Genomic DNA, 144,179 nt, shown 5'->3' with positions numbered 1-144,179 from the left:
CCAGGAAGCACCACCAACTACAAACATGACTGAAGAGGACTACCCTTCCCACACACACACACGTTCACCTTCTTTCATACTCACTCACTCCATGCTATATTAGAGACTGTTCAAACACTTAGTCTTTGTGAAGTATATGCTCAGTTACTTAGTCTCTGTCATTATTCCAAGCCTTATATTGTGTTTGCTTTTCTGGTTTTGGACTTTGTTTACTCTGTTGACCTCGATTCTCTGCCTTGCCTAGTTTATACCTGTTTGCCTGATCGTTTGACCCCTGCTTGCCAATGTACCTTGATTTCTGTCTGATTCTTTGGACTTGTTATTTTATTAAACTGCCATACCTGCAATTGCTTCCATCTCAGCCTAAATTATGTGACAGAATACTTCATATATATATATGGAAGCAGCAGGTACGCCGGCGTGGTGACAAGCCGTCAACGCCCACGGACGGCTCCTGGGTGATCACCACCAACAGCTCTGACCGAGCAAGTCACTCGACTTTCCCAAAGTCGGTCGTCATGCCGACTCATACCCCATTTCCTTCGATACCAGCAGCGGAGAAGTGTGAAGGGGATCCTGAACGATGCAATGGTTTTCTCCTGCAATGCTCCTTGTTCTTCGCCAGCTATCCCGGCATGCCGGAGATGCAGAAGGTCACCTACTTTATGGAGCTCTTAACCAGTAACGCTCTCACCTGGGCAACGGCCGTGTGGGGGACAAGGTGGCGAGCCCTCCTCCTCTTATGAACAGTTTACGGGACTATTCCGTCGTGTCTTCAAACACACTCCCGACAGCAGGGATATGGGAGTGGAGCTCCTGACTATTTCTCAAGGCTCACAACGTGTTGCAGAATATGCCCTCGAGTTCCGGACCACTGATGCAAAGACCAAAACAAAGAGTGCAAAGAATGAGTGGAACGAATCCGCTCTAAAGACAGTGTTTCATAATGGACTTAACCAGGAAGTAGTGATGGAGCTGGCCTGCCACAATGATCAACTCACCCTCGACTCACTCATTGACCTGGCCATCCGACTTGATCATTTTCTTCAGAGCCACCGTCCAGCGCGTAGCAAGGGCAGTTTCACAGTGCCAGATGCCATCGCAGAGCATATTCAGCTGCGGCACGCAGGGCTCAGCGAGGAGAAGAGAGAGAGGTGCTGTCGAGTGTTTCGCTGCTTTTACTGCGGAAAAAACAACCATCTCATCCGACAGTGACCTCTGAAGTCTTGTCGGCACCCTAGGGACAGTGGGGACTCCAGACCCCATCCCAGAGTCCATCCCAGTTACTCTCTCACCAAGATTTCATTCTACCAGCTATGGTTGAACACTCAGGGGTGTCTTCTGTTCTCGCTGCACTGATCGACTCTGGAGCAGCAGGGAACTTTATTGACCAGGACACAGTGGACCAGTTCAACATCCCCGTTCATCCCTTACTGCAGCCACATAAGGTTCAACCCATTGATGGATCTCCAATTGGAGGAGGGATCATCTCGCACTGCACAGAACCCCTATTCCTCTAGATCGGCACACTCCATAAGGAAACCATCATTCTCTATGTCACTGTTTCTGCCAGACATCCTAACATCCTAGGTCTCCCATGGTTGGAGCTACACAATATTTACAGAACATATTTCCTGGACCGACAAACAAATCACTCACTGGTCTCCTTACTGCCATGCACACTGTCTTCAAGCTCCAGTTATCCTGCTTGCAGCCACAACAGTGGAAAGTCCCAACCAACCTGCTCCAGTTCAAGTTCCACCCGAGTATCCTGACCTCGTAGAGGTATTTAGCAAGGAGAAAGCAAGCAGACTACCACCACACCACCCATATGACTGTGTGATTGAGCTGCTGCCTGGAGCCAGCCCACCTCAGGGGCGGGTCTATCCACTCTCAAAGACAGAACAGCGAGCCATGGAGTAATATGTTCAGGAGGCACTCCAACAATGGTACATCAGACCCTCTACATCCCCCGCTTCAGCTGATTTCTTTTTTGTGGAGATGAAGGAAGGTGGCCTCAGGTCATGCATAGATTACCGGGGCCTCAACCAATGCTCTGTCAAGTACCATTATCCTTTGCCACTTGTGCCTGCAGCCCTCGAACAACTAAGGCCAGCAACCATCTTCACAAAGCTGGACCTTCGCAGTCTGTATCCGGGAGGGAGATGAAGGGAAAACGGCCTTCAGTACCACCTCAGGCCACTGTGAGTACCTGGTCATGCCATATGGACTCTCTAGCGCCCCCTCAGTGTTCCAATGTCTCATTAACAACGTTCTAAGAGACCTGCTGGGGAGAAGTGTCATCACCCAGGTAATTAACGCACCTACCACCTGTTGCGAGAGAAGTACTGGTGGCCCAACATGTTAAGGGAGGTGCATCACATAGTGTCCTCTTGCTCAACATGTGCTCAGTCTAAGGTGCCTGGAACACTGCCCGTGGGCAAGCTTCAGCCCCTACCCATACCGGAACGACCATGGTCCCACCTCTCCATCGATTTCATCACTGACCTACCAGAGTCTCAAGGTAACACTACCATCTTAGTGACTGCTGATCGATTTTCAAAGTCCCTGCATCTCATTCCACTGCCCACCATCCCGTCGGCCTTCACAACTGCCGAACTGCTGTTCCAGCACGTATTCAGGTACTTTGGAATACTGGAGAAACTTGACAGTGATTAGGGTCCGCAATTCACGTCCAGAATCTGGTCCAGTTTCATGGAAAAGATGGGTATCACTGTCAATCTAACCTCAGGGTACCACCCACAGGCTAATGGTCAAGTAGAACGAGCCAATCAGGAGATAGGAAGGTTTCTTCAGACTTTTTGTTCATCAAACCCAGAGGGCTGGTCCAGATTTCTCCCCTGGGCTGAGTATGCTCAGAAGTCCCTACGCCATTCAGCAACACGTCTCACCCCGTTCCAGTGCATCTTAGGCTACCAGCTGCCTCTATTTCCATGGAACGCCACCCCCACTGACTCCCCGTCAGTTGACCAGTGGTTCCGAAGGAGTGAACAAGTTTGGGAGAGCACACACTAACGCCTAGTGCAAACTACACGCACCTACAAACAAAAGGCTGATCGTCATCGTAGTGAACACCCCCAGTACCAACCAGGTGACAATGTGTGGCTCTCCACCAAGGATCTTAAACAACCATATCTGTGCAAAAAACTTATCCGAAGATACATAGGAGCATTCAATATCATCAAACAGATCAATGAGTTCACGTAGAAGCTGGACTTACCCAGACACAGCCGGATAGCCCCATCATTCCATGTCTCGCGTCTCTGTCATATCACAACAAACCAGCAACTCCATTTTCCAGGATGCACCACCAACTACAAACATTGCTGAAGAGGACTACCCTTCCCACACACATACCTACACATGTTCACCTTCTCCAGAATTCTAATCACACACATCTGTTGCCAATTTCATACTCACTCACGCCATGCTATATTAGAGACTGTTCAAACACTTAGTCTTTGTGAAGTATATGCTCAGTTGCTTAGTCTCTGTCATTATTCCAACCTTATATCGTGTTTGCTTTTCTGGTTTTGGACTTTGTTTACTGTGTTGACATCGATTCTTTGCCTTGCCTAGTTTATGCCTTAGTCTTTGTGAAGTAAATGCTCAGTTGCTTAGTCTCTGTCGTTATTCCAAGCCTTATATTGTGTTTGCTTTTCTGGTTTTGGACTTTGTTTACTCTGTTGACCTCGATTCTCTGCCTTGCCTAGTTTATACCTGTTTGCCTGATCGTTTGACCCCTGCTTACCAATGTACCTTGATTTCTGCCTGATTCTTTGGACTTGTTATTTTATTAAACTGCCATACCTGCAATTGCTTCCATCTCAGCCTACTTTATGTGACACTAATGAGAACATTTAAAGCTTTAGAAATGGTTTTATACCTTCACCCAGATCTATGTCTAAACACAATTTGATTGCAGTCTACATAGAATTCCTTGGACATCATGGCTTGGTTTTTGGTCTAACATGCACTATGACATGTGGGACCTTATACATTCAAGTGTGCCCTTCAAAATTAGGTTCACAGGTGGACTTCAGTCATGTTCTAGAGACAGCTCAAGATAATCAAAGCAAATGGGATGCACCAGCTTGGAGTGCCTTTGCCAAGGGTATACTGCATATTTAGCTAAATTAAATATTTAAGTTTTTTTATTTTTATTTTAATAAGTTAGCAAACATTTCTAAAAGTAGGTTTTCACTTTGTCATTATGTATTTTTGTTTATAGATTAATGGCCAAAAATGTTCATTTAATCAATATTAAATTAAATATACAGTACTGTGCAGAGGGTTTAGGCACATGTAAAGAAATGTTGTAGAGCAATGATGCCTTCAAAAATAATTAAATTCAATGTTTCTACATTTAAAACAAAATACAATAAAGAGCAGTAAACAGTAATAAATGAAACAAAGTCAATATTTGAAGTGACAAAAAATGTTAAATATAAATAAAAATAGTAGTCTCTAGTACAATTTGTGCAGTTTTATAAGGAAATGAGCTGTAAGTTTTATTGAGCATCTTGCAGAACCAGCCACAGTTCTTCTGGAGACTTTGTTGCACTTGCTTCTTATTTTTGCAGCAAAACCCAGCAGCCTTCATTGTGTCTGAAAAGTCATCTCATATACTGCTTTCTTTAATGACACTGTCATGTATCAGAGAAGGAACTCTGGACTTCAGTTCCCAGCAGCCACTGCACCTCTGCATCACTGTCACATGACCACCTGCACCTGAATCACATTCCTGTTAACAAGCACTTATGTGTGTGTGTGTGTGTATATATAGTCACAGTTTGCACTGCACTTCTTGTCTTATGTTTGTCTTTCTTTGCCGTTGTCTTTGTTGCTGTGTTTAGGTCTTTGGTTTATGTGTATTCTTTGACTTAGTGTTTTGCCACAAGGGTTAGGGTTATGGTTTAGTGTTAGGTTTTTTTGTGTTTTGTTTTGGTCTTTATTATCTGCACTTATTATCTGCACTTTCATCTGTCTTCACCTCCATTACGTGACAGAATGTAAGAACTCTACATGGATGCAGAAGAATTTTTCAGGGTCCAAGAGGTCCTGTATGAAAAGGAAAAGCTGAGGTGGGAGAAAGAGGGAAAATTCTCCATCATTAAAAACAATAGGGCTCGACATGAGGTATTCTGTCATGGGGTATACCAAAGGGGAGCCTTCCAACCAGGCTGGAACCATCCCCCACCCTCCCTCCCCCACTGTGGATCTAGTCCAGCCTGCCATGTCGACAGAGAATGTCGTTCAGACTCCTTGCTCGTCTGAGGATGCCACTCAGCATCCCTGTTCGACTGAGGACGTCGCTCCGCCTTCCTGTTCGGCTGAGGACATTGCTCTGCCTTCCCGCTCAGCTGAGGACGTCGCTCTGCCTTCCCTTCCCTTTCTGCTCCACGGAGGACATCGCTCCCCCCTCATGCTTGACGGAGCACATTGCTCCTCCTCCTCCTCCTGGCCTCATGGAGAACCTCGCTCCCCCCTCTGGCCTCGCGGAAAACCTCGCTCCCCCCTCTGGCCTCGCGGAAAACCTCGCTCCCCCCTCTGGCCTCGCGGACATCCTCGCTCCCCCCTCTGGCCTCGCGGACATCCTCGCTCCCCCCTCTGGCCTCGCGGACATCCTTGCTCCCCCCTCTGGCCTCACAGAGAACTTTGCTCCTCTCTCTGGCCTCTCGGAGAACTTCACTCTCCCCTCTAGCGTCATGGGGAATGTTGCTTCCTCCTCAGGCTCCGCCTTGAGCTTCGTTCCTCCCGCTGGCTGTGCAGTAGCCATCGCTCCGCTTTCAAGCCAGGCCAGGGATATCAGCTTGTCTCTCTGCGGTGCGGAGGACATTTTACCCAGAGGGCCAGGACCGCCGGGGGAGGGAGTGTTTTCTGGAGCTCCGGGAGTAGTGCCTTTTGGGGGGGGGGGTTCTGTCATGTATCAGAGAACGAACTCTGGACTTCAGAACTCTGGACTTCAGGCTTCCAGCAGCCTCTGCATCACTGTCACATGACCACCTGCACCTGAATCACATTCCTGTTAACAAGAACTTGTGTGTGTGTGTGTGTGTGTGTGTGTGTGTGTGTATAGTTACAGTTTGCAGTGCACTCCTCGTCTTGCGTTTGTCTTTCTTTGCCATTGTCTTTGTTGCTGTGTTTAGGTCTTTGGTTTATGTGCATTCTTTGCCTTAGTGTTTTGCCACAAGGTCATATTGGGGTTTTTTTTGTTTTGTTTTGGTCTTTATTAAAACCTTATTATCTGCACTTGCATCCGGCTTCTCCTCCATTACATGACACACATACAAACATTTTTCTGTAACATTTAATTTTGTGCTGGAAAACTAATGATTGGGAATCTAAAGTGTTTGTGAGTTGACTCGATAATGTAGAAGTCATAAAATAATAAATCTATAACAAAGTTTGTACTGAAAAAATAGGGTGCCTAAAACCTTTGCCAAAGTGAAGGGGTCTGAATATTTTCTGAAGCGACTGTAATTCATCAATCTTAGCATATTTCTTAAAGACGTACTGTATCTTAAAATCTTTTTTTTTTTTGGACAACTTTTTTTTTTGCATATCTTCCAATGTGTCATTAGTTGATTCTATAAATACACATTCTTGTTTGTAGGACACAAAGTTCTATGAGTGGCTTCAGTTCAGAAAATATGTCTGACTCATTTTAGCATCATCATTCACTTGGTGTGCACACCTCCTCTATTTTTCTTTCTCTCTGTCTCTCTGTCTCTCTCCATCACAGTCATTCTTTCTCTGTTTTCCCACAGTGAGGGCTTGTGTAAAATCAGGCCATGATGAGTTCTGAAGCACCACACTCTTATACCTGAGCTATAGTTTTGGAGGCCATTATCTCTTCCAGAGCTTTTTCATTGGTTCAATTAGCTCATTATGAAACCTGAGTGGCTCTAACGGTATGCGCTTGCAGTGTATTCTGGGTCATCTTACAGGGTGCTGTGCAGCCCACACGTCAGTGATGTGAACTTTTTAATATCTATCCATTTTAAATATTCAAAATAATACTAGGCAGAACATTGAATATAAAGTAGGTGGTTAGGAAAGACTTTGCTGTTCTATTTTGCATTTTGTTTTGAGTTCATTCTTTCTTTCTTTTTTTTGACTTCCCAATGATTAAGTGGTCTTCTATCAACGATGTGAATATGCTTGCTAGCTTAGCATAATGGCAGCTACATTTCTGTAACATTTTCATGATAAAGCCAGAAAAAACACATTCATCCATTTTTAGTACAGCTTATCCTGCACAGGGTCGCAGGGAGCCTTGAGCCTATTCCAGAGGACTGGGGGCACAAGATGGGGGACACCCTGGATGGGGTGCCAGCCCATCGCAGAGCAAAATCACACACACACACATTCACACACTTCAGACAATTTAGATATGCCAATCAGCATACAGTGCATGTCTTTGGACTGGGGGAGGAAACTGGAGTACCCAAAGGAAATCCCTGAAGCAGGGTGAGAACATGCAAACTCTGCGCATGCAAGGTGGAGGTGGGAATAAGCATCTCCATGTAGGATGCTTATAAAAATGACCATTTTAAATACTATGAGTGATATGTGTTAATTTTATGACACCCTGGTAAAATAAATAAATAAATAAATAAAAATAGACATAATGACAAAAGGCATTTTCACTGTCTATTGTCATTGCTGAAACAATATAAATAAGGCCATCTATATAGTTGTCATAAATTTACTGAGAAAACAGTCCCTAAAACAAGTTTAAGACTTAAAACAAAGAGGCTGTGTTACACTGCTGGAAAGTTTAGATTACTTGCAGTGAATGCAGATTAATTCAGTGTTATAGCACCAAATTAAATAAGGGCACTTGAAGTAATATGCCATTTATGAAGATACATGCAAACCTTGCTCAGTAATTAATGGCCAATTTAAATAGACAACAGATCTTGTACAGAGGATATATTATGTACAACGTCAAAACATATAACACCCCAACAGTTAACTCCAGCCTTGTTTTATTACTGAGGTCTCTGAGACCTCTAGACCGAACTTATGTATGATTTGAAGTAGAGAACTTCTGAAACATGCCAAATTAATATTATGTTGTTATGTAATTATGTTTATAAGCAATTCACATTAATTAAGGATACTTCTTAAGTATAAAAGTAATAAAACAGATTTAAATAGCCCTATGTGATTTTTACACAGGGTTTATGGTCTCTGATTTCAAGCAATATACACTCACCGTCCATTTTACACCAGTACACATGCACATTCATGCAGTTCTCTAATCAGCCAATCATGTGGCAGCAGCACAATACCAAAAAATCATGCAGATAAAGGTCACTTTTCCCCCATTCTGATGTTTGATGTGAACATTAAGTGAAGCTCTTGACCTGTATCTGCCTGATTGTTTGCATTATGCTGCTGCCACATGAATGGCTAATTGCATGAATGTGCAGGTGTTCCAAACAAAGTGGACAGCGAGTGTACATATGAGGGTTAATGTTATTTAAAAAAAATCATTATTCCTTGCTGCAGCACATTCCTGATACTGTATATTATTTTAAAACAGGAAATCTAATTATTATAGGGTGGCATGATGGTGTACGATGGACTTGAGACTGAGATCAGGTTACTGAATTTCACAAGTTCTCCCTATGTCTGTGTGGGTTTCCTCTGGGTTCTCTGGTTTCCTCCCATGCACATCCCAAAAACATGGGGGTTGAGTACATGAAATTACTATGCTAAATTAAATAAGTGTTTGAGTGTATCCTGATAGACTGGCGCTCCATCTATAGGGTGAATTCATGTAGTCAGTGTTTCTGGGATAGGCTCCGGATCTAAAAATGGTTATTGAAAATGAATGAATGAATGAATGAATGAATGATTTAATGAATCCACTTGTTATAGAGCAAACATTGCAGAAAGTATGTATATTCTGCACACAATTTTGAGTAAAATGAAATCCAAAAAATGCAAGGCTTGAAGCATCTCTTTTAACTATCTTTAGTAACAACGTTATCTTTACCTGGGATGGGATACAAATAATTAATCATGGCATAGAGTGTTTGGGTGATCTGGGATGTTTGGATGCTGTCTCTCAGGTTTGTTGATGGTGGAGTGGCTGGCTGATTTATGTCTCAGGGCGCCCTCATGTCTGTGTTACCTTCTAGCTCTCCCTTTTAGTTATGCTGTCATAGCTAGCCTTGCCAGAAGCCCTGCTTACACTCTGTGCACAATGTATATTGTCCATGTATATGAGTTTTTTTCTTGCCACCATTGCCTCTGGCTTGCTCCATCCATCCCATCCATTTTCCATACAGAATGTGCTGCAGCAGGGAATAATGATCCCTACCCCCACCATAACATTAAACCTCATATCCAGAATTGATATATTTCCATACAGCTTATCCTACACGGGGTCGCGGGGATCCTGTTCCCAGGGAACTCCAGGCACAAGGCAGGGGACACCCTGGACAGGGTGCCAACCAATCGCAGGGGACAACCCAATGTACACACACTCACACACTACAGACAATTTAGAGATGTTAATCAGCCTACAGCACATGTCTTTGGACTGGGGGAGGAAACCAGAGTACCTGGAGGAAACCCCCAAAGCATGGGGAGAATGCAAACTTCATGCACACGGGGCGTAGGCGGCATTTGAAATCCCAACCCTGGAGGTGTGAGGCAAACAACATCCTTTGTTAAAGCGTATTGAAGTGAATTGCAACACATACAGTGAGATACAGAACAACATATATAACATAATAACTATGTTATAACCTATAGTGTAGTTATATATAAATATAATAAATTATAACTATATATATATATATATATATATATATATATATATATATATGTATATATATATATATATATATATGTGTATATATATATATATATATATATATATATATATATATATATATGTATATATATATATATATATATATATATATATATATGTATGTATAGTTATATTGTGAGGTACTTCAGGTTGTGATGGCTCTGGCTATGATACCAGCAGCTTGTGGTGCGCGCGTGAGCGTAACTGCTCCTGTGCGCGGGAAGCGCGTGACAGCACTGCGCCTATTGGAGCTGAGAGAGGAGGCTGAGCTCGGCTGTGTGTACAATAAGCCCAGTCTGCCGGTGAGGACAGTCACGGCTTCTGCACGACTAGTAACGGTTATTCGCGTATAGCCTATCGGTTTTCGGTTACATAACACTTTTTGGACATTGTTATCTGAAAACGTTAATTAACCGTTACGAGAACTGGTCTGGAAGAGCATCTCTCTCGCTCTCTCTCGCTCTCTCTAACCCTGCTAAGCGCTTTCACACACTGAGGTAAGAAAGTACTTTTCTCCCTACACCTTCCCGTACACAATAATAGATTCACTATGCTAATGCTCTCTCAGACTACACTCGTCCTTTCACTGTCTCTGTGGTGCCGTTATCTTTCCTCTGTCTTTCACCTGTAAATGTAGATATAGTGAGTGTACCTTCAAAATAAGCTGCATAATTGGACCATTTAAAGCTGTAAAAGGTACACTAGGCTTTATTCACATGTCTAGGTAAAAGATACAAGTAACTGTACAGTCTTTTTTTTGTCTGAGAGTGTAGTCCTGTGGTCATTTGTAAAGGGCAAAATGTAAGGAGAACTCCTCTGGTAATTTCTCCTTTATAGCCTGAACAATCAGGACATCAGGAAACTTATCTGGAGACTGATAACAGGTTTGTCTGGACCCGCTTTCATTTCATGGATTGTATATTTATTTTCAGCCTAGCTGTCTTGTGCTGTGGTTTTTGCACAGGAGCGTTGAACTGATTCGTGGGTCTGATGTTCAGTCCTGAACAAAACAACTAACTACACAATCCCATCACTCAGTAATATTATCCTTTAAGCAGCCGTTAACCATGTGTGTGCTCTGCTCTGGATTTATTCAAAACAGTCTGATGTGAACTGGAGTTGAACAGAGACATACATGCATGTGCTTCGGGTTTTATTAACCTTTTTTTTTCTCTTCATATTATTTTTTTGCAATATGGTACCAGTCTTATCAGGGCCGGACTTATCACTAGGCAACTGCCTTGGGCCCCCAGAAGCCAAGTGCCACCGAAAAATGCAAATGATATATATTTGTAATAATTAATGCTAAATAACATATGCTGAAATGTTAAATATCGATGTTAAAACACTGAAATGAGGGCCACATTACTATATTTTGCTTAGGGCCCCCAAATCACTAAATCCTCCCCTGCAGCCTTAGTGTTATATTTATGGCTCGTCTGAGGAAAACTCTACCGTGAAACACATTAAATATGTTTATATCAATATGCTCATGATGTGTTTAGTGATTCTGGTGCCAGTTTGTTGGTTGGTGCAGTATTTTCATTATTCAGTCCCTCCAGGATTTTGCGATCAAAAAAACGCAATATTCGGAGCAGCTTGTACGGCAGATTTTCTGCAGATCCGGGCCAAGACGCATCATGTGACATCATCACGACGCGCATTCAGCTCTTCGCTTCATGTGCGTCGAACATAAGTACAGCTAAAAGGTCTCATTTACCAACAAACATCACTGCGAAAGGCCGTGCGAAACAATTTCAGGGAATTGCAATTTCGCCAATTCGAGTAGTTTTCTGTAAAAAATAAAAAGCACAAAAAAACCGTTGCAAGTTGCATCGCAATCACAAAAAAAACCTCCTGTACAGACTGATTGTTCCTGTGAGAAGTTGGGTCACATAGGGAACATTATTGGTGCAGATACAAGGACTTTTAATAGGAGAAAAAAGCAATGAGTAATATCAAACACAAATCATAAACCTCACATTTTACTGTTAGAGCCTAAAAAATGAGCGAGCGCTTCTTTTCTCATTCACCGTTTTCCAGCTACATTCAGCGTCATAGTAACGAGATAATGGGATAATGAGATAATGAGATGACAAGCATAATGGTGTTGATAGTAGAAGCTCACCTGTGGGAGTAGATGACTAGGTGAGAGAGCTGGACAGACTAAAGGACTAAAGCGCCAGTGCATAAGTCTTGCAGCGATGACGCAAGAGCCTCATTGACGTCATTTTTATTATTTTTTTTTACCTCTGTGCATTCGAGCTACAAAGTGGGGGGGGGGGGGGGGGAGGTAATGGACATGTCCATTATTTGTCTTTTGTCAGCAACATGCTAGCCAGCTACTTGTGATGAGTGATGCATATTTTTCTCCTCAAGACAACAAACTGTGTAGTCACTGTTATAGATTTAACAAGCTATTATGTCTGATTTATCTAAAGTAAGTACTAGAGGGATGTGGGAAATTATGAGTTATGACCTCTGTGCAAATGCAGCATAAATCCTACTGGCACTACTATCACAAACGGCATTGTGGGAAATGCAGGATAACTACTTTTGTTGGACGATATATTACCCCAGAAATAATTGCGATAAACAATATTATTGTCTTTGTAAGACCATTATATGCCTCTGATATAACGATAATATAATAGCATGAAAATGCAAGTACACGCTTTCAAAGAGCAATGAACTTTTAATTCTTAAGCATATTCAGATGTCGGAATTTGAATGTCAATAAATAGTTTGTGCCTTCTGACAAAAATATCCTTTAAATTTAGACAGTAATTCGGTATGTCATATTTATTAATTTTAGTCAATTTTATTCTGACTAAATTGGCATGGAATATTAGTAACTTGGAAAAAATAGCAAAAAATTAAACCAAATATTCACACATTTTACATATTAACTTAAACATGGATCAACAAAAACATGTGCAAACTGGCCTTGTTGTGAAAACCTGCTCTCTCCTGAAATAGTAACATTATTGCGTACACTCCTGTAATACAACATAGTGAATTCTTTATGCTTTAGTTATTCGATGTCCATGTTTTAGTGCGTTGTTACTTAAATTCAAGTTCACTTGTGCACTGCATTCGTGTCGTTGTACAGAAGCAAGTTGTAATATTAGGTTTATGTTGTGTAAATGTCTGATTAATCTCATGTGTGTACATGATGTGTTTGGGTGAGTTAATTAACCCGCTAATAAAGCACTTCAGTTTACCGATGTTCATTCACTGTTCAGCTTCAGCTCACGCAGCATAAGCGGCTTAAACCCGACATTATTGACTATGACTGGATTATTTGAAACACTAGAACTCATCTTATATTTTAATTATTTTGAGCCTTTTCACAAGATGCAATATAAATCTCGGGTGTCCCCAGAATGTGTCTGTGCAGTTTCAGCTCAAAATACCCCATGGATCATTTATTTATTATACCATCCTGTAAATGCCCCTTTTTTTTTGGGTGGAAGCAAAAAACATGCTTTTTTCTTGTGTGTCTCTTTAAATGCAAATGAGCTGCTGCACCCCACCTCCTTTACAAAAGAGGGCTGTGCCTTTACAGCTCATGCTTCGGATACTACGGCAATGACAGATCAGGAGAACCAGTATGACTGACACCGTAAATACTGGTGTTCAGCCCTTAATGTATGAATTATACAGACAGGAAGCGTTTTTGGGTTAACAATAAAACTGATGACATAGCTCTGGTCTCCGTGAATACAATCAGAGATAATGGTGACTTTAGCCACATTAGCCATGGAATTCGGAAATTATACAGATTAGCAGATCAGCAGCACGTCAACTTCAGTATGCGTAACGTATGCGTGTGCTTTATCCTTATAATTAGCGTGTGATGATGCGTGTGTAGTGCAAAAGAATATGGACAGATTTCTTAAAAGAAAAGCTTCTGGACCATTGACTTCATCCTCATGTAGCTAACACTGTCTAGCATTAGAGTTTGTGTTGGGTGCCACAATTTTTTTTACATTTTCAAAGGGTGCCATGACTGAAAAACGGTTGGGAAACGCTGGTCTAACTAACGTCTGAGCTTTAGAGTGCTGGTGCATCATGAGGACTGCAATCAGAACAAAATGGTCCCACCTGCTATCATACAAGTTGAATATATTTTCTCCTGCCATATCCTCCACAAACGTACACAAACACAGCTGTTGTTTACCTCCTTTCTCCCTTTCTCAGTACCTGCACTGCATCTGCTGAGGAATTGCCAGCTGAAGCCTTCACATTCTCCGTGCACATCCTGACAGCAACTGCACTAACAGGGCTCGCATGTCCGCTTAATTGATCGTGCAATGTGTCTGTAGCCAAAGGTGCCTGAATTTTTTCCTGCACATGGAGAGAGCAGCCCAGATTGTGTTTACACAGGACTGCTTCATTAAAGAAGGAAGCCAGGAAGGGTGATCAATTAGGCCAGATAAGCAAATAACTTGCTACATTTCCTGCTAGTGAATTTTCTCATTTCTTCTGTCTCTCGGTGTCTCCTACACCATGTCTCACACTCGCAGATCTTTGTCTATTTCTGACTCAGTTTCTTATTTCATGCGCTGCTCAGGCCTGGCTTTACTCTATGAGACGGTCTATGAAAAGAGATGGGTCGATGTTGAGGTGACACTAAGGGTTAGCGCTATTAGAGGTAGTGCTGATTGTTTGCTCTCTCTGTGACCTTGCCAGTGTAATTGTCAGTTGAGCGTCCACCCCCCCGCCCCCCCACGCTGCAGAGGAAAACACTGTCGCTCAGTTTAGCTACTAGTTAAAGCTGTGCGTTGAGTTTAATTGCTGGGGTGTAAACGGAGAACCACAGAGTAATAGAGCATGGATGGGTTAATGAACTGAAGGATGGACCATTTAGGTTGCAAGGCTAATTTTTTTTGTTTTGTTTGTTGAAGCAAAACAATAATATAACTAAATGTAGAAGCCATTTAAAGGAAAAATTCACCCTGAACAATCTGCATATATAAATCTTTACAATTAACATGGGATCTGCAAGATTCATCCATTTCCCATACTGCTTATCCTACACAGGGTCATGTGGGAGCCTGGAGCCTATCCCTGAGGACTCTGGGGACAAGACAGGGGGACACCCATCACAGGACACAATCGCACACACTCACACTCTATGGACAGTTTAGAGATGCCAATCAGCCTACAGTGCATGCCTTTGGAAACTAGAGTACCCGGAGGAAACATTCGAAGCACAGGGAGAACATGCACACTCCACGCACACAGGGTGGAGGCGGAAATCAAAACCCCAACCCCATGGGTGTGAGGCAAACATGGTAACCACTAAGCCACCATGCCCCCAGATTTATTTTATATTATGTTGAATGTTGCTGGAAAAATGGTGCACAAGAAAAAGAAGCTCTTGTTCCTTTGTATTTACCTCTTAAGCCATGTGCACACTACACAGTTTTATCCCTGACTCATTTAGCTGGTGTATTTTGGCACCCAGTAAATGCAGAAAAAAGGTAATTAAAAATTGCTGTTTACATGGTAGTTTCTTAATCAAAGTATGGTCTTAATCGGGTTAATAGTGGATTATTGTTGTTCATGTAAACGCAGCTAATGACTACGTTAACATGGACAGCAGTATTCTAATTATTGACCTTACTCTGAGTAAGACAATCACTAGCTGCGTTTACATGGACAACAATAATCCACTCTTAACCCGATTAAGACCATACTGTCATTAAGAAGCTACCATGTAAAGAAGTAAACTCGAAGTAAACACTAATCGAATTGAGACAGGTGGAGTACTCCTGTTTTAGTCGCATTATGGACATGTATTACAGACATGTAAACACCTTAATTACATTATGAACGTCGTGTGAGAGTTTTCACCGCATTTTGCGACAGGACACGATCACACACGGCGGTATATTTTTGTGTATTTTTCTTTGCAATATATACTTTTTTGTCATCTCATCTTCATTTAAATCGTTCAATCGTGTACTGGCATTTTAATTCAGCGCAAGCAGCACGGCAAAATTTTTTCAAAAATTAAGACTCGATGCTGAAACTCCCGCTTCACTCCTGCTCACTTCCGGTGTAAAATTTTAGGAGTGCAGAGATTACAGAGCTTACAAACTGCAGTTTTTTCATCATTCCACACAGCACGCAATCGATGTGTTTTCCTGCTCTGTGTGTTTTTAAACTATCGGCCGATGGCCCATAGCGTGAAAAATTGCCTTTATACATCGTGTGCACCTTGTATGCAAGTGATGTCCATACTCTTACAACACTGAACAACTAAATGCAAACATTTCAAGCTGTGTCGTGTGAAATGGCCAGTGATTCTGAGATTTAAAAAGTTCTATTATGTCTGAGGTTGTTGACATTTTTTCTCCTATTAAACACCACTGTCATAGAGGTATCGGCAAATATTGAATCGCCGGCTAAAAGAATACTGAAACTTGCGATTTACACCCCTGCTGTGCAGGATCTTCGCTTTAGCATGATTCTGGACTTCAAATTTCACTTGGGTGTATTTATTTATTGTGTGAGACGAGGTATATCGACTCTCTTGTCGCAGTCGTCTACCTGCAGACGCATACAGATGAGCACATTTTCTTACACGTGTTTGTGCATATGTTCACAAATACATCTAGCTATTCTGTTTGGCCAGTTCTCTCCTTTGTGGTTTTACATATGAGGCTTTATATTTGAGAGCAAAAGGAAGTCGTAGTATTTGGAGACAAGGGCACACTTCAGGGTCTTTGATCGCTTTAGACAATGTTTTTTTTTTTTTCTAGCAAAGGCAATCAAGGCCAAGAAAAAAGTGGCAGACTTTACACTGTCTGTAGGGGGAGGGGGGTAAGAACAAAAGGATCGACTCCAGCTTCAGAGCACAAAAATCTGCTCTTCAAGCAACACATCAAAAAGAAAAAATCTTTGTGTCAACCTGATATCACCCCTGCATGAGCTTTAATAAACCCCGGGGCAAATGAATCTCCCCTTGAGCTTTTATAGTGCCATTGCCTGTTTTTGCATTAGTGCAATTAAATTAAAACAGGCCAATTTAGAGGTCCTCTGTCCTCTGCAGATATGATGTTAAACATGATCACCACATTCTCTCTGACTGACAGACTCATCACGCTTTTGAAAAGGAGAGGAAATGGATTGCTTTGGAATTGATTTTCTGCTGTCTTATTTTTCTTCTTTAATCTTTTTTGTTTTTAAATAATTGATTTTATTTCTCTTTCTTTTATTATTTCAAGGCTATCAGAGAGCATATCATCCCCAACAAACCTTACCACGTTGATGAGGGTCTGGACCCATGCTGGAAAAAAGCCCTGTTAGCCAAAAGGAAGCTCTGAATAAATAAATAAATAAATAAATAAATAAATAAATAAATAATCAATATTTTATAAATGGTAAAAGTAAAACCATTAGCATTCTGTCTCACAGCTGAATAATTTATTTATTTTATTTTTAAAAAATCAGGCATCTAAGATGCACAATCTTTTTGAATCAGTTGAACTTTAAGAGAAAAAAACAAACTAAGAAACTAAAAAAAGCCACAACAAAAATAGCATTGCCAAATCCCTAAGGCGTAACACTCCAGTGGAAGATTTAATAGACCAGAAGGGTCATTTTAAAGGGAAAGCTTGCTCTTTGCCTCATATAAGTATCGTATAGATGTTGTGTTGCAATTACCATCAGGGATTCAAAGCCAAGCCCTTCAGAGTAGAGGAGAAATGTTTTAGCAGGTATAAACATCTGAATAGCATATATCTCTATTTATTTAAACATATATTGATTTATTGAAAATATTGATATAAAAGAGGCAGAACTGGATGTCTGCATGCATTTATTTCATATTGACGTAGATGTAGGTTGCCTGTTTTCTTGAAGATTAGAGTTTAGAGTTTAGCAAGCTAGATATGCACGAATACATTTGTAAATATCTGTAAATAGTGGTGTTTACACAAGAAATCTGGTATTCATGAAACATCTGGAAAGAAACTTTCCTATTCTGCATTTTTATGTCATTTTCTTTTCAGCTCTCTTAATTGATACCTAATTGCCCTTTTTCTGTAATTTGTCTCCAGTTTCTGGCCTTTGAAGTTGCTGTCATACTGCTAAATATTTTAGCAGCATGAAATAATTTCCGCTTCTGCATCGGAGAAACCATTTTCCTCACCATTTTGTCCTGATACTGCGCTTTCATCTTATTATGAGCTTTACCGTATATGGAGTTTTGTGGGTGTGACTAAATGCAAATCAGCTGTGGTGTGCACACGCTTTGCACTTTAAGCGTGATTGGCATTTATCAACATATGCACGTGAATACATTTTAAATAATCCGAAAGTGACTGAAACGTTTGTAAATCTGGCAGGAATTTTTAGTTCAGTGTCACTTACGAAAAACATTTACACACAACTTTAGTAAAAGTTTGATAAATGAGGCCCGATGTGTGCATTAAAATCACCTATTCGACCTTTCTACAAATCTTTTTTTTTTTTTATATGGCTTTCCTTTTTTGTTAAAGCTTAGAATTATTTTATTCTCAAACTGCAGTTGTTGGAATGAGATCATTTAACTGTCCCTTTCAAGATTTAGAGATTTTTGCGAACACAGAAATGAACATAAGATCAAGGAAACGTGGCAATATTTGCAGGAGCTTGCAATTTTTCAAAATGACTGCAGATTTGGGCCAAGATGCGTCATGAGACGTCATCACAACGCGCATTCACCCAAAGCCCCCTTCGATTTACATGCATCGAACATGCATACAGCTAGAAGGAATCGTTACCTACAAACCTCACAGTGAAAGACCACGCAGAACAATTTTGTGCAGTTCGTTCAATCGTTTGTGCAGTTCTGTTCAATCGTTTTCTGCAAAAAAGCAACAAAAAAAAAATCACAGAGTTGCATCGCAAATTTTGAACAAAGCAGCAACAAAATCAAGCATTTTTTAAATGCGAAATCCTGTTTGGACTGATTAAAATGTCTCTGAAAGCTGTCTGCATCTGCATATCTTTTTTTTTTTTTTTTTAATATTTGCATTGTATGGATTTGATGTATTTTCCAATAATTTCACAAAACTGTAGCTGAAGCAATGGAAATTTCAGTATGTGTTTGTAGGTTTCTAAGGTTCTCCAATCTATATGCCTGCTTTTTTCACATGGCTGTAAATTCTACAAAATGCTGGACGAGTTGAGCAGGAATTTTGTACAGTTTTGTAATTTTCATAGCATTACACTTGTTATGAACAGCCCTTTCCGTCTCATCCTCAAGATGCTTGATTGAGTGTGCAGGACTGTGCAGGAGCAATAAAATCAATAAAAAAGATTAATGACACGAGAGCTCTCATTCCATAAGAATATGAAAAGCCCAGGACGTAATTCATAAGACTTCAGTATGAGAGTATTAGTTACTTCAGTCGCTTTTGATTATCTGTGATATTGTAAGCGGCAAGTCTGTTGATATGGTTAGCTGTCCACATAAATTAATAAGTATATGTTGTGGTTTTTCAGCTGGTTTAGACCTCTAATTTAAGGTGGCAGTCTTAACATCAGGTTCAGTCTGAATAAGTTCTCTATACAGCTCTTCTGCTCCAGCTTTGCTGAGAGGCTGAAATTGAATCCAAGTGCACTTTGCAGACTGCATGCTCTCTGGAGCGGTAAGAAACCCAGCACTGATTACTGAACCCTGGCACATGCCCTAGTAAAAACACAAGCCTTAGCTATCATTTATCCCCTATTTTCCTTCATTTGTCATTAATCACTCAAACCACAAAACCTTTGTTTTACTAATGCAATACTTTTGTCAGTAAAGACATTAAACACTATGAAATAACAAATATTGAATAATGTAGAGACAAAGAAGAGTGTTAAACAAATCAAATCTGTTTTGTGTTTTAAATTAACAGTATTCGTGTTACAAAACTTTGCACACTCTTGGCATCTTCTCAACCAGCATGGAGCTTCACGCAGGAGTATTTTCTTAAAGTTCTTCACTGCATCTACTAAATGCAGGGGCAATATGGGTGATGTAGTGCATCATCATTACCGTAGAAACAAATAAGTAAATAAACTTGGCCAGTAATGATGATGAGCTTTCTTCAGATAGTACCAGGGGCTCTAACCTGTACACCAAAAACATTCCCCACGTCAACACACTTCCACCACCAGCCTGTAAAGTTCATATCAAACCAAACGGCTCCGTGTTGTTTGTGCCAAATTCGGATCCTTGCAGCATGACACAGAAGGAAACTAGATTTCGTCTAACCAAACGACTTTTTTTTCCACACCTTAAAGGTCCAGTGCGTCTGTGCTCACTGGAGACCTGTTTCTTCTTGTTCACGTCGGCACCGGACATGATTGTCTGCCGTTGTAGACCCTTTGAGAAAAAAAGGGGCTAAAAGCGTGATCCATAATTAATTTTTTTATCAACATATGCTCTTACCAATGTTTTTTTTTTTTGCTGTTTGCATAATTTCGAGTAAATCTTTTTAAGAACTTTTCATATTACGTATTCCATAGTACAGCGTTTTGGGAGATGCTACTACCAACATAACTAGCACAGTGATCATGCGACGTACAAGACACTCATTTTGATCGTGATAACACTCATTTATCAGTCAGTACTGGATTTTGCTGCGGATTTTTTCAGAATTTGTGATGCAACTTGCAGAGTTTTTTGTGCTTTTTTTTGAGGAAAACCACTTGAATTGGCGAAATTGCAATCACACGAAATTGTCTTTTGCAGTGATGTTTGTTGATAAATGAAACTGTAGCTGTACTCATGTTCGACGCACATGAACTGAAGAGGGCTTTGGCTGAATGCGTGTTGTGATAAGGTCACACGGCACGTCTTGGCCCAAATCTGCGGAAAATTAGAATTAGAATATTGCAGAGTTTCCTTGATTTTGAATTCAATTTTGCCATCGCAAAATCGCAAAATCCTGGAGGGACTGATTTATACCACACACTGCTGTCATGTGACATGAAATTTATGTACAGGTGGCAGTGATGGTGGTGCAGTGTGCGATCTGAAATCTCTTGCTTTGTCTCTGAAGCTGTCATGTGTATCGAGTTTGTATAAAACGGTAGTGTTGGTGTGATGTGTGGGATCGGTGCTCTAACACTGTAATGATTTATCAGTGTAATGGGTTAAACCTTGGCACATAGGGGAGGCCACAGCGATGGCAGCAAGAATTCGAGCAGTCACACCGAGGACAGCCATGACCTTCTCTATCTGCCCATTCATCTCTCTCTCACACACACACTCTCTTTCACAGCTTTATGTCACGTTTCTTTCATTTTTTGTCTGTTTCTTCGACTCCCTCCTTTCCTCCTCAAGCTTGACTGTAGCAGTGACTGATCTTCCACTTGAGATTAAAATGCTCTTTCTTTCCGCTCGTTTCTCTGTCTTATCTGTATCTCGACTTTTCACTGCATTTCACTTCTTTTTCTCTTCAGTGTTTCCATGTCGTTGCACAGGACATTGCCTGAAACCAACTCAATAAAAATGGTTGCTAAGAGAAAATAACCCATCTTCACATTGCTCTGATTTGTACCACTGATTTGATCCCCCACACCTCTGCCACAGCTTGCGTTCGGGTGAAATGCTCTGCTGTTGCCAGATGCATTAGATGAAAACTCAGGTGTTTATCAGGTGTTTACTAACCTTATGTACAATGTGTATTCATGGTGTGGAAGTGATGCATGGTTGAGAGCTTTTGATAATATGATAATCCCATTCACTTGTCGGATAAACATGCCCAAAGGGAATCGTTTTGGCTTCTTTGAAATGCACATATAAATGAAGAGCAGATAGAGGGAAAGATGAGGTTGAACTAAATTATTCCCTGATAAATAAGAGCACTTTTGTTGCATTCTGCCTGGACGCTGTGTCTTTAATGTCGAGGTCAAGTTTGAACCACTCTCAGCCCTGTTTCCCTAATAAAACCTTATTAGGATTGTTTAGGATCCTCCAAATCCAAAACAAATTTATGCAAATTATGCAGGATTAGCTGTCTGTAGCATATAAACAGCATTTTCCCTAGACCTAATTTAATATTTACCCATTAAAGAATGCCTGAGCATGTTACAGAACTGTCAGAGTCAGACAAAATATATCCATTTAGCCTCTTTCAGTTGCAGAGAACTTCTCCAGAATGACCCTACTTTAATAGGTCTGATACATAACACACTTCTTTAATCATACTTTGCAAAAAGTATGTAGACATCTGACCATTGCACCTTATATGAGCTTGTTGGATATCCCATTCCAAAACTATTGGCATTAATATGGAGTCCCCACCCCCCACCCCACCCTTTGTGGCTATAACAGCTTCCACTCTCCTGGGAAGGCTTTCTACAGGATTTTGGAGCATGACTGGGGCAATTTGTGCCCATTGTGTCAAAGGAACATTTGTAAGATCCAGGACTTATGTTATCTAGAGAAGCTCTGGCCAACAATTCATCCCAGAGATGTTCATTTGGTTTGAGGTCAGGGTTCTGTGCAGGCCATTTCAGTTCCTCCACAACAAACTTGTCAAACCTTGTCTTTATGTACCTTGATTTGTGCATTGGGACAAATGCTGGGAAAATAAATGGCCTTCCCCAAACTGTTGCCACAAAGTTGGAAGCGTACACTTCTAAAACAAAAGTCTGAATGTCTTTGCATGTTGTAGTATTAACATTAACCTTCACTGGAACTGTGGTGCCCAAACCCTGAAAAACAGCCCCAGACTATTATCCCACCTACGCCAAACCTTACTGTAGGCAGTATGTATTCCAGTGGGTAGCGTTGTGAGTTTGCATGGTCTACCAACTTGTAGCGGAGCAGTTGTTTCACGTAGACGCTTCCATTTCACAATAATAGCACTTAATGTTGACCAAAGCGGTGTAGCTGAGCTCAGTCATTAGGAGTGGTGCACACATACTTTTGGCCATGTAGTGTATAACTATACAGTTACACTTAAATATGGCTGTGAATGTATAAGTTATAACCTGACAGATAATAAACTAGCAGGTAGTAGTATGTGAACGATCTGTAATGATGAAATGACAGTGTTTAGTGCATTTCATTTACAAAGCACCTCATTTTAGGGGAAATCACCTAAAATCTCCTACAAAATACAATGCAGTAATTGTGGTCTAGGGATGGAGAAATAATACATTTGTTAGACAGCCCAGTGGGACGCTCCAGTCTACTTGTACATCCCATGTTGTTGTTTTTTGCCGAGAAGCCTAATTAAGTAGGATAATAAGTGGCAGCTAATGTAATTTAACACTAAAGTATAATGAACAAATGAAAATTCCCCAGCCCTGAGATTTGAGTACTCACTCATTTTCATTAGTCTCTACCTAGACACTCCTTATTCTAACCTGATGTATTTGATGTAGCATATTGTACAAAATGGCAGCAAGTCGTTGGTGTCATCTTATTACCGCTCACATAAAAGATATGTAAGTCTTTATGGTTTTTTTTTTTTTTACATTTTTATTCACCTAGTAAAATATTACCTACTGACGGCCAGAATGCATTCTTGTAGTTTAAAAGGTTAGAAAGTTACTACAACTACAGCATGTTACATGCAAACAAGTAAAGGTAAGGGGGGACTTTCCTTTTTACTAGTTGCTGGAAGGGAGAAACATACTGGTAGCTGCTACAGTACATCAGCAGCCTACTGAACCTACTTGTCATCCACGCAACTACGGATAAGTAACTGGATAAGTAAGCTCTGACATGTAATCAGTGTGTCTCAGGTGCCCGGGCAGCTGATTAGTGCTACTAATTAGTGAGGCATTGATCCCATTTTTTTTATAACAAATCTCAGTACTAAAGTATTGCTCGATACTAATCTGGTACTGACAACTTAGTAACTGAGCCAGCTCTGTGCAAGAGTTTGTTACTGACTGGAACAAAATGTCACAGGCATGATGGCAGGCCGGGTTTTGAAGACCCTTTCTGTTTGCTGAGTCTGCATCTGAATGAAATTATTTCATTTGGTTTATTTACTATTTTGTTTGATTTGTTTTGACACTGCATATAATAAAATACTAAAAAAAACACCTCCTAAGGGTCATGTGGTCAGGGTAAGGGTTAAAAAAACATTTAATTGGCCAGAAATGGCGAAACGGAAAATGTAAGCAAATCTTCGGGAAGAAATTCTGAAAATCATTTGGGCACAGAGAACGTAGAGCCTTTGTGCTAAATTATATAGTTGTATAAATGATAAGTAATCTATTCATCTGTTTATTAATCTATTAACTGATTGATTGATTGATTGATTGATTGTTCTTGCAACACTCCAGCTTTGACTTAGTTTGAGTCTTGCATGTCGGTTTAGCAGCTTCCATCTCAATTGCCCATATTACACAAGATGGGTTTGAGTATGACTCACTGTCTATAGTTGAGTTGAAATGTTTTTTTGCACTGCAACGGAATGAAATCACCAGAAACATCTGAGACCATTTCTGTCATGTGGTCTCAGACTGGTGTTTTTAGCCTGCACCCAGATGTGATGGCTTTGATTCATACCTGCTCAAACAAACCTCAATAAATATAACCAAAAATAAATATAAAATATAACCATAGAACACATTTGCCTCGCACCTACAGGGTTGGGGGTTCGAGTCCTACCTTCGCCCTTGTGCACGTGGAGTGTGCATGTTCTGCCCGTGCTTTGGGGATTTCCTCCGGGTACTCCGGTTTCCTCTCCCAGTTAATAGACATGCGTTGCAGTCTGATTGGCATCTCTAAATTGTCCATAGTGTGTGAACGTGTGCGGGATTGTGCCCTGCCATGGGTTGGCACCCCGTCTAGGGTTTCCTTGTGCCCAGATCCAGGGGACCAAGTGTTGGATAATCAGTACAGAAAACATATGGATGATTCAGACAGGTGAAATGCCGTGTGTGTGATAGCGCTCTGCTCACATCCTGACTGAACTGTTGTGTCAACATCACACTTGTTCTTAGCGCTCTATGTTGAATCAGTGTAATCAGATCATTATAGCCACCGTAGCAGTATATATTAACAGGCACATCATTTTGTAGCCTAACTTTGAAGTGTATAAAATTAGACCAGTGCATATTTGACATAGATACTGATATAACAGTGCTGTTACACTGACATGAATATTTTTTAAATAGTTGGCCTGCAGTGTTGAAGTATGAGCTCCTACTATTTTCTTCTTTGGTAACGGTTTTAGGTAATAGTTCCACTCAGTGTTTATTTTCAGCTCCAAACCCATCCACATTCAAAGAGCTTCTTTTGTTAGCAGTGCTTTTCTGTCTGTTGAGGAAGGAAGGCTTCGGGCCAAACGCTCTAATTTTGTGTCTCTTGCAGTATGAAGCAGAGATAAATGTGTCTGTTATATAAATCAGACAAAAGTGTTTATTCTTGATGCGCTCTCTCTCTCTCTCTCTCTCTCTCTCTCTCTCTCTCTCTCGCTCTCCATCTTTCTCTGTGTATGCCAAGGTGAATTGTAGGGTCAGAACACATAAACACATACTTGCACACATAATGCCTTAGAGGTCATGATTCATGTTTGTGAAGGAACGTTCGTCTTTGCCGTAACATGTCCATCACTCATTCGAGCATTACTACCATCATGCCTGCTACTGCATTTGTTGCTCCTTATATACACGCTACCACAGAACTACAAAAGTACAGCTTTTCCATGTTATATTTTATATTATGAGTCCCTTTCTTGTTTCAGCTGCACACATTAATGGACCGTGATGTAAAGAGTAATACAGAGAGAGAATGGAGGGGATAGGGAATCCAAACTGGACTTAATTCACTTTTCATTCCCACTCAGGCCTCAATCCTTTTCATGTGAGAAAACTGAGTAAAGTAAATTTGATTGTCTCTTCGCTTCCTACGAAGGAAAGTAGAAGTGTCTTTGGACGTCTGTGTGAAGCAAACTGTTCAGCCTGATTGCACAAAGACTTGCAGGGCTGTTATACTGTACACACAAATGAACGAACTTCTAGCTTACTACATACATACAGACATACATCAGGGGTGGCCAGATCATGAATTCATTGGCTGTGTGTTGAGCTAGTTCACTAGTTAAGTTCATTAATAGAGATGGTAAAGAATGAGTACAATGCTGTGAAAAAGTATTTGCCCCATCCTGATTTCTTCTGTTTTTGTGTATACCTCATACTAAATTGTTTCAGAAATGAAAACAAAATCTAAGATAAAACAAAGGCCAGGGGTGCCTGCAGGATTTTATCTCAGGGTATGCACAGATATAGAACTGCCCCACCCCCGCCAACGCCCCACCACCAACTATAAAGTGCTCACGCACACAAATACTCAAGAAATGCCACTAAATTATTAATAAAAGATAAACCTTGCTGACCTATTTGAAGTTTACTCTCCTCCTCCCGGTCACATCAAATTGTTTAAGCACTTCCTCGCTGTTGATTTTAATTTCAGGATGAACGTTCATAAGGGCAAATCCAGTAAGCCTGCAGTCTGTCATCGTGTTGCGTAAATATGTCTTCAGGTGCCTCAATATGCTGAACGACCACTCTGCAGAGGCTGTGGACACTGGCATAGTTAGAAGGACTTTCAGTGCACAGTGTAAATTTGTGAAAAATTTCGCCGTGTTCTTTTAAACCTCACAAATGTCACTGCTGCTGTGTGCTGTACCATTAAATTGCCTCCACAGCTCCATAGTTCAACATCAGCACCATCTAGATTGGGCATCAGTGCCCCGTACTCATTTTTTATCTCCTGCAACACTGTGTCCGACAATTCTGACAGTTTGCAAATACTCGGTCTTTCACTTCAGACGCGAGGTAATCTATGGAGGGAAGAAACAGATTCCATCACCAATATTCCTCTGGGGTTGTTGCTGGTGTGTTTGATCGATTTGTCTGCATTGTTACTATGCGAGGTACCGAGGGATTGATATGAAGTTTGGCAGCCAACTCACAACTTTGATCCCTTATCACGCAGCGTCACTAAGGCACTGGCATTACTAGCTGTATCTCAACGTTGGATATAAAGTCTCGTTGAAAGACTCATCAGGGATTAACGGAATCAGTGGCTGGTTTAAGCTCAACTGCTTTAAATGTGCCGATATCTGATACGTCATTTATTGTAGCCGGGCATTTTTTAATGAATATTTGTACATAGTAGAATGGATTTCAAACACTTGAGTAGATATTGAGTACTTATTGCTTCATGTCTCTTTTTAGTTTGTCTAATTTAATGTTACTTTTTTAAGCTATTCATTCATTTGAATACTATACTGTATGCATTCCCCACCGTGGTGAGTATTCGGATTTAGCCATCAATACTAATACTACAGAGTACTGTCAGTGTGTGGACAGTCTGAGAAGTCTGTGGACTGATAGAGAGTCATTATCTAAATGACTGTGCAGTGGTTTTTAATCCCAGATATATTTCATATCTCTTCTCCCTATTTCCCTCTCTCTCTCTTTTCCCCTTTCAACTTCTGTTCATTTCTTATTATGATTTAATAATCTCAGTTTTGGTGAGACTACTTATTAGGCTCGAGACAGATTATTACTGTCTCAATTCGACAGTATACTGGCGAGGTGAATTTGCTTCTCATATCTGGCCTGCAGCCTTTTTTCATTTGGCCCATGTGACCTTGGAAAAAAATAAAGAGGAAATCAAATACAAAATACAAAACCAAATCATGATCGCTTTTCTCATCTGTACAGTTAAACTGATTGGTAAGTTTGATGCGCTCGTGTATTTCAGGTGGATGTCAGACAGCAGCAGGAGTGATGATGACACACATCTGTTATTTAATCATTTAAAGCTACCATCAAACAATCTTTCCATATTAATAATGTTGCCATGAAATACATTTATGACACTGAAAAAGATGAAAATATCATTTTAATACTAGGAGAAAATGACCACCTTATATTATAAATCCTGATCTACTTTTCTTACAATACAAAGTATTGATGCTGGAGTGGTTCAATTGGTTGTCTTTACAAAGTAAACATGTTCAAATTTGTGTCAGAATTGTTTTATGCAGCACGTATTGAGATGTGCCTAATATCATGGCTTTAGTGTATCATCTCATGCCTACTATCTATCTGTTTCTGTCTGTCTTCCTTTTTCATCCTCACACAAGGAAACCTTGCATGGTGTACGCACTTTACTCTCCAAATGGCTTGAAAAAGCACACTGTATGATATTATTCTTGACTGACCAGTGCAGCCTCGCATCCATGTAGACTTGTATACTGCCATAACTGTAAATTGTATATGCCACACATGTCTGGTACAGAGGGGATAGATGAATGAGCAGCCTAAGGAATTCATACTTAAGGATCCTGAGAACAGACATTCTGGGGGGAAGGGAGTCAAGAGAACAAAGGGGAAGAGAACACTCCACCCCTTCACACACACACACACACACACACACACACACACACACACTGTACAGTACCATTCCTGCATACAATACACTACACTTACATACTGTATGTATGGCCTACTGCATATATGAAAATATTATGAGAAATACATTATGTGGAACCGAAAACACCGGCGAACTCAACCATTTGTGAGAATTTTTCAAACTGTCAATACAAAAGCTCATAATTTATCACATAGTTCCATGTTGCCACACAACACTTTGAATTATTCATTTGTAACATGGGCTGTTCTCTACAATACTGTATAATCAGTTTAGCTCAGCTGAGCAACACTCTGCCTTTTTGAGAACTTTGAGAAAATCCTTCTGGGTGAAGGTCCATTATGAAGCTGGTGAGAAAATGCCTAGAGTGTGTAAAATGTATTTATCGGGGATACGTTAAGAATTTAAAACATATAAAAATATCGTTTTTGATTTGTTTTCTTTTTTTGGTCACTGCATAATTTGATATGTGGTATATTCCATGTCTGTACTTAGAGAGTACAGAGTACTAAGAGTATTTAGATACATATATCTGAGATTTCGCTTAATTCATAAATGACATTCATGAGGCCTGTTTGTACAGCATACAGCATACAGCATACAGCATACAGCTATATTACCAGGAGATATTATTCCCTCCTTCCTAGACCAGAGAGCTGCTTGGTGCCTCACTCAAGCCCTGGCATGATTTTAATTAATCCCATTGGGTCAGACAAAGACTGGCCTTTACTACCTCATGGGCATGTGTGTGTGTGTGTGTGTGTGTGTGTGTGTGTGTGTGTTGTTTTGACTTTGTGGGGACATTGGTTGGTTAATTTCAACAAGAAAAAACTATTTTTATTTAGAAAAACTAAAAGAGTCAAAAGAGCTGCCACACGGTGATTTATCCCCCCTTTATTGCGCCGTTGTGAGTAAACTGTAGAGACTGTTGTGTGTTCCAGGAGATCAGCAGTTATAGAAATACTCAAACCTGTCCGTCTAGCACCAACAATCATGCCATGGTCAAAATCACTGAGATGACATTTTTTCTCCATTCTGATGGTTGATGAGAACATTACCCGAAGCTGCTGGAGCGTATCTGCATGATTTTATGCGTTGCACTGCTGCCACAAGATTGGCTGATTAGATAATTGAATGAATGAGTAGGTGTACAAGTGTTCCTAAGAAAGTGTCCAGTGAGTGGAACACTTTATTATCATTGGTGTAAAGTGTTCTTTCTTATTCCGTGTCCACACTTAAGGAGCATGTTTTTGAATGTTTTAATTGTAGTATGATTGTTTGTAACTTCAAGCTTGAAGATGAGGAACTAAAATGACTATTGAATCACGCTTACCAATGCCATCAGCGCCATCTCATCACCTTTACAACATGGCCACTCTTACAGAGATATCTGCTTCCTCTCACCGCGATTCATTTTCCTTTTCAGCATGAACAAATAAAGTGATGAGACTATACGAACTGTGATGATAAGCTAAGGCAAAACAGGTTAGTACACAGATGTGTTCTTCTTACTAAGCTTTTATCACAAGTAGGAACATCAGCAGTTTCAGCAGTTTCATAGTCACTCTTCAGCTTTAAAGCTTTAAATGGATGAATTAAACATTTGATGATGGATAACAGCTAAATAATACAAGGTTTGCTATTATACTCAAACTCAAATGTTTGCTGCCATACTTATTTATTCTCATTTCTGTCTATTTTGAGTTTCTCAAATATTTTTAGCATTGTCTCCTTGTCTTCTGTCCCTAACGCTCTGTCTTAGTGTGTGTTTGAGAGCAGAATGTCTTAGAGTTATAGATGTTCAGCTTTCAGGCTGCTGGCTTTTCAGAGAGCCGGTGACGTATGGCATATAAACACATTCCCATGTGTAATGTGATTATATATCGTACTGTAATCGAATATTCCCATCTAAATGACTCTCACAGTAGTGCAGTATGCTGTAATGTTGCTTCTCAACTCTAAAACAATCTACTAATCTACTTCACAATCTACTCTGCAGTATTCTACAATTCATTTTGTGTATGCTAATTTGACTTCAGCGGGCAGAGATGCACAAGGAATTCATATGTGCGACTTAAGTTTTAGCCCTGAGTTAGATAAAAAGTTCAAATGTGATGCTGGAGATTTATTATTTTTCTCTATCATGCAAAAATATTGAGCTGTTTTGTTTAGAAATATATTATATTATGGAAGCAAATTGTGTTGTGCTTTTCATTTAAATTATTTATTCAATAATTAACGTGCTCGTTTTAAGAGTTGTGCCATATGGCCAATATCCTGACATTAGGTCTCGCCATCCATCCATTTTCCATCCTACACAGGGTGGAGGGGAGCCTGATGGGAACTCAGGGAACTCAGAGCACGAGGCAGGGGACTCCATAGACAAGCCATCGCAGGCCACAATCACACACACATTCTCACACTATGGACAATTTGATAATGCCAATCAGGCTACAATGGAGGAAACCCCTGAAGCACGGGGAGAACATACAAACTCCGTGCACACAGGGCAGAATCGGGATTTGAAACCTCCAAAGGTGTGAGGCAAAAGTGCTAACTACAGTGATGTGATTGATTAATAAGGAAGTTAGTGATCTAATAGATGAGCTAGTTAGATCCTGGGAGAGTGTGTTGACTGACTGTAGGAATTCCTTCTGTCTCATGCTTAATAATAAAATAATGTTATATTTGATTTTTTATTAAACAATCATTTTGAATAAAATTGTCTTTCAGGCACCTTTGTATGTAAGCTTATATAGTATTATTGTGTAGATAAATCATCACTTTAGCAGAAATATACAGCAGCTATAGTATCTCTATATATATTTCTTCATTACATAAAACTGCATTTTTCCCTGCACTTTCTCCCATGAGATGTCAGTCTGGGCATTTTGTGGAGCAGTATGGTTGATGTTATTGTGATGCCTGACAGCTTTGTTTAAAATTGACAAATGTTTCAACCTTTATACACACTTGGTTATATATTTTTAAAAAATGGTTATTTTAGGGTTCTTAGCTTCTAGGTTTCTACACGGAACCCTTTCTGAAAGCGAGACACTTTGGTGTAGTGTTTTCCCCTTGAGGGTTCAGCCTCTTTTAAGAGTGAGGAATGTGCCTTCTGTATAATTTTAATATCCAAATATATGTGAGAGTCAATGATATTTGGTTGTCTGCTAGGACAGGGAAAGGGGACGCTGTGATGAGACATATTCTTATAATAAAGTATCATTTTCTACTGCAGTTAACAGTTGCTCCTGATGGTCACAGCGCACATGCTTATGTGTCTGACAGAAATAATATAGAGAAATAATGAACAGCTTTACAGAATGTCAGCTCAATATTTCAGCCTGTAGCCATACTGTAGCAGTGCACGCTCCCTCATGAGTTAAAATTCAAACTTCATGAAAATTCTGACTGCCACAGAAATTAAGAGTCACTACAGATACTAGTATGCTACATCGAAATGAGTGACAACTCAGAAGGTGGAAATAGGATGTGCTTTCATCCTGGCATGTGTACAGCATCGCTTCTTGTGTATAATGAGCTTAATCGGCAAACCTGAAGTGCCTCATTTCTGTCCACTGTAGTTCAGCAGTTTAATCAAGTTGTATTAATGTTATTGTAAATGATTTATCGCTCTTTTATCCCACAAGCTGTATATCTCACCAGCTGCTCCCCCTTCATGAGCGTAAAATATCTGCCTGCTCCCGAGACATTCGTAGTCACGATACACACCACTAACATGCTCACCAAGATAATGCAGATTTCTGCATACATTATCAGACATCAGACAAGGCTTTTCTTTTGCATAATTTCTCATCTGATTTCAGCATTCAAACACTGGCACATGAAGCGGATAACTGGGTATTCAAATGCCCGTGCACATCCCTAGTTTCAAGATTTTTACATTGCCACAATCTGTGTTTTATTTCCTAGTTTGTTTTTGTTTTTTAACCACGTGTTTTTTTTTATTCTTTACACAGTGCAGCGTTAAATGAAAGCTATCATGAATATGATGATTAAGACTGTTACTAGTTTTATAGTTTAGATTATGAATGTGTTGATGCGTTCATTATGAGTTGCAATGCTCAGGTCTATGTCATAACAATGACGTCTCATAAGTACCACAAAAACATTGCTGAGAGTGTCAGCATTTCCCAAAAGCATCATAACGTTAAGCTCGTCACTTATTTTCTCTTCTCTACCTTATGATAATCTTGTGCTACGACACTGTTGCAACACGAGTCCGAGTTGTCATTGCAAATTCAAGGGCTGCCAGTTTTTGGCCCATTAGTATTCTGTATGTGTGCACAGAGACTTCTACCATAGCAATGCCAGTGTCGCATTCGGTTCTACCGTTTTCATTTGCATCCATTTGAATTTGATCAGGCTCAGATGACCGATTTCTGTTAATCAAACAGTTTTGATCTCACCGTTCATGGACACAAAGCAGTTATTCTGTTTGGTTTCATTTATAACTTCAGTGATTATGAGCAGGGTGAAAAACGCTACACAGATGCTAAGCACTGCTGCATGTGGTCCAGCTTTGTTAACTTGAGGCATTATTCATCCATCCTTGACATCCCAGCTCCAGTCTAGGAAATCACTGACTATCGTTCATGGCAATAGAGATCCATCTATCCATCAAATCGGCACATTTTCTGTACCGCTTATCCTACACTGGGTCATGGGGGGGGCCTGGACCCTATCCCAGGGGACTCGGGGCACAAGACGGGGGACACCATGGACGGGGTGCCGACCCATCGTAGGGCACAATCGCACACACACTCACATAACCATTCACATGCTAGGGACAATTTGATGCTAAAAATGCTAATCAGCCTACAACACATGTCTTTGGACAGGGGGAGAATACCGGAGTACGTGAAGAAAACCCCTTAATCACAGGGAGAACATACAAACTCCACGCACATAGGGCGGAAGCACAAACCCTGCATGAATGAGACAAACGTACTAACCATTCAGGTTTTTCAAATAAAACTTGTAAAACACCATTTTTGTGAGGACTGGGTGGTTGTGTGGACATTTGACACTATCCTATTAATAGTTTCCATCCATTTTATGAACATAAAGGAAGTGTGTTAAAATGTTTTCTGCCGTTTTTTTTCTTTCCGTTTTTTTCTTTTTCCTCGATTTTCTCAGTAATTTAGTCATGGCCACTCACCCACCCATCAGGCAGCTCTCCCCTATCACATGACAGCTTCCAACCAGGGAGGGAGGAAGCACATGAAGCCAGCCGACTACATATTTTTGAACTGCTTAGGGGGTGTCAGGGGGCAGCGTAACACACTCCGAGGAAAGTGCTATCCGTCCCCGTCTGTATGCACGAGCTCACAGACGCCCATGATTGGTTAGTGTTGCTGAGATTGATAGAGGAGAGAGTATGCCACCTCTAACTCCCTGAGCGCACTGCCAGTTTTGATGGATGACAGTGTCATCATCAGGAACTCACGATCTCCAGATGATAGGGTGAACGCTTTCCTGTTTCTGATTTGTGATAAAAATGCTTTACGTAATGACATCACTTCCTGCAGCAAGTAGTAACATGGCTTGCTTTGTCAAGAAAAAACGATTTGTTCAACATGTTTTCTTCGAGCCTTTCACAACGTTCCTGTCTTTTTTCTTCCCCCTTCGCCATCAGTCAGTCAGATAAAAATAGAAGGAACAGAATATAGACCACTGATCTACATTAGGCTAAAAATGTTAGTACAATACTGTGCTCTCTTCATTTATGTTTAATCAAGGACACGGTAAGCGGAGGGTGCTGCAGCACTCCTTTCATTTGAAATGCAGGTACAATTGCTAACAAATTAATTACAATTATATACAATATAAAGTAGAACTTAAGGAGAGAGAAAAAAGACACTGGTGAGGAAACGACTGTTTATAGCCATGAATAATCAACATAATCAAGAACAGGAACAAACTACTGACTTTTAGTACACTTGAGACTCCTTCCATTTGAGAACGAGTGCATTACTATAAACCTATTATTTATGTTACAGTAGTAACTACTGTCAGAGCCATGCTGTTACAGGAAATTAATAAACAAATTCTGATGCAACAATCAAACCACGCTGTAGTATAGTTATTGTTATCATCACCCATTTGTGCTATTAAAAGAAAAAGGTCTTGACTGTCGTTCGTGTGATGTCATAGCTCATGGCACAGGCTCGCTGCTTAACATTCCAGCACCCGCAATGTAAAACGCCTTCCCGTGTCCCTGCGTTTAATATTAACAGAGTACATTTTACTAGATAGAAGAGCTGTCCACATGGAAGAAGCTTTAGGCACAACACCATCACCCTGCTTTTCCTGCTGCTCTTTTATTGGTTTGTTTTAGCAGAAGTGGGTGATACACTGTATGATGCCATATAACACCCACCCCCACCCTCACCCATGCACAAAACAAACACACACGCACAAAACACCTTCATTTAAGGACCATCCAGTGACATAATTATTATAAATACACCTAAATCTAACCTTAACCTTAATTCTAGCAACCAAAAGAACATTTAAGATCTTTTAGTTTAAAATTTTTTAAAACTCCCCATGAAATCAAAATTGAAGTGTTGTGGCTTTTAGTATGGATATGTTAGCCTTAAGGTTATCTATAAGCTAGTGTGCTCCAAAGCAATGACAACAGTCGCATTTAGAAGATATATGCGTTCATTTTTAGTCTCTCTCTACCACCAATACGGATAAACAATTTTGATGACATAACTTTGCACTTCAGCTTCTCATCAGATTTTCTGTCCAATCAAATGATCTCTATAATCTGAAATGGCCCGCCTCCAACAGTTGTAAGTTTCCTGGCTGTGAGGTAAGCTAAATGCTACTGGCCATTTAAAAAGGGGGGAGGAGCCACTCAATATGTCCCGCCTTGACTTCCTGTTTCAGTGGAAATTACATCAACACTTCGAATAACGCTATGTGTTTCAAGGCACCTCACAGGGACTTTAATAAAATAGTTTCTGTAAAAAAAAAAGTTTTCCTCACAGGGACAAGCAAAATGTCAAAATTATAAGATATTTCTATTATTGCGCACATACTCACACACACACACACACACACACACACACACACACACACACACACACACACACGCAAGAGTCTGCCAGAGTAGCAGATGTCTTGTTAAGCACCACTGTATGCTCAATCAGCCGTAATTATTTCAAATGCTTGTTTATGCTCCATGTGTCTGTCAGATTAGATGCCATTCACGTTCTCTCCTATCTTTTATTTCCATCTTCTTCAACTTTTATATTGTTTTGTTCATATGACAACCATTTGTCATTTTCACAATGCTCTTGATCAGCTCTTGATTTAACTAGAGTGATGCAACGAATGTTCAACAGAGAAACAAAGTGGAACACTGGAAGGCTTTTGCATTCATACAGTAAATACTAAACAGCACTCCACACTGATAACTGACACAGAGGTGATTTTACAGCTGCTGTTTTTTTCATATATATAAGAACTGTTTTTAATTGTGTTCCTCTTGTAGTTGAGCTTCTCCATGGCTCTAATGGATCTGTCAAACCTGAAGCATCATTGGTATCATCTACATAAACCTCCCACACATATGTTGTGCCAAAACAGTGCTTTATGGGCCACCAATGGACATAACAATTCCAATGCAACTTTTAAAGGTGTTTTCATCTTGTGTGTTTTAAAAAAAGAGATTGTGTACTTTTGCTGCTTGTGTGCAAGAATGCCGTACAGCCAAACAGTGACAGATATCCAGCCATCTGCATCTCATTTCTAAATCCAAACTTGAGCATCTCAAGTTGAGCTGTGGACAAATACGATATTAATCTATTTCATGTGAGGTCACTGCATAACCATGCTGTCATATTAATGACTGAAAGATTGTGGAGTTACTAATCTGTTTCAATAACCGTTTAGTAACTCCACAATCTTTCGTCATTAATATGACAGCGTGGTCATGCAGTGACCTCACATGAAATAGATTAATTGTGTCAAATATAACAAAATAAACAAAACCCTCCATTCTCTGTACTGAGCACTTTATATCAGGTACTTTGTCTGACTGGTTACATTGACCATGATAACAACCCTTTATTGGTCATATACACTCACTGATCACTTTATTAGGAATGCTATACTAATACTGGGTAGGGCCTCCCTTTGCTCTCAAAACGGCCTCAGTTCTTCGTGGCATGGATTCCACAAGATGTTTGAAAAATTCCTTTGAGATTCTGGTCCATGTTGACATGATTGCATCACACAATTCCTGCAGATTTTCCAGGTGCACTTTCAGGCTGTGAATCTCTTCTACTACATCCCAAAGGTGTTCTACTGGATTCAGATCCGGTGACTGGGAAAGCCACTGAAGAACACTGTCATGTTGTCATGTTCATGAAACCAGTTGGAGACGACTTTTGCTTTGTGCCATGTTGCATTATCATGCTGGAAATTAGAACATGGGTAAATTGTGGCCATAAAGAGATGCATGTGATCAGCAATAATACTCAAATATACTGTGGCATTCAAGTGTTGATTGATTGGTATTAACATCCCCAAAGTGTGCCAAGAAAACATTCCCCACACTTATACACCACCTCCACCAGCCTGGACTGTTGACACAAGGCAGGTTGGGTACATGGATTCATGCTGCTGGTGCCAAATTCTGACCATCTGTGTGCCTCAACAGAAATGAGAGTCATCAGACCAGGCTAGCTTTTTCCAGTCCTCAACTGTCCAGGTTTGGTGAGCCTGTGCCCATTGCAACCTCAGCTTTCTGTTGTTGGCTGACAGATGTGGAACTTGATAATGATAACGAGTCTTTATTGGTCACATATACATTACAGAACAGTGAAATTCTTTTCTTCGCATACCCCAGCATGCCATGTGATGACGTGGTCTTCTCCAGTTGTATCCCATCCGCCTCAAGGTTTGATGTATTGTGCATCCTGAGATGCTTTTCTGCTCACCACAATTGTATAGAGTGATTATCTGAGTTATCTGAGTCGCCTTTCTGTCAGCACGAACCAGTCTGGCCATTCTCCATTGACCTCTCTCATCAACAAGGCGTTTCTCTCCGCAGAACTGCCGCTCACTGGATGCGTTTTCTTTATTTACCTTCATTTCTAATAAAGTGCTTGGTGAGTGTATAGTTTTTTTTTTATATTTGAAGGACAAAGAAAATATTATGGTAAAAATAAATAAACTAAATGTTTTAAGGGTTAGGAAATAACAGGTTTAATGGTGACTTTTTCCTCTGTGCTGTTTGAACAGCATGAAAAAACCCCCAAATGAATTACAAGTGTCAAATCATTTGTCTTCAGCATCCAAGTTCTGTCTTCCATATGCACTCTGCTTTGATGGCAGGGCAAAACACCATTACACAGCTTTTTCCTGGCCTCCAGTAGTCACTTTCCTCCTTCAGCTTCCCCAAATTGAAACAGATCATATGAAATAAAAATATATACTCTCTTACTTCCTTACCTTCATGTCTCCCTCTCTCTCTCCCCCTCTCTCGCTCCCTTTCTCTCTCTCTCTCTTTCTCACTCACACACACGCACACACACACACACACACGGCTCTTCTCTGATGTCTAGTAGCTGTGGACTGCCAACCGAGTTCTCTCTCATTTTGAGGTCAAACACAGTAGGAGTAGAGATTGGCCAGGCTGTGTGACACACACATGCGTGGGCACACACTCACACACAGCGGGAGGAGAAATTGGTCAGCTTGAACAGTCGAGCATGAAACAGTGCAACAGGTTTTGAACAGCCACTGTAGAGGAGTAATAGAGCTGAGTGTATGGACAGCAGAGATACTGTATCACAGAGCTCGTACACAAACCTCAGCACCTCTTCAAAGTACTTTTAACACATTTACATTTAATATCAGGAGAAATCCAGTGACTAGTAGCACATTACTTTAGGGCATTGCAAGTACTCCTGGAATTTTCCTGTATGTTGGTCATAGATTCATAGATCTGTTGGGTGTTATATTATAATCGGAGCATTGTACAAAGTATTTTAATTTTTGGTTTGCAAAGATTACATATAAAGGTGTAAGATTTATTATTTGATTCCTTAAGGGACATGAACTTCGACAAATAAGGCCACGGGTAATTATTTTTCTCATTATCGGAATCAGTCGCTCCCGCTCCGTCATAAATAATAAGGATGACTGTGTCGACCTTGAACAATTGATACTTCCGATAGGACAATAATATTAATAATACATGCAATGATACATTATTATTATTATTGTTTTTGTTATAATAATATTATTAGTATTATTATTATTATTATTAATAATAATAATAATAATTATTATTATTATTATTATTATGTTTTCACCCCACTGATTAATTAATTAATCATAAATATTAAACAAGCTAAGCTACGAACTTTTTCTCTTGCTGCTCCCTTAAACGAGACAAGTTGAGAAATACACTCAGACTGTTGTATTCAGAACATAAAATAAATCCCTCGGCATGCACTGATAAACTGAATTGTTTTCGTTTATTTTACTTGTAAGAAAATGTAAACAAGCACCAGTTCTCTGTATCAGAAAATAAAACGGCAGGGTTAATTTATAATGGTATTATTGTTTACCCGCCCCATACATCATGTAACAGACTGTGGTTGGTCGCTTTACATGTCCATCAGATGGTCACGTTCTGTCCATGTGAGCTACAATGAGGTTCTTAATTCCTGTGAAGCAAGCGGGCACCGCAGATATGCAATGAAGCCCACTGTTGTAACTGGACAAATAACCGTAGCAATTGGTCGCGCTACATCGCTACTCGTTTGAAAAAGTAACTCATTACTGGAAAAGCTACACTGTTTTTAAAGTAGCTGAGCTACTGTAATGCTACTGAAAAGTTAGTAGCGTAGCTACTTTTAGTAAGCTACTCCCCAACACTGCCTGGGATAGGCTCCATGCCCTGTGACTCTGTGTAGGATAAGGGGTATGAAAAATGGATGGATGGATGGATGGATGAATCTTACCACTATGCCCCTGGAAACACTGAAAAACACTGGAAAAAAATATCCAGAGGTAGAATTGGCAGCACTGTCAGTATGGTCTGTGACAGTTCCTCAACCTCAGCTACATTGCTCTAGTTTATAATTGGTCTCAACTAGACATGTGTGTGGGGTCATTTGTTTGTTTGTTTGTTTGTTTGTTTGTTTTAAAATCCAGCTCACACCGTTGTTTTTGCGTTTCTACCTGCCCACAGTATTTTGTAACAAATTTAGTTGGAGCTGTTTCCCAAAAACTATCTGCTTGGAGCACATTGTCTGTTCATTCTAAAATGTATTCACATTCACTTACACACCTACTCTTTATTTTCTTATTTGGCTCCAAGTGCTGTGGACAGCAGGAGTAAACTGAGGCTTCATACTCCAGAGGACTCATGGATTTATGAAGCAGTAGGTCAGGGGTGTCAAACTCAAATTCTGCTCAGGCCACGATCAACCCTGAAGGGCCATAATAATAGTTTTTTTTTAAAGGGTATTTAATACATATTTATTACATATATTAATAATTATGTTTAATATATTCTTTTGGATCTGAAATTAGATTAGGATGTTTCTAAAAAAAAAAAAAAGAAAGCTAAAAAAAATTATTAAAGTGTATGCCCTATTAGATTTTTTTTTTTTAAATGAATGCATTCCTTTGTTTAATCACATTTTATTGCATACCAGTTGCTGTGATGAGAAACAGGATTAGCCAGTTGGGACAATGCTTTTTATCTTTTTCTGTTTGGCTGCTAGCCAGATAGTTACACTATAGTTACACTAGCCAGATAGTTACACTGTAGTTACACTAGCCAGATAGTTACACTATAGTTACACTAGCCAGATAGTTACACTATAGTTACACTAGCCAGATAGTTACACTATAGATACACTAGCCAGATAGTTACACTATAGATACACTAGCCAGATAGTTACACTATAGATACACTAACCAGATAGTTACACTATAGATACACTAGCCAGATAGTTACACTATAGTTACACTAGCCAGATAGTTACACTATAGATACACTAGCCAGATAGTTACACTATAGTTACACTAGCCAGATAGTTACACTATAGATACACTAGCCAGATAGTTACACTATAGTTACACTAGCCAGATAGTTACACTATAGATACACTAGCCAGATAGTTACACTGTAGTTACACTAGCCAGATAGTTACACTATAGATACACTAACCAGATAGTTACACTATAGTTACACTAGCCAGATAGTTACACTATAGATACACTAGCCAGATAGTTACACTAGCCAGATAGTTACACTATAGATACACTAACCAGATAGTTACACTATAGTTACACTAGCCAGATAGTTACACTATAGTTACACTATAGTTACACTAGCCAGATAGTTACACTATAGATACACTAGCCAGATAGTTACACTATAGTTACACTAGCCAGATAGTTACACTATAGATACACTAGCCAGATAGTTACACTGTAGTTACACTAGCCAGATAGTTACACTATAGTTACACTAGCCAAATAGTTACACTGTAGTTACACTAGCCAGATAGTTACACTATAGATACACTAGCCAGATAGTTACACTATAGATACACTAGCCAGATAGTTACACTATAGTTACACTAGCCAGATAGTTACACTATAGTTACACTAGCCAGATAGTTACACTGTAGTTACACTAGCCAGATAGTTACACTATAGATACACTAGCCAGATAGTTACACTATAGATACACTAACCAGATAGTTACACTATAGATACATTAGCCAGATAGTTACACTATAGATACACTAACCAGATAGTTACACTATAGTTACACTAGCCAGATAGTTATTGATTTATATATTTACACACACACACACACACACACATATATATATATATATATATATGTATGTATGTATATATATATGTATATATATATAATGTATTATATATTTATTTATTTAATTTTTATATATAATATAAGGTGAAAATGTTTATTCCATTATTATTCACTATTATTAACATTATTTGAATCTTTTTTCAGTGGATCTCTATTAAAGGTATTTAATGCCAACATTTTTAAATATTGAGAGATACTTTTGGAAAGATTACTGCTGTCTGACATCCATTTGAAATGTTTGAGCATGTCACACTTACCAATGTAATTGTACAGATCAGGAAAACAATCATGATTTTATTTTGTATATTTCCTTATCCCAAAAAAATTAGTTTCTGGTTACGCCACACTCTGCACACTCCACCACATGTTTTAGATCCGAGTGTGATTTTACATCAAGAACAGCACATAGGAGTTGATTTTAATCTGTGTTTCAGACCACAGACAAGACAGCCACGATAAAACAGCCACGATAGAGTTCACGTATATACATTGGTTTACGGTAACTGCCTTTCGGATGGCTACACTACGGGATGTTTCAGTATTTTCATTTCCACGTTCATGCAGGTCAAATGAAATGAAGCTGCAGGCTGGATTTGGCCCACGGATCTTGTGTGTGTGTGTGTGTGTGTGTGTGTGTGTGTTAATGGGTGAATGAGACACAGTGTAAAACACTTTGCAGAACCGCTAAGGTTAAAATAGCGCTATATAAGTGCAGACTATTTACCATTTTAGGGAGTGAAAGTTACAGTGCAGTAGAAGGATTTTGCGATTGAGACAGCCCTTAAAATGTCCGACTCCCTGATCAGTGCCCTGACTACTGAACTAGGAAGCTGGTTGAGATGCACCAATCTTCTCTTCTTTCACTGTCCAGGGTGCTGAAGGTCACTGACACACCAGTCACACAGTGCAGTGTGTCTGTATCTCCAGTAGAGAGCAGTGTGCAGTGTCTGACCCTGCACAATGTGGGGTAATGTGTTGAATGTGTCACTGGGTATCTACCCCTGCTCAGTTTAACTGTCTGTCTCTTAATTGATGCTCTCTAATTTAATGTTTTCCTCATTTTCAGTCTCATGTTTGAAAAACACATTGTTTCTCATCTGGTTCCATCTGGTGTAGGAATCGTTCGAATCACGGCTCGGATTTAATTTTGCACACTTGGTACTAGTGAACTTTGTTATACTGTGCAGTCTGTATTAAATTACACTGTGACAGATTGTTATGTGTTTTTACGCCACCACATTTGGATTTGAAAATGTAACAGGCTGAAGTGACAAAATGTCAACAATAATTAGAACATATTTATACTCTAGCAGTAATTGAGCAGTTTATATCAGGTAAAAGGAACAGGAACTAAGTTCTAAGAACTTAATAAGTTATTAATAAGTTAAGTTAATAAGTTACTGAAGACAATTCAACTACAGTTTGCCGCTTGCTTCCACCAAAAAAACACCAAATTAGATGTGATGTATTGTAGTAGGTGTAAGGAATAAGAAAGACGTGAAGTAGACTGGGGTACCTCAGGAGCGGGAGGTTTTTACCGTCCTGTGGGCGGAGCTGGCACTCAGAGAAGGGAAAACAAATTTCCAATAATGTTCAGTAAACCTCCATCAGTGGTGTTTTACTTTAAATGAACAAATTACAAGATATCACGTTTGGGTACGATTTTAAAAACAGTTTATTTCCCAGTTATAGAAACTTGTTGCTATGTATAGTCATCAACGCATACATGATAGAAATCACTTTCGCCAAACCACTTTTGCTTATGAAGGGCGGTTGGGGGGGGGGTTTAAGGGATGGGGTTCAGATACATTAAAAGTAACAGGAGGCAGATAAGGAGAACTTATAGAGTATGCTAGTATGAATTATGACATACCCCAAAAGAGTGGTCTTTTACTTTTTGCTGTTTTGTTGTACATTACCTTAATGTGAAATTCACTGTATGTTCAACTTGCATTAGCTAATGGTGAAGATAATTAGAAAGTGATTAAATACACTGAAAAGAGATGTGTCCTAGAACACTCTTTAGAGCAAATCATAATGGAAAGCACGTAACACAAAACATAAGGCACACAACTGAATAAATAAGAGAAATCTGTTCATATATAATGTCATAAGCTGCCCAACTTCAACATACATGTATGTGAATGGAAACCTAAATAATTCATCATATTAATTGCTAAATAATAATTATAAATAAAAACGCATTCATCAAGTAATATAATTTGAAGCAAGATATTTTATTTGTGTAGTTCCTAGTAGACAAAGACAAATTATGATCATCATTATGGAGACAGTGTAGCTCTGAAGCTGTATGATGAAATGCACCCACTGATGCTGTGGCATTTAAATTACATTCTAGAACTTCACCGTCTAGACAGTGTCTGTCCCCGAGAACTGAAGGTCGAATATCACCTGCAATTTGTTAATTCATGTGTTATGAAACTAACTTTGTGTGTCCTAGAGAGTCAGTCCTCCAGTACTGTGGTTATAATGTAACTTTGCCTGTTCAGCTGAATGGTAAGTAAGTGGGTTTAGGAATGTTATCATGTTCCACAGTCCTGAAAAAATAAAACGTTAGTGTATGTGCATGCTTTGGAGATATATTTTTTTTCTACATTTAGGGTAGATGACATGATATTAGAATTCAGAGCTGAGTTTGATTCTTGACTCTTACCTAATACCAACGCATGTATGCATGCCAATGATCACAACTGTTTATGCAGTAATAAATAATGTAATATTGGTCAGATGTAGCTGAGATCAGACTGTCTGACCTGGTTTTGAATTTCTTAGCCAATCGAACGCCTCATCAAAGCAGAGCTCAAATTAACAGTGGCGACTGCATATGCTACCATGGAGTTTATCCAGGATGAATGACAAGGTGCCAAATAAGACACCATTTAAGCATGTATACAGTATCTCACAAAAGTGAGTACACCCCTCACATTTTTGTAAATATTTGATTATATATTTTCATGTGACAACACTGAAGAAATGACACTTTGCTACAATGTAAAGTACTGAGTGTACAGTTTGTATAACAGTGTAAATTTGTTGTCACCTCAAAATAACTCAACACACAGCCATTAATGTCTAAACCGCTGGCAACAAAAGTGAGTACACCCCTAAGTGAAAATGTCCAATTGGGCCCAAAGTGTCAATATTTTGTGTGGCCACCATTATTTTCCAGCACTGCCTTAACCCTCGGGCATGGAGTTCACCAGAGCTGAATGCAGTAAAAAACAATTGTTATCTTTTGCGAAGCAAAGATTCAGTTCAACAACCACTTTGAAGATTCAACTTTCTCAGGATGATGTTAAAAGTTCATAGACTGCAGGAAATTGGTGAGGGTTTTAGAAAGAAAGCCTGTGTCCAAGCATTGTTTGCGCTCATTATTCTTACCTGGAGTTTGAAAAACTGTGTCCAGATGTGTATTTTTATTAGAGTTTGAGAAATGTACATCTGGACCCGCTGTTTAAGCGGTTAAGCATGGAGTGATACACACTCCGTGAAATGAAATATCCCAGTGTGGTTATACTAAATACAAACACCGCTTGTCCAATTAAATTAATGAACCAGAACTAACTGTTGTATAATAGCAATTAGCATCTCTAATCATCTCTAGAAGAAAATGTTCATCTCTAATACTGATATGATAAATTTGTCATTTATATATTTGCATTTCTAGCATTACGAATGTGTGCCTAGGAGTGCAATTTATAACACGGAACAGTTTGTGTTTTTCTTGTGCTCTGTTTCTTCTGAATAACCTTTAGGCTACGTCTGTTAACTACACTGTAAAATCCCTAGTATTGAATTAACACCCAGAGTGTTTATATGAGTCCAGTGGACTCATATAAACACTGTAGGGTGTGCATTCAACACTGTAGGTGTTAAATCAACACTGGTGATTTTGCTATGTACAGTTCTCTCCAAAAGTATTGGAACAGCAAGACCAATTCTATTGTTTTCGCTATACACTGAAGACGTTTGTGTTTGAGGTCAAGAGATGAACATGAGACAATAGATCAGGCTTTCAGCTTTCATTTCCTCCTATTTACATCTCTACACATCTAGATGTAAATATCAGGAAATGAAAGCTGAAATTCTATTGTCTCATATTCATCTTTTGCCCTCAACCACAAACATCTTCAGTGTATAGCGAAAACAAAATATTTGGCCTTGCTGTTCCAGTACTTTTGGAGGGGACTGAGTAATCTACCTTTATACACTAGTGCTGCAAAGTTGCTTTGTTTAAGGTGGTACGATGATAAGTATATTGTGAGCTATCAGACCGTTACGTGAGGGATGCGGTAGTTTATAGACTTAGAAGAAGAAAAGTACAGAGCAAGCATGCAGTCACCTTCAGGGTTGAGAGGTCACAGTGATCTGATTTATGAAGACCTGAGTGAGCAAGAGTCAGCTCTGATGGAATTAACATCTCTGTCAATAGATAGAGGACATGTTGTTGTTACCAGGGCACAGGACACAACAGCTAGACAGTGAAATCAATAGACTTTCTGCTGAGTTGTTGTTCATGTAAATACTCATCTGGACTCCATTATGGCGATCCATCAATGGTGATATGTGCTTTAGCTGGTAAGTTCACAGTATTGCAGAGTCGAGACTGACTGATATCATTAGTGATTATCATTAGTGAGATATGGACCTGTGTTGAAAGTGGTTCTATAAGGATATTGTGGTCCACCAGTTAAAAACACAATGCCAGTTCTACAAAGATGATGCTTTTTCAATCCTCCAGTGATGTTCTTCCTTTGAAACTTTTTCAGTCTTTGGGTTCAAATGCAGTATTCTGCTCATGTGTGGTGCCACACGTTTCCATTTCCATTTAGTTGAAAGCAATACTCTCTTTGAATTTCCATTAGTTATTAGTTATTCGATAAGCAATGCTCCATTTTCCCCATGGCTGAGAACACTATGAGAGGAGCCGTGACCCAGGAAATCCACCTCTCCCTGTCTGGAAGGCAATGACTTGCCCTTTATGCACCTGCTCGTAACCATGGACACCAGTATGACCGAACACACACCTCTCCCTCACCCCTCTGGAGGAGGAAAGAGCTGAAGGGAGGGCAGTGAAGGACAGACACAGAGACACAGGTGCAGGACATGAGCAAACTGATTCAGACAGTCACACGGAGAGAAAGAAAAAAAAGAGAAGGAGAACATCTGAAGTACGTGTAGCTGTGCTGGTTTGAAGATCCTTGCCTATCACAGAATATGTCTTATAGGAAGAGGAGCTTCACTTTTGGGGCCTATGGAGGGTAAGAGTGAGAACTTGAGTGTGTGTGTGTGTGTGTGTGTTTCTGAGCATTATGTAATAGTTTAATAAGGCTTACAAATGTTGTCTGAAATACTTGTCAGAAGCTGTGAACGTTTTTCAGTTGAACACTTTTTTCCTTGCTTCTAACTAAATTACTGCTGGCACAGTCTGTTACCGAGGTCAAACAAGACAGCGCGTCCTCTTTATGTCTGCAGGCATGTCATTAATGAGTGTCTGCCCTTCTCAACCAAGCACTAATATGTGTTGAACCGGGTCCTATCACTTGGACAGGAGAATGGAAAATTGTGCTTTACCCAGCAAGCAGAACACTGTGTTCAGGGCTGCTGTTCCTTAAAATTCATATAACCACCCCCTGGAAACGTTCTCCCAGTTTACTTAATCTTTTATTATTATTGCAGTCTTTCACAGACTTTTTTTTTTTAACACTGTAATATATTGTACATAAACTTAAACTGCACATCTGCAGTCAGGGTTTTGTCATGTGCTACATCATCAGGTTACAAACACAACCAGTCAGCAGCACTTTGGGTAAATACGGGTCATTAGTGACAACCTCAGCCATGTTTGAGAAACTTACACTGCAGCAGGCACTATTTGTTTACCTTCTCAGACATACTATAGGGGTTTTACGCTCTACATGGAGAATGTATTTAAAGCAATACATAATAGAAATAAGGTTATCATATTTTAATCAAATGTATTAGCAATGTAAACAACATATATGGAAATAGATGGCATGCCTCCAGCAGGTGTGTGTGTGTGTGTTCGTGTGCGTGTGTGTGTGTGAATTGTTTTGTTACATATTCACTCTCAGGTCAGAATAACCAGAATATAACCGCTGCAATATATAGTATATACAGTATATGTATAATGAATGTAATGCAGTGCCAATATCTGTATCTGTTTAGTACTTCAAATATCTGCATTTGGATTTAAATCCAAAGTGGGAGTGGCCTAAATCATAAAAATGTTTTTTTTTTTTTCTTTTTCGAAGAATTAATATGAACCCAACCATTGAGCAACCTTGGAAGACAAACAAGAACCCGAGAGGTAGAAATGCTAACAGTGTCAGGATGGTCTGTGAATTCTGGCTCTGACAGTTGCTCAACCTCAGCTACATCGCTCAAGTTCAAAATCGGTCTACAGATATGTGAAGGCTTTTGTTTTTTTAACTCCTGCTCGCTCAGTTATTATTTTTGTTTGTACCTGTTGGCAATATTTTCAAATGACTTTAAGTGAGTGACTCAGACTTGACTTAGGCATTCCAATACAGACCAATGGAAAATGAAAACTGGCAGAGGCCAATTAGCTTGCGCTTTGTGAAACAGAGGAAATTGCCATTAACAGGTAATGAGCTGTTTATATGAAAGCAATTTTTTTTGTTTATATGACTGCACACTGCATTAGACTCTAATTTAATATCATAAAGCGTTAATAGATGGTTTTTTTTGGCATGTTATTCATTCACACACACTGAGCTAAATTTTTATCATACTGGATAGGTCTGCTCTGAATTGTCCTTCAGTCTTCATTTCTTCTTTTACCTTGGGATGAGCATGCGTAAAAAAAAAATCATGAAATCATGTGATAGTCATGCTAAACACACACTGTATGTGGCTTAGTGCATGCGTGACAGAGAGAGATTGTTTTTGTATCATATTGCCTTTACCCTGAGAACATGGAGTAGATACACATATGACTTACCCATGTGGCATCTCTTCACAGTTCATGTGTCTTCATTTTCCATAAATGCGGGCTTGGCTGTTTTGATGTTACAGCATGATGACATTTGCAGTGACTTAGTACACATGAGGGTTTGAACTTTCCATACGGCCACACTCTCAGGGCTGATGTTTTGAAATTTTCATGCAAGACTTTTAGTGTCATGTCTTTATGTCAATATTATTTGACACTCACAAATGAAGTGACTTCTTTTAGTAGATCCAGTTCATGAGAGCTGAAAAGAGAGTTTTGTTAATCGGGCAGTAGCCCACTGAACATTTCTGCCTGCATCTAGAGGTGGGCTTTTTCATCTGTGCTGTTGACACAACAGTGGTTCTTTTTATCCTATGTCAGCAAGATCCATGTGAACACACAGTGTTCTGAGCAGCTCTGATATCTGGATGAGGGAAGGCAAGGTTACCAGGATGAGACATATTCCGTGGTCAGTGAGCTGGGCTCAGTTATAATGTTTAGGATAAGGACATAGACAAGGCAAATTGCTCAGCGACTTAACAGCGATGTCTGTTCCAAGCATGAGATTCAAATGATCATTCAAGGATCGAACAATAAAAAGTGTTGCAAACTTGCAGAAAATCCCTTAGTGATGGAGAGCTATCTAGTGGGAGTTGAACAGACTTGCAGTATGCCACCTGTTTCACTTGCCCATGGAGGGGCATTTAGTTTGAACCGACTGATAAATTTAAAACAGCAAACCAAACTTGTCCTAGGTAGACTATATGGCCAAAAGTATGTGATCATCACACTCATATGTGCTTGTTGAACATCCCATTGCAGATTTAGTCCCCCTTTGCTGTAATAAGCTTCTGGGAAGGCTTTCCACTAGATTTTGGTGTGTGACTGTGGGGATTTGCTCATTCAGCCACAAGAGCATTAGTGAGGTCAGGCACTGATGTCAGGTGGAGGAGACCTGGGATGAAGTCAACATTCCAGTTCATCCCAAAGGTGTTTAGTGGGGTTGAGGTCCGGGCTCTGTGCAGGACACTCCAGTTCTTCTGCTCCAACCTTGGTCAATCTTGTCTTCATGGACCTCACGTAGGGTATTGTCATGTCCATGTTTGTCCAATGAAGGGAAATCTTAATGCTACAGCATGCAAAGACATTCCAGCTTCCAGCTTGGTGGCAACAGATTGTGGAAGGCCCACATATGTGTGTGATGGTCAGGTGTCCACAAACGTTTGACTTTATAGTGTATATAAATTGTATAGGTTATCCCTCAATACTTGACTTCAAGGACATACAAGGGCTTATGTTTACACTGTTTTGTAGTAAGAACGCACGGTGTGGCCTCGGGTGGTGTTACTGCTTCACAGCTTGAGGTTTCCCAGTCTAATCGTGAACTCTTTGGGTGAACTTCCGCATGTTCTCTCTGTATTTCTGGGAAGTGTTTTCTCCCATCTCCCAGAAACACAGCAGTGGGTAGATTGGCCAACTCTTACTTGCCCCTAGGTGTAATTGATTGTGTAAATATACGTGAGAATGCTGCATGTATTTTCGGTTTTATAAGCAGTGGAATAAAAAGGCTACATTATACTCATTTGTAGATTAATTCCATTTGAAAGCCATTTGAAAAATCTGGGGAAGATGAATATCACAACAGTGTACAGCAGTCTACTTATATATGCTCAGAACAGCTGAAACAATTGGATGAAACTCTTGAACCTTGGATGAACGGCTCAATATTTCATGGATGATTTAAGTAGAGAAATGTACTGTAGTGAGTACACACTAACAGGATTAAATATTAGACTTTTCAAGCATGCCTTTGCAATTGCAATAAACAGAAATGTAATGGTAACGTTTTTCAATTAAATATACACCAAAAGGGTGACCTTCACTGCTTTGTCATCATAACACACCTAGTTAACATTGGATGCTTACCTCCATTATAGGTTTAACTATTAGTTGCCTGGGGGTAATAAGTCTGTTGCTAGATTGGCTAACCTTTAGCAGAAGGGGGCATAGGGTTTAAGGGGAGAAATATGTATTTTTAATTGTTTGTGTTCTGTAAAATAAAAGCCTATTATTTTTTGTTAGTAAAGCAACGTGTTTATTGTCTTTGCAGAGTGGACAAAACTTTCTCCAAGGCTAGATGTCTATGGTAAGACATCTTCTTATGTATCAATGTTTATTTTACGATTATTTAAGATATAATATATATATATATATATATATATATATATATCAATTGGCAATCTGTATGAATTTGATGCTGATTTGAGCATATGAACTTACATGTAAATGCAGTATATTTATATGATGCAGCTCTCTGGGATGCCTGAAGCATTGTCTGGATTAGATTTTCTTATGTTTTATCTATTTGGAGGATAGGATGCAAGCGTAATACAGTTGTGCCCCTCAGAAAGACACAGGCAATTTATTTGAAATGATGTCTTTAACTTGAGAATGCCCATTTTATTTGCATTTGGAAAAGTGAATACTTCCATGATCAGATTTAACAGAAGCAGAAGTTTTTCAGATGATGTAAGGAAAACATTGCTAATGTAGGTGAAATTAATCCTCTGGATTAATTGTAAAACTGTGTTAGATGATTGAAGTGCCTCTGTTAAATGGAATTATGGTAGGATTGATATTTCTGTGTGTATCAGCTCAGATAAGCCTGGCAACATGTGAGTAAATACCTAAGACACGACTCATTTCGCCTCTTCCCGTCTGTTTCTCACAGAGTTACTTTAAAAATGTATTCCAATACAGTTACAAATTACTTCATAAAAAATTTTATCAGTAACGTAATCCAAGTATTCCAATATAAAAGTAATGTAGTCTGATTATTTTTGGATTACTTCAAGGTCACGTATGTAAATAAAGGCAAAAGAAAAGCAACATGATTTAAAATACTTTTATTTAGAGCTTATTTTAAGCTTAAAACATGTTCAATGTTTGGATTTGTTTGAAGAAAATGAATAAATAAATAAAATATAGCTGCAAGCAGCAATGGCGGATTCCTCCTCAAAATTGCGGACCATTTCAAAATCGACATGGTAGAGAAGTGTATCCCACAGACAACATGTCAATGCATTTGGATCAATGGCAGATTATAAATTCATTTTGTAGTTTTCCACAAATGACCACTGTAGAGAAAAATCCATCAGGTGGACATTATTGGTTCTTGAGACCTTTTTGTTCCACATGAGCAACAAAGCATGCATTCCAAATTTAAGACATTTTGGCCTGGCAGAGTCGAAATGCCATCGTTTTCAATGCGTCAACTTTGAGGCGTGGCCATGGCCATAGTGAATATCCCAGACTCATTAAAAGTTTCACTCATTATAATATTTTATTTTGGGATGGGGGACTATGCAGTTTATAAACTATGCTATACTATATACATAGACTCACCGAACACATTATTAGGAACACCTGCTCATTTATGCGATTATCAGCCATTCATGTGGCAGCAGCTCTATGCATAAAGGTAAAGTTCAGTTAAAGTTCACATCAAACATCAGAATGGGGAAAATGTAATCTCAGTAACTTTGACCATGGCTTGTTGGTGCCAGGTGACCTGGCGAAATTTTTTTAACCTTCAGCTGTCCAGCTTCAGTGAGCCAGTTCCCACTGTAGCCTCAAATTCCTGTTCTTGGCTGACAGACATGAAACCCAAGGTGGTCTTCCGCTGTAGTAGTCAAGGTATGACATGCATTCTGAGATGCTTTTCTGCTCACCACGGATGTACGAAATGGTTTGAGTTACTTAGTTAAGTAGACTTCCTGTCAGCTTGAACCAGTCTGGCCATTCTGCTCTGATCTCTCTCATCAACAAGGAGTTTCCAATCTCAGAACTATCGCTCACTGGATGGCTTTTGTTTTTCGCACCATTCTGTGTAGAGGCTGTTCTGCATGAAAATCCCTTTTTATTAAATACTCAAACCAGCCCGTTTGGCTCCAACAATCATACCACAATCAAAGTCACTAAGAACATAAAAACATTTTCCCCCTTTCTGATCTTGTGAACATTAACTGAAGCTCTTGACCTGTATCTGCATGATTCATGATTTTATGCATTGTACTGCTGCCACCTGATTGGTTGATTGGATAATTCCATGAATGAGTAGGGGTATAGGTGTTCCTATTAGAGTGGCCACAAACTGTACCTTTTCATTACTGAGGTTAAGGTTAGGTTTAGGTTTAGTAGCATGTAATTATGTGTGTTACAGTTATGTCAGTGGAAGGTCCTCACAGAGATTGTAAGTCAGTTTGTTTGTGTGTTTTATTGCCTTTGACTTAAAGTCCCCATGAAATCAAAATTGAAGTTTTTTGCTTTTAGTATGAATACGTTAGCTTTAAGGATATCTATAAGCTAGTGCGCTCCAAAACAATGACAAAATCCACATTTAGAAGATATACGCATTCAAAATTGACTCTCTACCACCAATAGGGATCAGTAATTTCGATGACATCATTCTGCACTTCAGCATCTCGATATGTCCTGTCCTGACTTCCTGTTTCAGTGGAAATTATGTCAAAACATTGAATACCGCTGCACGTTCCAAGGCACTTCAGGGGGACTTTTGTTTAATCGGTTAAATAACTTGGCCAGCTAGAGCATTATATTCAAAATACCTCTATGCAAATCAAATTAAGCTGAAGCGCTGAAATGTTGCTGAAATCAAAAGCTTTGTTAAGACAGCAGTTTCCACCCCTAATGTCATCAAATGTTTTCCATCACACTGAAAACAGAGCCTGTGTGATGCAAAACGGGACTGTGACATTATCTTTCTCTCTGAGTGTCACTCCAACACACTGCCAGGAAAAAGTAATGTCGTTTTAACACTTTCCCTGAAGTCCTAGTGTCACGATTAGTATTGTGTAGAAGACACAATGCTCTTATGATTACCCCATTCAGATCAGTCTTACTCATCAGGCTGCCATTCTGTTTAAGGTATAATTTCCCTCCTCTTTCCTCTGAATCACAGACCTCAGCTTGACCGACACTCCCTCAGCCGTGGGCCAGCTGATTAGCTGTCTTGACTGAGTGGGTCTGGGACAAAACCCTGGGGATATTTGTTAACATTAGATCTATTACTCTTCTTTGTCTGTTACATAACTACACATTAACAAGTTATACTTGTCTATCTAAATAAGTAGTGGGAGAAGATTTTTGCAGATACCTATAGTTCCAGCAATCGGTTACGCCCATTAATCCGATCAATCGGTCGACCTCTAATTTGTTGTGTGTTTCGTATTTTTATGAATTCATTTACTATTTTCTGTATTCTTTTCTTTGTTTTGTTTCCTGTATTTATTTTTTGTATTTTTTCATCCATATGGTAATGTAGTGGGAGTGTTTTTCAAATTCAGGCACAGCAACCAAGCCCAGAGAAGAAGAATAGGAGAGGGTCCACTCCGGGAGCGCAGGGGTGAAGAGACAGCATCAGTTCTGCAGAGCTTTTGATTACAAGATTGATTAGGATTTGCTGATGGAGAAGCTGATAGCGCTGATAGGATCTTCCACATGATTTCATGACATTTAGGCCATTGTGTTCACTGTGCAGTCAGAGACAATGTGTGTATGTGTGTGCATAAAATTGAAACAGACATCAGGATGTTAAAAAGAAAAAACTCATTCAAATAAATTTTATGTTTGTTTTTTTTTCCAGAACATATAGCACATATACATTTTAAGCATTTATACACATATACATTTTAAGTTCTGGAGCAGATGTGTACCAACACACTGGTTAAAATTCAAACTTTATGACTGATACTGCCACTGAGCACAGGAGTCAACATCTGACTGGGTTAATGAACTTTATTTGATCATATACCATATAAAAAAAAGCCTCAGTGATGTTGACGCTGCACTGTTTTGGCCTGGTACATGTCAGGGGTTTGGGCTTGAAACACCTCATTCATAAGCCTTAAGATCACACCGTAAAAATGACAGCAGTGTATCTGAAATATGTTGTTTGTCCTGTTAGAAATAGCTGATGGAAGAACAGCAGCGTGATATGAATTTCATAGTGTAGGCTTGCAGACCACTAAAGGATCAACCTCTGTATCAGTGGAAACAGCCGGCATGCACAATCAATCTCCAGATCTGATATCAATCAGCCAGTGGGAATAAGGAGAGAAGATGACAGCCGCCTCATTAGTATAAGGAAAATGAAAATACAGAAATATATATAAAAAAAGGAATAAATAAATACATTCATGAATAAATGAACAGAAAATAAAAAAAATATATATAACAATGGAATATATAATCTGTGAAAAAGAAAATGAATAGGGGAATTAATAATGAGAGTGTGGAAACATTGTGAGGACAAAAGCTTGAATTGAGGCAGTGAATTATGAAGCCAGAGTTTTGTGAAAAGGGCAGTGTTTTATGTTGCATAGATGCTACTATATTTATTATTATTGGATATATTGTTGTACATACTCAGGAATACTGTAGGCACAGGGAGAATTTATCTTCATAGCTCCATATGACTGGACTTGGGATGATCGATGCTAGTAGCAGGAATCAACAATAGGTTCTATCTATCGTGATGGCTATCAAGTCGGACGATTTGTCTGTCGGAAGGCATGATGTCTGCAGCGTTAAGATCGACAAGAATAAATTGTGTTGTATTTCATAATATGCGTTTCCTTTTCATCTGTTCTCACATTCTATGTGAACCTTAATAACGTGCCCTTGACGTGATTAACGTATTAACGTTGACGTTGACGTATTAATTCGGAATTTGGCAATATTCTAATTAGTATTGAATTATGTAAACGCCGCAATCAGATTAAGACAATATTCTGATTCCCCAAATTCTGATTCCCACCCCGGAATGTGCCAATTTTAATCGGAAATTTGTTGCATCTGAACACCTTATTCAGAAAATCCACTGAAAGGAGATATATGTGCATACTCAGTCCTCAAGAAATGTGGGTGATAACAGATGCTTAGCTGTAGGTTAGGTATTTAGGAATGACAACTCAGGCATACTTACATCAACCATGTATACAGGAGTAATACCATGCCATTATTCGTATTCAAAATGTGACTGCAACCCAAATATAGACATTAAACAGAATTTGATGTGCATGTAAACATAGTCACAGCGTGTTGTTTATCAAGGCTGCTTTACTATACAAGCACTGAATAAGTATCTCTGCTGCTTATTTAATTATATAATTTATATTATTTATATAATTTTATTTCAATTTCATAATGAACTTAGTTACAGCTAATAACTCGTTATGTTTGTTTACAGTCCCAACCTCATTTTTACAGCATTCCTGACCTCGTTAACAGCTAATAAAAAAGTAAACAAAATACCTGCCTTAAAGCTAATACTAGCGATTGCAACTACAACCAACTTGTAAAAAAGTTTGTTATTTTTTTCCACTGTAATGACGTAAGATGTACATGACATGCGTTACGATGTCTGATCATGCCCCCTTCTTTTCCCCTTCAAAGACACAGGCGATACTAACATCGAGTGGTGATAGGACGATTACAGTGAGGGGAAAAAAGTATTTGATCCCCTGCTGATTTTGTACGTTTGCCCACTGACAAAGACATGATCAGTCTATAATTTTAATGGTAGATTTATTTGAACAGTGAGAGACAGAATAACAACAAGAAAATCCAGAAAAACACATGTCAAAAATGTTATAAATTGATTTGCATTTTAATGAGGGAAATAAGTATTTGACCCCTCTGCAAAACATGACTTTTTAAGTGAAAATGTCCAAATTGGGCCGAAAGTGTCCCCTTGTGCCCCAAATCCCCTGGGATAGGCTCCAGGCCCCCCATGACCCAGTGTTAAGCGGTACAGAAAATGGATGGATACATAATATTATCTCTTAAATCTGACGAACCACACATTTTTTAGTGTAGGCTATTTTACTAAAAACAATACAAAGCTACCACTACATTTTTGCAACAGGAAGACTTTATCAGTCAGAGCACAATGGAAAATAATCACTAGTGACACTACAGCGCATAGAGCACACATTCTCATATTTGAAGGTGAGAAATGTATTTGCTATAACAGCACAGCCCTGACAGTAGTTCTACAAAGACAACGAGACAATGTTAAGCACAACAAAGTGAATAAATAGACCCAATTGTAAAGTAATGAAGCATTTAGTATAATCTTCCCTTCACTCTTCTCAAGTGGAGTTAATGCATCATTAACTGGTTCGATTGCTGCTGAAGGAGTGGAAAGAGGCAGACACTGGAGCTGTGTTGCGTGTGTGCGTGCGTGTGCGTACGTGCGTGCGTGCGTGTGTGCGTGCGTGTGTCTGTGATGAACAATAAAGATAAGGAAGCCAGTCTTGAATATTGGAGTAATTATAAAAAGCAAACTACCCTTCATTAGTAGGACTTTTGATTGAGTGTAATCATTCAGCATGTCTCCTTTCATGATCTAGCGCCCACACGTTATATATGAAAGCTAAGGTTAATGAGAGCATTTGAGTCTTATTACTGGACTGGCTTCTGTTTCTGTTTCTGCCTTATTAGACCTAATGTTAAAACATGTTTCATAAATCAGCTGGCTATGGGAAATGAGGCCTGGGTTACATACTTTGACTACATTATAGAACGTTAAATGATAAGTCAGTAACTGCTCTTCAACAGAAAAGAAATATCTTCAATCTGGTTTCTCTATCTGTATAAAATAGTACTATTAAGCTGTAGCAATTATCCATGTGGCAGGATATGCTAATTTTGCTAGCGTAGCAAAATGTATAGATGTTGCATTTCACTGAAGAGGGGCAGTGCTAATATTTGTGCTAATGACGTAATGCAATATATTTTGTCCTCATTTTAAGAACTTGTTAACGATATTACCAGTGGTGCCAACATCTAAGATTCAGCCATAGCATTGTTTGAGTTTTGGCCAGCTACAGCAAGACTGTAGACACCAGAAATGACACTTTACTGCTTTCTCAGCTAAATGCAAATAAATTGAAAGACAAGATTTTGCTTATCTTTGTGATTATTTTCACTTTGTGGCGCTTTGACCTGTGAATGCACGAGCCTTGGTCTTGTGAGCCAACAGAAAACTATAAGTTGGGATGGTGAGCTGCTTATTATAAAGAAGCAGTCATAAAGGGCTTCTGCCTCGCTGTTTTTTTTGTTTATTTGTTTGTTTGTTTTGCTGCTTGCACATATGGTAAACAAAAAAGTGTTAGAAAAAAAGGTTAACACTATGGTCTTTCCAAAATCACATGCTATCAGGACTGGCTAATTTTGAATCATCAGCAAGAAAAACAGCAGGTGTATGGCATTGGCTTAGACCAGGGGTGTCCAATCTTATCCGGAAAGGGCCGGTGTGGGTGCAGGTTTTCATTCCAATCAAGCAGGAGCCACACCTGATTCCACCTGTTTAATCAGTTGATCTTGGCTTTCAATAGACTCAGGTGTGGCTTCTGCTCAGTTGGAATAAAAACCTGCGCACACACCGGCCCTTTCCGGATAAGACTGGACACCCCTGGCTTAGACACTCACTTAATCATAGAGTTAAGCCATGCACCTCGATATTATTACATAATATATTTGTTCCTATTTGGACAAACAAAATAATTGACTTGGGCACGTTTCCTGTCAGGTTTGGTCAATCTTTTCCTGTAATAAATAAAGGATAAAGGATGTTTTTTTCTGTATACTGATGGTCAGATTGACAAAAAAACTCAGTTAATGAACAATAACTATATTTACTGTATAATATACTGTATATCTGACACTGACTGCACTGCAGTGAGCTTATACACTCAGCTGGTTGCTTCAAATCCAAGCGTTTCTTCAGCTTGCAGTTAAATATTCGTTTGAACAATGCATGTTTCATCATTTAGGCTATCATGGAGCCATCCCGTAAACAGGTTTTTGTGGTAATTGTTTTTCTCTGCCTGCTAGGATTATCGTGTTAGCATGGTTGGCAGCTCTGTCCTGCTGTATTCTGTCTACTGTCTCTTTTGTCAGTTACTTTAGCCTTCAGGGTAGGGTAGTGTTTGTCCACCTGACACCGGCTCCAGACCCACCTGCCTGAAGCTTAGAAAGAAAGCTTAGAAACAGGTTTGGCTGCTTTGTCACTCTCATCTGACTGAATGAGCCAACACACACACAATAAACCCAGAAATCAGGTCCCAGTCACTGGAGTCTCTCTCACTGAAGTGCAGACAGAGAAATCGAATTTAAAACTAAGTTTCTGTAAAGAAGTGCATCCTGGTTTTCTGTCTCTGACCTGTGTCAAGTCTGGATGATGTTGGGGTCCAGGAGAAAGAACACGATTAACAAGAGGTTCAGCATGCTACGCGTGGTTCTGCTTAAAGTCAATCTGTGGTAAGAAAGAAGAAAGAAGGAATCAAATTAGCACGTCTTCGCAGTGAGGTCTGGCAGTGTGTCAGTGTAGTGTATAAGACTGTTCTTGGTGGCGATGCGGTGGCGTTTTCGCTGTGGACGATTATAGATGTCTTTATGTAGATGTTCAGTTGTGGTTAACGGAATTAAGATTGCATTCATGCATTAAGAAAAACTTATAGTTAGAGTTCAGGACCGGTGTCTGGCAGAAACCAGCAAAAACGATGGACTGGATATCAGAGAAAAAAATCCGATCCTGTGACAAATGGAAGAGTTTGGAACCTGAAATGTTTACATGTAAATGTAAAATGTATATTTTGTTATGATGTTATCGAAGAGGTATTTGACTGAATGCGTGTCGTGATGATGTCACATGACGCGTCTTGGCCCAAACCTGCAGAACGTCTGCGGTAATTTAGAAAAATTGCAAGCTCCTCCGAATATCGCAGAGTTTGCTTGATTTTGCATTCATTTCTGTGATCACAAAATCCTGGAGGCACTGGTAACTGTTTGTAGGATCTGGGATGTTTGTTCTGGGATGCTGGATTTCCTGATGCGTTTTGGAGCCGGGAAAGCTCTACACAATACAGGCCCGTTAAAGTAGATTAGAGGATAGAGGATACATTAGAGGACTGAGAAGTAGTCAGACTGTAGTCAGATTTTTAAAAGGATTGTGGCTTGAATTACACACTCACATACACTCAGTGCTGTTCTTAGTATTGCACACTTAGGCAGGACTAATACTAATACTATGCTTTGGTGGTGAGACAGTTCAGAAAGAGAGAGAGAGAGAAGTAGTAGTTCTATCTCTCGTCTGTCCTTTAGTTGTGTGCTGAACAGATTGCTCAGCACTGATTTGTGCTCTCGGCTATGGAGTAAGTATCCTCTCTCTCTTTCTCACTCTCTTTCTCTCTCTCGCTCGCTCTAATATGGGCAGATGTTAGTATTTAGCAGTGGTGTAAATAGTTAGTCAGTCAGCACTATTGAAGTAGTTAATGAACAAGACATGATAAGTGACTGTATGCTACACTGTTATGTCTTTGAAAAATATCCATCCATACATCCATCTTCTATACGCTTATCCTTCCTTCAGGGTCACGGGGAACCTGGAGCCTATCCCAGGGAGCATCGGGCACAAGGCGGGGTACACCCTGGACAGGGTGCCAATCCATCGCAGGGTCTTTGAAAAATATTTAATTTCTTATATGTTACTCTGTGTGGTTTACAAGAATTTTGTGTGGCTGCATATTAAGCCTCAGTTATTGTCTAGTTGTTATTAATAAGCACTTTATTCAATAACTGGAGTACAGTGAAAGGCATAAGAAAAGGTACAGTATGTAGTTATGAGAGAGAGAGTGTTAGCGTGGGAGTTTAAAGGGTTAATCCACACGTGTGCATATCTGCAGTATGTTGCAATCAGAAGCACAAAAACGTGGGGAAAAATCTATGCTTTTTCCTCTTTATTTCTCTCTCTCTCTCTCTCTGGAAAGTAGTGTAGCAAATGGTGCAGTGATTTTATCATGACACCCACCCACACACTGCTCAGGTACGCACGCTCATGTCTCGCATATCTCATTGCTAAGTCATTCAAAGCGCAATTACAATCATTTCTATGAGCAGTTGCAGCTAACAGAAGTCCTCAGAGTAGCACTGCTTTGCATAGACTGTATTTTGTGAAGGACTCAATATAAGGACTTTATATGTTGACAGTATTGACTGTAAAACAGTATCCAGGCTGAACTAACTGAGAAAAGACATGGACATTTACGTGCTGCTTCCAGTATTTTTAGTAATTTCGCTTCTGAACTGAATTGGGATGCAAAGCACAAAAATACCTGATGGAATTTTGGCTAAAATAAAATGAAAATTCAAACAGCACACTCACACACACACACACACACACACACACACACACACACACTCATATACACTCATACACGCCTCCACTTCTGCACCTTTCATCCTCTTGTTCCACCCGTATTCAGACATACACCAGTACTTTGTGTATCTTCCTCAGCTGTGTACAGCAGTCATATTCAGTGTTTGCAACTTTTAAGTTTAAAAGATCAATATTTATGTGGGGGATTCAGGGTCAGCTTACACGGGTGCTTAAGTTGTTTTTCGGGGCAAATTATTCAGCTTCTTAAAGGCTGTATGTAGTTCTTCAAGTTATTTTTTTAGTAGCCCAGGGGTTCAAATGAAGATTATGAATTTTGATGTTGGACTTTTGGATCATATAGGACTGCTGTGACATTTGAACATTTTATTATGTCAGTGGCATACACATCGGTCAGTTTAATAGGAAATCCTGTTCACCTGCTCATATATGCAGTTATTTATGGCCTTGGGACTGCAGTTACCCCATACAATTTTGTACTCAGGCCTCCTTTGGTGAACAGTAGACTAGTTCAACAAAGACTTCATGTTAAAACCATAATGAACTTTATTTTACTTTCACACTATCCGGTGTGCTCCATGGGATAGGCTCCAGGTTCCCCCGCGACCCTGAAAAGGAGTAAGCGGTTGAAGATGGATGGATGGATGGATGGACTATCCGGTGTTACCCAGATGAGGATGGGTTCCCGTCTGAGTCTGACTCCTCTCAAGGGTTCTTCCTCACGTCATCTTAGGGAGTTTTTCCCGTCGCCACCAGCTTGCTCAATAGGGATAAATTCACACACTTAAAATCTGTATCGTGTGTTTATATGTTACTGTAAAGCTGCTTTGAGACAATGTCCATTGTAAAAATCGCTACACAAATAATATTGAATTGAATCTCATTTGCCAATCACTTGGCCATAGCACAATGCATAAAATCATGCAGATACAGGTCAAGAGCTTCAGTTAATGTTCACATCATATCAGCTAATGGTCACATGATTTCTGTGACTTTAACTGTGGTATGGTTGTTGGTGACAGATGGGCTGGTTTGAGTATTTCAGAAACTGCTGATCTCCTGGGATTTTCACACCACAATAGTCTCTAGAGTTTACACAGAATGGTGCGAAAAACAAAAAAACATCCTTTGAGGATGAAACACCTTGTTGATGAGAGAGATCAGAGGAGAATGACCAGACTGGTCTCAGCTGACAGGAAGTCTATAGTACTCCAATAATCACTCTTTACAACCGTGCTGAGCAGAAAAGCATCACAGAATGCACAACACATCAAATCTTGAAGTGCATGGGCTACAACAGAGAAGACCATCAGGTGTAACATCAGGTTCCACTCCTGTCAGCCATCATGCTATCATGGACACAGACTCACAGAAACTGGACAGTTGAAAACTGGAAAAAGACCAGGTTATGTTGTGTTCATAATCTCCAACTGTCCATTTTCTGTGAGCCTGTGCCCATGATAGCCTCAGATTCTTTTTCTTGTCTGATAGTTATTTTCCTATCAGAAAATAGGAAGAAAAAAAAAAGTCACAATGGGGTGGTGTGAAGTGAAGCAGAGGAATCTATTTGCTGCATGATTATTCTTGCATGTGCAGAAACACCGGTAGTGCGAGCGGCATTGTTGACACTCTCGCTGCATATCCTATGTACATGCAGAAGATTTAAAAGTGCCATTTATTAGATGGCACATCGGAGGCAAAACACCCCTGTCCATCAGGTTTCCGAGTCGAACTGTAAAATATTTAGCAATTTCATGCACAACGATTTTAAACACACTGACATGCCCTGTCTCTCTTAAAACTTTGAGAGTGGCATCATGATTGTTGTCAATCAAAAACTCCTTTCACTCAAAAGTATTTACTAATCAAGAGAACTCAGAAGGCTGGCACACAAAACACACCTTTCAGTAAGTTTAAAGGTGAGAGGGTTTTAAATTTTAAAGGGATTTCAGACAGTAATTGTAATTGGAAAACAGGTTACCCCCCTCCCGTACCCCCCATAATTTTTCATATTGAACCAGATGCTTTTGTTGTAAATGGTGAAAGAGGACAGTCATGCTGCTACCTTCTGTTTCAGTTGCTTTTTGCAGTTTGAGCAAAACCTCTTCTATATTTAAACCATTTACAAACAAGTGTAAAGTTACCACTCTTTTTTGGGACTATTTTGCCCCCTTAATCAGTGGAAGGCTCATTGCTTTCAATGTCCAATGTGATTTAATTAATGAGCATGGCTATGAGATATATGAATTCCAAAGAGCCAAGGATTACACATATTTTTGGTGAACAGTCAGTTCTCGAAGTTGATGAGTTGGAAGCAAGAAAAATGGGCAAATGTAAGGATCTGAGCACTTTGACAAGGGCCAAATTGCGATGGCTAGATGACTGGGTCAGAGCATCTCCAAAACGGCAGGTCTTGTGGGGTGTTCCCGGTATGCAGTGATCAGTACCTACAAAAAGTGGTCCAAGGAAGGAGAACTGGTAACAGGGTCATGGAGTCAAGGCTCATTGATGCACGTGGGGTGTGAAGGCTAGCCCGTCTGGTCTAATCCCATAGAAGAGCTACTGTAGCACAAATTTGCTGAAAAAGTTAATGTTGTCTTTAATAGAAAGGTGTCAGAACACAGTGCACCACAGTGTGCTGCATATGGTCTGATGAATCACATTTTGTGAATTTTGTGAATGAATTTCTTTTACATCATGTGTATGGCCGGGCGCGTGCGCGTCACTTAAACACAGCAATTTATTTGCAGCCTAAATTTGTTTAATGTGACCTGGGTTGTTCAAAAAATCATTCAGTCATCATCAAAATCATTTGTCACATGCAAATTCATGTGACACACCAAATATTTATGCCTCACTGCCTTGTATGTTTATTCTCAGTGATTTGGTTGTGTGTATTGCAAACAGTTTTACAGGCTTGTGAAATTTACTCGTATTTGCCAGCTGTAGTGAATCACATTATGTGGACTTGCAAGTGACGGGACACTTGATCACATGAAGTAATTTCTGTATCACTGCTAACTTCTGTGCTACTGTAGTACATAGTGTGAAACAAATCGCAGTGCTAGTTACTAGTTTATAGTGCTGTGTGAAATAATGCATTTGGTTTGAGCCTCTGGATTCAGGCTTCAGCTAATAATAGACCTTTCTGACAGGGAAAGTGAGAAAAACAAAACAGAGGGCTTATTTTCCCATCCAGCTGCTTATTCTAGCTCTCTATGCAAGCCTGAAGATTGCATTCACATGCGTATTATTTTATATATTATCTTACACGGGTCTGTATCTAATTCTGACCAGTGTTACTATAAATTGCGGCTTTTGTGTTGAAGAGGTGTGTGTTTTCTCTTTCCACAGGAAAAGCGATGGCAGAGTGTCTCAAACATCTAACGCATTAGAGTCTACTCACTTGACCCACTCATTACTCCTGTCCCCTCTTTCTGCACTTCTAAAGGTAAGAGACACTGTCTTATTCTTTCCTTCACTCACTTCTCTTTTTTCCCCCGGTGTTACAATTTCAGGATGTTCACTTGGTTCATTTGTACAGAGATTGTTTCATCACATTGACTACTGACTTTCTCTTTTTGATTTCACTCAGATTTCACTCTTGCCAAGTCTGCTTCATTCTTCCTTAATTCTATTTATCTCTGCTATAAAAAACATTTTATTTCTTCACTCCGTCCCAGTTTTCCTTCTAAAGGGAGAGTGTCACCTTAGAGGCATGTACTGTCCTTGGCAAGCTGTTGTAATTTCTGCAGTGAAGTCACGTTTAGGTTCAACTAGAGTGGGGGCATGTTTTATTAATTAAATGAAAGGTAAAAAAAAAAGAATATTTTTGTGCAGTTGTGTTTGTCATATGAATTTCACAGTAAAAGAAAGATTGAATATGGATCACATATGGAAAGTTTCCAGTTGACATTTAATCTAAAAATGTTAGCAGAAAAAAGGATAAGCGGTATAGAAGATGAATGGATGGATGGATGTTAGCAGAAAAGAAATGCCACTAAATTCTGGTGCAGATGAAATTATAATTAATTCCATAACCACATTAAAACATCCATTGCATGATGCGGACAGCCATAGTCTTGTTAAAAACACCATTTTAAAAAAAAATAAACATTAAAAAAAAAAAATTTTTTAATAAAACTTTTTGTCCTCTGTCACAGCCACAATAACCATTACGTAACCTTGATCCTGTTTTTTTTGAATGCACAGTTAAGGTTAAGTTTAAGTAGTAAGTTTATATAGGACCGTCTTCAGTACATAAAAAAAAGCAGAACTGTTCAAATTTCTGCAGGTTGTTACAGAATTAGCATGTTTGTTTTGGTCATCAGTTAGACTGCCCGTGTGCAATGGTCTTATAGACCAGTTTTATACATCTTTTTTCTTTTTAACCCTTTCGTGTTAGAAATTGAATGTCTGATATTTACCCAGTACTATTGAACCTTTCATTCTTTCCACTCTTTAAAGAGCCCTTTTTGTTTTCTAAGCCTATAAATGTGATGTTAAGTAAGATTGTGAGTTTTCAGCTTCAGACAGGGCCTTTGTTCCCGCCCGTGAGACATTCTCATCTCCATTAACTCTCTAAAACTCCTTTATCCCTCCATCAGTGCCTCCACATCCTGTAGAGCCATTAACGTGGACGTGAAGGGAACATTTTAGGCTGTCACAGAATTATCATGAAGTCTATCTGCTACTTCGAATAAAGAAGCCCGCAGTTCTGAGGTGCTTTTTTTGTGAAGCAGTTTTTTTAAGTGAGGAAAAGCGCAGTATTCTATAGCACTCAGTAGCAAAGTGGTGTTCAAGATGATGATAGAAGTGGAATTGATGCTTAATTAGTAGGGTGGCTGAAGCATGGAATTGCATGGAAAATGTCACATTATATACAGTTTATGCAATTTCTATGCTAATTATTCCTTTTAGACTCACAGTCTACAGTTGACCGTTTGCTTGGTCTGAAATTTTGTCTAAATCAATTTTCAATTCTAAATCAAAGTAACACAGAAGCTGTCACACCAAATTTAGTATGCGATTTTCTTTTGTGGAATGCTTGGTATCTCTGTCTCATTTTTTGTCATGTTTATTGCTGTGCTTTTTTTTTTTTTTCTTGCCCTTTTCTGTATCCTCAGTTTACCCAGAGACTCTGAGAGTGAATATCTGTTAGCAAAAATCTGCCTTTCGGGTCAGTTCATCTTACATCCATACAGGTTGCCTGACCATTTTTACAACCCCAATTCCAAACAAGTTGGGACGCTGTGTAAAATATTAAAAAATGTCAATTAAAAACAGAATGCAATGATTTGCAAATCTCATAAACCCACACAGCAAAATCGCCAGTGTAGATTTAACACCCAGAGTGTTGAATTTACACCCTACAGTGTTTATATAAGTCCACTGGACTCAAATGAACACTCTGGGTGTTAATTCAGCACTAGAGATTTTACTGTGCATACGTTATTCACAACAGAACATAGAAAACACATCAAATGTTTAAACTGGGGAAATGTACCATTTTAAGGAAAAAATTAGGTAATTTTGAATTTGATAGCCGCAATATGTTTCAAAAAAGTTGGGACAGGGCACCAAAAGGCTGGATAAGTAAGTGTTATTAAAAAGAAACAGCTGGAGGAACATTTTGTAACTAATTAGGTTCATTGGCAACAGGTTAGTAACATGATTGGGTATAAAAAGAGTATCTTAGAGAGGCAAAGTCTCTCAGAAGTAAAGATGGGACGGAATCTGGATGGAAGCATATGTTGTTCTAAAAGCTGTATATACCTTTCAGCATTGATGGTGCCTTTCCAGATGTGCAAGCTGCCCATTCCATAGGAACTAGCACACACCCATACCATCAGAGATGCAGGCTTTTGAACTGAGCACTGATAAAAAGCCAGATGGTCCCTCTCCTCTTTAGTCCTCTTTAGTTTAGAACAGTGGTTCAGTGCGTGTGGGTAGCACATTCTGAGAGGTATGACAGATTGCCAGAACACCGGGGCAGCAAATCCCGTTGATCGCATAGCAGCTCAGCTGACACAGACATGAATGTAAAAAGAAGCAAGTGCAGGTGTCCCACTGATTGATTTAACAATGTCATGGCTAATGAAATCTGCCCTTCGTCCCGATTTACATAATTCTTATGCGAATGTTTTTAAAATGCAAGACGAATAGAATGCAACATGTTTTACATGTAAAATAGTACACGTTATTACAACCTAGTTCTCTTGTTCAAAGTAGTTATAGTGTTCAGAAACATTTTTGATCATTCATGTTTCATACCTGTCCGTTATATAGTTTATAAAAGTCACAAAAGTTATTTTTTAAAAATCATAAATCTATTTATCAAAACTCTTATCTATTTATCAAAACTCTAACAAAAAAGGTTATATATAGATAGATTTTATATAGAATAGATAATCATTATACCTGGTCTCCTCCAATATGGGGGGGGGCATGCCACATGATGGGGGGGCTTGGGGGGGCTTTAGTTACAAAAGGTTGAGAACCTATGCTTTAGAATATATGCTTGCATTTCAGTGTTAAAAAAATACCCATAACATAATAAATATACTTTATATGTATAATATACACACACAAAACAAGGTATTTTTATAATACAATACATAGACAAGGAACATATACATATACCTTGAATTGTGTGTGTGTATTATATATAAAGTGTATTTATTATGTTATGGGTATTTTTTTGACACTGAAATGCAAGCATATATTATAAACCATAAAATGCCATAAAAAATGCCTTGTTTATGTGTGTAGGAAAAAGGGTTTATTAGCAGTGAGCATTTTATTTCGGGTGTGCCGCTTATGCACTCTCACTGAAATGGTGGGTTCTGGCTTCTATTTCGGCTTCTTCTTCGTCGGTAAGACAGTTTTGTACTTGAGCATCACCAAGTCATACTTTTATGTAACTTCAGCAGCTCCGGGCGCATGAACAAAAGCACGAATCTCATTGTACGACCAAAAACAAACCCCTCGACGTTAAATAAATTTGACGCTTGGACGCCACGCGTTTTACGCCAGGGTGTGAACACTTCCAGACCGTTTTTCATGGTGCGGAAATCGTCCTGGTGTGAACAGGGCTAAATAGTGGAAGTGGGGGCGTGTTCGAGTGCGGGTTTGTGAATGGAGGGCAGAGCTGGAGAGGGTGAGTGGTAAGGATTGCACATCTCCGGGGAATTGTACTTATGAATGTTCTGTGTTGCAGTTAGCTGAGGCGAGAATAAAAACGGGAGAGACGAGCGCCTCGAAAGACAGAGGGAGCCAACCAGCACAGAGCCGTGTGTGCACACTTGTGTGTCTATAAAATAAAACCGCTGAAAAGTGAAAGTGAAAGATAAAGAATATAGCGCGTTTTCAGTTGGTTCAAGCCTGCCTCCAGCTTCCCCATTCCCTACACAAATCTGAGAAAGTGTTACACTTAGGGTTTCTACAATATAACTATTCTACCAGTAAGTTATAAACTGAAATAGACGGAAAACATCAGTTGCATGGCTGATGAAGTAAGCGTCCCCAGGGGGCAGGGCTGTCATCAAAGGGCTGTCAGTTTTTACTCAAAATGGGCACATCTGAGGTCAAGCCATAGAAATCCTTTTTTTCCACTTTTTTATGCAGTAATGTTTCTCTTTGTTGCATTGTTTGATACAAAAGACATAAATATAAATACATAGAAATGGGCAGAGTGCACATGTTACTTATTCACTTAGATAGACATGAAAATGGTAGGCCTTTGGATTTCAGAAATATGTCCCACATTGTCCCACACAAACTTAGTACTTGTCCCACATTTGGTCCGGTTGCATGTGGTCACCCTATCTCCAGTACATTTGGGCCACAGTCTGAAAATCAGTTCAGCATTGATAAGAATACACCATTTACCAAAGGTTTTATATGTTCTGAATGGTGTACTGTACAGTGGCATGATGCAACCTCCCTGCACAGCACATCCTTTATCTTGTAGAAGCCATTCTCAGGATAATTCATGCAGTTCTTAAGGCCAATAAAAAAAATAATAATATGAAATAAAAAGCTTATTTGTGCAATGGAAGTTTATGCATCTCTTATACACATGAATCACTACGGTAAATATACTTTAAACAACACAAAGCTCAAATTTTGTTTGTATTAGTGACCATTGTATGTTTTGTAAGAAATCTATGTTTAGGGAAGTAGCTGCAGTTTAAGGAAGTGATTTCTGTCACTCTTAAAATTCACTCTATAGTTGTGGGTTCTCATAGTACAACACACTAACATAGAACAAACAAGAGAGCCACAGGGCAATACACAGACGTTTCAGTGTTCTTTAGCCTAACTTCATCATGGCCAGAAGATCCTTCATATACATCAATCCAGCTGCTAAGGCAGCACGTCAGCGTAGACGACACAGTGATGTGAGTAGACTTCTCTTTATTCAGAGACTGCATATGCAGTGATGGATAATGTATGTATGTATGTATGTATGGGTAACACCCTTAAAGCTTGGGGTACTATTAATAAGGTGCCTAAATAGCTTGTACAAATTGGTGGAAAACAAGCAACCTTCAGTGATTCTGCTTCAACTAGTTTCATGTGCTAGTGAAATAACGACTTCTAGAACTACAAGTACTATTGGACTATCGCTGATGTGAGTACATTGTGTAATAAGACTGTGGACATGTCGTGGACTTGAGTAATTCTCTTCTCTTTCATGTTGAGAAACCTCATCAATGATTCTTAAAATTCTTTTGCAAATGCTGTGAATTTAGCGCACAACTTCATTATGGCTGTGTGGATGTGACAGTTTGAGCTGAATCAGCAGACCACAAGGAGAAGCATGTTGGAGTTACAGTTTCACAATTTGTCACTGTAGGAGCTGGGATCATTAGCAGTTAGGTACTTTACCTTACTGGGATGTACTGATAAATTATGTATGTTCACTTATGCATTTACACACTGTAAGTATAACAGTATAATTTTTTTGTACATGCCAGACGTGCTCTGTTAAGACTTCCACCATCATTACCGATCCCATTAAAGTACATATTTTAGTCATAATCAGTATTCACTAATACTGGTCAATATTTCATATTATTTTCATGCAAGTTTTTTCTTATATTTGTAGTTAATTCTACTTTGTTTAACCAATCCATTTATTGTTAGTTCATTCAGTAGGAATCATTGTGCTTAACTCTCCATAATAACTAAGAACCAAGCCATCTGCAGAAAATTGAATGAGCAAGCACGATTCCAAAAGAATGCATCATTGAGGCAAAGGAAACAGAAGAACGTCTGTTATCCTGAAATCTTCCTGCCCTCCGTGTGAACTTGATATCCTAATGGGAAACTTATATTTGAAAGCAAATTTTACCCTCAATACACCGATATAATGTAATACAGTTACATGCTAACATATGTGATTTAAAGCTTTTGTATTTTACTCGCACCTTGTTTAAAGGGTACGACTCTTTGTTGACTGGCAAAGTTTAAACTAATAGGTGCTGCCAGAATCTTTCTGCCACCCAGTTTATCCAAAGCATCCATCATATAAAACCATACATACTGCTGGTCTGTCACAATCCCAGATTTACTCTTGGTGAAGACTGCATAAGCATGCTGGCACAAGGCAATGAAAATGTAAGTTAAAAACGAGCTTGAAATTGTATCAGGTATTAAGGCTTTAAAGGTATTTACGCTGTGCCAGTAAGCTATAAATAGGTGTGGTGGTCTGCTCTGTCATCTCATTAATGCTTGTCAGCATGAAATTAAAAGCTGCCCTTACAATATAATTACTGTAATTACTGATTAAAGCCCATCACGGTTCAATTAATAGATGCTGTCCTCATTATGCTTATTGATTATTAGCTATTTTAGTAGCTAGTGTAATGATTGCCTTTAGGGAAAATACAGTCTATGATGTAAGAGTACATGCTCAGAAAAACATCATAGATTCATTTATCACAGATTCTGTTTTATTTTTAAAAAATAAATAAATAAAAAAAATAAAAACGCACTACCAGCTGAAGTTTATCTATATGCCCCTGCTGCTATTTTTCATACTACTTACTTCGTATAAGGTGGGATTACCTACAGGAGGAATTTTCTAAAAAGAATTAGTGTAGATTTCTGGAAATGAAAACTTCTTTCTTATCATCTCTCTCTCTCTCTCTCTCTCTCTCTCTCGATTGGTCCCTAGACTTCTGATTTACTTGCTGTGATTGAGCGGATGCAGGTAAATAGAGATTGCACCTAGTCCCTTGAGCAAAAGAGTCAACATGCTATGTTGTCTCTTCTTACACCTTCGCTTGTTGCTGTGCCCTTGCTGGTGACACTCTCCCATCTTCTGTGTCCATCCTCGTGTACCTTTCTCAAGCTCATGATGTATTACCTTTCAGTCTGCTCACTGTGCAATCTCTGTACACTATACAGCCTTTGCTAATGCTTTTAGCTGTATTTTATACATTCTATGAAGATGAGGTGAATGTATATATTTTATACTTGCTTTGCAGATAAGTTGACAGCTCAATTTTGTTGCGAGTGTATAAAAAGGGTTCCGACCCATTTTCTCATTTTCTGCTCTACAGAACAGCAGAATGGATGAGCAGAGATGCACACTTCCACCTCCTCTTAAAGTAAGTTTGGTTATGTAAATCGATAAAGTATACAGCCAAAAGTGTGTGGACACCTGACCATCAGACCCAAATGTATGGTTGAACATCTCATTCCAGACTTAGTTTGCCTTTGCTGTTATAAAAACCTTCACTCTTCTGGGAAGGCTTTCCAGTAGGTTTTGGAGCGTGGCTGTGTGGATTTGCCCATTAAGCCACAAGAGCATTAGTGGGGTCAGGCACTGGTGTTGGACTAAGAGGCCTGGGGTGCAGTCGACATTTCAGTTCATCCCAAAGGTGTTCATTGGGGTTGAGGTCAGGGCTCTGTGCAAGCCAATCAAGTTCTTCCACACCGACCTTGGCAAACCTTATCTTCTTGGACCTTGCTGGAACAGGTTTGGAACCCTTGTTTTCAGTGAAGATAAATTGTTATGCTTTACAGCATACGAAGACATTCCATACAGGTGTCTGCTTCCAACTTTTGAGGCAACAGTTTGGGAAGGTCCACATATGGGTGTCCACAAACTTTTGGTCACATACTGTCCAACACACACTCCATTTTTCTCCATATTTCCTGAGGTTTGAACTTTTGTCTTCAGTCCAGTTTTAAAATGCAGTGGCGTGCTCTCAAGTTAGACAGTGAGACAGCAGCTAAAGGTATATATCAGTTATATATATAACATAGGTATTTTTGTGTATGTATGATGCTTCATCATACATACACAAAAATACCTATTTTATACATACAGTTTGAAGCCTTTCTTCAGTTTGCTAGAAGGGGCAGTGTAAGTATTCTTACGTATCTGTCACTGGCGTTCATCTTTGGGTGGTCTTGCAGAAACCGAATGTATAATAACGCTACTGCGAGTGTAGTGAATGAATTGGAAATGTAGGAGCAGTATTAAGAAGAGCAAGGGAGTGTTTGTGCACTGAACCCATTCTAAGCACTGTGCATAACCTGATCTTAATAAATGACTACTGGAATATTTCTGCTTTATTACATACACTGTATGACCAAAAGTATGTGGACACTAACTGTAACACCCATGTGAGGGTCATCCCCAAACTGTTGTCACAAAATTGTAAGCGTAAAATTGTCTAGGATGTCTTTGTATGCTGTAGAATTACAATTTACCTTCAGAGGAACTAAGGGGTCCAAACCTGTTCCAACATGACAATGCCCCTGTGCACAATGTGAGCTCCATAAAGATAAGTTTGGAGTGGAAGAACTCGTGTGGCTTGCACAGAACCATAATCTCAACTTCACTGAACACCTTTGGAGTAAATTGGAATGATGACTGTGTCCCAGGCCTCCTCTGCCGACATCAGTGCCCAACCTCTTGTACTTTTGTGTCTGAATGGGGAAATCCCCAAAGCCCCATTTCAAAATCTAGTAGAAAGCCTCCTCAGAAGGCTGTTATAGCAGCAAAGGGGGAACATTTCAGTATTGATGTCCATGGTTTTGGAATGGGATGTTCAGTATTCAGGTGTCCACATACTTTTGGCCATATATTATAGTATATATTTATATCTTATTTTGGAACATTTGGTAAATTGAATATATAATCACTTTTGTGTTTATTTAACAGACAGAAGAAGATTATATTCCTTATCCAAGTGTTCATGAGGTAAATAATAAAAAAAATACAATGTGATACTTACACTGCATAATATTCTTCCATAGAGTTAACCTATACACATTTATTTCATTATGATTGACAGGTGCTGGGACGTAAAGCCCCATTTCCACTGATTCTGTTGCCACAGTTTGGTGGTTACTGGATTGAAGGGACCAATCACGAGCTCAGTACCATGCCAGCACAAGAGGAGCCACCCCCATGCTCAGCCTCCCAGATTAAACTGGAGAGCAATAGCATAGCCAAAATCTATAGGAAACATTTCTTGGGCAAGGTGAGAATAGGAAATTATAACGGTATGTTTGATGTGTGTGTTAATTTTTTTTGTTTGTTTGGGTTTTTTTTTAAAGCAACAACACGTTTTTAATCAATGAATTGTAAAGATTATTTTCTGATGCATAGTTGTAAGAATAATTATTTGGTAAAATATAATTTGAGCTAAACAAATAGACATCTAATGAAATATTTAAAACTACATGCTACCTGTGTAGAAAGTACGTTTAAAGTGCAAGCAATAGCAAAATATAGACGTGAGTATTTAGGTTGTATGTGTGAGTGAACATGTGCACCTGCAACTCCCTACAGGAGCACTTTAATTATTACTCTGTGGATACATCACTGGGACACCTTGTCTTCTCAGTGAAGTATGACGTGATTGGGGACCAAGAGCACCTCCGCTTACTGCTTAGGTAATGCTCTTACACACGCACGCACACACACACACACACACACACACACACAATCTCATCTCTGGCCAGCACAACTAGTCACTCGTTCTTTTTTATTTTATTATTCTCACTTTGTGGCACAGAGCTGTTTGTCACATAACACATGCACCTCTTCATTCTTCATCCCTTTCAGTCTCTGCACATAGCACAGTGGATTCATTGACAACTGGACCTGCTTGTTTCTCAGTCATCAAACTGCCAGTCTTAAATCACGCCAACAAACTTCTGTCTTTGTCTTATGTCCTCTTTTTTTTTTCTCTTGGGACTTCAGCTATTTATCTTAGTCTTTCTCTTTCTCTCACCGAACATTAATCATTCCATTTTTAATCATTTACCTCTATAAAAGTGTTGTTTTTTTCCACAAGGACAGTGATTACAATGTGTCCTTCGATATGGATGTGTCATGCTGCCTCACATGCAATAGATCAAGCATGCGCTTTTCATAGCTGGCATTTTTAGCCTTCAAGTCCTTCATTACTTTGCAAATCTAAAGGGAAATAGGAAAATTAAACAGAATTGTTTAATCTCTTCTAGGTCAAAGTTTAAAACCTACCATGATGTGATACCCATTTCTTGCCTGAATGAGTTCCCCAACGTTGTGCAAATGGCAAAGGTAGGAGAAACACAGTTGTCACCATGTGAAATATGAGGAATTGTGTTTGATCATTTGAATTTGACAGTATTCGTTTCTTTTAGCTTGTGTGTGAAGAAGTAAACGTGGACAGATTTTATCCAGTCCTCTACCCAAAGGTTAGTCTTTGCTACTCATCATCACTTCCACATAACTGCTTGTGTATCAGGCACATTCTGACCCTCAGCCGTACTGTGTCTTCCCACAGGCTTCCAGGCTCATTGTAACCTTTGATGAACATGTCATCAGCAACAACTTCAAGTTTGGCGTCATCTATCAGAAGTTTGGGCAGGTAATAAACACTAGCTGTTTCTTTCCTGGGATTATAATGAGAATACAGAGTAGCCTTGTTTCTGAAAGGTTTGTGTCTCCAACAGACATCAGAAGAGGAGCTCTTTGGGAACAGTGAAGAGAGTCCAGCCTTTATTGAGTTCCTGGAGTTTTTGGGGGAGAAGATTGAGCTACATGACTTTAAAGGGTAACTGTCTTTTAAGATAAATGTCAAGTTGTCTACGGTAGCTTAATTGTCTATCTTTAATGTTAAATTGTGAAAGGTCTTTTTCACAATTTAAGACCTTTAAGACAGTCTTTTTATCACTGTCAGCCATGTCGACCAAATTTGCTGTGATTAATGTGATAATTACTACTAAAACTGTTCATAGTACTATTGCATAATGGAAAATATATTAATCTCCTATTACATTTTAATTTCAGTCTTTGCTATCCTCTCATTCATATAATAATCATATTAGTCTTTTTTATTGTTTATGTTTTAAATTATGTTTGTTGGATCATATTACATTTGACATCAAAGGGGAAAAAATGCGATATGCCTCTTCAATCCACATTTTTCGTCCCTGATTTTTTTGGGGAGCTTAAAGTGTTCTTGTGTTGTACAATGGTCTGCACACTACTGAAAAATACTATCCCATCTGAATAGGGTGCTCATAAAATCAACTTAAGTGTATGCATAAACCAACTCTGAATAGGAGAAACTTTCCCCGCATAAATGTTGATGTAACTTTTATACTAAACTTGCCGATTGTGATCATGTCCATATTCCAGGTTTCGTGGGGGTCTTGATGTTACACATGGCCAGACTGGAACTGAGTCAGTGTATCACAATTTCCACAGCAAGGAGATTATGTTCCATGTGTCCACCAAACTACCCTATACTGAAGGAGACTCACAGCAGGTAAGGAATGTCTTATTGGGCCATCTGTGAAACTGCTTTGCTTTGTTTATGCTATATTTTTTTTTATTATTGTATTCTCCATCTTATAGCAGTGGATAAAATAATTCTTCCCACGATTAAGGTCTTAGGTTGAACAAGATTTAAAGACAAAATGTATTCACTAAGATCAAAGCTATTTCATGTGGCTCGCTAGTGTAAATTTCAGTATTATTTTAACTTGTTTGTAGAGTTGTTTGAAATGAGCTCCGGGCGTTGTTCTGTGGCCACATATCCCCATATGCTTGGTTAATTAGGACACCACATCACACAGTGCTGAACAACAGGCCATTGCAAGCCATCTGTTTCAGCACCTTCTGTCAGATTAATCAGAGAGTAAACATCACCTAGTATTTTGACATGGATAATATTGAGCTACTGTAGACACTCAGCAAACACACTCTCTCTGAGTGGATCGTTAAGCAAACATACAGTGGATTAAATGTGCATCAATGGCTGGAAACACCCAGCATGCAGAAATTTTGCATGGGACCCAAAAATTCCTGGAATTGTTCAAAAAAACCTTGTGTTAAAAAAAAAAAAAAGAAAGAAAGAAATAAAGCATTTCTCTTTAATCCCCTTTACAGTGCAGGTGCATTTTCGTGATGCAAGTTCTGGGTGCACCACTTCTCCAGACATTTTTTTTCCTGATGCTTTCCCGTGGACACCTAAGCACTTCAATGTAAAATCACTCTGTGTTCGCACCTCAGCACACCTAAGCGATTTTAAAGCATCAGCAAAAAAATGTCTGGAGAAGTGGTGTACCCTGAACTGGATCTTGTGGATCATGACAATGCACCTGCACTGTGAAGGGGATTAATGAGAAAAGTTATAAGTTTTTAACATTTTTAAATGGGTCCCTCCTCGTACATGGAACGATGGTTTATAAAGTTCTATTGGTGATTTGGTACAAGTGTGATACTATAGTGCAGGCTAGAGTGCTGATTAAATACCTACTGTGTGGCAAAAAAACTAGCTGTCAAATGTGTTTAGCAAATATAGTTGCAATCCAAATTATTCAACCCCCATTGCAAATCAGGTTTATTGTCAAAATTGACAGACTTTCAGCTGTTTGCAATGAACAAATCAAACAAAAGCAATTGAAATATTTCAACACAACGAACGCTTCAAGTGGTTTCTTATAATGATTAACTTAAGTGGTTAACTTATAATGATTTCTCCAGTTGCCCCAGAGCATCACTGAGCCACCAACATGCTTGACTGTGGACAGTGTGTTCTTTCTTCATTCTTCTTCCTCCAGACATACCGCTGATCCATCGTGCCGAAAAGTTCGCTCCACAGAACAGAATCCCAAAACTTCTCAGGCTTATTTATATGATTTTGAGCTGGCTTTTCTTGTGCTTTTGGGTCAGTAGTGGTGTACGTCTTGGAGTTCTGACATGGAAACCTTCTGCGTTTAGTACTTGCCTTACTGTGCTCACTGAAACCTCAGTGCCTGTTGCCACCAAGTCTTGCTGCAGGTCTTTTGCAGTCACTCGAGGGTTTTTCACAACCTGCCTTCTCAGAAATCTGGTTGCAGCCGTTGATAACTTCCATTTCATGCATTTTCTGCCCCTAGTCAGTTCAGGTATTTCATGTGTTCCAGCTCAAGCACACCTGGTGCAACTAATGAAGCCCTTGATTAGTTGCATCAGGTGTCCTTGAGACAGCACCTGTTTTGCATATTTGTGTTGTTGTGAGAGATTCTATTCAGGGGGTTGAATTACTCCCACAAAACACCCAGGCGCTCAACACCTGTTTAGCCTTTTTTATGTATGCAGTCAACCAACTTCAGCCATCAACATCAGCTGATGTTTCTCACATTAGAATTCAAACTGTAAAAGAATTTAATCAACGAAAAACCTTCATTTTGTTGTTCACAGTGTGATCCATCCATTTATTTTTCATTTCTGCAACACAGTAATGAAAAATAAAAAGATGCAATGTGTTTTGCTTCCAGCTGCAGAGGAAGAGGCATATAGGAAATGACATTGTAGCTGTCGTGTTTCAAGAGGAAAACACACCATTTGTACCAGATATGATTGCATCCAATTTCCTGCATGCTTATGTGGTGGTGCAAGTGGAGAATGCCTGTACAGACAACGTTCTTTACAAGGTGACTTGATGGTTATGTGGACATAACTGGTTGTTATGTGGACGTTACAGAATATACTGTGTTCAGTAAAATATTCACATTCTTTCTTGATATAAAGTTGTTCAGTATCTACTGTATATGTATATATATATATATATATATATATATATATATATATATATATATATATATATATATATTCATGCTTATACCTACAGTATGTATTCAATTACATTTTAATGTCATCTTTTTGTTAAGAATATCTCTGTATGTTCTACGTAATCTGCTTACGTATTCCCTGCCTTTCATTACAGGTATCAGTGACTTCGAGAGATGATGTGCCTTTCTTTGGGCCTCCTCTCCCAGACCCAGCCATTTTCAGAAAAGTGAGAGACATTTCAAACGCATAGATCCACTGTGGTTTTATTTCTTATTTCAATAAAAAGATTCGTGCAACTAACAAAAGCTGATCTGTATGATATGATGCTTGATATCTGTTTCCTGACTAGAGTCCAGAGTTCCACGAGTTCCTGCTGACAAAACTCATCAACGCTGAGTATTCCTGCTGTAAGGCCGAGAAGTTTGCTAAACTGGAGGTGAGCAAGCAAGTGTGCATGTGAGCAAGAGAAAGATGATCTTTTCCCTGGAAAGCTCCCTCTATTGCACTAGAATTCAGGTCGTCCAACTAGATAGCACACATGCATGTTCTTTTGGAGGAAACACTGAAGCAGTATTTGCTGTATATGTTTGGATATAAGTTATAAACATCATATACATTTACCTTTAACCAAGCTCTATGTGTGAGATAATATGAGGGTTTGTTTGTGTGAGTAGCCTACTGCACTGTGTGTGTTTATGTACAGGAGAGAACACGCTCTGCTCTGCTGGAGACATTGTATGAGGAGTTGCATGTGAACAGCCAGTGCATGATGGGACTGGGAGGAGAAGATGAAAAACTGGAGAATGGAGGAGGAGGTGGAGGTGGTGGTTTCTTTGAGTCCTTTAAGGTATGTTTATCTATATCTCAGGGTGTTTAACTTTTTAAAGCGTTTCAGTGTCAGAAGAGGAAATGACCCAGGAGTGTTTGTTCACATGTTTTCATCCTACTACTTACCAATCCTTATGTACCGGCCTGACCCCCTGTGTTGAGTTTTCCTACTGTGTGTATGTTTCTGTGTGTAGAAAGTAATTCGCAGTCGGAGTCAGTCTATGGATGCTATGGGCCTGAGCAACAAGAAGTCCCACACTGTCTCTACCAGCCACAGTGGCAGCTTTACCCACAATCCCCCAGATATCCCCAAAACACCCGGCATTGTGAGTATTCCTTGTACTTTACTTCATGAAAACTGACATGCAATGTGAGTAGGGCAGCAAGGTTATTATCGTTAACAAAAACTTTGATGAAAACTAAAACTATCTGTGAAAAAACATTAACGGAAATAAAAATAAAAATGTGAGTTTCCAATTAAACAAAAAGAGCTTTTTTGGTTTTTATTGCCTCTGAATTCAGGCACAATGAATTGAGTAAAATAGTAAGTTGCCAAGAGAGTCCCACCTCTAATCAGTGGAATATTAAACACAGAGTAACACCGGAACTAAACTGCAGTCACTCATCGTTATTGCTATGCACTATGACACTAAACTGATCCAGGCAGGATGTTGGACTGTGTTGCAGATGGAGCTTTACACTGCAGTAACCACCATGGCAACAAGTACATAACCTTTTTTTTGCAAGCTGACAAAAGCTGTATTTGAATTTCCGGCTACAGTACTTTGAATGGAACATCAGCTTCAATATAGTCATATTTGCATCCTAAACGTGGTTATATAATACAACAATCTATATAAAAAAGTAGTATTTCAGAAATCGGTTGCTGTATGTGTGGTATTTAGTTGGTATCCCCAAATAAAAGCAATCTCTGACAGTTTCTTGATTTCTCCTCTGTAGTCTCTGATCATCCCCGGGAAGAGTCCAACCCGAAAGAAATCGGGTCCATTTAGTTCCAGGAGGAGCAGCGCAATCGGCATTGAGAATATTCAGGAAGTCCAGGAGAGAAGGTAAGAACAGCAAAGAAAACAAAGCCCAATTTGTTTTCTTGTGTGTATGCTGACAGTGCAGAAATTTTCATTATTTATATTGCAGCAGTAGGGAGGTGTCTCCCAGCACGCAAAAGATACCCGATAGTGGCCATGCCTTGCATGAGCCCAATATTGACAACTCTTCCAATCACAGTTCGCCTGAGATGCCTACCACCAGGACTAAGTGAGTAACCATATGAACAAGGCACAATTATTTGTTATAATATATATATTATATATTATATACAGTTGCAATCAAAATTATTCATCCTTCACTGCAAATCAGGTTTATTGTTAAAATTTACTGACTTTCAGCTGTTTGCAATGAACAAATCAAACAAAAGCAATTGAAATATGCTTCAAGTGGTTTCCCCAAATTCAACTGAAAATGCAACTTGTAATGGCTTCTCCAGTTTCAAAATTATTCAACCCCCTGAACAGAATCCCTCACAACAGCACAAATATACAAAACAGGTGTTGTCCCAAGTACACCTGATGCAACTAATCAAGGACTTCATCAGTTGCACCAGGTGTGCTTGAGCTGGAACACATGAAATAACGGAACTGGATAGGGGCAGAAAATACACAAATACCTGGGCAGGGCAGAAAAAGGAAGCTATCAACGGCTGCAACCAGATTTCTGAGAAGGCAGGTTGTGAAAAACCCTCGAGTGACTGCAAAAGACTTGCAGCAAGACTTGGTGGCAACAGGCACCGAGATTTCAGTGAGCACAGTAAGGCGCGTACTAAACGCAGAAGGTTTCCATGCCAGAATTCCAAGACATATACCACTACTGACCCAAAAGCACAAGAAAAGTCGACTCAGAATCATATAAATAAGCCTGAGAAGTTTTGAGATTCTTTTCTGTGGAGCGATGAAACAAAACTGGAACTTTTCGGCATGATGGATCAGCGGTATGTCTGGAGGAAGAAGAATGAAGAAAGAGCACTGTCCACAGTCAAGCATGGTGGTGGCTCTGTGATGCTCTGGGGCTGCTTTGCATCCTCTGGCATTGGAAACCTGCAGCATGTGGAAGGCAAGATGGATTCATAGAAGTATCAGGAAATCCTAGGAGAAAACGTCATGCCGTCTGTGAGGAAGCTGAAGCTTGGGCGTCATTGGACCTTCCAACAGGACAATGATCCCAAGCATACCTCAAATTCCACCAAGGCTTGGTTGCAGAAGAAGTCCTGGAAGATTCTACAGGGCCATCACAGTCACCTGACTTGAACCCCATAGAAAATCTCTGGTGGGATTTGAAGAAGCCGGTTGCAGCACGCAAACCCAAGAATATTACTGAACTGGAGGCCATTGCTCATGAGGAATGGTTTAAGATTCCTCAGGAACGCTGCCAAAAGCTGGTGTCTGTCTATGCATCTCGTTTGCAGCAGGTCATAACAGCAAAAGGGTGCTCTACTATGTACTAAAGATGCTTGCCATGAAGGGGTTGAATAATTTTGAAACTGAAGTCATTATAAGTTGCATTTTCAGTTTAAATTGGGGAAACCACTTGAAGCATTCATTGCTTTGAACTATTTCAACTGCTTTTGTTTGATTTGTTCATTGCAAACAGCTGAAAGTCTGTACATTTTGACAATACACCTGATTTGCAATAGGGGTTGAATAATTTTGATTGCAACTGTGTATGTGATCAAAAATATATAATTATAGAAATTCATAGTTACATGGTGGTTTGTCTTACGGAAGCATTATACATCACTGTGTGGTTGAACACACCTATGTGTATGCACTGTGAGTTGTATTTTGTGTGCCTTTGTTATTCTGGAAGATTACAAACTTTGTCCACAAGGGAGCAGGCCTTAGTCAAAACATTCATATAGTCCCTCGAATATGTGATTTCACACCAGCTACTCTTGCAAGCATCTTTAATACTGTGAAGTGGCAAGGAGATGTCATGCAGTGTGGGTAATTGTGGGCAAGCTGTTAGTTTCAAAACTTCCTGTTATTTTTGTGGTTGCTGTTATAGCATTTTCAGTCTGCTGCTGACTTTGTGTAACAGCATGGTATTCTTTTTTTTCAAGTCATGTGGCTTTATTGTCATTTCAACTGTATATGAAAGAAAAAGTTCCTCCAGGACTATGGTGCTACATAAAACAACACAGAACTACATGGTACTGCACAGCCCTACACAGGACTACATAAAGTGTGCAAACAGCGCAGGACAGTACAATAAGATTAAAAGTAAAAGACAGTGCTGAGCCGACCCATACACAGTTCTAGTGTGGATAAAGTGCCAGATGTAACACGTTGTGCAAAAAGATGTAACAATATAATAAAATGCTGTAAATGTAAACATAACATACTAACATAATATACTTTTGCACCCACTGTTGATGTTAGTATTGCATATTGACAGTATGTTCTATTCATTTCTGAGATCCAGTGTGCCAACAATGCTTGCTTCCAAATACATGTAGACAAAATCAAGTGTAACACTGGCTGTAGTGACCATTAAGCATGTGGGTGTGTTTTCTTCTTAGTTCGGCCCTGTGGTGTAGAGCCTCCTCCATTCCAGAGTCTCACGATCTGTCTCGGTCCTCGTCCAATGCCAGCAGCTTCACAAGTGTGGTGGAGGAGAACGACCACGAGCATGAAGCTACAGAAGACTATGACACAGGACTGGTAACACCTTAATTTGTCTACCACAGGGCTGTCCAATCTTAAAGGGCTGGTGTGGGTGCAGGTTTTCATTCCAATCAAGCTGGAGCCACACCCGATTCACCTGTTGAATCAGTTGAGCTTGGTTTTCAACTGGCTTAGGTGTGGCTTCTGCTTGGTTAGAATGAAAACCTGCACCCACACCAGCCCTTTCCGGATAACATTGGTCACCCCTGGTCTAAATGGTCTGCATGGTAAATGGTCTGCACTTATATAGCGCTTTTATCCAAAGCGCTTTACACTGTGTCTCATTCACCCATTCACACACACACACTCGCACACCAATAGTAGCAGAGCTGCCATGCAAGGCGCTAACTTGCCATAGGGAGTAACTTGGGGTTCAGTGTCTTGCCCAAGGACACTTCGGTTTGTGGAGTCATGTGGGCCGTGAATCGAACCGACAACCCTATGATTAGTGGACAACCCGCCCACATGGTCTACCACATGATGCAGCCAGCATGCTCAGTTTACCCATATAATACTCCTGAGATGAGTTTTATTTCTTACAGGAACATTCAATTCTAATAGAAATCATTGTAATTTATTTTTATGTGAGTTGTCAATGGCTCTACCACTAGAGTACAGTGTGAAAGCAAATGACAAGCTAAATGAAACCTTTTATGTTTTCTATTTACGCGTCTGCTATAGGAAAGCCTGTCATCTGCCGGTACCCCGCACAAGCGGAACTCGTTCACGTACAGCAGCAGCTGGCTGGACGAAAGTATAAGCAGTGTTAGCCAACGCAATCCACCAGGTCAGTAAACTATAACGTTATGAATTGCTATTTGACAACCTGGGAAGTTATTATTGGTGAATAAGCTTTTAGGTTGGACTTTTGCTCTATTTTGCTCCCCATTTAGTCATTTCCAATTTCTATCCACTAGCTGCAGCTAGTGTGTGAGGGTCTCATCTAATCCTCACCCCATCTGTGAGAGTGAGGGTTAACACACGCTTTCTCTGAGACCCATGCATGTTTCCATAAAAGTGAATGCAGTCATTAACTAAAGGGTTTTTATGGGTCTGTATTATTGACTTAATGTTTAGGATGCCAACAGATGATGAATAGTTCAAATGGCTCAATTATTAGACGGCAATTATTAGTAAATGTTGCTGTCTGGGAAAATGATATCCTAAAATAAGATGAATTATAATGTAATAAGATGAAAATGAAAAAAGATCCTGCAGCTTTGTGCTTAAAATGCCTTTGTGTTTGACTTCACAGCCGTCTCTCGACAGCTGTCTGACCCCATTCGGCCCAGAACAGAAAGGCAACACTCTGCTTCAGTGAGACAGTCTCGACAATCATTTATTCATGAATTGATCTTTGATTATCTTTGTTGCATGAAACACAGGTTGTAAAAGTGGATATCCTGTTAATTTGTGTATGTGTTTGTGTGTGTTTGCTGTGTAGAACTGCTAGGCCTTCTAAGATTACTTCATGAATGGCCATCAGCAGGTTTGATTAATTTTATTTCTTACTGTTTAAAGAAAGTGCTTCAGAATGTTGGCAGTCATGTCTCAGATGCACTTTTATTCCTTTATCTTACTGTTATAGAAACAAACTGCATATTCTGGTTTTAAAGTTAATTGTCTTGAAAAGAAAAAAACAGTTTGAGAGGTGACAAACAGCTCTAGTGTTCTGTTTCATTTACAGTACTCCCATAAGCAGCTCCTGAAGAGACTAAAGCCGGCTCCTCCGGCGACCCAGTGCAGAAGAAGAGCTGTCAGTCACAGGGCCTGTGGCCAGAAATCCCATCCCTGTTTTAAGGACTTGCACTGTTTTGTTTTCATGTGACTGAACATGCTTCCCAGCATGCCTTTGGGCTTCAGCAGTTTACAAAGGTTATCTGTTTCACAGGTGCCAATGGTAACAGCCTGGGGCTTATTATGGAGCGCATTTCTTATGGTTATTTGTCTGCCTGCAGTACCAGCATAGGGTGTTATGGCTTTAACCAGAAATTTCCTACACCATATCTCTCTTTATTTTCCTCTGTTTCTGTTTGTCTGCCAGTCACTTCTTGTTTTTCTTTCACTCATTTTGTGACTTCCATGTAGCATCAAGCACAACACACATTACTGGTGGCTATAATTTTGTCTACTTCTTTGTGTGTGTGTGTGTGTGTGTGTGTGTGTGTGTGTGTGCGCGCGCGTGTGTAGTTGTGTTTATTTATTCATGATCATACTAGTAGGCAGAGGTCAGCTTGTCACTCACAGGGACACAGCTGCATGGGAAAAATTATATCCTAAAAAGAATAATTCAAAGATTCAAACAAGTACAACACAGCAGTGGACATTTTATTTTTTTTTTGTGCTGCAAAACACCCATGAATGAACACGTAGAGCAGTGCAACAGAATTATGTGTAAGCTTTTCTCTTCTTTTTGAATGTTCAGCAGTACATTTTGTATTATTTTCTGTCAGTTTTGTGATTCTGTGAATATCTATAAATGTTATTTGTTGTTAAAAGAAGTGACTTGTGCTGGAATATACAAACATTTACTATCTTGTCAGGTGAGTAATTGTTTATAACAAGTAATGCTATATGTATAATAACTTATACTATTTATTTAATTTTTTTAAAAAGTATTTATGGGTGTTTTTTATGCACAACTTTGATCTCTGCAGTATTTGTATTTGCATTGGGAACAAGTTCAGACTTTTAGATTGTGATGGATGTAGTGTGCAGTTTTACACACGTGACTCTTTTTATTATTTCTGCAGAGCACTTGAGGTTGAAATTATTCACTGTGCTGTCTACCGTGAGACGTTCTCAAGTTGCCTTCTATAGCTTTATCTGCTCTGTGTGAAACCCTTCTGCGTCCTACAGAGGGCATCAGTAAGCTTTTGAATGTAAATAATAGCTTGATTGGGTAATTGTGTGATATTTGCTAAAAGAAAAAGACTAAATACAATCATAGTTAACGGAATTCTCTACAACATGGATCAGTTGCTGTGAACAATAATTTCAACACATTTACTTGTAATGAGGAAAGAACAAAAAACATTTGACTTATAACGTTAGTGTGAGGGCAGTCAATAACCATTTAAATACACATCTATATAATGCAAATTTTAAACTAAAATGAAACCATTCTACAAAAATACACAAAAGAAACATTTACTGACTGTCCCTACAACTGCACTTAGACGTCCCTAATACGTGAATTAAACCGCTTTTATTGTATTTTCCCCATACAGTGAAACATGCTAAAATTATTGTATATGGTAATTGCACACCTGCAACATATGCATTAAATAACAATTAGCTTGAATAATTCTGAAGTGTTACTAAGATTTAATCCACTTTTACTTTATTGCTGCTGTGATATTTGGTTAACTATTAAAAAAAAAATCATTTTATTTTTGTTTGTTTTTAAATCAAGCAGCTGTATTTATCTCAAAGAACATTTCTTTTGTCCATCAAATTATGTGATTTATGGTTTGTGCAGTATAAAAAGAACATTGATTAAATGTAATTGCCCCAATTATTACTACTACCTGGTGGAATTCAATGTTTGCATATTGTTCAGTTCCATATTTGTGTGTATTACTGAACAGCACTCATTTGTGTTTTGAATCGCTTGTGTCAGTGCTGCGAGGAAAATGTTTGAATTTTCTCTGCATTTTGCTGAATCATTCAAAGTGAAAAGTGTGCCCTCCAGTCCTAGAGCCTTGTTAGTACATTGCCGTTGTCAAACTTCTTATCAAACTGTTGTTTATCGTATATGCTTGCACACATTAAAAGTTACCCCTCAGCACAAATTCATTTCCAACAGGCTGATATTACTTAATAAAAATTATTGTACGTGTTTCCTTTAAACGCAAAAGGCTTAGCGTGATATTTCACTGTGAATAATGCAACCCTTGTTTTTTGTATGTAAAAATAAATCATGAAGGTGACAATGTTTAGAATGGTTTTATTGATTATTTTGTACAGTGTAAAAAAAAAAGGTGCTGGGTTACACTGTATTTTTCATTAATTAAAACAACACCAAAGAGTTTCCTTTCGAAAGGTGTCAGTATTAAGGCACCAAAGGTAGTACAAAACAACAACACAAGAGTGTAAAAAACTTGATTCCCAGGCACACAGTGGTTGGTAGACATTGTTACTCTTAGTGCAGTAGGTAAACTTGTAAAAGGATTTGTTAAACTGCTACGATAGATTGTTCTGGAAACTGCAGGATTTTTTGCATGCAACAGATATGTAGTAGTGTCAAAAAATCTGAGTTCCACTCCAAGAACTGTTTATTTCACAATTTATCAAACGTCAACTAAAGGTTCAGTTAGTACTTATTATTTTTTACTCATTTTAGTCATACAAGAAATCCTTGTATGGAAAAAGATCATATTTCTGAATATCAAGCTTACAAAATTTGCTCCATTAAAAAAAAAAATGCTATTTCACTCAAATAGTAACACATGCTTTAAACATGTGCTATCATCTCATAACTACTGACACTTGATATGTACAGTGCTTGATGCAGCCAATAAATAATAATGAGAATCAATGTTACCTTGTTTTGGAAATGCGCTGTATTAATTTTAAATAAATGAAATAACAGTTCTTGGTATTGTATACACGTTATCAAACCCTACTATATTTGTTATATAGTTATTATAACCCTACTGCACTCTACGTTCTCACAGCTCAAGGTTCCACCATTTAAAGTCAAAAGGTTTTCTGCGCACGTTGGAGCCGCAGTGCACTTCTCCCAAGAGCTTGTGGTAGGATGTAAAGTCATCAATGAAGCTGCAGTTCAGGCCGAGCGGCTCAAGCAAAGAGCACGTCTCAGTCTCCAGGGCACATTTACCATTCACCTGTGGCCCAAAAGGCTTGGGAATGCCAAGGTTCTTCCCGAGTACTATCATATTCACCTGCAAGAAAAACAGGTAATGTTTACAACATCATACAGTAAGTATAAAACATCAAGTTGTTTACTAATCAGCTTACAAACGCCATTGTTTAAAATGTGTCAAAACTAAATTCATTAAAATATTATAGAGTGTTGGTTAAGGAGAAAATACTCAATACAACTAAATATCATAACTGAATAAAAGTTGTTATTAGGACTAGACATGAAATACTGAATGGTTAAAGGTTTAATTTGTTCAAATGAAACACAAAATTGTGTATAACCTGGTGAGACAGTCAAGTTTAACTATGGTAAATATACTGTGTGTGGTGGTCTGGGAAAACGTGTCAGATATTGCTGAGGCTGAATTCCTAAAAAAAAAAAAAAAAAAAAAAATCTGGCCACAACTGGGTTTTTCTGCCTATGACACACACACACACATACATACATACATACATACATACATACACATACACACACACATATATATATATACATATACATACATACACATATATATATATATATATATATATATATATATATATATATATATATATATATATATATATATATATATATATATACACACACACATATATACACACACATATATATATATATATATATATATATATATATATATATATATATATATATATATATATATATATACACACACATTATATATATATATATATATATATATATATATATATATATATATATATATATATATATATATATATATATATATATATATATAACTTGAATATATTACAAAATATATTTAAATTGATTTCCCGGGTCAGCACACGTGAAAAATACGTACACCCCATAGAAATTGTTGGCTTTTTTGACATATTTGGATAAACAAACATTTGATCATCTTTGAAACAGTTCCTATTAATAAAAGAACAAACCCACAAGGAAAAATTTCAATCATTTATTCAACAGAAATAACCATAGATGTGATATTCTACTGTGTAAAAAGTAAGTACACCCTTGTCCTCAAAAGCTAGTGCTGTCCCCTTTAGCAGAAATAACTTCTTGTAGGTGATTTGCATAATTGTCCACTGGTCTCCGACATCAACTTGCTGGAATTTTTGACCACTCTTCCATGCAATATTCTCTCAGTTGCAAGATGTTTCTGGTTTTTCTTAGAAGTACTGCCCGTACTTGGGATTCAAATCCGGGGTTTGACTAGGCCATTACATAACCCTCCATTTTTTGTTTTTGAAACATTACTTGGTGGGTTTGCTAGTGTTCTTAGGATCATTATGCTGTTGGACAGATGGCTTCACATCATCTTCAAGCACTCTTTTGATATGATGCAAAATTCATAGTTGAATCAATGAATGCAAGCTGTCCAGTTCCTGAGGCATCGAAGCAACCCCAAACCATAACATTTCCACCACCATGCTGCACAGTTAGTATGAGGTGCTTCTCCTGATAAGCTGCCTTTGGCCAAACAACTCTATCTTTGATTTGTCTGTCCAGAGAACATTATTGTTTGGTCTTTGCCTATATGCTCATTGGTAGACTGTAGTCTTGCTTTAATGTTCTTTTCAGACAACAAAGGCTTTTTCATGGCATGCCTCCCGTGCAGATCAAATTTGTGCAATCTCTTTCTGATTGTAGAATCAGGTACTTTGACACCAACAGTTGCAAGATTTATGTGATGAAAGATTCTTGCAGATCCTGTGATAAAATTTTAGGCTTCTTGGAGACTTCTTTTTGCATCAGACGGTCTGCTCTTGGGCTGAATTTGCTGTGACGGCCAGTACTGGACAAAATGGCAGTCGTCTGAAATCTGCATTACATTTAGATGATTTTCCTTACAGTATAATGATGTATTTCACATAATCTTTTTAAAGATTACAGATTACATACACGAGATCTTTTTAAATCCCTTGTCAGACTCATAGGCATCCACTACCCTTTTTCCCCCCTGAAGGCCTTACAGAACTCTGTAGATCTTGGCATGATGACACCACACACTTCAATAGCAAAGGCAACACCAGACACTAGATATGAGAGGGGTATAAATAAGACAGCTTCCACCTGCACTCCCTAAGCAGGTTCTAATCACTGGCACCCAATCTTCAACACCTGATTCTAATTTTATGTATTTGAAGGTGTGATAAATGTAGTGGTGTACTTATTTTTTCCATGTGACTGACCTGTTTTATTTTTAATTTAAATTGTGAAAATGACTACAAAATGTCAATTTTATTTGCCATTTGATTGTGTACCAATTTTAACAAGCACTCTTTCAAAGAGGATCAATTATTTGCTTGTCCAAATATGTTAAAAGGCAAACAAACAAACAGACAACAATTTCCATGGGGTGTACTTATTTTTTCACTTCGCTGTATACTGTATTATTTGTTCAGTGAATGATCAGACTATACCATGTCAGGGTAAAAGGCCACAGCTCTGTTCTTTTCAGACATCACTTTAAACAGGACTGGTAAATCAATGATGTCTTCATCATCCAGTCCAAGCTCTTTCTTTAGTAAATCCCTGTTCCAGTCAATACAGCTCTGATTGGGGGAAAAAAACCAAGAGAGAAATTTAGGGAAGCAGAAAGACAGAGGTTTTAAGTTTCAGGACTTTATTTCCATTTAATTTAGTCCAGGACCACATGCACATCGTCAAAGACAGTACTTTACAAGACTGTACCACCTGTGAGCTTCTATGTTCACAGGCCTGCTGATTTGAACCAGATCACTAACCTGGACATAATTGTTTTCTGTTTGAAACTCCTTGTCACTCAAGATCATATCAACACTGACTTCTTCCTGAGTCCCTGTTAAAGCAACAGATTAGTGATGTTTACCAACAATGTTACAGGAGATGACAGAAATATTGAAAATCTAAAAGAACAGCTGCCAACATTCACCTGGAAACATCTTAGCATGCCCATGTCCTTTATTCTGCAATGTCCTGAACACTTTATATGCTGCATCAGGGCTGGCCAGCAGCAGTCTGAATCCCTGAACAATAATGAAAGGATTAAAGTCAGAGCTACAAAGGCAGCAGAGTAAATACGCACAAGATCTGATGTGTAAATAAAGCCTCCAAGTCATGTTGACTTTAAAATGTACCTTTCTGTCAGGAGCTGGGACAAAACTCATAAACTCATCCACATGACCCACCACGAGCCAATCAGAGTAGAGAGCAATGGGCTCCTGAACCTTCTGAGCCCACAGGAAGTCCTGCACCACTTTGGTCATATTGCGGCCATCCTCTGTGCTATTGAAACGGTAAGACATTCTTTGTCTTTACTTGTATAAATGCACAAACACCAGGCACCATTTATCAATCTTTTAGTAAAGCGGTGTGTAAATGTTAATCCTAGTTAGGGTTGCAGTGGATCCTGAGCCAATTCTAGGAACACTTGGTACAAGGTGGGAGAATTCACGGCAAATAGGATACCAGGAAATAGCTAAGTCTTATGTGTCTTAATTGATCAATTTCTTTGATTAGTGTTCTTTCAAGTCATTAATTTGAAATGGTGAAGTTTACAAAATAAAAAATATATATACATTTTTAAATTGACATGTTTTTTACAGCATAATGTGTAAAGACAAATTGCAGGAAGTCATGCCAATTATATGATTTGAATTTAAGGTTGATATTGGTGAGTCTTCTAAATTTAAGTATCCTAAACTTTTTTTTCTTCAAACAACTAAGATTTTCATGAACATCATTGCTTGTGTTAATGCTCCTGCAAACACTTTACAGATAAAGTAAAAGTTTATATCCAGCTTGATAAATGAGGCCCAATATCTAATCTGCAACATATTTAAGGCCTTTGAGTTATTACTCACGTAGGGAAGGCCACACCAATGATGATCCGGCCGAATGGATAGTTCTTCCCATTCACAGTGACAGGGGGGCTCACCTCCAGATTACCAAACGAATCCAAGCTGCTCACCTCTTTTCTTGAAGCATAGCGGGTCACATAGCCAAAGTCTGGACCCTGAGACAGATTTAGTATTTCTAAAGTTGTTGTTTTTGTCAAGTAAAATCAGCTTTCGTTTCGAGTGCAGCAAACTAGTGAATATCAGAAATGGATTTTCTAAAATCTGAAATGTTGAGCTAGGTGGTGTGTAAATAATGTAATAAAAACAGCAACAGTCAATGACAAATCTTTTTTTTTGTTTGTTTTTTTTTTAAGTTTTAGTGAAACAAAATGCAGTAAACTATTTAAATGGAACATGACGATGTACAAGTAAACTTAAATGGACTTCCTCTCAGTGGCCTTAATGGACATCAGTACAACTACACAGAATGTTGCAACTTATCAGTCATACCAGTAAAACATTATAGGGGAAATTGTCAAGGTCTCCATTTCGTGGCGAGTCCAGGACCACAGGAAACATGTGGTGAGGAGAATCAATATAGCCGAACTCAAGCTCATCCTGCAGAGCAACAGCAATGGGGACAACTCAAGCTGCTTACAAGTATATATAAAATATATATACAGTATGCTCACAAGTATAGCATATCCAGGTATCCTGTCAATATTCAGTAAACCTTTTGCAGTTTAAACTACCAAATTTAAATGCATTTTTAAAAAGTTCACAGATCAGTGACAAACAATTGATTAGCCCAAACCTGCATCCAGCGATCTCCTCGGTTCATGTACTCATGGCATATTTTCAGTTTGAGTCCACTTTTCTGTACCAGTTGCTTTATGCCCTTCAGAAACTCAAGGTTATCGGATGTGCTGTTGGTACATTGAACGAAAGGATTCAGCCAGTATTCACTACCCACTCCCACCGACACTCTTGACTAATCCCACCCACTCCCGTAGATGCACTTGACCAATCCCACCCACTCCTGCAGTTTAGTTTTGTTTCTACCTACTAGATATTTTCTAATGAACGTGGCTGGTTCCATTTCCCAAAATGTAAACAAATTAGTATTTATTTAAACCACAGCAATGCTAATCCACATAAAGTAGTTATTAAGGATGAATGAATTAACACTGTAAATTCATCCCACAGAACCGCTTGAAAACCCAGTACTCTCTCATGTTAATAAACGTGGCCCTTTTTGTCCTGCAAGCTCACATCTGACCGTCCGCTAGCAACAAAACGAAAGTAAAAACTGCTTGTTCATGCAACTTCTTTGTTGTAGAATCCCGTGGGATCCCAATGCACATGTCCAGGGCTAAGTGATACTATCACTTCGAAATGTACATAAGACTGTTCAACAAGTGTTATCTTTGATTAGTTAATGATTAAAGATAATAAGCAATGAAGAGAATAGTGTGTATTGTATAGTATAAATAAGGATTAACAAATTGGTCATCTTACCTGCAGACAAAGACTTCCAAAGGTTTAAGAGTATTGGGTGTCATAATCCAAGGAGCAACACGGAACATGACCTTATCTGTGAAAATTGGGGTCTCTGGGAAACCCTAGAAAACCCAAAACAGATCCTGCCTTAACAATTACATTCTATTCCTTTGCCAAAACCACAGGGTACAGTTAATGAGACAGACAGCGAATTATGTACACATTAGGACATCCATTTTGATAGAAAGGTATTAATGATCTATGTTTTCAGTATTCCCTTGCATGCTACAGAAAAGCCACTGAAATATGGACAAGGTTTTAGCTTGCACTGACCTCAGCAAAAGGCTCTAAAAGACTAAGGTTGATCGTAAGTAGCCCATCAAAGTCCTTATCTGGAAAGTGAAGGCCCTCCACATAGAACACTAGCTCAGACTTGCCACCTTGATAGGGGACTTCATTAGCAAGTTGCTTTGTGTTCAGCACTAAAGGATACTCCTTCTGGAACAAACCGAGGAATATACTTTCTGGAATAAAGCAAACAATAAAGATCAATTTACTTTAATTTGTGCAGTTTTGAGATGAACTTTTGATGATACATATAGGTAAATTACATTTTATAGATTTAAAATTTTAACCTTGTAGATTTTATAATATTGATATGTGATCACATTATATTTTACATTAGTATATACTGTCACTGGCCACATTAATTGGAACGCTTGTATCCCTTTTCATTCATGCAATTATTCAGTAGCAGCACAGTCCATAAAATCATACAGGTACAGGTCAGGAGCTTCAGTTAATGTTCACATCAAACTTCGGAATGATATTTTTTAACAATGTGATCCCAGTGACATCCAAAACCAGGATCCTAAAGCCTGTACCCACTGTAGCCTCATATTCCTGTTTATAGGTGATAAGAGACCAGGTTTACGTCTAGGTTTGAAGTGCTGTTCATTCTGAGATGCTTTTCTGCTCACCACAGCTGTAAAGGGTGTTCATTAGTTCAGTGATCCAAGTTTCCTGGTGTGTACATGACCAAGGACATCTCCTGCACTCTCAACACCACCTGCCTAGCCAACTTCAGCCACTTCCTTTGGAGGCTGAAGAGAGCCAGCCTCCCCCATTCCCATCCTCACCACCTTCTACAGAGGGACAATAGAGAGTGTCCTGACTAGCTGTCTCACCATGTGCTACAGGAACTGCACAGTCTCTGATCACATACACCTACACCAGTATGACTCAATAGCACTGCACACATTACAAAGCTGCCTCAGACACTATTTATGAAACTTTTTTTGCTGCCAATACTGCTGCTACACTTATTGCTGCTACATTACTTAATAGTCCATGGTCTGTGTATTTAATTCCTATGTATTTATTGTTCTGCACATATTGTTCTGTGTAGTTATTGTCCAGCACTCATCTCACACTGTTGTGTATTTGCACTTTATGTAATCTTGTGTACTGTTGTGTGTTGTAGAAATGACATTTTGTTCCAATGTATACAAGCTATACAGGGGAATGACAATAAAAACCAGACTTCACTTGATTAGTGTTAATGTAGACTTCCTGTCAGCTTGAACCATACCTGTCTATTCTCCTCTGACCTCTGTCATCAACAAGGCTTTTGTGTCTGCAGAACTGCCGCTCAATAGATGCTTTTTGTTTTTCACAAAATTCTGTGTAAACTCTGTAGACTGTTGTGTGCGAAAATACCAGGAGAGCAGCAGTTTCTGAAATACTCATACTAGCCAGTCTGGCACCAACAACCAGGCTACAGTCAAAGTCAGTGAGATGATATTTTACCTTGTACTGATGTTTGATGTGAACTTGACCTGCATCTGGATGATTTTGTGCATTATACTGCTGAAAACAGGAGTGGATGATTGGATAATTGTATCAGTTAACAGGTACTCCCATTGAATTTGCTGGTCATATCTAGTTTTCCCATCTACTTATATAATGTAGGACTGATACACTATATAACCAAAACTTTGTGGACACCTGATCATTACACCCATTGCTTGTTGAACATCCCATTGCAGCTGTAGTCTCCCTTTGCTGTTATAATAACCTCTACTCTTTTGAGAAGGCTTTTCACTAGATTTTGGAGCGTGGCTATGGGGATTTGCTCATTTAGCCATAGTGAGCATTGGTGCATAAGAGCATTAGTGAGGTCAGGCATTGATGTTGGGTGAGGAGACCTGGGGGTGAAGTCTGCATTCCAGTTCATCCCAAAAGTGTTCAGTGGGGTTGAAGTCAGGGCTCCGTTCAGGCCACTTGAGTTCTACCACTCCAACCTTGACAAACCATGTCTTCATGGATCTTGCTTTGTGCACAGGGGCATTGTCATGATAAAATAGGTTTGGACACCTTAGTTCCAGTGAAGGCAAATTGTAATGCTACAGTATACAAAGTGTGTACTTCCAACTTTGTAGCAACGGTTTAGGGTGTGATGGTCAGGTGTTCACATACTTTTGACCATGTAGTGCTATTATAAGCTACAGGATTTGCCTGTGGAAACTAGGTAGGATCTTCACAAAAAATCAGTACTACTCAAGTTTGTTTCTATGATCTAATAAAACTGTTTACTACTGTAAACTTGACGTTTTTATAACATTCTTTTTGGGTGTAACTGGACTTGGGACTGACTTTGTGACCACATTACATTAAAAGATCAATGTTCATGTTATTTAAGACTAAAACATGAATGTGATTCTGTTGTAACTCACTCAGAGAGGCCTCTGCCTGCTTGGTGGACCTGGCCCTGAAGATCCTCACTCTCTCAGCGTCTGTCTGAGAGATATGCAAGCTCAGTTTATAGCCTTCTGGGAGCACAGGTGGGCCACTGGTACGTAAGATCATCTTGGACATGTCCTTTAAATCTGGAATTTGAAAGAAAAACCTCCAGTGTGCATCCGAATTATTTAGAATATTATTCTATCATTATGCATACTCTATTATATTCATATAACATGCAGTTCCACTTTTATCAGCAGCACATACAGGTCACTTTTAAAATCGCTTGCACACGCTTGTTGAGGCTGAGGCTTTTAACATTTGCCAAACATAAGTGTTCAGTAAAGCCAATGTCACACTCAGTGTAGACAATACGACTGTTTCACCAGAATTCCATTCCTCTACCTTTCTGTTCCTTGCTGTATGGGACTTTTTCATTTCTACATCAAAGAGCTTAACATCTACAGTGACTAGGTGTGTCATGATTATGCAGTTTGGGTTGATCATTAGTTGTCATACACATAACTGCAAATATTAGTGAAACTTGTAACTAGTGTAATTTCTGGAAACTTTATCACTTTTCTAATCGTTTCACAAGCCAAGAAATTGTAATTATTGCCAGCTGCAAGGCAAATCACAGGTTTATATTAATGTGCTCTTCTAATATGTTATTTTTTTCTAGAATATATTTACACAGGGAGCTGTAACAGATTCCACATAATCCAAACAGATTTTTTTTTAAAAGTGTTGTTTAACAAAGGAAACTGTATAATAGTCGACATGGTAAAGGTTTCTATGAGAAGATATTATTGAATATTTATGGAAGGAGTCTCCAGTGTCCACTTTCTAACAGTCAGGAATCATTTTTCTGCCAAGGAAAGTCTTCAAGAGACGTTACGCTTTCTGGTTTATAAATAAAAATATACATTACTGGACAATGCACAATGCAGTATAACAAAAAAGCTATGTTGATACATGACAAAAACAGCAATCTTAGAAAGGGAAAATACAACTTGGATATAGTCACATTCATCTAGAATTTTCTATAAGGTAATATGATCACAACAAACCAAATATAAGATTAATAAAACTATTTCTAGACATTTTTTTCACTAATTTCAAGCTTTAAATACAACTTGGATATAGTAGAAATAGAACAGAAAGATTCTGCTTCTTTCTAGATAGAAGATACCAAACATTACTAATTTATCTGTCAATAGAACAAGACTATTTCAAGCTTGAAATGAGTAAAAATGACTAGAAATAGGCTTAATAGCCTTAGATTTGGTTTTATTGTTTCTTATAATAGGAAATACTAGTTTTTGAACCTTGTATTCAAGGTATTTCCACTTGCTAATATGTCATTTTTGGAGTGTGCATAACATACAATTCTGTTAAGGTATTTGTCAAGAGTACATGACAAGCCATTTTGTTACATGACAAAGCAATGTTACAAATAATCCACTAAAATTAAAGCCTTTGGCTGATTATAATGCTTAAGAAAGAATTTTGCAATATGATGATTTGATCATATCAAGAGACTAATTGGGAATAAACTTTGTGTTTAACATGTATTTATATGTAAACATATGATTCATTGCAATCTTCTTTAATAATCCCCATCAGTTCAGATAATTGAGATTATGCAATTATAGACCTGTTGTGACAAACCTATATCCAATTTCTTTATCGCTTACTGCCAAAATGTACAGCATTCTGTATTTTTCTTCTGTCTCAAATGACTTTGTGGTGTGTATGTGTAAAATTATTAAGTATAGTTCATTAAAGCATATTTCATTGCATAAATCTTATATCACATTGCACTATATAATGAAAATAAGATTAACTGGACTGGGATGACTGTCAGTAGGCTTGCTTACCTGAGACTTTCGTAATCTCCTCACTCTCACTGTCCACTTTCTTATAGTAGGAAGACTCAGAGTCACAGTTGACCAGCAGAATGGCACCATGTCCTTTAGGACCCCACTTCCATGAAGCCTTATAGAGAGAAAGAGAGAGAAAATGTTTCTAATGAAGAAGTCCAACCACAAATCAACCCATCACACAGAGGATTGTCTCCCTAAAACGCAGAACCTCTGAAAATATGCTTAAGAATTAAGTACTTGACTACTGTTTAATTCAAAAATTGATATTCTAAAAGCATAATGTCTTCCTGGTCAGTTCTTGTTGAGAAGGTTGAAGCAACACAGGCAAAAAAACAAGCTATACACCTTGTTTGGATTGTTCTTCTCAACAATACCATCTCGATCTGCGTCCACATCTAGGGAGATCTCTGTAAGGCAATAGAGGAGAGTTGATGAGAACATGTCTTATTACTACTCAATTAGAAGTCACAGACACATAAATTAGCATTGTGTATTTTATTTATTACTTGCATTTCATTCATTACAAAATGGCACATTTTGAATATTTTAAATATTGAATATTTTAGTGTTTTTAGTAAAACACTTTGAAGGAAGTTGACAATTCCATGAATAGCTACTATTTACTTCAGGGGAGTGGTGGCTTAGTTGTTACAAGAAACATTCACTGTACAGTACATGTATATGTGACAGTAAGGTTGTCTTCTTCCTTATTCTAAACTTTGTAGAAAAATTGCAGCATGGCAGCCAAAACTAAAGGCAGCATCATACATGCAGGCCACTTGGAGATCATGGTTACGTTACATTACAGCATTTGGAAGACGCCCTTACCCAGAGTGACTTACAATTATCTCATTTATACAACTGAGCAGTTGTGGGCTAAGGGTCTTGCTCAAGGGCAATGCTTGGCAGTGCTGGGATTTAAACTCATGACTTTCCGAGTTACGTCCAAGGACTTAACCGCTGAGCTACCACTTCCCTAATTATTAGAGAGTTACTTCATCACCAGTATTAAATTAAGTAAGCGTAAAAACAAGCAAATTTGTGTTTGTTTTAATCACAACTGATTTTTGAAGGCAGTTGTGATACTTAACATACTGTAGCATTCAAAGCTGTTGCTTGGGATATGTACAGATGTACCCCTAGTGCTGTGTTTTACAGTAAATTTATGCCAGCTGAAGTCATGCCTGTGTGTGCGCATATGCATGTGTTTGTATATAAGATGAACTCAGGGGCATACCAACAGCTGTGAGATGCAGCAGAGCATTTCCAAGAATCTCTGACTTATCCCCATAGAACCTCACAGACAGCTGAAATACATATATATTTTATGTTAAGAAGAATAATTTATCATCATCACAAATATATTTTGCCTTGCAATATTAATAAAGATCGGTAATGTGTCATTGCTAAATTTCCCTTTCACAAAATGCCTCATTGACAAATTACAAATATGTAGTCATGACACTTTTTTGAATCACAAACTTGTTGGTTATGCAAAAAGTCTGCTGATAGTCTGAGCAAACACATTAAGCAACACAAGATACACTGGCTGCAATCTCTTACAATTACGCAGTTCTCTCTTCATTTATTCATCTTCATTAAGCACTTTTTCCTGCTCAGGGTCATGGTGAAACTGGAGCCTGTCCCAGGAACAATGGGAACACAATGAATGCAAGGCCCAACCCCATCCATCTTACTGGATGAGATAGCAAAACATAACAGGGCACAATGCACGCACTCATTCACAATTACAATCAGTTTAGTGTAGCCAATCCACCTACTAGCCTGTTTTTCAGAGGTGGGAGGAAACTGAAGAACACACAGGTGCAACTCCATGCAAAACTTTGCACAGACCGTAACCTGAGATCAGAGTTGAACCAGGGATCCTCATGGCACCATGCAGCCCCTCCTCAGATATCTAAATTTAAAATACGAAAAGCTGAACCTCATGACACATTTCCCAGTAGTTTCCCTGCCTTTACTGAATAACTCATTATAGTTACTGATTGATATGCTTTAAGATGAATAACTGAAGATTACACTGGAACGTATGACTCACTAACAGCATAGTGTTATATGATAATAAAAATGCTTTTATTGTGGCACAAGTTGCTTCTGTCAGCCATGTGTTGTACAGGTGCTTGCAGATTATACACTGGAAATCCCAGCCTTAGGACTCAATCCCAGCCCTCGATTAATGGAGCATGAGGGACAAGTGTTTATAAGACTGGGTTACCTTGCTGTCATTGGGCTGCAAGCTGGCAGCTTCCATGGAAATGAGAAGCACTGTGTCTCTGCCGAGCGGCTGTGGCGAGGAGAGCGACTTTCCAGCCTGGACCTGAGAGAAAACCTGGTACTGCACATTGGGGGTGCATTTTACTGAGAAGAACTTGCTCTGTAATGGCGCACAACTGTAAATAAACAAACACACACACGCACACAGATCATCTTTGTGGAAGTTAGAGGTCAGGTTTCTCCGCATGTTGCGTCACTTTTTAAATTAAGAAGCAACTGTAAGATCTTGTGTTACACTGCCTCAGTGAGTGAACCGAGTTTACAATAAGGAAATGTTAGGAAATACCCATTTTTGTAATGAAAGCTTTGCAGGAAATTACAGTCATATGGTTTTTTGGGAATATCCAACTGAAAGAGAATGTCAACAGTCTGGCGACAGAAAACACAAACATGGACTTGACTACTTGACCTTATCAAATTCACTGCACCAGATACTGAACCATTGTGGAAGAGCAAATTCCTGAGTATGGCACGAACAAGATAAACAAATTTTAAAAGCAGATGTCATTGTTAGATTATAGTGTTCCTCAACGCTTCCTGCACATGAGAAGGAAATATTGTCTGAGGCACCTTTCCCATTTCGGTCAGAACAGGCTTGGCACACAAATAACGTATTTTGTGTTTATAACTGTCTGCGCACATAATAGTCACATGGTGTAGAGCTATATTTTAATATGTGTACTGAGCCCACATCAAAGCTAAACTCTTTCTGTGAAAGACAAGAAGATCTAAGAATATTTGACAAGAGAAAAGGAAATGTTTCAGACACAAAGAAAGAAAGCCTTATAAAATATGTTAACAGTAGAGCAGTATTGTCCTGTACATCAGTGCAATGTTAGGAATCAATGTTTTGTAAAACAATTAATCAACAGATTAAAGAGTTTATAGCAATTTGACCTACAGTTAAACATAACGTAGTGTTTCACAAACAAACTCCTGTTGTCCTCCAGTAAAGATATCAAAAACACTTTCTTTGTGCATAGATGAGCAGGACGAGGCGGACAGGCAGCAGCAGCCTACTACAGATAAGAACGCTGTGCGAAAGCAAACAATAGCTTTCAGTCTAAAAGCAAGGCGGAAGCTTTCTTCAACCAATGCAATGTTCTAAAGCAAGAAACAAAAGGCATATTCACATGTGACCTTTACTATTCTCATGCTCATAAAAGAATATAAAACAGTCAGTACGATCGATTCACATGGTCAGTTGCAAATCACCTTACAATTATGGGGTTATGATTAGTCTATGCTGCAGTCCATACTAAAGAGAATTACAATTTAAGCCTGGATATACATGAAAAGGCACTCTTTTTAGTGGTCAACTAAATTCCATACATCCCATCAATACAACTTTATTTCATGATCATTATTTAAATGTGTACTGTGTATTTATTACACCCATGCAGAAGACATTATGTCCAAGTTAAAGCATTATTAATAGGGTACATGTTTTTTTTATTATTGAAGTTTGGTTTAAACCACTTTAATTCAAGAGAGCAAACAAACACCCTGCTGAAAAAAAGAAGAAATATAGCTGCAAGCAGCGATGACGGGCCCAAGCACCGTGGTGCTATCGTTGCCCGGTGGGTGTATGAATACAATGCATAGTGAAGTGAGCGCAGTAGAGTAAAACACCCAAAAATACAAAGGAAAGAGTATTAATGTTTGATGTGTTACCACAACAACACTTTTTAAGATATCAAGTCTCCTTTTGCAATTTTACATCAGCTATGTCTCAACATTATTCTGACCAAGGTCAAAGCAATTCAGGTAAATATAAGAATACTATTTAAAAGTTTTAAGTGGCACACCTCCTGCTGTCAGTTGCTCGAGCTATGATTGTGACTCACAGTAGTCACATCCATGTGATCAGCCCCTGTGACCAAACATACAGCTCAAGTTTGGTCTAAATCACTCATTGTCTACAGAAGATACGAGACACTTCCTGTAAAACTTCCTGTTTGGTGGAGCTTTTTGAAAGTTGTCCCGTTTGATGAGATCAATATATGTACAACGTTTGGTGACTGTAGGTAAAACTGACCCTACCACTTTAGTTAAAAGGGGGTGCTACAGAGCCCCTCCTCCACGCCCATGTCCTAGCTTTTGCCTACTCCTAACAGTCCACAACTCTGATGCATGTGCTGATGTTCATGAAATTTTAAGCATGCTAAGGGCCTCAAAAACACCAGAAACAAACATTAATGTTTGCTGTGTTAAAATGGCAACACTATTTAGGATATCAAAAATCCTTTAACAATTTTACATCAGCCGTGTCTTGACATTATTCTGACCAAGTTTGAGGCGATTCGGGTAAAGATAAGAGAATTATTGCAAGGTCTGTTGAAAGTCACACACTTCCTGCTGCCAGTTGGTGGCGCTATGACCATGACTCACAATAGTCACGTCCATGTGATCAGCCCCAGTACCAAACATACCACATAAGTTTCAACTAAATCAGTCATTGCATGCAGACGATATGAGACACTTCCAGTTTCCCTTTTTTCAACATAAATTTATTGCGTTGCCATTGCGAAACCGTTCGCGATATCAAATCTCCCAAGTTCGGTGACAATCACATGAATCCCCTCTAGGAGGAGTACTTAAAAAGTTCACCACATGCACTTTTCACAAAATCCAAAATGGCCAACTTCCAGTTGGGCGCAGCTAAAAGGATGCCAGCCCAAAACTTGTTCGGGTCAATGAGTACAATATGTATACTGAGTTTCGTACATATTCATACGATTTACGCCCTAAGGTTTTGTACCGTGTAAAAGGGGGCGCTATAGAACCTCCCCACCATGCCCATGTGCTACTCTTTGCATGGCCCTAATGACCAACAACTCTGACATGTGTGCCAAATTTCAGGAGTTTTTGAGCATGACAAGGACCCCAAAAGCTCCAAACCTTTGAAGGAAAAAAAAAAAGAATCCTTCAGAAAACAATAGCCAACTTTCAGTGCTTGGGCCCTGAAAAAACAATAGAAACCATCATAGAAATTCTAACAGTTTCGACTACAAATACCATTACAAACCATCAGCTAACCATTAAATCCATTACCGGTCCTTAATGGTATCCACTAGACATAACATGCCACCAATAGAAGGCAACAAATTACCAGTAGAGACCCACGGGGACCATTACAGTTTCCATTAAAACCAATACATATTCCCATTATAGCCATTACAAATTAAGAAGGTTTCTATTGGGTTTTTTTTCTTCTTCTTTTCAACAGACTAATAACTATAAGATCTCAATAATAAATATAATACCTTGAACAAAAGTGGCTTGTGATTAGCAGCACTTGGGCTTCCCAGACTCCACTCTGAGAAGCACTGCTACACTATCTATATATCTATGTGTATTAAAGTTTACATATATTTATAGTAGTCTCAATACACACAGCAACAAGTGAGAGAAGATTCACTGTACATCTTCATTTGGTTCAAAAGTATTTACACACAGCTTTTTTTTAACAAACAAACAAACAGTGTCACCATGCAGCTGTACAGAAATAGATCCTTGATGAGCAAACCAGAGTGGACAGAGACAGCATGAGGAATAGAAGAAACCTTTTACCAGACTTAGAAAAGAAAAGGTCTGGGTGAGCCCTGGATTATAATACACTACAGGTGTAGAGTAAGTATTACAGGGTAAATGTTACCGGGTTAAATTCACTGTCAGTTTCCTTCCCAGCACATACAGCGTCGTTGTAAGCTTGTCAACATCGAGTCGGAGAGTTCTGGGTGAAGTCATGGTGCTCTGTTGTGTTCTGCTGTCGCTACACTTCACTACACTACTCTACACTTATCACCTGCGGCACCGTTTAAACGGAAGGAGAGCTCCTCTGTCTGGTTCTACATTCACACAGCTACACTGCGACACCTATTGGTTCTGTAAGGCAGGTACATTTCCGCTGACTGCACTGACACGATGGTTGTGTCTCAATTTAACCTCCAGTTCCGTACTTGGAAAAATTCTACATACTACAGCAGGAGAGAGCTTTCACTCAGAAAGGGCACTAGATTTATTTTCAGGTCTACCTGAGCACTCAGACTACTGTACACACACGATTTCAGTAAAGTAAACATACCAGCTTTATTTACATGTTAGAATACGGAAATACGGATGATATAACAAAATAGCTACTCTTACATAAAACTAAGTAATAAAAAAACAACAACATTAAGTACAATATTATTATTATTATTATTATTATTATTATTATTATTAAATATTCGCTCTTTCAACTGGTCATGTAAACATACAAAATAGAAACCCTCATAGAATTTATAATGGTTTTAATGGCTATAATGGGAATTGTATTGGTTTTAATGGAAACTGTAATAGTCCCTGTGGGTCTCTACTGATCATTTGTTGCCTTCTATTGGTGGCATGTTATGTCTAGTGGGTACCATTAAGGACCGATAATGGTAATGGACTTAATTGCTAGCTGATGGGTTGTAATGGTATTTGGAGTGGAAACCGTTAGAATGTCTGTGATGGGCGGGGGGGGGGGGGGGGGCGGTGTCCTCAACAGGGACATCATTTACCCCATACTACCAGGGGTTCTCAAACCTTTTGCAGCCAAGGACCCCTTTAACTGTGAATTATTCAATGTTTAGCCTGCAATAATACTCTGGCTATTTATTAGAGCTTTTTACTCCTTTACTTTCCACCAACACAACACATTATGTTCAACTTGATTATTTACAGTTCACTCTCAGGAAAAAGGGAAAAAATGACTGTACCATTCCATTCCCAAAAAATGACTGTACCAAAGTTACCCCTGAGGGTGGTGCCCTCAGGGGTAACTTTGTGTTTGCAACTTTGTGTATATTTCAGTTGGAAGCATGGATATAGCTTTAAAATGTTTTCAGGAACGTAAAGGGACCATATTTACGTTTTAGATTAAAGTGTTAAAAGTACACCTTTCTAGATACAAGCTACAGAAGATGTACCCACAGAAGATGGTACAGTGTAGTTTTTTTTGGGTTTTTTTGGAGAACATAAACACATTTGGAGAAGTACACATCTATTTGCGATACACCCATTGACCGTTAACGTGCGAGACACAAAATGTCCACTAGGTGGTGCTGTTTACATGTGACAAATATCTTACCAGCCCCATTTACCTCCTACTAGGCTAACACTGACTTAGGTCTCACATTTTACCTAGCTTTAATTATGTCGGCAAGGTGAAGTATTATGCTAGAAAAGTGTCTGTTTTTCGAGCCGTGCTGCTTTCCATTCTACCTGCATGCACACAGAGAACACAATCAGTATGTTTACATGCGGCCATTTTTATCAATCCGAATGAATTCAATCCAATTGCAGAAACAGAAAGTACTGTTTACAGGGACCTTAAACATTGCAATCTGATTCAAAGATTTGTTTACATGTACATTACATATATGCAGAACATAACTTCTGTACAAGCGCAGAGCGTCTGTCGTCACATTCACTGAACTGCGAACGTGCACAAGGTATTTTGGAATCCGATTGAGAAAATAGTCAAACTAAAGCATTTACACTGCTAATTTTTGTCCTATTCCGACCGAAAATTTCATTCTGATTAAGCTCAGTCAGATCGATTAAGGTATTTACATGAAAACTTTTCAGTCCGACTGAGCTATCAAACCGTTTACTAACGGATTATTTGGTTGCATGTAAGCCTACCTGCTGTTTAACGGTTCGGATGCGACTGATAAGTTATGGCGTGCAACACACACACACACATACCTGCCCAGGTTAATCTTCAGCTTGGTCCCAACAACATAAACAGCCCTTAATGTGTTGTTGATTTTTAGGCGGTAGGTTCTCTGGGACACATTAGCGTCGCTGTGAGGAACATTTCTCTTTCTCACAGTTGTAGTCTTTTTTTGCTGCTCCATAGTGCCACGTACCTGTATTCTCTTCTCCACTCTCAGGTATCCTGCTGTTGTGTGCAATCTGAGTCTGGTTGAGTGAATATAAAAGCATGGGCGTGTGTTCACCTGTCTTCTAGTTCATGCTCAGTAAACAGGATAGTTTTAACAGGCTTAGTGGTTCGCACACTTGCCTGGGGGCTCGAATGAAAATTATGTTGTTCCAGACCCAAAAGACATTCGTTCTTCTTTGGAACACAAATGAAGACATTTTTAATGAAACCTGGGAGATGTCCGTCCCTCCATTTACAGTCCATGTAATCAAAACTATCAAGCTCCAAAAAGTTCATAAAGGCATCATAAAAGTAATCCATGTGACTCCAGTGGCTTAATTGAGTTTATGAAGCGATACAAGTGTTTTCTGGGCAAAAAAACAAAAAGATAATTAAATTTATGATTACAACCTCACAAGGTTGCAACGGACATGCAAATACATGCATAACCCCAGAAATGTGGAAGAAGTGTGGCTTCTGCTTGGTTAGAATGAAAACATACACCCACACTGGCCCTTTCCAGTGTGATACATCCCTGATATAGAGGATGTTTTGTAAATAAAGTTACATTTTGCTAAAAAGTATTAATTTCCGCTATATATGGAGACTTTTGGGACACTCTGTATATATCATGGAACACCTGGCTATGCTTCACAGGTCTTTTTATACAGGCCTATGAGGGATTTTTTTTTTTTTCATTTTTGGCTACCGTCCATTTCTTATTCACATGTACTTGTTATCAAGAAGATTCTCAGACCTGTGAAAGTCTTCATTAGTCTGTATTTACAAATGTTGTTAGATAGATAGATAGATAGAGAGGGAGCAAGGGAGGGGGGTGTGGTGGCTTAGTGGTTAGCAGAGCTTGCATGTTCTCCCCTGCATTGGGGGTTTCCTTTGGGTACTCTGGTTTCCTCCCCCGTCCAAAGACATGCGTTGTAGGCTGATTGGCATCTCTAAATTGTCTATAGTGTGTGAATGGGTGTGTGATTGTGTGTGCAATTGTGCCCTGCAAAGGGTTGGCACCCCATCCCCTGCCTTGTGCCCTGAGAATCATGGGATATGCTCCAGACCCCCCTCCCGACCCTGTGTAAGGTAAGCATTAAAGAAAATGGATGGATGGATGTATCAAAGAGGAGAAATTCACAGATTACAGCAGCTGTCCAAAAGAGTCAAGTTGACTTCAGAGAGTCTTCACCACTGATTTGCATTGACCCTTTCTTCTAAGGGGACAAGTGGACCCAAACCATGGCAGCAAAATGCCCCCACAGAGTAACCAGTGTAACATAATGGTTTTTTTTTTTAAATTTAATTTGTCACCTGCCTACAAATTAAAGGGAAAACAGATGGCTCTGTGGGGGCGTTTTGCTGGCAGTTCCAGAGCCGTGTCGTTTTGGGAATTGTATGACTGTTTCCATACCATACTCAATGTGAGAAAACATATCTGAAGAAGATCTGTGAGAATAAGCTTCTGTATGACTGCAGAGAATTCATGCAAATGTCAGTAATGCTTCAGTAAAATTATCAACATGTCAGGACATCTGAGATATGCAAAACCATGGCTGGAGTGTACTCTTCAGTTTTAACCCCTATAACAAGAACATCAGGCTAACCTTTGTAGATAATCCTTGGTTGTGCATGTGCAGGCTTGCTTCACACCTCTACCTCTGTACAACAGTTGTTGATTTCTCCACCTGAGTAGCATTTCTAGAGTCTACACAGAATAAGCTACCCCTAAACTAGCATTCACCTTAGCATCAGTTTACATTTTTTTTTTAATCTTTAATATTTAATCTTTAAAATTTAAAATCTGCAGTGCGATAATCTGCCAACTACATTTGACAATGGTGTCCTCCATATGCTGTCATATACACCTTGTAGAAACAGATAAAACAACAAGATAAAGACCAGATAAAAACAACTTTAGCAAGGCATTTAAGCCTCATTAATTTCTGCACCTAAAGAGTAGGTGTTGTTCAAAACAAGACAAACCAAGACAAGATAAGGCCTATTTAGTCAGACAGTGTATATAGCCTGTGGGAGACATTCTCTGCCAAATATTTAGCTCATTAATTAAATTAAATAACATCAATCCATCCATTTTCTATAACACTTATCCTACTGGGTCATGGGGAGCCTGGAGCCTATCCCAGGGGGCATGGAGCACAAGGCGGGGTACACCCTGGACGGTGGTCCAATCCATCGCAGGGCACATTCACATTCCCATTCATACACTACGGACACTTTGAACATGCCAACCTACTATGCATGTCTTTGTGCTGGGGGAGGAAACAGGAGTACCGAAACATGCAAACTCCGCATACACAGGCAATGGCAAGAATCGAATCCCCAACCATGGAGGTGTGAAGCGAATCTGCTGGTGTGTAGATTTCAGAGACCTGTACATGTTGCCAGATTACACAGTCTGTGCACTTCCAGCCTTGTTTGTAACCTTTTGGTGCACCCTGTTTTTGTTATCAGTTGTGTAGATGTATGTATGTATTTTTATACCAAGATGCGTTAGTCCTTTGTTCTACATTCTTGTTCCTGGATTTTCGTTATCACAGATACATATTAAGTGGCTAAACCAGTTTATGTTTTGAATAATTACTAGACACTATTCATTTCCATGTTGTTTCAATATTTCTTAATTTAAATATTAATAAAAAAATAAATACGCGCACGGTGGCTTAGTGGTTAGCACGTTTGCCTCACACCTCCAGGGTCCAGGGTTCGATTCCCACCGTGGCCCTGTGTGTGCGGAGTTTGCATGTTCTCCCCGTGCTGCGGGGGTTTCCTCCGGGTACTCCGGTTTCCTCCCCCAGTCCAAAGACATGCATGGTAGGCTGATTGGCATGTCCAAAGTGTCCATAGTGTGTATGTGATTGTGCCCTGCGATGGACTGGCACCCTGTCCAGGGCTAGGTGTATGTCCCAATGGTTGAAGTTTTGGTTGGTGATTGGGACCCACACTTCAATACTGCAGTCAGTTCTCTGACTCATTCGGATTATTTGAGACAAACTGGAAATGGTATTTGAGAAAGGATTTATTGCTTAACACATGGTGGCTTAGTGGGTAGCACGTTTGCCTCACACCTCCAGGGTCGGGGGTTTGATTCCCATCGTGGCCCTGTGTGTGCGGAGTTTGCATGTTCTCCCCGTGCTGTGGGGGTTTCCTCCCCCAGTCCAAAGACATGCATGGTAGGTTGATTGGCATGTCCAAAGTGTCTGTAGAGTATGAATGCGTGTGTGAGTGTGCCCTGTGATATATATATATATATATATATATATATATATATATATATACATGTATATGTGGTGTATGTGTATATATATATATATATATACACATACATATTTGCATCCGTCTCCTTCTCTCCGTTGTGACAGTGCCCTTGGCAAATATGAGCAAAGAAGGCTGTGAATTTTTTTTTATTGTTTAATCTTTTGATTAAAAAACTATTACATTTGTTCACAAATATTTATGTATAATTATAATAGATCTTTAGGTGTACAACAATTATTGGCACCTTCATAGTCAATACTTTGTGCTACCTCCCTTTGCCAAGATAACAGCTCTGAGTCTTCTCCTATAATGCCTGATGAGGTTGGAGAATACATGACAAGGGATGTGAGATTATTCCTCCATACAGAATCTCTACAAATCCTTCAAATTTCAAGGTCCATGCTGGTGGACTCTCCTCCTCAGTTCACCCCACAGGTTTTCTATGGTTCTCAAGTCAGGGTACTGGGATGGCCATGGCAGGACCTTGATTTTGTAGTCAGTAAACCATTTTTGTGTTGATTTTGATGTATGTTTTGAATCATTGCCCTGCTGGAAGATCCAACCATGGCCCATTTTAAGCTTTCTGGCAGAGGCAATCAGGTTTTCAGAGGAGTCCATGATGTCATGTATCCTAACAAAATGTCCAGGTCCTGTGACAGAAAAACAGCCCCAAAATATTAAAGACCCACCAACATATTTAACCGTGGGCATGAGGTACTTTTCCATATGGCTACCTCTCTGTGTGTGCCAAAAAGCTCTATTTTGGTTTCATCTGACCATAGAACCCAATCCCATATGAAGTTCCAGTAGTGTCTGACAAACTGAAGACGCTTGAGTTTGTTTTTGGATGAGAGTAGAGGCTTTTTTCTTGAAACCCTTCCAAATATCTTGTGATGTAGGTGACTTCGGATTGTAGTTTTGGAGACTTTCTGACCCCAAGATTCAACTAACTTCTGCAATTCTCCAGCAGTTATCCTTGGAGATTTTTTAAACCACTCGAACCATCCTCTTCACAATGTGTTGAGACAATATAGACACGTCCAATTCTAGGTTAATTCATAACATTTCCAGTTGACTGGAACGTTTTAATTATTGCCCTAATGGTTGAAATGGGCATTTTCAATGCTTGTGCTATTTTCTTATAGTTTAGTTTTATACATACAAAATTGCACATTGTTTATGATTCAGAAATAAAAAAGCTTTGTTTCAGTCCTAATTTTAATTCATTCAAATTTTGTTCAAAATATAATCCAACAATCGAATCGAAATCGTGACCTGAGTGTACCTATCGTTACACCCCCAATTTCTACTTTTCCTTAGTGTACTGCTTCCATCTGAAATATTTTACAATTTACTTGTGTATGATTACAATAGATGTGGCAAATATAATATTACAGTAGTGTAGCTACCTTTATATGTTCATCGGTTTGATCAATTATCTGATAACAGCTTTAGAATGAGCATATGTTTTCAGACATTTCGTAGAAATGTAACGCTAGACGCTTCTCCATCGCCATCTGCAGAGAAACTGGCGCATGGCGCTAAGCTGCAGTGCGCATGCGCGGATGAGCGGGGGCGCTATAGCGCACAGGAGATCGCATGTCGTCTTGGGAAAAACGCTTTTGTTTTCCTTTGCAGAAAAGTCATGGAAGCGTGTTTGAAAACAAGGGCCATTGTGGCAACGCGTTATGTTGCTCTCGGGCAAGTTTATATATGATGGACTATTTTACGCTACTTGACAGGGACTTTAGTACTTTGCGGGCCGTTTGACGCCTCGCTGAGGAAACAGTTATCCGAGCTGCTGCAGACTGGAAGGCGGAAGGAGAAGGGAATTCCGGGGGAAAGAACGGGAAAAAGCCCAGCTATGGATCAGAGATGCTTTGGTTTTTATTTCGAAGCAGATTTATTACAGCAGTCGATTAGATTGGAAACCCAGCCGCTGATTTAGAGGCATAATAAAACTTATTTTTTTTCGTCTTGTCCTATTAATGCCGTACATGAAAACTGTTCGTGAGTGAGAGAGTCAAAATGGCGGCGGGTTGGCCCATCCCCCAGGCCCTGTTCATGATCATACTGAGTGCTGCTGTGGGCCTGGACCCGTGTCCGTCAGCCTGTACCTGTTCAGAAACTCCAGACGGGACTAAACTTTTGGACTGCAGTCGGAAAACGCTGTCCGACCCTCCTGTGGGAATCCCAGCATGGGTCACTCATGTGTAAGTCCCAGGCCGAGTTGAGCGCGGTGGTTGTTTACATGCTCTGAAGGCTGGACTGCGGTGGAGCCTCTCGTGGCTAACGCTAGTACATAGACCAGTGTTAGCTTAAATAAAGTAGTAACTTTTTTCATTGCAGTGTTTATTCTTCGGGTTGGTAACGCAGAAGCGTTCCTTTTTAAAATACTTTAATGAAAAATATTTACACAGATGCACTACAGTCAAAACCGGGCTTCGCCAGCCTTTCAATTTTTTTTGTAGTTTGTATTCAATTCTGCTTTTAATGGCAGTGTAAGGTTATAACAATAAACCAGTTTGACGGTATACCGTGATACAGAAACCCGAGATTTCCTTACTGATGATATCAAAAATGAAAATTCCAGACGGTTTGCATCCCATGAAGTATAACTGTTATTGATGGGCTACGTTTTATAAAACAGACTGTGACCCTTATTCATCCAAGATCTGGGTCATAAAGTGTGAAAGTTTAAAGCATAAAGTATCAAATTAAATTCACAGATGAAAATGTTTTTCAAAAATTCTTTTCTTTCCTTTCAATTTCAGTCCTTTTGTTTTAATGGGTTTATTGCCATTACGTCCACATGAATTAGGATATGAAGTAAATTAGGGTATGTTTTATTTAAGCTGTGGGTGTATGTGGTAAATCTATGGAAGCCCTAAGAGGCCATACATTATTATTATTATTTTCATTATTATTATTAATAATATTTCTTTCATGTTTTCTCATGATAATGACTTTATTTTCCTGTGATCTCAATGTAAAGTTGTTTTCTTGTGATGATGAGTTTCTGTGTACTCAACATAACATGTTATTTTTATTGTTCTGGAGACAGTAAAAGCGTAGCGCCGTCCCTCAGCTTCGTGGGTGAACAGATTCATTTTTACTTTGATCAGGGAGTCGCTCAAGCTAAAATAGCTCTATGTCTTATCAATGATTTCCAACTTCCATATCAGTGTCTTACACTTGAGAGGAGGCTGTCAGGTCTACAATGTTCTCATGAAAGACAATAATAGTGAACCTTCATTGCCAGCTAAAGTGAGGGACCAGGACATCTGCATGGCTACAGGATGATGTTTTAAAGATGCCATTTAAATGCTTTTAAGCCTTTAAAAAATTTTTTTTTTAAATGTCGTGATCATGAGAAAATTAAGTTGTGATCACGAGAAAACAAAGACATTAAAAACAATAATGCATGGCCACTTAGGGCTTATGTTTAAATCAGAGTGTGCTCAATGTTTATATTATGAATAAGTGTATAAATTAAGGATTGGTGGGTATGACCTGATACCGGAGATCCCAGTTAACATATTGAATCAGATGTGAAATAGGTTGTATGTCAGTTCTGGTTCTCGGATCTATCTTGCTCGTTTCGCCACAGTTTTGATTGATAGGGCCAATGTTTCTACATTTAAAAAAACTACTGAAGTGCAGTTCTTTTAAGAAGTTTACCTTTAAAATATTTTTGAAGTTGTTCTATCCAAAGACTAACATTATATCATGATTGATTTGGATCGTTAACATACTGTTAATATGTCATACCAGTCTGTCTTTATTTCCCTTCTATTCATAATGTGGAACTGTTCTTTGTTTTTAGGTCTCTGAATAATAATGAGCTCTCAGGTGTGCCTTTTCTTGGAGATGCTTCCTCAAACATCACTGTGTTGTCTCTGTAAGTACCTCTTTAATCACCCTTCATCAGATTGATGCAATATCCTGCAATCTTTTTTGCTTCTGTGTAAGCATTATCAAGTGTTTGCCATATTGCTGGGAGATCTTTGGTTTGAATCCAAATACACCACAGATATCAGTGACCTGGAGTTCAAGAGAGCAAAATTGGCTGCTCTCTCTGGGTGGGAGGGATGCTGCTTCTCTCTCCTCTGTCAGTAAACATGACCCTAGCCAATCGTGGGGCTCTGTGAGCTCATGTATGCAGAAGATTGTAGATAGCGCTTTCGTTTGAGTCTGTTGCACGGCCCTGTGACATAGCATATGAAGCAGTTTGAAAAGATGCAGTAACTGGCTTCTAGGGCTGGGCGATATGAAGAAATCATATCACGATACTTGAGGACGTTTCTACGATACACGATGTGTGTCATGATATATAATTTAGCTAAAGATTTAATGCCTACAAATACAAAGAAGTAAAATCAACGGCAAAAAAAGTAAAAACAACGGCGTCCATTTAGTACCATTTAATTAGTAATTATTAAAAACATGAATAATACATCACCATACCAACGATATCACAGAAAAGTGTATTGTGTAATCATTTAACACGATATCATTATTATATTGATATAGCGCCCAGCCCTACTGGCTTCTCACATCTCGGAGAAAGCTTTTGCTAGCTCTCACTGTCCCAGGTTGGTGGCTGTCGTGTAAAAGGGGAGAGCTCGCTGGTGGGTGGGAATTGGCAAATGACCAAATTGGGAGTAATGTGGCTAAAAAAAACAACAACAAAACCCCATTTTTCTGTGGGTCAGAGGCATTTTGCTGAATGAATCAATTGTTTTCATGTTTGGAAAGAACTAATCTGTTCTGATAGATTTGTCAATTAAAACAGATGCACTGCATAAATGACCAAAGACTTTGGTGAATTGATTAGGAACAGTGATGTTTTGCCCTTTTGTTTGTGTGTTCAGGGTGTATAACCGAATCTCTGAAGTGGTCGCTGAACATCTTCTGCCCTATTCAGTCCTGGAAAGTCTGGATCTGAGCTCCAACTCCATCTCCGAGCTGAAAGCTGGATCATTTCCTCCTATGCAGCTAAAATACCTGTACATTTTTATCATTGTTTGTTTGTTTGTTTGTTTGTTTATTTATTTATATATTTTTTTTGTACACTTCCCCCCCCCCACCGATTTGTCTTTCAAAATCTAATATCACAATCTCTAGCAGAATAAAAACCCTTCTAGACAAAATTAAGGCTCTGTAATATCTGTAATTCGCTCTTATTATAAAGATCCCTCTGGCATTTTGGCTTTGACCAGACTGGCTCTTGTAATACTAAAATCATGAAGTACTACATAGTGATTATATTCCTGCATACTGCATTTGCAGTTTGCCTTTGCAATGTATTAAACAGGCGTTGAGTGGATCTATTATGCTGATTTAAAAATGGTCCGGTATTAATTTCTCCAAAATTATTTCATTTAATTGATCATGTTAAAGTTCTGAAGAAGGTATTAAAGTTTCTAATTTTGTTTCAGGGGTAATTTGTATTTTGTAGTGTTTTTTTTTGTTTTGTTTTTTTTAAATAATTTTTTAATAGCCAATATTGCATTTTTGATGAACAAACAATAACTAGTCCATATTATCAGTGATTTCTCTGGTATGTTTATTCAGGAATCTGAGCAACAACAAAATCAGCTCTCTAGAGCCGGATTGCTTTAATAACATCAGCTCTCTCCTGGTGCTGAAGATCAACAGAAACCGGCTATCACTACTGTCCGTTAAAGTTTTCACTCTGTCTCAACTGCAAATTCTGTAAGTAGAATCACTCATCATTCTGCTGTTGTAGCTTAAATATTTGCTTTAAAAACATCATTTTGCATTAAAGTTCTCATTGCATCACATGCAAGTTTATTAAGAGATGCTTAGCTTGCTTATTAGTACTGTTGCTGTTGGTCATTTTTTTTTAGTACGCTGGGATAAACATGCACTGACTGTGGAATGAAATCTGTCTCCTCTGTATTAGGGAGTTAAAACGCAATAAGATCAGAGTAGTAGACAGTTTGATCTTCAAAGAACTGAAGGCTCTGAAGTCTCTGAAGATGCAGAGGAACGGCATCACGAAGTTGATGGATGGAGCTCTTTTTGGACTTGCTGATATGGAGGAATTGTGAGTGGATGCTATACTTCACAAGTCAGATTTCAGGTCATCAATTCCAGACCTATCCATAGTTTACTGATTTCACTGCTTTAACTCCTCTGCTAACCCTGGTAATGAATCTCCAGCTCTCCAGGATTGGGATTGTAATTTCCTGTGTTAGGTCGCCTTCACTGTTGGGTTAGTGTTTTGATGTTTCTCTGTACAGGGAGCTGGAGCACAATAATCTCACCGAGTTAAATAAGGGCTGGCTGTATGGCCTGCACATGCTCCGTGTGCTCCGACTCAGCCACAACAACATCGGTCTCGTCCGAGCCGACGCCTGGGAGTTCTGCCGCCGCCTGGAAGAACTGTGAGTCATATACACGTTCCTTTGCTCTACAGGGTTTCAGTTGTACTCTCGATGACCCTCCAGTCTGAAGTACCCAGTTTAATAGATGAACTTGCTTAGCGGCTACAGAGCTAATGGCATGTTAAAGTACTAAACAGTCAAGAGGAGAGGTTATGGTGCTGGAGCTGAGAGAGCTTATATTAGAAGTCTTTCTATTCAGGTGGGAGATGATGATGATGATAATAAGTAATCAATGTTTTTTTCAATCTACGGCATCTGTACCGTTTTCACTATTATTATAGATTAATATTTTTGATGTATTTTCTTATAAAGAGAAAAGAACAGCTTGCTTGAAACTCTTATAATGAAACCCTAGGGGCAGTTATGCAGTAGATGGGGATGTCGAGAAACAGTGAAAATAAGCAAGTGTATATAAAATAAATTTGAAGCTGCAATCATTACATTGTAAAATAAATTTTAAAAAATAAAGCACGAAGCAGACGAGAACGTCTTACCAGTTCTGGTTACTTGTGTTCAAAACGTAATGACAAATTTGCCCCTTATGCTTAATTTACAAATACCTTTGTCTCCACGTTTCATGAAAGTGCTTTTAAAACCTGGTTTGCATACATGATTTGGGCTGCCCTAACACCTGCCCCTAAATATTCATACAAATTCAGTTTTGAGTACACAGATTTCCTGTTTCTTACTACAGGGAAACGAGTTAGAATTATTGTTCATGGGATCACACAGATGGTACAGATGTGCTATATTGAGATTAGATTGATTAGGTGCTGGAGTACTCCTTTAAAAGGCATCACTAAGCTTTCTAATCATTGTGTGTGTGTGTGTGTGTGTGTGTTTATCAGAGATCTGTCCTATAATCACTTGAGTCGTCTGGAGGACTGGGCTTTCTCTAGCCTTGGGCTGCTGCAGAGTCTAAACCTGGGCGAGAATCGCATAACGCACCTTGGAGAGGGAGTTTTCGACAGCCTGGCAAACGTCCGCACACTGTACGAACACACATCTCGCACACACAGAGTTTAAAGCTAGTGCTCATGCCATGGGCTATGTCTTCAACAAACTGCACACGCTGTTATAGAGACTTTTCCCTGAGGTGCCGAGGGCGAACTGTCGTCTTCTGAGTAGCCACATTTCCCCTGTGATACTCTTTGCAGGATATTAGTGCCAAACCTAATGCGTTCAAATGGACAGATGTGGGGAATGAATGGGTAAATTGTGGTTTACTGTAAATGCAGTCTGGTGTATACCATGGACATCTGCTTGACCATGCGTCACTGTCCAGCTCAAGATTTGACTTGTCATGTTAACACTCCTGGATGTTAGGCTTTTTAAATTATTCATGTAGATTTGTTGTTGTTTTTGCAATACTGTTCAGTGTACTAGATTATCACACACAGAGGCATTTTATTCCATACTGGGGAAACAGACTGTCAGCATACTCATGCCATCTATTTCCTGTCTTGCTCACGTGGTTGAATTTGTGTTACTTTTTAAAGAACCTAACTATATCATCACAACACACTTCTACATGCGTATCATCATCACAAACCTTCCTTTCTAGATGCACAACAGATAACGGAGTTTTCACATGGAGCTCACTTGAATGTGAATTGAAGTTTAAAGTGTGATTGATTTAGTAAAATTAAACTTTTGTTCTAACTGTGTGATGCTATTTTTTTTTTCTTCCCCAGAGATATCCGTAACAACGACATATCTCTTGTTATTGAGGACACGGTCAGCTTGTTTGCAGGCATGAAAAAGCTCAACACGTTGTAAGTTCTACCTTTTTTTTTTTTTTTTTTTTTTTTAAACTTATCCGTTTTTATATGTGTGGAGTCCTATGGGCTCAGAATGATGTATTAAGAGGAGTTTATACTTCTGCGATGGATATAACTAATAATAGTCTTTCACGTCATGTTAGCTAGCTTAAGAGATAGGGTGGATAACGAGTGTGCGTTTGAGATGGTGTGCAATAGGAGCTTAGTACACGAAGAACTGATAAAAAAAAAAAAAAATCTAGTGTGTTGAACAGGGTTCGTACAATGTGCTTGAATTTAGCTTTTTGAAATGTAAGTACTGGAAAACCTTCAATAGTTATTTTTTTTTATCTAGTGGTGCTTAAAAATTGCTTGAATTATAAAAAGTCAATAAATACAAAATTGCTAAATAACATTAAAGTCTTTATTATTGATAGAACATGAATACAATTCTGTCACTCGGTATATGACTCTCCCCTGCAGCCCCTCTCCCTCCTGCTGCTATCTGCGTACTCATTTTAACAGAAACGGGTCCGGTCCACGTTTCAGGCCCCTTTAGCGTTTTTTCCGCCGAAAGAAGCATGCTGCGATATACTTGTTCCAGCATTTCTCCCATTTCTGGAAACATTTCCTGTAGTCAACTTTTGTCATCATGTCTAGAGCCTTCTGTGGTTTTTTTTTTTTTTTTTTTCCTGGATTTCTTCTGCGGTGGTGAATCTTTTCCGCTTCAGTCTCATTTTTAGTTTCGGGAACAAAATTCGCCGCAAGGAGTGAGATCTGGCGAATACGGTGAACGTGAAGCACTAGCCACATTAATTTCTGGCTATATCCTTGGTTGACAGCGCATTGTGTGCAGGTGCATCGTCATGGCGCAAGATCCAGTTCTGGGTGCACCACTTCTCGCGGACGTTCTTTCCCTGATGTTTTCCCATAGATGCCTAAGCACTTCAATATAAAATGTAAACATTTACTACCTAGTGGTAAAACCTGCAACTATGTTGAGTACGCATGTCACATTTGAGTTCTGAGGGTCTTTAGATCCTCCTCATATATTCTTTTGAAATATGAGATAATCACACTTGTCTCAGACTTCTCATGTTCCTTGTCTGGTTGACTTTAACATCTAATAGTACAGTATTTCGATCCAGGAAGTATCAGTCTGTTTCTTCTCGCCATTCATTGTGGATTAGTGCTGCGTTTATATTTGACTCAGAAGTGGGAAGTCTTAACGTCATTTTTGAGCTAGGTGTATTCAAGCTACAAAATGGCGAAAAACTCATGGACGCATCCAACGTGCATTTTGTTGTCAACAAGCTAGGCAGCTATCATTAGCGAGCGAATTTACGATGCATTTACTTTCTCAAAACAGCAAACTGTGTGGTCAACTGTATGTGTATGTTATAGGTTTAACCAACTAATGTTAATTGATCTAAAGTACATTCTACTGTACAGTCTTTAAACTAGTGGAGTGATATTTTATGCACAGTTGATGTTTTGAGCAGCCATGTTGAGCCCGGGGTTGAGGAGACCTTCCTGACATTCTGAGTAGAGGGGCCTTTTTTTTTTTTTTTGGTAGTCAGAGGTCAGAAATTCTTATGACTGTAGTCATGTGCAGCATAAAAACAAGTCTTTCATTAACTCTTTCATTATTCAGCCCCCTAATGGACTTGTTCACATTATATGCAATTAAACCTGTGTGTGTGTGTGTGTGTCTCAGGGTACTTCAGAAGAACAACATCAGAACCATCACGGAGAAGGCTTTTGAGGGTCTGAAAGAACTAGAGCATTTGTATGCCTCTTTTCATGCTCCTTAAAATTTGTTGAAAGTTTATGCTTTGTTTTGAGTATATTATGGGATATCTAAGTTTTTCTTTTTTACTATATGAATCAATGTCTCATGTCTCTAGCAATGATGTGATTTTTAATAAATTTAAATTGTGTCTTCACAGAGATTTGAGTAAGAACCGGATCATCTCTATTCACCCTGAGGCATTATCTCGCTTGAAACTCAAATCCCTGTAAGTGTGGAAATATTCTTTCTTCTATCATCATGTCTTGCATATGGTGTGGGTATTGTGCTGTATTATACCATCTGAGCTACAGGCGCATATTACCTAAGATGCATGGATTAAATTTTTCCATCTCCACAATAGATTTTTATTATAGTGATCGTGTAGGAGGGTGGGGTGTGGCGGGGGTCACTGGGTAAATCACTAGCATTTTTAATCTAAGTAATAGCTTACAAATAATCTGAAAAATGTCATTTGCGTCTTCAGTTGGATGCTTAAAATAAAGTTGATCAATGCTGGAGGGGGTGAAGAGGGTTTTCTAGGTAATGGCATCATGCCAAGTTACATTGTTAGATCCAATATACTGTTGGCAAGGAGTCTTTGTTTAAAGTCAATGTCCAACATTAAATATATGATGTGGACGTAGTACTTGCATGCTTAGGACGAGGTCAGGAGCAGAAGGACTTTTAAACATTTTAAAGGATCTGAAAGAATTACATTTTTAAAAAATCTACTTAAGGAAGTCAATCCATACTAATTATCCATAAGCACTATATCCTTTTATAGAGAAAGTGACTGAAAGAGAGAAAGCGAGCGGGAGAAAGGAGTGCAGACTCGAGTTTGATTACCTAATGTAATTTGTTCATTCACTAACAGCTAAAAGATTTTTTCAAAATGCTCGGAAAGTCAAGTTTTTACATCTTATTGCTGAATCTCAAGTCATTCAATGTCTCGCTGTCTTCTCAGAGACCTTATTGCTCCCCACTTTTTATATCTTTAGCCATACAAAATAAAATATTATTCCATAGTTTTTTTATATACTAAAAACGATGACCCAAAATAGTAGCTAGGTTGTTAATGGCAACTAATTCATTAGATTCAGCTGGCTATTAAAAAAAAAAAAAAAAAAAAAAATCCTATTTAATGTCTTCTAGCTGTTCATATTAGTGATCACCAACCATCTTCCTTGAGATCTACCTTCCTGCAGGTTTCATCTCCAACCTAAATCTAACACACCTGTTTTAGTTGATCAAGAAGGCAATGATTAGATGGTCAGGTTGGAACGATTATGGTTGGAGCTAAAGTCTCCAAGAAGGTAGATCTCCAGGAGCAGGGTTGGTGACCACTGATTTACATCCTAAAAAACGAATCAGCATGATGTCACGTTCCCGAGACCACACCAGTAGGTGTGTCTGTCTGGTTGTTCCTTCCTGTTTCAGTTTTGTTTTGTTCAGCAAAATGTCTTCAAGCTGAAAAGCACAAAAGGAAATAGCACTGATGCAAACGAAACACTATAAAAAAACAAAGCCCTTAATACATTTGTATATGTTTGCATTCCCTTAGCGAGTTGAACACCAGCGGTCTCCTCTGTGACTGCAATCTGAGGTGGCTCAGCCAATGGCTTGTTGACGGCCTCTTCCAGCAGTCCTGCACCGCTGTGTGTGCATATCCCACCCCGTTGGCAGGCCAGAGTGTCTTTAGTATCCCCCTGGAAGATTTTGTGTGTGGTGAGTGAGATCATATACATCACTGCTGTACACCCAATTTTGCCAGTGGCTTTTACAGTCTAGTGCAGGCGTATTCCGTTAAATATGTGAAGATCCACCTACATAAAATTCCTTACTTATCAAGATCCAGATAAACAGCAAACACTACTGAATGCCAAGAACAGTTTCCTTTTAATGCTAAGTTCATGGCTAAAGGTTGGATCAGTTTGAAGTGGGTTTGATTTATTTCGCACTGGTGTATCACATTACCACTTTTGACTAGAGCCATGGTCTCTAAACCGATGACCTCTGAAGCAGAGAATAGAAGCATTTTTGTTTATTTTTTATTTTTTGCTAAAATCACTTCACTAGTCAGTAGTCAGGTGGGAGAAGGTAAATGAAATAAAACATCTGTTGTTGACAAGCTGCTTTCTGGTGAATAATTTACATAAATCCATGTGATTGGCCATAAGAAACTGAAACAGAGGATCTAGTCTTCGATGCCATCCATGACGGTCATGTTTTAAAAAGTAGTCACTGAAATACAGACAGTTTTTTTCCCTCTATGTTTTATCAGCTCTGCTATATCATATGAGTGCCTGGTTTGATCTGCTGAAATACTTTCAATCTGCTACTATTGAAAGGTTGAGAGGGTAGTAATTTTTTCAGGTAATCAAGAGTGGAAAAATTCAGGTGTGACCTGCATAGGTTTAAAGTGGGGAAATCTCACTGATATTTATCACTGAGACCAGACCTCTACTTGGAAAGAAGCCGAAAATTACATTAACCACAAATAAGACTAAGGAACATAAAGGCCAGCCACTAACTTTTCACTTAATCTTATTGGATTGAACTCTTTGCCTCTGTTTAACTCTTCATCCTTCCTCAGACGGCTTCCCTCGGCCACAGATTAGCGGGAACCCCAGGACAGTGGTGGCCCTGCGCAGCACCAACGTCACTCTCAACTGCTCTGCCTTCAGCACTAGTGACTCTTCCATGAACGCCACCTGGCGGAAAGACAAAGAGGTGCTGTCTGATGCGCAAGTGCAAAACTATGCCCGCTACCAGGACCAGCAGCTCATCTACACCAGCGTTCTCCATCTGCTTAATGTTAACTTCACTGATGAAGGACGCTACCACTGCGTAATCTCCAACAACTTTTGCGCCAACTACTCCACTGAGGCCAAAGTGACTGTTAATGGTATGTTCACTCATGAGGCATCACATCTTTAGTCACAAATGACGTGCAGTGATGTTTACACATCAAAGAGCCCTAGGCTTTCTATGAATAGTGTATATGAGGCTTTATTTTCTCAATGTGTCAATCATAGCAGAATATTTTGCTGCCTCCCCTCTGGGCTTTGGTGTTGCTGTGCTACAGGCAGACAATTTTGCTTTTGTTGGTTGTGAAATAAGTTTTCTTTCTGCCCCTGTTCTTTGTATCTTTTATCTCTCTCTCTCTGGTTGTTTTCTGGACTCTTCTAATTTAATTTCCAATTTCAGTAGAGGAAAGATTATGTAGCCCTGTGGGAAGCCAGCCTGGGTGATGTGATTATTCTGTCATTCTGTAATTCAGAGGTGTGAGGGGCTTTTGTGATCAAGCAGCGCTCGGAAGCGAAAATTTCAGACCCAAATTAGATTATCATAGCACTGCAAATGAGGGACATAGAACACATGCATATGGATTAGAGATGTAACGGTATGAAAATTTCACATCACGATGATCGTGCGCAAAACAAGGTGTCTGCGGGTCCTTAAACAGTCTTACATTCTTTAATGTAAAAATAAAGCCTTAATCAGCATTAAAATATCTTAAATTCACGTTTCCAAGGTCTTAAAAATGCAACCAAACCGAATTTATTTTGGTTGTTTGCTGTTTGAAATGGCAAACTAGTCATTTTTAACGTGCATTTAGACACACGTGCCAGATTCACTTTTACCTTAACATAATCTCAGACATTTTTGTGGGCAGAGGTTTACAGCATTTCACCTGATTGATAATGAGAAGTGAATTTTAAAAAACTGTTGCCAACTAGAAGGAGGTCTTCCTGTGGTTTTCCGCCAAAATAAAAGCCACAGGGTCTAACACATAGAAGTCAACTAAGTCAGAAATATATTACTATCGTTATATTACTGTACCTCAAATAAGATTTTATTATTCAGTGCAATAGTAATATTACAAAATAGCAAAGGTGTGTATGTATGTATGTGTGTGTGTGTGTGTATGTATGTATGTATGTATGTATATATATATACATATATATATATATATATATATATATATATATATATATATATATATATATATATATATATATATATGAGGGAGAGATGTATAATTTCTTCTTGACACAAATTTATGTATATTTATAGCACTACTTGTTACATTACCTTGGCATTAAATTACATAAAAAACACTGCTGCGAGGGGGTTTCTAATACAGCTGCTGAGGGAGTGATGGTAAATTTGACATCTTTTTCCTCTTCTGACTGCCGTAATCCATCTCCCTATATTTATTTTTCATCTCTTGGAAAGTCATGGAAAGGAAATACTGGATTTTTTTTTCTTTCACTGTTGGAGCAAATGGTAATACAAAAAGGATATCCTGCAAAACTATCACAGTTATCAGTATTATCACCGAATTATTAAAATGTGCTAAAAATGTACAAAAAGTACTGATACACACACTCAACATTTAAACAGGTTTTGCATTTGAAAATCAACAAACAATACATTAGCAGCATAATGCTTGCTCAAGTGTCTGTGTCACAAGTGTAGATGAGGTGTGAGTCGACGAGGAACCAGGAGCATCACTGGGTTTGCCTGCTGCTCGCTCACGCTGTAAACAAGGGAATAGCAAATGCAGTGTAATAATAACAATAATAATAATAATAATCATTAGTAGTAGTAGTAGTAATAATAATACTAATGGTGTTATATTAATAATAATAATTATTATTATTATTAACTTGCACATTTTGAATGATCAAAGTATGTTGGTTTGGTGACTAAATTACATAACATGTTATTACATGGCTCTCTGAAATTGTTGATTCTGGTCAATTTGCAGTCTGATATTTCCTGCTTATGACCATCATCAGTAGCAATGCATTAGAACACAACGCTCATCCTGAAACTCCAGCTTCTTTCATGTCTCGTGCTCTCTCTCTTTAATACAAACACAACTGGTGCCATCGTGTGTTTATAGTTATCGATTGTATTGAAAATGAAATCGGACGACTTCAGTATTTGTATTGGACTATTGTTTTGTAGACTACAGTGGATTATAAAATAATAAGGAACAGGTAAAATTTTACAACGTTCATCGCAAATCACTATTTCATGTCCCCGTAATTATTTGAAAAGCCGTGTATTAGTGGTATGACAGTGCTTTATTCATTAAATGTTGCACTTATTTGTTATTTGTTACTGTCTTGTTTGAACTTGTTCGTTTGTCTTGGCTCAAAGCCATGTGCTTTAAAGCCAAGTGAGATAAGAAATGATTTCAACCCACATCAATAGGTAGTGTCCAACTATTTACTTTTCCTCAACTGATGCACTGAGCTAAAGGTTAACGTACCTTGCATTCACTATAAAGTGATGGATGGTTGTCACGAAGATGACTCAGCAGATTGGATGTGTTGACTTTCTTCTGGCAAGCTCAGCAGTCAGAGTTAATCTTCTATTAAGTTTCCCTCATCATTTTTATAAAATCCAAAATATGACCACACTTTGGATTTGGTCCTCTTGGAAGGTTGTAAATTCTCCCGAGCGCCGTCACTGGCTTCCACCAAGTTTTCACGCTCAAAAACCAACAATGCTGCGCCTGCGTCAGACTCATGCTGCATGTGTGTGAACAGCATTTACAGAGTTTTTATTAGTTTTAATGATAATTAAATGTGACTCATTAATACTAACCATCTGGGAATGTTATCATGGTTTATTGTGAGACCAGTAACCTGTTTCATCCCTAATATGGATGGGGTTCATAGGAATGTGGAGTGTTTGTGTTGTTTGTTACAACAAATCTGTGTCTTGCCCTGTATGCATTGAGTGTGCCTGGGGTGGTATGTATAGATATAGATGTTAGTTTTTATCAGTCAGTGACATGAGTTGTAGTTATTGGCTCAGATTCTCCTTTGACTTCATAATTGCACTATTTCCAGAGCTGCCCTCCTTCCTGAAGACACCCATGGACCTGACTATCCGGACTGGGACCGTTGCACGGTTGGAGTGTGCGGCAGAAGGACACCCTCCCCCGCAGATTGCCTGGCAGAAGGACGGGGGCATCAACTTCCCTGCTGCCCGTGAGAGAAGGATGCATGTCATGCCCGAAGACGACACCTTTTTCATCGCCAACGTGAAGGCCGAGGACATGGGCGTGTACAGCTGCACTGCCAAAAACGAGGCGGGCAGTCTGTCAGCCAATGCCACACTCACTGTGCTGGGTAAGCACTGCTCTTTTGACCAGCATGATATATGACATCACAGCATGCTGAATGATGCCATCATCCTTATCTAATGAAAACATTCAGCATTTGTAATTCGATTCTTTGGGTAATTAGAAAGCATTATGTTAATGAACAATTCTGTTAATTCCTTTCTTTTCCTCCACTGTACAGAGACGCCATCATTCCAGCGCCCTCTAGAGGATCGTACGGTAGCACGTGGCGAGACTGCTGTTCTTCAGTGCATAGCCCGCGGTAGCCCCGCCCCACGCCTCAACTGGACAAAAGATGATGGCCCATTGCTACTCACAGAGCGTCACTTTTTTGCAGCAGCCAATCAACTCCTTATTATCGTGGATGCCAGGTCTGCGGATGCAGGGAAATACACCTGCATAATGTCCAACACGCTGGGCACAGAGCGAGGACACATCTACCTCAGTGTCTCGTCCTCTCCCAACTGCGAGCAGGCGGGCGGTGGCTATGACCCGGATGGCTGGACTACAGTGGGCATTGTGGTGATGGTGGTTGTGTGTTGTGTGGTGGGCACATCGCTGGTTTGGGTGATAGTCATCTACCACATGAGACGCAAGAGCGAGGACTACAGCATCACGAACACGGGTAGGTGGCTAGCTGAGACGTGACCAATGTTATATTGTTTTGGACAGCAGATCGCAGTTTTTTTTTCCCCAAGGGAACTATTACAAGTTTTTTGAATCTTTGATGCCACAGTAGCTGTAATATTGTAAAAAGTTATTTAGTAATATTGTTTGTCTTGAAGACAAAGCCTTACTTACTGCAATATTTCTGTAATGCACCTTGCACTCACACACCTTCACATGCTTTCTCACACACACAGCTGGAAAAGTTTAGATGTACACTGATCAGCCATAACATTAAAGCTAGCCTTTGCTCCCCACGCGCATCAGTTAGCACCCAGGACCATGTCGCCTGTTCACCAGTTGTCTAAAGATTTCCTGTTTGCTACCAAGTGAACTAACACTACACTAACCGCTGTCTAAACACGAAAATCAAGGTTTGTACAAGGTGCTTGAATTTGGCTTTTTGAAACTTAAGTACTGGCAAACCTTGAAAATCGCCATTTTTAAGCCATTTTATATCCAATGCTGTCTAAAAAGTGCTTCAATTGTAAAAAGTCATGAAATACGAAATTGTTAAATAACTTTAGTGTTTGTATTTGTGTTCTATCAAAAATAATCCTTTCACTTAAAATATGACCCCCTGCTGCAGCCCCTCCCCCTCCTCCCACTATTCACTCACTCATTTTGACAGAAACAGCTCCGGTCCACTTTTCAGACCACTTTAAGTGACTTTTTTTTCCCACCTGAAAAAAGCACCTAGCGACAAATCTAGCAACTTTTTGGGCAAAACATATCTACTTTCCCTAGAAGAGAGTGGCCAGTACTGCCCCTCGAGCACGAGGTCCTGCTTTCCCACCGCAGGTACACCACTCTCTGCGGCTACTCTGTTCAATGGGTGGCAGAGAGGAGCAGCACATTTCATTCACTTCTGATTTCATCTCTGAGTGATCCTTTTACCTGTAACCGAAAGCACAGCACAGCCATTGTCTTTACCTTGTGTATGGTGGTTTTGTCATGGTTATAAAATCAGGAATTAGCATTGCAGAGCAGCAGCTTGGATGTCTCTTAATGGTCCACGTTTTAGTCACTATTTCATGCTCCTTCCGTTGTCCGACAGTTTGACACTATTTCTTGTATAGTCATTGGAAACAAAAAAATAGTGCTTGAAAAGTCCTTGAAACTCCTGGAATTTCATTATGACGCGTTTGTACGAATTGGCTGTGTTTGATTGTGAGTTCATTTCCAAATTCAGTTATTTATTCCAAATGGTGTGTTCATTCTTAGTTCTCAGAGGACAGTTTGCTTTTGCATGATTTCATTGCTCTAGGGAACAATAGATGAAATATGTGGCACATTGAATTAGTTGCCTGCCAATTGTATGATTGTTCTTGAGTTTTGCCAACAGCCAGTTATTCATCCTCATTAATAAAGTATTGAGAGGAGAATCTGGTTTGTCCGTTTCCATTTATATCTAGGTGTTTCTGTACATTTTGGTTCTTTTTGTAGATTTGAATTATGAATTAACACAATATTGTTTGGTATCGTGATACTTCAGCTGGTATAGTATCGTAAGATATGTTCATCGTGTCATGACAACACTAGTACTAACCACTGCATATCGGGAACACTCTTCAAGAGTTACCATTTAGGAGATTCTCTAGACGACCCAGTCATCTAGCCATCACAGTTTGGCCCTTTTCAAAGTCTTACTCTTGCCCATTTTTCCTGCTTCCAACACATCAACTTGGAGAACTGACCGTTCACTTGCTGCCTGGTATATCCTACCCCTTGACAAGTGCCATTGTACTGAGATAATCAATGTTATTCACTTCACCTGTGAGTGGTTTTAATGTTCTGGCTGATTGGTGTTTAGTGTGTGTAAATAAAAAGAGGGCAAAAAATAAGGGTGATATTTCTCAAGTATTATTTTCACCATTATACCGTTAACTCAGAAACGATCCTGTTTAAAAAGAGTTAATTTTCTATACCCTTTAGGAAAGTAAATTTTTATAATTTAGCCTGATTTAAACGGATCAAAACCGTGACAGCCGTAATTGAAACTATGCATAAAGTGCTAAGCGTTGAGTGTAAAGGGATAAGGCCATGAAGCTTGAGGGATGGAGCAGCTGGGTCTGTGTTAATTCAGAGTAGTAGTAATAATGTTGGATTGGGTGTTAGAGGAAACTCAAAATGAGAAGATTAACTCCGGCAAAAGACCAGCCTTCAAAGCTTTAAAAAGTTATTAAAAACCTAAAAGTGATTACAGAAAATATCTGTGTAATAATCCCAGAAGTTCATTTAGCAGCAAAGTTCAAATCAACTTGAAAATACTTTAACTTGGTAATGTTTTACTTCTTTAAAAATCTTCCTGTTTTATGCTTGAATTGCGGAGCCAATCTCAAAAGTGAACCCGTTCTCCTCTGGGTAACACCCGATAATGAGATTGTAAATAATTACAGAACTACGTGTTTTGAAGGAATTCAGAATATTTGATATGATCTTGCTGTAAATTGGAGCCCTGGGGTATTCATGCGGCAGTTTATTTTATAGCAGTGGCTTGAAGAAGCTCCATGTCTATGGTATTGAAGTATTATTTATTTTACTGATACACAAAGCTGAATTGTTGGATTATTCTGGTGAAATTAGTTAGAAAGAAATATGGTAGTCCTCAGATATCATTTCAGACCATGTTTATATGTCCTTATCTGTGCCAAATCTGCTCACCATAGCGAGTAGGTCTTGTTGTGTTCTAATGGACCCAAACTGAGTCTAATCTAGACATCAAGTCACATGGTCTTGTGTATTATCAAGATGAATATTGAAGTCTCCTGATGATCGTTGATTTTTCAACTGAAATAATCAAATTTTCGAGGAAATGTGCACAATTCCTGAAGGAATTCCAGACTGCACCCTGGTGACCTGTAAATACTAATTAGTGAGAACATCGAAGTGATGCCTTCTCCTCAGTTACTTAGACAAGTTAGTGCGTTGTGTGTGTAGTGGTAGTCCATGAGGGCTAGCCTCATTTAAGCTACATACTCATTGTCTCAGTCTCTGTTCAACAAAGTACATGAAATCCATGTCCAGTTAGGTTCACTTAAGTGCTTTAGATGAAAGGGATCTTATATTTAGCAGTCCTGACTTCAGACTGCACATGAATACACGATTGATTGTTCTTTCGCTTTTTGGCAGCTATCCAAATGTTTCTTCTACTGTTCGCAGACAAACATAACTGGTGAACTTGTCTGTTTCAGATGAGATGAACCTGCCAGCAGACATCCCCAGTTACCTGTCATCCCAGGGCACGTTGTCTGAGCCTCAGGAAGGCTACAGCAACTCTGAGGCAGGCAGTCATCAGCAGCTCATGCCGTCCCTGACTAATGGCTATGCTCATAAAGGAACTGACGGTGAGGTGTCAGGACTCGCTACATTTATTGATGTGTATCATGTATTCTTGTGTACAGATGTATTAGCAAAAGTGACATTACTCATGTAAGTATTACAGTGCATACTTTTGACACAGGGCATTTTCTACAGTTTTGAAAGTTACTGTATTCCCTGGACTATAAATCACGTATTTCCCTCTGTGGTGATTAAAAGCGGAATAATAGAAAGCAGTTCGTTCGTCCACTTTATTAGGAACACTGGCACATTCATGGAGTTATCCAATCAGCCAATCATGTGGCAACAGAACAATGCATAAAATCAGTATAGCGATGCATTTAGATCCTCATTTTGTTTAACATGAACTGGATATATTCGTGAAATTCTGTTTCGCCATAGGTGTGTGTTACGGTGATGTGGTAGGCGAGATGGACCCAGAGACCAGTGGGATGCTGGGTAATCGTGTTGGGTCCCTGTTTGCTGGGCGCAGCAGCTTCCATCCGGGAGAGCCAAGGGACAGTCTGGTGCATATGTCCAATGGTCTGTGTGCATGTGGGTTCATACAGATATTTAATAACATGTTTAATGATCATTTTGACTTCTACATCTATCTAGCAGCATTGTTCAATAAATATTCTCACATAGAGGAAAGCTTTTCATAGTTTCGTTTGTTGGATTTTTCTTTGGTTTGGGATCTGAAAAGGCATGACTTGATGCACGGATCAGATGTTAACACTGTGATGTCTTGTCCTGATCTGTCAGGTGGTAGTGCCCCATTGGTCATCTGCTCAGACTGTTATGACAACGCCAACATCTACTCTCGCACAAGGGACTACTGCCACTACTCATATCTGAGTGAAGAAGATGCTTTGGACGCCCAGCTGCCCAGAGACACAAGAAGAGAGGGGCAGCATGAGGATGCAGCGCTGCATGACCTGATCACCCGAGACTCTCAGGAGCCCCAGCACCACGCCTTACACCACTACCGTAGCAAAGGTCAGAGCACACACACTAACATGGATGAAGAGCATGTATTAGAGTAGTGACTAGGGGTAAAAAAAAAAAAGAAAAAAGTATGCATTTAGATTTTTTTTTTTTCGGTATAAACCCATGCTGCTTTAAAACACACAATTTACATCCCTCATGAAAAACATTAAGCCTAATTTATTTCTCCTATGGCTGTCTGACCAAATGTTACTACATTTTTATGGTACTTCTGTCTTCATAATATTTACATCTTTGAAGGCAGGAACTCAATATTTAAATGTTTAGGATGCCATGTTATGATATATTTTCATTTAACCCAAGTCGATTGAAACATTTCTTTTGATTTTTGTCTAAGTGACCCCTTTTTTGGAATTATTTTGTCAAACATTTCTTAATAATCCCATTAAATCAATTCCATATCAATTAGGGATGTCAATTTACACACGTTCCCATGATCGATCGTCATTTCAATGAACGATCGATTAATCATTAACCTTAATACCGCGAGATGCGTCTACTGCAGTGCAATATAGCCACCGGCATGACTAGGTGTGAGAATCCCACTCAAAACACCGGCTTCTTCACCCAAATGAAAAGGGTTTTTTTTTTTAACTTTAAATAATAGGCTAGTAGGACTGTAAAATGAATTGATGTAATTATGATCATTTGATAAAATTACATTTAATGATCAAATATAGCGGCTATAATATACGATGTGCTACTACGACAGAGTGCGTGTGAGCCTATTCATGTTTAGTGCATCCATGTGAGCAAATAGTTTTTTTTATTATTATAAGTGTGTTATTTTCTTCCCAGATGTGCATAGGATATTGTGTATATTGTGGAAGATTTGGAGAATACGCAAAAACCTACTTTTACTCATGAATGTCCATAACATGTTACAGGCCTACACCATTTAGTTATTACTTCGGCAGTCCTGCTTGAAGCTGAGACTTACAAACTTCACATGGAGAACATATCATTATTTGTATGTTACATGTTCAGGAGCTAAACGTACCTGTTCGACGATATGCTAATTCATTTCGGAATCCATTCTTGATTGATCAACTCTCGAAACCCATGTTGCCTACCAGTGCATCACCTTCAATGACTCCGATAGGCAACATGTCATTTGCAGTCATTTTACAGCCGTTCAGTTATTCCTTCTGCCTTTTGACCACCAGTTTGTTTTTTCCCCTGGCTAAAACGGAGGTTCTTGTTGGTTGTGTAGTTTCATATCCTGTGACGGAGGCTGCTTGATGCACCTTTTCAAGTGGTATACCATGGTGCTTGTTGTTGTATTGTATTTTAAAACACAATCACAATGTTTGCAATGAACATTATTGCCATTTAACCTAAAACGTAACTTAACGTAACTTAAGTTAAAACGTAACTACGGCACGCTTGCTTGGTTTTTCCTAGCATGTCTGCTGCACGTGTTTTGCGCATGAGCCAGCATGCTCCTCAAAACTACACACTCTAATGATGACCTTGCTTAATCAACCATCGATAAGTTTTATCGATTAAATTATTAACGACAATCAGTCGATCTCCGATTAATCATTAGCATCCCTGTTATCAATGGTATCAATTTTTAATTCAGTGTAAGGAATGAACAAAGAATATGTCCTAAAAGTGATACTATACCAATTTCCAACATGTAGTTTTTCTTTGGTTGAGATTAAATGGACATGGAACCTGTAGTGTGCTAAGTAGGATCTATGGTGCCATTATTCTTTACCCTATATACAGAATAGTACTTAATCAGGGAATCACTGTAGACTATTCCATTGTTAAACTAAATGTAAATGCATTGTCCAGCCATGGCTCTGAGCCAAGGGAGCAAAATTGGTCGTGCTGTCTGGGTAGGATGGATGGCATACTCTCCCTTGTCAAACACAGCAACACTAGCAAATCATGGGTGTCTGGGAGCTCATGTATGTGGAAGAGGGCAAATTTTCTCCATTTTACTCAGTGTTTTACACTACCCCATGACCGCATGAGCAACAGTTAGAAAAGAAGCCATTGACTGGCTTCATGTGTCTTGGAGGAAGCGTGTGTTAGCCTTTACTCTCTCTGATTGGCAGCTGTCATATAATAGGGAAGAGTTGGAGGGTGGGTGGGATTTGGCAGGTGACCACCTTGGGGAGGGGAAAAAAAGGGGTGGGTGAAATGGAGGAAAAAAAGCGCAGTGCTACTAGTTCATCTGTGCATAAATTGCAGTTTGCATATCCACGTGCTGCTCATTCTGCTTTCTCACGGTCTGTTTCTCTCTCTGCAGATGTTCCAAGCAGATCGTTTTGGAGTGGCGTAGACCCTCATTCCTCTGAGTTGTCCACGGGTTCAGTGACTGTCCACAAGCCACCAACAGGTCCCTCTAATGGGAACGACCATGAGGAAAGAACAGGAGGGCTAGAGGAAGCCTCGTACAGGACTAACCCTCAGGATCAGAACCCTCCGAACACATAGAGCCCAACCAACACCCGGTGTTTACGCCCTGCTCAGCGTGACCTACAATCCCACTACCTCTTCCAAGAAAACTCACACTCTGTCAAAAAAAAAAAGAAACCCAAACTCCACTCTCTTCTGTGTTTACAATCTGTACCGTTCCCTCATTGGATCCTTGTGTGTGTGTGTTTCTTGTGAACAACCCTTTCTAGGACACGGTGGTGATGATCTTCCCACTGATTCCATACAAACGGATCCTCTGGTTTAAGTTGAGACTCTGAATGTAATGTTTCTTGTAGAGAGTCTTGCTCACTCTGCCTTTTGTCTTAAGGATTGTTTTGCCCTTTTTCCCCCTTTACTGCGGGGAACATGAACTCCCATGTTTATGCCAAAGCATCGAGCCAGCCCTCTTTTATGCTGCCCAGGCTTTGAAAAAGTGGTCATCATTGTCCTTGTAGGAATCCTTGTATGATTCAGTGTCTGTATTGTTGAATATATGTAGGAGGACATCACTCAGGCAGTTGAATGCTTTCATGGAGACAAACTCTGCATTACTGTTTCCTGTTGGTCACATCGAGCAGGTGAAGCTGGCATGTAGGAATATTTTTCCTTTATTAGAGTGGAATGTGGTAAGATGAAGTTACTCTTTGTCAGATAATGTTTTTTTTTGTGCGTGTGTTTTGTTGTCGACCCCACAAAGCCAGACATGTACTCCATTCCTTCTTTGTTTTTACAAAAGGCACTATATCTGACAGAAGATGTAGAACATTTGCAACGTTGACAATCGAGCTACAGCAGTCTTGCAGGGTCCTCCATGTGCGTAGAGTCAACGGCCACCTTTATTTTTCCTTCCCTCAAATACAGTGCATTCCTGTATTTATTTAATTTTTTATTCTTATTCTTATGCAGGCCTCTAGCTGTTGCTCTCGCTTTGAAGCCATTTCTCTTCACTATGTACAATCTGAAAGACTCACAAAGAAGAGCCACTGTGCTGTTAAATATATGTACGAGTACTGTATCCACAGTACCTTTTAATTTCGATCTTCCTCCCATGCATTTTAAAGCCTTAAGGGCATTAAATGTGTGTATCAGACCCGGTTTATTGCTCTGTCTAATTCTTAAATTCATTTGTACAATTGGCCTTGGGGTGATTATCAAATTGCATATATCTGTAACACAGACTTCATCAGTTTTTAACAGTGTGATTACTGTTTAAAGTGGACACTCTGTAGGACCACTAACACGCCCAAGTTAGTGACCGCATCAGATACGTCCGTATCGGTGACATTGTCAGTATTAATATCGTTCTCACCATGGTGACCGTAGAAATGAAAGGTCTCTTGATTTGCATTTTAAGTAAAAAGACACGTTTAACAAGTTCTTGCTCTAGCCAAGTTAACTCATCCAGCTCATCCAGTTATTGATATTTTGTTTGGACTGATATTCCTCACATTGCTGAATTGCCTTTGTTTCAGATTTTGGTGTCTAATAGCTACTTCTATAAATGGACAGTCCTGTAATGGGGGACGCTTCTTTATTCAGCTTACAGCGATATTCCACCATGAAATAAGCTGTATGCTTGGGCCATAAACAGAATGATTCCCCTCCCTAACAGTAGATTTTGTTCTGATCGTTAGCACTTTGTCTGTAGTACCTAGACTGATGTTCATTGCAGTACATGTACCATTCTTTCTTTTTACCTGGGATTTTTCCAATTTCACCCACACTTGGTACAATCCTATAAATGCTGCACATCCCATAGGAGGATATTTTGTTCCAAAGAGTGTGTGTGTGTGTGTGTGTGTGTGTGTGTGTGTGTGTGTGTGTGTGTGTGTGTGTGTGTGTGACTGAGTGTGAGAGAGTGAAAGAAAGAAAGACTGAGACGAAACTGAGGTACTCTAACATGTAATTGTAAAATGTGTGTATTGTGAAGTGCACTGCAGCATTGCGTCACTACAGCCAGATACAGTACGTATCACGTAATGTGTTATGTTATATTTATTTGACGTGAATATGCCGTTGCTCAGTTGTTTGCTCACAAGTGTCTTCTGGTGCCACATTTTCCACATAGTTTGAAATGTTTTTTTATTTTTATTTTAGGATATAATCTCAATATAATGAACATGTGTTGATGTATTGCATTTGTTTCAGCTTGCTGTCCTGATTTCCAGCTGTTTTATGATTTGCACATGATCCTTCATTCCACTTTACAAATCCTAGCGCAGAGCCATGATGTTTATGCAGTTCTATGAATAGTAGCAGAGGGTGTGTACTGCCAGAGGTTTATTGTGAAGTTTTCCAGGAATTAAAAGCCGTTAAGATCGGGGATTAGTAGCTGTAGAGAATATCACTGCAATTACTTGCACACATTTGCTGTAAGAAATGTAAAGCAAAGTAAATTCACTGTCCTATACGAAAGATATTTGATGGTACAGTTATAATGGCTTTTACCGAGCAATTAAAAACTTCTCAACAGAAATTTCTCTCTGGTCTGAGAGTTCGAGTTGAAGGGCACAAATGTAAGCAAAAAAAGTTTGAATTTGGTTCACAATTACACATCTGCCAATATGTCTTTCTGAATTTAAACCAAAGTTCAGCATTAATACTCTGACACTATTCCAGTGCTGCTTTAATGTACTTTGCTTGTATATTTTTTTTTTCAATATTGTACCTGTACATTCTGTAAAGCATGTATAAAGAACTTTTTTTGTTTTGATGTTGCATATTACACAATAAAATGCAAATTCTGACATGCGCTCTGAAGCTTCATGTTCTTACTGCAAAGTGTTAATGACTTTCTTTTTGCATGCTACAGAAATGCGGCTGCTTGGTTAGCAAGGTAGCACTTCTGTAGTAGCATGACTGAATCGGGTCAAAACAGCGGAACCAAAAGTAAAGTTCTGGTTGGCTTAAAGTTTAGACACATTTACATCCCATTAAACACTCGACCTGACAGTTTTCATTCCGGGCTTATTGATGAAGTGCTGTGCAGGAAATTCTGGTGATGGGATCAAAGCTACTACCTCGTACCTCATCAATAATGCATGCATACAGAGTTCACTGTGGTTTTTATTACCCTCATCAACCCACAACATACTGCACCCTTCCTATATAACCAAGGGGGTGATTTATGCAAACTAACCCTGCACTACATGAAATCTCCAACCATGTGAAATTGATCAATTTAATACTCCAAAATGATTGACGCTATAAATATGTGATGACGGATTTGCTCGTTCTTGATTCTCCAGCATTCAGACTTTCTATTCAACCATTTTTTTAATTTTATTTTTTATAATATGTGAAATGCACACTGCTATGGATGACTCAGGTGGCTGTTTGAGTGAGAACGCAGACAAATTTATGCACTTGGGTTTGAGAGGAAAGGGGAAGGTCTTAAATTCAGCTTGTCTTTACATGTCTTTAATTAAGCAGAAGATTAAGCTAATTTACAGAGCGCCAAATGAAATCAGCAGAGGTTTGTCTGGGTGCCAGTGAAGTGCCTCATTAAGTCACTGCAAACTGAAGGATCAGGAGGTTTGTTTTGAAAAAAGTAGTGTTACCGCAGTGGACCACATGGTCGTGCTCTGGAGAGAGTTATTTATCTGGGCTCAATTATAGACAGGGTTTATAATGCTCAATCAAATACTTTTGGCATTTGGTAGGGGAAATTATTTGATTTGATATATATATTTCTCTCAACATGTAGGCAATTTTATGTGTCTTAACTTTTAACTGAATTTAATTTTTTTCTTAACGTTCTATTTGTGAATATGTAAGTATTACGTAAGTAATACACGTAAGTTATACTTTACGTCTTTCTTTTAAAAAAGTAATAGTATGTCAAAATAGTACACAGCCTATGGTAATCTATGGTGCTGTACTATATTTGCGTATTTAGTATGGTAGTACACTCTTCCTTGTCGCTGAGTTGGTGCCATTGGAGGTACATCTTTTGTACCAGGTATCTTTGACCTGGAAATGTGAATATAGTATACATTTAAAAAATAATTAAAGGTACATAATTTGAACTTAACATTAATTTTGGCTTGCTGCATCAAGTCAATGCTTCATCAAGAGAGGAGGACCCTACTACATACTAGTACATAATAATCAACAGAAATGCAATAATTGGTCATATGATCCACTGGCAGCAACACCACATTTTAGCAAAAATTCTATATGTTTTAGTCAATCTAAACAATGTTTTTCATCAAGATAAAAATTTGATCCAGGTTTATTGATAAGTCAAGATGTATATCTCTCTTTGTTCTACTGAACTTCAAAGAAGTAGAAAGCAGAGGTAATACTCCCAGTGGATGGTGGTGTGAATGAGTTGGCATTTAGTGATAAGCAACACTACATGAAGAAAGTAAGAGTGAGGAGTGAGGATGATGACAAGTGTGTATCAAATCTACATGTGATAAAGTAAGGATGATGATGATGATGATGATGGAGAACAAGGAGGTAGAGTGGAAGGCATGATTACAATAGGATGATTACACAATGCATTTGCAATAAATTTCACTTGTGCATTGTTCCCTATGCATGTATACATTGTTGGCATTGCAGATTAATGTTTTAAACATTTGTTTATTTTTGTCCATGAAAACAATATTTCCCATTATGGTAGAATGTTGCCTTGAGGCAACAAATTCCAAGAAAAAAAGAGAAAGAAATATTGATTATATTTACGTATTCACTTTAAGTAAAAAAAAAAACCAACCCCAGTACATCCCAGTAGTATCATAATGCATACCATAGACCAGGGGTGTCCAATCTTATCCAGAAAGGGCGGGTGTGGGTGCAGGTTTTCATTCCAACCTATCTGGAGCCACACCTGATTCCACCTGTTTAATCAGTTGATCTTGGCTTTCAGTAGACTCAGGTGTGGCTTCTGCTCGGTTGGAATGAAAACCTGCACCCACAACGGCCCTTTCTGGATAAGATTGGACACCCCTGCCATAGAGGGTTAAGGACACTGATAGCTTTACTTTAAGCTAATTAAAGGTACACCACATTCATATTGCAACGTAAAATATACATCCATTTGTAAGTCTATCCATTCATTCATTTTCTGTACTGCTTATCCTATCCAGGGTCACAGGGGAGCCTGAAGCCTATCCAAGGGGCACAAAGCAGGGGACATCCTGGACAGGGAGCCAACCCATCACAGGGCACAATCACACACACAATTACACACCCATTCGCACACTACAGACACTTTAGAGATGCCAATCAGCATACCACACGTGTCTTTGAACTGGGTGAGGACACCAGAGTACACAGAGGAAACCCCTACAACAGGGGAGAACATGCAAACCCCGCACACACAGGAATCGAACCCCCAACCCTGGCGATGTAAGGCGAACATGCGAACCACTAAGCCACCGTGCCCCCCCATACTTTTAAGCATAAGGTACAAATGATGTACCCTTAATGGTACCACCCATGCGACAAGCACAAATATTTACATTTATTTCTGATAGTGTACAGGTTCGAGCATAACTTCAGTTAGTAAAAGATGTGCTGAAATAAACTGTCAGTATAATATCACCTGTGGGGGTACATCACTGCTTTCACTCAGGCTTCTATTTGTAGGCCTACCCGTTGTAGCTACTAACATCTCTCTAACATGGGTTTTAACTTGACCCAGCAGACCCTGACCCTGTTTGGACTAACATGAGGATCTACTTTTGATGGAGATACTAAAGCGCTTCTGGAAGGGCGTCTGCCAAATGCTGTAAACAGGTTATAGACGTAGCCTTCTATAGCATTCATAAGCACTACATAGTGCTAAAGTAGTGGCAGGCTAATCTGCCACACTGTTTTGTATACTATACGCAGGTTTTGATCGCTGGACTGATTTACATAACGCTCGCCAGACAGCCAATCACAGGGCAGCGTCAGCTGCTCTTTACGTGTTTGTTGACAGGCGCGCGCGCACACACACACACGCACTCGCCTTACCGGTAGTTGACTGCGCGCGCGCGTCTGAAGCGGCTGTATGAAATCATCGCCTGTGGTAGACAAAACTGCAAAGCACGGTGTGACGATTAGAAGAAACGTCTGGTGCTGCTGCTGGTGAAGAATAAACCGGACAGCTCCTTCCTGTTCCCTGTCCGTGTGGATAATCAGCTGCTGGCCAGTGATGTCAGGTGCGTGGAGACCGGATGAAAGCGGAATTAAAGCGGCTACAGATGTGATGGTCACGCTCTTCATTTATTCCGACTGAGCGATATGTTTGTAGTGATGTCATTTTAACTCAGAGACATTAAATGTGCTAGTATATGTAAGCTACACAGCCTACTTGACGCTCACGAGCTCGCAAAGGAAACCTGTTTTTCACTCATCAGTTTTGTTTACTGATGTGAACTTGGATAACTTGTAAGCAACCGGGGAGCTTAGATTTAGTCGTGGCGCGCGCCTTTCTCTCTATCTTTTGGCTCAATTTATAATCATATCCCAAAGCTTTTTTAAAAAACAAAACAAAACAAAACAAAAAAAAAAAAACAAAACATTGATGATCTAATTCTGCTTAGATGATATTAGATCGTATGTTTAGATTAGATTGTATAGCTGCAGATATCATGTAGTAAGACTCGGTTGTGAGTGATGAGGTTGGAGGAGAAACATCTGGACGTGTGTGCGCTGATGTTGGGCTGAAAGCAGAGCACCAGATTCCTGCTGAAAGCTGAACTGAGGGAAGAAGAGGAGCAGCATGTCCAAAGCCCTGAAGAGGAAGAAGCACTGGTCGGCCAAAGTGCACGAGTGCGCCGTGTCGTGGGGAGGCGCGGGCGAGTTCGGCTCCGTGGTCGAGCTGCTTGGAGGAGCTGAACATGGCCTCTTCCCCTTCCTCGGACACATGGACCTCGACGCGCTCGTGTGTCACGTTGGCTCGCTGCCGTACTACGGGGACGTGCTGCTGGAGGTGAACGGCACGCCCGTGAGTGGCCTCACCAACCGAGACACGCACGCCGTGATCCGCCACTTCAGAGAGCCCATCCGCATAAAGACCGTCAAACCAGGTACAGTGCTCTCTTCCATGCGGATTTATCACACAGCCAGTGTGTTGTTTCGTGTCTGTGTGTGGCTAACTCTTTTCAGGACAAAGTAGCTAGTGCATGCTCAAAAAGTCGCTAGAAGTCGCCAGGTGACATGGACTAATTTGCATATTCATTGAGCAGTCATGGTTATTTGCATATCAAAACATGTTAGAGGAAGAAGAACTATTTTCAGGAAACATTTAGAATGGAATTGAATACATGTTTTTTTTTTGTTTGTTTTTGTTTATTTTTTGTTGTTGTTGTTGGTTTTTTTTTGTTTTGTTTTTGTTTTTTTTTTGTTGTTGTTGTGTTTTTTTTTTTTTTTTTTTTTTTTAACCAGGGCGTTAGATGGACAGTTAATCATCTGGGGCTGAGCCCATATTCTTCTCCATTACAAAAAAAAAACTTTTAAAAACATACTTCTAAATAGACTGTTTACATACATTTTTTTTCTTGCATGTGAGGAATAATTGCTTAAAAAAATGTGAAAACTGGACAAAAGGCTTAGTGGTTCTCACGCTCACCTCACACCTCCAGGGTCAGGGGTTCGATTACCGCCGTGGCCCTGTGTTCGGAGTTAGCATGTTCTCCCCGTGCTGCGGTGGTTTCCTCTGGGTACTCCGGTTTCCTTTGTAGTGTATGAATGGGTGTATGAATGTGATTGTTCCTGCGATGGATTGGCACCCTGTCCAGGGTGTACCCCGCCTTGTACCGCATGCTCCCTGGGATAGGCTCCAGGTTCCCCGTGACCCTGTAGGATAAGCGGTATAGAAAATGGATGGATTGAAACACAGAGAAGTGGAGAATTAACAGACAAACCGCTCCACTGGAGAATTAATCGGGGCTAAATAAAAAATCTTCAGGGCTACATCCCCGAATGCCCGGGCCAGGTTACGCTCCTGGTTTTTACAGTAGTAGTAAATAGTTGGGAAATAATCATGATGGAAAACAGCTATGGATGGAATAACTTGCTTTTATTACTTGTAAATATTTGCCAAGAAGTGAGCTTATAATGAAGAACAAAGAAATGTGCAGGTGAGACAAATAGTGATGATCAAATAGTGATGATCAAATAGTGAGATCAAATGCCAATCAGTTATTTGTCATAGAAAACAATGGTGATCAGTGATTGGTTCTAGGAAACATAGGCTTGTTCAAGAACAACTCAGCCAGGCGTTACACACCGGTGGTGACTCAACAGATCATGATGTGATGTGAGCTGGAGAAGCCGTATCGAGTGCAGGACAGTCACTAATGTCATGACCAGATTTGTTGCCAGGCTCTTTTTGGAAATAAAGTTGCTATTGGGGACTAAAAAAGTTGCCAGTTCTAGTGAAAAATGTGATGGTGCTTGTGTGTTGTTATTGAACATCAGAAGAAGTTTGTTGTCTGAACTCGGATACCAATATTTTAGAAGCCAATTTTTCATACAAATGCAATAGATAGTCCACAATTTCACTAAATAAGAAGACTTTCTGGGTTATTGTATGACTGACATAGAATGCCTGTGTTCCTCTCAGTCAATTCTAAGGCTAGTGTTGTGTCCAATGTGGTCAATACATGCAAATATGTAAGAATTTGCATGACTCACTGTATGGCAAATATCTTATTCCCTAAAAGGTGCCCTACACAGTAAACACTTTCTGCAGCGTTTACAATGCATGCTGTGTTCGATGACTTAAAAGGGTGACTAGAGATAGTGTAGAGATACAGGTGTAAAAGGTAAATCGGTGTAAATAGTACTGTGTTCAGTATGAGCACATTATTAATACGAGTCCTGGAAATTAGCACAGGACAGTATTTGTGATTACAGCAGCAGTTCTTAGGTACCAATCTACAGTATTCAGGTAAGATGATCCACTGAAGTAAGGGTGAAAGTTGGGCATAAAGCATTCTATGTGTTTACCTTTTCTATATCTACTATACTGTAGGTCTAATATGGCAACATCCGGGATTCGGGTTAGAACTCACTTCCCAACGTACAGAGCTGTCTACTTCCTAGCTATAAAAGGCTATGAAATGTAAGGGGTGTGGTTAGTGGCTCTACCTTTTCCTTTGTTTTTGTTTGAATGCCTTTAAAAAATCTTTTGAGTCAGGTTGAGGTTTGAGTCTCTCTCTGTCTCTCAGAAGCTTTGCTCCAGTGGTTCCAGTCTCACACATGACTGACATTTGTTTGTACATATGACACTTAAAAACACAGGCTTCCCTGAAGAGCTGAATCAGGTGTGTCAGAGTAGGAAAATGTTTAAGGTGTGGAGTTTCCATGGACTGCGGCTAGCGAGTCCTTTTTCCACAAGTGAGCTTGAGAGCCATAAATCTTACAGTTCAGTCCATAAATATTTGGAAATTTGTTATTTTGGCTGTCTCCCATCGCTTATAGGAGTTGAAAGTATATAATGAATATGAGCTCAAAGTGCCAAGTGTCAGCTTTAATTTAAGTATTTAAATCTAAATTGGGTGAATGGTGTAGGAATTACAGCACTTTTATATATGTGGTTCTGCCTTTGTAAGGACAAACTAATAATCATAAATTAAACTGTCATTTTTAATACTTGGTTGCAAATAATTTGCAGTCAATGACTACTTGAAGTCTGGAACCCATAGACATAACCAGACACTGGATTAGTTCCCTGATGCTCTGCCACACCTTTGCTGCAGCTGTCTTCAGTTCCTGCTTGTTCTTGGGCATTTTGCCATCAGTTTTGCCTTCAGAAAGCAAAATGCATGCCTGGTTGGATTCAGGTTAGGTGACTGACTTGGCCATTGCAGGATGTTTCACTTCTTTGCCTTAAACAAGTCTTGGGTGGCTTTCAAAGTATGCTTCAAGTCATTGTCCATCTGCACTGTGAAGCTCCGTCCAATGTGTTTTTGTAGGCTGAATCTCGATGTAGTACACATGTCTAAGGAGTAGAAACATATTTGGGATTCAGCTGTGGATATGGGTCTGATAAAAATGAAAGGCCTTTGCTCCTTTCCTTCTCTGCAGTACATGCAGCCAGTGATATATCAGTGGAAACTGCTGCCCTGCTTCTTACTCTGGTTTATACCGCTGTAGTTCCCCAGCTCAGAAAAGTTCATGAAATGTGAATCAGGTGTGTCAGAGAGCCTAACGGATCCAAGTCTCACAGCTAATCCCTACAGCGTGCACACAGAGTTGCCCTGACTCTGAGTTGGTGCTAGTAACTACATGCAGAAATCTGTACACTTCTGTTTCAATTCACTGAAAAGACATCAATGTTAGTGAGAGGAAGATTGCGTGGGATAGAACTAGGATATTGGGCCAGAATGAATGGTGGATAAGCAGCAAATTAATACCAGTATCACAAATTTAATGTATTATTAAATATTGTTGGCAACCATCACCATACTACTGTTAACCGACTATAGTCATCACTTTTTTGTGCATGTAGGTTTGTAATTAAGGTCCGTTTGTGTTGATATTTAAGTCAGTCTTAGTGAGTGTATGTGGAACATGTCCAACCTGCTCCCACTGAGCAAAAAGCTTGTCTCTTATGAAAGGTGTAAAAAAAAAAAAAAAAAAAAAATTCTCTAAAAAAAGATAGATTTATTTCTACTGAGGCTTTAAAGTGTTAGAAATGGAATGGTAATATGGCTGTTGCTATGGAACAGTGCAAAAAGTGTGTTATCACCATAGAAATGATGAATGGTATTAAAAATAGTGTGGGTCCATGGAGAGAGGTAGAACACCAGACAGCGATTGTAGAAAAGGTCACCAATATTTCAGGAACACATGATTGGTGAAGGTAAAATAAAATTAAGTTTTATAATTGCTGTGTATGAAGATTCAGGGCAAAAATATTGAAAATATACAGCAGTATGCAGTGTGTGTGTGTGTGTGTGTGTGTGTGTGTGTGTGTGTGTGTGTGTGTGTGTGTGTGTGCGTGCGCATGCAAACATGTGGGTAAAACCAGCATATGCATCATGGTTGGAGAAACAGGGACAGCTCTAGTCTTGAGGTGAGAATGATAGGCTGCTTCACATAGCAAACTAAAAATACCTCAGATTCCGAACACTGTCTGTTCAACTTAACTCAGTGATGTAATGATGCTAAATCTAAGCATAGGCCATAAACTACACTAGACTGTTAAAATCTACAGTAGCACTAGGCCAGATCATCCCAGCTTCAGTCCTAGAGGAGTATGTTTTGTTTATAATACATTTTGCAGGCAGTTATTATATCCTGGAGGTGAATAATGATAAAACAAAACCCCATCCGAAATTACAGGATGCAGAAAAGATGTTGAAATGTTAAGCTACATGAACTGTAGACTATTATATACATTTGGAAGAGTATGTTAGTATAATGAAAAGTTAACTAAAATGGGTGTCTTAAGAACTGAAGAGTTTTGCACAGACTGGGCCAGAATCAGAATCAGAATCAGTTTGATTTGTGAAGTATGAATGAAAGCATAAGGAATTTGACTATGGCTTCCAGTGGCTCTCTCAGTCACACAAACAACACACACACACATGCACTCACACATTCAAGTATCGAGTATTCAAGTCATTTCTCACATTTCTCCTGAATAATATTTTATTTGCAATAAGTAAAGAATAAAATACAACAGGACTGTATGTCCCAAAGTGTTTTATTCCATTAATACCACAGTAATCTGCCAAAAATGTTCATATTTTTAAAGAATGATATAGCATACTTTTTAACCATTTAATTATAGACTGTCTGCAAAAAAGGCAATTCCTCTTATCACTTAATATCACACAATAGCAGCTTTAAACCATTGTTCCCTCACCAGCCTCTCTTTTTTCACTCTCTCAAAAAAAACCCACCAGCTCAAAACTCCTCTGCCCTGAAGACTTTCCCATGGCAGAATATTCAACAATACAACGCGCTGACACATCCATAAATGTGAAATAAAAGTATAAGTGCAGAAAACTTCACCATATCAATGGTTATTCTTTTTCTTTTTACCAACACATTTTTAAATCCAGTTATTGGTCTAATATTATAATGGAAATGATATCCATTCAGCTATACACGTTCCTGTGAATAGAAAAAGTAGCTTACACTGTATAGCCAAAAGTTTGTGGACAAGTGACCATCACATCCATATGTGCTTGTTGAACATCCCATTATAGATTTTGTTCCCCCTTTTGCTGTTATAATATCCTCCACTCTTATGGGAAGGATTTCCACTAGATTTTGGGCGTGGCTGTGGGGATTTGCTCATTCAGCCTC

At 39.1% G+C, this 144,179-nt stretch overlaps 4 protein-coding genes across 8 annotated transcripts in view; 3 read left to right on the top strand and 1 right to left on the bottom strand.

Moving 5' to 3' along the window:
- The first annotated feature begins 45,374 nt into the window (after nucleotides 1–45,374).
- Nucleotides 45,375–84,838, top strand: rap1gapb (RAP1 GTPase activating protein b). Of its 3 annotated transcripts, XM_053635819.1 has the most exons (25): nucleotides 45,375–46,445; nucleotides 50,271–50,306; nucleotides 63,777–63,873; nucleotides 70,606–70,641; nucleotides 70,994–71,041; nucleotides 72,607–72,645; nucleotides 72,740–72,928; nucleotides 73,240–73,343; nucleotides 73,917–73,995; nucleotides 74,079–74,132; nucleotides 74,222–74,305; nucleotides 74,391–74,491; nucleotides 75,079–75,208; nucleotides 77,205–77,360; nucleotides 77,654–77,725; nucleotides 77,849–77,935; nucleotides 78,203–78,346; nucleotides 78,522–78,653; nucleotides 79,288–79,397; nucleotides 79,483–79,602; nucleotides 81,920–82,061; nucleotides 82,746–82,851; nucleotides 83,320–83,381; nucleotides 83,509–83,553; nucleotides 83,752–84,838. In XM_053635819.1, exons 1-24 carry the CDS (start codon nucleotides 46,402–46,404, stop codon nucleotides 83,515–83,517), a joined length of 2,181 nt encoding a protein of 726 aa, XP_053491794.1. In that variant the 5' UTR covers nucleotides 45,375–46,401; the 3' UTR covers nucleotides 83,518–83,553; nucleotides 83,752–84,838. The 3 variants fall into 3 exon arrangements, with proteins under 3 accessions (XP_053491794.1, XP_053491795.1, XP_053491796.1); XM_053635820.1 differs by lacking the exon at nucleotides 70,606–70,641; XM_053635821.1 differs by lacking the exons at nucleotides 45,375–46,445; nucleotides 50,271–50,306; nucleotides 63,777–63,873 and adding an exon at nucleotides 68,921–69,305.
- A 1,155-nt stretch (nucleotides 84,839–85,993) lies between these two features.
- padi2 (peptidyl arginine deiminase, type II) lies at nucleotides 85,994–105,200 on the bottom strand. 2 transcript variants are annotated; one of them, XM_053635823.1, is made up of 16 exons: nucleotides 104,921–105,200; nucleotides 99,126–99,300; nucleotides 98,127–98,196; nucleotides 97,235–97,296; nucleotides 96,884–97,001; nucleotides 94,997–95,149; nucleotides 92,595–92,785; nucleotides 92,280–92,383; nucleotides 91,576–91,687; nucleotides 91,272–91,379; nucleotides 90,786–90,937; nucleotides 90,060–90,207; nucleotides 89,855–89,948; nucleotides 89,688–89,761; nucleotides 89,364–89,495; nucleotides 85,994–86,971 (listed from the first exon to the last, which is right to left on the bottom strand). In XM_053635823.1, the coding sequence occupies exons 1-16, from the start codon at nucleotides 105,070–105,072 to the stop codon at nucleotides 86,738–86,740; spliced, it is 2,079 nt and encodes a 692-aa protein (XP_053491798.1). In that variant the 5' UTR covers nucleotides 105,073–105,200; the 3' UTR covers nucleotides 85,994–86,737. The 2 variants fall into 2 exon arrangements, with proteins under 2 accessions (XP_053491798.1, XP_053491799.1); XM_053635824.1 differs by lacking the exon at nucleotides 104,921–105,200 and adding an exon at nucleotides 102,843–103,262.
- Nucleotides 105,201–109,946: 4,746 nt separating this feature from the next.
- On the top strand, nucleotides 109,947–134,665 carry lrig2 (leucine-rich repeats and immunoglobulin-like domains 2). 2 transcript variants are annotated; one of them, XM_053636325.1, is made up of 18 exons: nucleotides 109,947–110,593; nucleotides 112,207–112,281; nucleotides 113,255–113,389; nucleotides 113,958–114,098; nucleotides 114,310–114,453; nucleotides 114,650–114,793; nucleotides 115,642–115,785; nucleotides 116,488–116,568; nucleotides 118,271–118,342; nucleotides 118,503–118,571; nucleotides 119,907–120,070; nucleotides 120,939–121,250; nucleotides 124,216–124,497; nucleotides 124,672–125,115; nucleotides 128,351–128,503; nucleotides 128,880–129,020; nucleotides 129,243–129,476; nucleotides 131,749–134,665. In XM_053636325.1, exons 1-18 carry the CDS (start codon nucleotides 110,409–110,411, stop codon nucleotides 131,934–131,936), a joined length of 3,108 nt encoding a protein of 1,035 aa, XP_053492300.1. In that variant the 5' UTR covers nucleotides 109,947–110,408; the 3' UTR covers nucleotides 131,937–134,665. The 2 variants fall into 2 exon arrangements, with proteins under 2 accessions (XP_053492300.1, XP_053492299.1); XM_053636324.1 differs by having other exon boundaries at nucleotides 128,880–129,032.
- A 3,830-nt stretch (nucleotides 134,666–138,495) lies between these two features.
- The window catches only part of LOC128615092 (membrane-associated guanylate kinase, WW and PDZ domain-containing protein 3), a 128,736-nt gene continuing 123,052 nt past the window's right edge, over nucleotides 138,496–144,179 (top strand). Inside the window, exon 1 of the mRNA XM_053636945.1 lies at nucleotides 138,496–138,943. Within this exon, the coding sequence (XP_053492920.1) occupies nucleotides 138,637–138,943 (307 nt within the window). The 5' untranslated portion in view covers nucleotides 138,496–138,636. The remainder of the gene's footprint in view (nucleotides 138,944–144,179) is intronic.

This window comes from Ictalurus furcatus, chromosome 11 (assembly GCF_023375685.1).
Source record: "Ictalurus furcatus strain D&B chromosome 11, Billie_1.0, whole genome shotgun sequence".
Lineage (NCBI taxonomy): Eukaryota > Metazoa > Chordata > Actinopteri > Siluriformes > Ictaluridae > Ictalurus > Ictalurus furcatus.
The sequence above is the reverse complement of the archived record's forward strand: the minus strand, read 5'-3'. Positions and strand labels throughout refer to the sequence as shown.

Excerpts from the sequence above, each read along its gene's own strand:
- rap1gapb (XM_053635819.1), top strand. The coding sequence starts at position 46,402 with ATGTCTTATAGGAAGAGGAGCTTCACTTTTGGGGCCTATGGAGG. Across the intron at positions 77,936-78,202 it reads AGAAGTTTGCTAAACTGGAG|GAGAGAACACGCTCTGCTCT; the intron begins GTGAGCAAGCAA and ends GTTTATGTACAG. Across the intron at positions 82,062-82,745 it reads AAGACTATGACACAGGACTG|GAAAGCCTGTCATCTGCCGG; the intron begins GTAACACCTTAA and ends CGTCTGCTATAG.
- lrig2 (XM_053636324.1), top strand. The coding sequence starts at position 110,409 with ATGGCGGCGGGTTGGCCCATCCCCCAGGCCCTGTTCATGATCATACTG. Across the intron at positions 114,794-115,641 it reads TGCCGCCGCCTGGAAGAACT|AGATCTGTCCTATAATCACT; the intron begins GTGAGTCATATA and ends TGTGTTTATCAG. Across the intron at positions 124,498-124,671 it reads TGCCACACTCACTGTGCTGG|AGACGCCATCATTCCAGCGC; the intron begins GTAAGCACTGCT and ends TCCACTGTACAG.
- padi2 (XM_053635823.1), bottom strand. The coding sequence starts at position 105,072 with ATGGAGCAGCAAAAAAAGACTACAACTGTGAGAAAGAGAAATGTTCCT. Across the intron at positions 97,002-97,234 it reads AGAAGAACAATCCAAACAAG|GCTTCATGGAAGTGGGGTCC; the intron begins GTGTATAGCTTG and ends TCTCTCTATAAG. Across the intron at positions 90,938-91,271 it reads TCCCCTATAATGTTTTACTG|GGTCCAGACTTTGGCTATGT; the intron begins GTATGACTGATA and ends AATCTGTCTCAG.